Source organism: Pipistrellus hanaki, assembly GCF_964339955.1.
Source record: "Pipistrellus hanaki genome assembly, chromosome: 21".
Lineage (NCBI taxonomy): Eukaryota > Metazoa > Chordata > Mammalia > Chiroptera > Vespertilionidae > Pipistrellus > Pipistrellus hanaki.
The window spans coordinates 8,063,111-8,201,630 of NC_140523.1; the positions used below are offsets into that span (position 1 = coordinate 8,063,111).

General features: G+C 56.7%; 5 protein-coding genes across 7 annotated transcripts in view; all 5 read left to right on the plus strand.

Moving 5' to 3' along the window:
- The first annotated feature begins 2,997 nt into the window (after positions 1 to 2,997).
- On the plus strand, positions 2,998 to 12,878 carry CRABP1 (cellular retinoic acid binding protein 1). The gene is made up of 4 exons (XM_084869334.1): positions 2,998 to 3,149; positions 3,852 to 4,030; positions 7,909 to 8,022; positions 12,564 to 12,878. The coding sequence occupies exons 1-4, from the start codon at positions 3,080 to 3,082 to the stop codon at positions 12,612 to 12,614; spliced, it is 414 nt and encodes a 137-aa protein (XP_084725460.1). The 5' UTR covers positions 2,998 to 3,079; the 3' UTR covers positions 12,615 to 12,878.
- A 33,293-nt stretch (positions 12,879 to 46,171) lies between these two features.
- On the plus strand, positions 46,172 to 84,586 carry IREB2 (iron responsive element binding protein 2). 2 transcript variants are annotated; one of them, XM_084869062.1, is made up of 22 exons: positions 46,174 to 46,337; positions 48,301 to 48,390; positions 57,896 to 58,061; positions 60,029 to 60,166; positions 60,444 to 60,674; positions 62,593 to 62,662; positions 63,188 to 63,371; positions 64,339 to 64,478; positions 67,494 to 67,665; positions 68,368 to 68,468; positions 69,904 to 70,020; positions 71,440 to 71,599; positions 72,114 to 72,249; positions 73,944 to 74,028; positions 74,276 to 74,432; positions 75,055 to 75,179; positions 77,269 to 77,373; positions 77,452 to 77,594; positions 79,317 to 79,464; positions 79,847 to 79,969; positions 81,579 to 81,764; positions 82,214 to 84,586. In XM_084869062.1, the coding sequence occupies exons 1-22, from the start codon at positions 46,319 to 46,321 to the stop codon at positions 82,322 to 82,324; spliced, it is 2,907 nt and encodes a 968-aa protein (XP_084725188.1). In that variant the 5' UTR covers positions 46,174 to 46,318; the 3' UTR covers positions 82,325 to 84,586. The 2 variants fall into 2 exon arrangements, with proteins under 2 accessions (XP_084725189.1, XP_084725188.1); XM_084869063.1 differs by lacking the exons at positions 81,579 to 81,764; positions 82,214 to 84,586 and having other exon boundaries at positions 46,172 to 46,337; positions 79,774 to 79,886.
- A 1,613-nt stretch (positions 84,587 to 86,199) lies between these two features.
- HYKK (hydroxylysine kinase) lies at positions 86,200 to 95,526 on the plus strand. 2 transcript variants are annotated; one of them, XM_084869250.1, is made up of 5 exons: positions 86,200 to 86,378; positions 89,762 to 90,121; positions 91,502 to 91,641; positions 93,724 to 93,769; positions 94,744 to 95,526. In XM_084869250.1, exons 2-5 carry the CDS (start codon positions 89,776 to 89,778, stop codon positions 95,202 to 95,204), a joined length of 993 nt encoding a protein of 330 aa, XP_084725376.1. In that variant the 5' UTR covers positions 86,200 to 86,378; positions 89,762 to 89,775; the 3' UTR covers positions 95,205 to 95,526. The 2 variants fall into 2 exon arrangements, with proteins under 2 accessions (XP_084725376.1, XP_084725375.1); XM_084869249.1 differs by lacking the exon at positions 93,724 to 93,769 and adding an exon at positions 92,714 to 92,897 and having other exon boundaries at positions 86,201 to 86,378.
- A 1,004-nt stretch (positions 95,527 to 96,530) lies between these two features.
- On the plus strand, positions 96,531 to 106,022 carry PSMA4 (proteasome 20S subunit alpha 4). Its single transcript, XM_084869292.1, has 10 exons — positions 96,531 to 96,664; positions 98,514 to 98,537; positions 98,702 to 98,744; positions 99,216 to 99,378; positions 101,256 to 101,333; positions 102,193 to 102,281; positions 102,678 to 102,808; positions 103,839 to 103,962; positions 105,701 to 105,864; positions 105,937 to 106,022. The coding sequence occupies exons 2-9, from the start codon at positions 98,535 to 98,537 to the stop codon at positions 105,853 to 105,855; spliced, it is 786 nt and encodes a 261-aa protein (XP_084725418.1). The 5' UTR covers positions 96,531 to 96,664; positions 98,514 to 98,534; the 3' UTR covers positions 105,856 to 105,864; positions 105,937 to 106,022.
- Positions 106,023 to 118,135: 12,113 nt separating this feature from the next.
- The window catches only part of CHRNA5 (cholinergic receptor nicotinic alpha 5 subunit), a 26,026-nt gene continuing 5,641 nt past the window's right edge, over positions 118,136 to 138,520 (plus strand). Inside the window, exons 1-5 of the mRNA XM_084869216.1 lie at positions 118,136 to 118,309; positions 125,201 to 125,352; positions 131,282 to 131,326; positions 134,183 to 134,292; positions 137,576 to 138,404. Of these exons, the coding sequence (XP_084725342.1) occupies positions 118,204 to 118,309; positions 125,201 to 125,352; positions 131,282 to 131,326; positions 134,183 to 134,292; positions 137,576 to 138,404 (1,242 nt within the window). The 5' untranslated portion in view covers positions 118,136 to 118,203. The remainder of the gene's footprint in view (positions 118,310 to 125,200; positions 125,353 to 131,281; positions 131,327 to 134,182; positions 134,293 to 137,575; positions 138,405 to 138,520) is intronic.

Below are 138,520 nucleotides of genomic sequence, written 5' to 3' on the forward strand. Positions count from 1 at the left end.
CCTGGCGGGCGGTCGAGTCAGAGCTCAGTAAATGTCGGCTATCTCTTCTCCGATGGGCTCCCTGACCCCCAGGCCCCCCGACTCCCCCTCCAGTGCACCTTCCACTCCATTAACCTCAGGAGCACCCCCAGGGCTGGTTACCCCCCCGCCCCCGTCTTTCCCGGGAACCCGGCTCTTTGTCCTGTTCTGCTGACTCCCAGGGTCCCCGGCGCAGCGGCCCCAGCCCCCACGACTCCCCCGAAGACCCCCTCCCGGGACCCTCTTCGGCGCCCCCAGCGTTGGGGCCTGAACTCTGACCCCCATTCTTCCAGCCTGAATTCAGCCTGCCGGAGGGCACGGGGCCAGGCCAGAGGCCCTGGGAGGCTGGGGCCCTGGCGGGCCTCCAGGCCGAAGGAGCAAACCTCAGCAGAAACGTGCCGGACCCACGACCGACGGGGACGACAGGACGCAGGTTGGTGGCCTGGGAAGCCGAGGTGGGGGGCCGCCTGCGAACAAAGGGGCCTTGGAGAGAGGGCCCGGCCCAGCTCCCCTCTAAAATGCACCCGGGGGCGAGGCGAGAGGGGGTGAGGGAGGCGAGACCAGGATTTAGCTGCCGCCGCTGCAGCCTGCAGACAAACCAACGTCGGCCTGGACTCGGGGATCCCCTGATCCAGTTCCCTTTCACAGGATGGCTGTGACAAGTAAATGACAGCCCCGGCCGGTGTGGTTCAGTGGATAGAGCGTCGGCCTGCAGACTGAAGGGTCCCGGGTTCGGTTCCCGGTCAGGGCACAGGCCTGGGTTATGAGCTCGATCCCCAGTGGGGGGCGTGCAGGAGGCAGCCGATCCCTGCAACCCAGGCCTGTGCCCCAGGAATCAAACTGGGGAGTCAAACTCAGGATCCTCCAGTCCCCAGGCCCACGCTCTATCCACCGAGCCAAACGGACTAAGGCCACCTCAAGCCTTTTCACTGTCTCCCCAGCTACTAAGCCAGAAACTGTGGGCCCCCCGAGATTGTGGGGCCCCATCCCGAGGCCGGCCTCTAGCTCCCACGCCCGCCCTCACCCCCTCTTGCAGGTACGCAGGTCACGGAAGATTGCAGGGCCAAAGATTTCAGGGCCAACGTGGGGTCCCCCGGAAAGCTTGCGGAACACAGCTTCCCGGGCCCCACTCCCCACCCCTGACTCCCTGAACCCACTGGGGGTCCCCATGTCGAGAGAGCCCGCCCGGGTTGCTGCGATGCCCACTCAGGTCACAGACGGGAACCGGGGAACCACGGTCCTTGCTCTAACCCGGACCCTTCCCATCGCCACTGCCCACAGCGCCACCCTTGCTTCCGGGGCCCCTGGCCAAGCACCCCGCTGCCCCCAGCCTAACGAGGAAGCCGCGGCCACTTGACACAAATGCAACAGGGACTAGGGCGCCCTGTGCCCCAAACCCTTCGAGGCACCTCTGTGGCCCCGTGCACTTCTGTTCACCCACCCCCTGCGTCACCCCTCGCGCCAGGCGCCCCGGCCACCCCGAGGCACGTGGTCCCCCAAGCACACAGCTCCCTCTTGCCACAAACTGTCCTTTACCCTGCCCACGATCTCGCGGGATGCTGGGTTCCACCGCGGGAAGAAGGCCCACAATCTCGCGGGATGCAGGTTTCCAACGCAGGATGAAAGCCCACAATCTCGCGGGATGCTGGGTTCCACCGCAGGATGAAGGCCCACAATCTCGCGGGATGCTGGGTTCCACCGCGGGAAGAAGGCCCACAATCTCGCGGGATGAAGGCCCACAATCTCGCGGGATGCAGGTTTCCAACGCGGGATGAAGGCCCACAATCTCGCGGGATGCTGGGTTCCACCGCGGGATGAAGCCCATAATCTCGCGGGATGCTGGGTTCGGCACAGCTGCGCCCAGGAGGGTGCTGACGGGGTCACGGAGTGAGAGCCCCGGCGCCATAGCAGAGGGGCCGGCTGGGGACGTGCACAGGCGCCCCTGGGAGTGGGCGAGGCGGCTCCCATCCCGGGGTGGCCCCACCCAGATGTTCTCAAACACCCAAGAGGCCAGGATGGACTGGCCCGCCTGGCTCAGGGGTTGAACCTCGACCTGTGAACCAGGAGGTCACGGGGGTCAGGGCACGTGCCCGGGTTTGGGGCTTGATCCCGGGGCGTGCAGGAGGCAGCCAATCCTGGATTCTCTCTCATCAGGGATGTTTTCTCTCTCTGATATCAATTTTTTTAAAAAAACAACAACATATTTTGTTATTTCCCAATCATCTCCCGAGGACCTTTTTTGCATTGATTTGTAGAGAGTGTAAAGGAGGGGCCCATGGATTGTTTGCCTCCTGCATGCCACCCGACCAGGGCGGGGACCCTGCCACCGAGCTACCTGCCCTTGACCAGAATCGAACCCGGGACCCTTCGGTCCGCAGGCCCAGGCAAAACCATGAGCCTAAAAAGTCAGGGCAATTAAGACATATTTATACATATATATATATATATATTTAAAAGTGGTGAGGATGGCCGAAACTGGTTTGGCTCAGTGGATAGAAGGGTCCCGGGTTCGATTCCGGTCAAGGGCATGTACCTTGGTTGCGGGCACATCCCCAGTGGGGGGCGTGCAGGAGGCAGCTGGTCGATGTCTCTCTCTCACCGATGTTTCTAGCTCCATTCCTCTCCCTTCCTCTCTGTAATAAATCAATAAAACCTATATTTTAAATAAAAAGTGGAGAGGATGGTACAATGCCTCCCCCCACCTCCTCCCCGCCCCGCTCCCACAATGACCCCTCGGTGCCCCCATCCCGATCCTTCCAACCCCGAGCGCCCGCTGCTGTCAGAACGGGGCCCGGGGGGGGGGGGGGGGGGGGCGGCGGCGGCAGAGCGCCCCTCTCCCGCTTGGATGGTTGGATCTCGGGGAGCTGGTGCGGGGCTCGCACCCAGGAGACCCTGACACCCGGGGCGCGGCGAGGGGAGGGCGGGCGCCGGCCGCGGGCGGGGCGGGGCCGGGGGCGGGGCGGGGCGGGGGCGCTCGCCATAGACTCCGGGCGCGCCGGGCGCAGCGCGCAGTCTCCGCCGAGCAGCCCCGAGTGCAGCCGCCGCCGCTGCAGCCGCCACGATGCCCAACTTCGCCGGCACCTGGAAGATGCGGAGCAGCGAGAACTTCGACGAGCTCCTCAAGGCTCTGGGTAAGGGGCGCGGGTGCACCCCCTCCCCCCGGGGACGTGCCCTGAGCCCGCAGAGGGTGGGTTTTGGGGACCGACACCCCCCGCAGGAGCAAGTCCGAGTCCCACCGGGGGTGTGGCGGAAGGGGTCGGAGGGGGGGGGGGTCGGGCAAGGTCTCCCAGCCCCCCGACGGCTCCCCGGTTCGCTCCTGTCCGTGGGACCATCCGGAGGAGCGATGGTTCCTGGGGTCCGACCGAGGAGCGTCCGGGGCTTGAGGTTCGGGGTGTCGGTGTGAAACCACGAACCCGATGGGTCTCTCTCTGAGTTTCTCCTCTGGAAGGGGGAGTTGCAGGGAGCTGGCGGTGCGGGGGGGGGGGGTTGTTTGCAGGATGCGGGAGCTCCCACCTGCAGGCAGGCAGCAGACCGAGGGTGTGGGGGTGCCCCGGCTCCCCCCCCCCCATGCGGGAGCTCGCAGCTGCAGGCGGGCGGGCAGGCAGGCGTGGGGTGTGGGGTGCCCCCCCCTCCATGCGGGAGCTCCCAGCTGCAGGCTGGCAGCCGGGGGGTGTGGGGTGCCCCGGCCCACCCGTGCGGGAGCTCCCAGCTGCAGGCAGGCACGGGGTGGGTGGGGGGTTTGCAGGATGCGGGAGCTCCCAGCTGCAGGCGGGCGGCAGGCGGGGGGTGTGGGGTGCCCCGGCCGCCCCCCAGCCCGCGCCCCCTCCCCGCAGGGGTGAACGCCATGCTGCGGAAGGTGGCCGTGGCGGCCGCGTCCAAGCCGCACGTGGAGATCCGCCAGGACGGGGACCGCTTCTACATCAAGACGTCCACCACCGTGCGCACCACCGAGATCAGCTTCAAGGTCGGCGAGGGCTTCGAGGAGGAGACGGTGGACGGGCGCAAGTGCCGGGTGAGCGCGCGGAGCCCGGGGTCCCCCCTCCTCTCCCCTCCCCGGCTCCTCCTCCCGCCCCCGGGGCGCGCACCCCCCTCCCTGGATCCCCCTCCAGCCCCCCGGGGTCCCCCCTCCCCTCCCTGAATCCCCCTCCCGCCCCCCGGGGTCCCCCCTCCCCTCCCCGGCTCCCCCTCCCGCCCCCGGGACGCGCACCCCCCTCCCTGGATCCCCCTCCCGCCCCCCGGGGTCCCCCCTCCCCGGCTCCCCCTCTCGCCCCCCGGGGCGCGCACCCCCCTCCCCGGCTCCCCCTCCCGCCCCCCCGGGGCGCGCACCCCCCTCCCCCGCTCCCACCCCCGCCCCCGGGGCGCGCTCTCCGGGTCGGCACAGGGCGTGCGCCCCCGCGGCCTGCAGGGGTCTGGTCTGTGCAGCCGGAGCCCCGGGCTTTGGGGGGGAAGCCTTTGCGGGGGAAGCCCTGCCCCCTGGCTTCCCATCCGGCCCCGCAGCCGCCTCCCCGGAGCGGAGCGCTGCGCGCCGCGTCCCCGCGGGGTTTGCGCAGCGCCGGGCGCGGCGGCCCCGGGGCGGGCGGCGGGGCAGGTGGATCGGCAGCTCCGGGGTCCCCGCGCCCCTGGAGACGCTCCAGGTCCAGGCCCAGCAGTCTGAGGGGGCGGGGGGGGGGCTCTCCCTGCCCCCCGCACCGCTCCCACCCGCCGTCACCGGTTCCTTAAAGGAAAGGGGATCTAAAGGCGGTTCTGGCTGGAGGGTGTGGGGGGGACTAGAGCTCTGTCTGTCTCTCTCTATGTCTGTCTGTGTCTCTGTCTCTCTGTGTCTCTCTCTGTGTGTCTCTCTATGTCTGTCTGTCTCTCTCTGTATCTCTGTCTCTCTCTGTTTCTCTGTCTCACTCTCTCTCTCTCTGTCTCTCTCTGTCTCTGTGTGAGTGTATCTCTCTCTGTCTCTCTCTGTCTCTCTGTCTCTCTGTCTCTCTCTGTGTGTGTCTCTCTCTGTGTGTGTCTCTCTCTGTGTGTGTCTCTCTCTGTCTCTCTCTGTGTGTGTCTCTCTCTGTGTGTGTCTCTCTCTGTCTCTGTGTGTGTCTCTCTGTGTGTGTGTCTCTCTCTGTCTCTCTCTGTGTGTGTCTCTCTCTGTGTGTGTCTCTCTGTGTCTCTCTCTGTGTGTGTCTCTCTCTGTGTGTGTCTCTCTGTCTCTCTCTGTGTGTGTCTCTCTCTGTCTCTCTCTGTGTGTGTCTCTCTCTGTGTGTGTCTCTCTCTGTGTGTATCTCTCTGTCTCTCTCTCTGTCTCTCTCTCTCTGGTTCAGGGCAAGAGTTTAGCATTTCTCCGCACATCAGCCCCAGACGCACACGGGGGTGGGGAGCGGGGCACGCGAGGGGGTGTCCCTCCCTGTTGCAGACGGGCAGGCCTGCATGTGCGGGGCCCCGGAGTGGCATGGAGGGCTGGTCGCTCCGGTTTTGAGGGCAGATGGGCCACTGCTTCTGGTGCTTAAAAAGAAAGAAAGGAAGGAAGGAAAGAGAGAGAGAGAAGAAAGAAAGAGAAAGAGAGAGAAAGAAAAGAAAAGCCAGTCCCATTCCAGAGCCAGGTGTTGCTTTGGCCTTCCTGAGTCTGAGGGGCCCGGGGCGGGCGGGATGGCTGGGCCCGGGGCTTGGGACAAGGACCCCGAGGCCCGATCCCCATGGCAACGCTGGGCCCCGAGGCTGGCACGGCCTGAACACGATGGCCAGGCTGGCGGTGGGGGATCGGAGCCGCTGTCGCCGCCCCGATTGGAAAGAGCCGGACGCATCGTGGGACCAGAGAGAGAGAGGGAGAGAGAGAGAGAGAGAGAGAGAGAGAGAGAGAGGGCTTTGTCCCCATCCTGCCTGACCCCTGTCCCTGCGTCAGTTAAAAAAAAAAAAAAAAAAAAAGGCAGGGGTGTCCTGGGTCCCCAGCCCCCGGCTCTGTGCAAACACGGGGGGGGGGGGGTGCAGGGGGGGCAGCAGCAGGGGGTCCCCTCTTTTGCTTCCCACCTCCCACAGCATGAGAAGCCTTGAGAGGGCTGTTTTGTTTGTTTTTTGCATTTTTTTCCTAGAGGGAGGTAATACAAATACATGCATATATATATATATACACTGGAAAGTGGCCGAGTTTGGGGGTTTTTTTTGTGTGTGTGTTTTTAAAAAAATATATTTTATTGATTTTTCACAGAGAGGAAGGGAGAGGGATAGAGAGAAACATCGATGAGAGAGAATCATGGATCAGCTGCCTCTTGCACACCCCCCACTGGGGATGTGCCCGCAACCAAGGCACGTGCCCTTGACCGGAATCGAACCCGGGACCCTTCTATCCACTGAGCCACACCAGTTAGGGCACGAGGTGTTTTTTTGTTTGTTTGTTTGTTTGTTTTAATATTTAATAGATTTTTATTGATGTCAGAGAGGAAGGGAAAAGGAGAGAGAGAGAGAAACACCCATGATGATGAGAGAGAACCAGGATCGGCTGCCTCCTGCACGCCCTGCACTGGGGATGGAGCCTGCAACCCGGGCCTGTGCCCTGACCGGGAATCGAACCCAGCGAGACCTCCGGGTTTAAAAGTTGAGGCTCAGCCACTGAGCCACGCCGGCTGGGGCGCCGAGTTTTTATCCTCAGAGCCAGAGGCACCCTGTTTTATCAGACCAAGGCAAGGCACCCAGAAAAAGAGGGGTTCCCCCCGAATCCGTCCGCGGATAGGGTCACAGATGGGGTGTCTCGGCCCGGGTAACGTAGCTTCGACGTGTGGAGGTCCTTACCTTTAAATATATTTTATTGATTTTGTACAGCGAGGAAGGCAGAGGGATAGAGAGTTAGAAACATCGATGAGAGAGAAACATCGATCAGCTGCCTCCTGCAGCCCCCCCCCCACTGGGGATGTGCCTGCAATCAAAGTACATGCCCTTGACCGGAATCGAACCGGGACCTTTCAGTCCGCAGACCGACGCTCTATCCATTGAGCCACACCGTTTTCCTCATCTTTAACACCCGCATCGCTGGGAGGGCAGTCGGTCTGTACAGAAGCGGGCATGTTCTCAATTGTATTCCTGGAGCTGCAGAGCCTGCCTGAGGCTTTGTGGCCTCGGGGTGTGTGTGTGTGTGTGTGTGTGTGTGTGTGTATAATAGAGGCCCGGTGCATGAATTTGTGCATGGGTGGGGTCCGGCCAGCCCGGCCAGGGGGAGGGGACAGGGGCGGCTGGCCGGCCTGCCTGCTGGTCGAACTCCCGGTCGAGGGGGGCATTTGCATATTAGCCTTTTATGATATAGTCCAGTGGTTTGCAAACTCATCCGTCCACAGAGCCAAATATCAACAGCACAACGATTGACATTTCTCTGGAGAGCCACATGTTTTAAACGTAAACTTCTTCCAACGCCACTTCTTCAACACAGACGCGCCCAGGCCGTGGTGTTTTTGTGGAAGAGCCGCACGCAAGGGGCCAAAGAGCCGCCTGTGGCTCGCGAGCCGCGGTTTGCCGACCACGGATGCAGGACACACACGGAGCGGCCAGATCATGATGTGTTCAGAGGTCGCCATCATCTGGCCACTCTAGTGTAGAGACTAAGGTGACCAGACGTCCCGATTTTGGCGGGACAGTCCCGATTTCTAACAATTTGTCCCGCGTCCCGCGGCGTTGTAAAAAAGTCCAAAAGGTTTAAAAGAATCTTTCAAAAAATTGGGGCTTTTTTAAAACGACGCAGGACGTCTGGTCACCTTGGGGACCCCCCATCCATCCGCAGCCAGGGCCCCGAGTATGGCCTGGGGTGCCTGGGGAGGCGTGGGGGCCGGAGCCCTGCTGACGGCGGACTGCGCCCTGGCCCTGTTGTTGGCCCGGCTGCCCCGCCACGGCCCAGTGTCACGCGTGTCGCCCGCGTCCCGCCCGCAGAGCTTGCCCACGTGGGAGAGCGAGAACAAGATCCACTGCACGCAGACCCTCCTGGAGGGCGACGGCCCCAAGACCTACTGGACCCGCGAGCTGGCCAACGACGAGCTCATCCTGGTGAGGTCCCGGCCCGAGCCCGACGGTGCCCAACGCGAGTCCTCCCCATCCCCCCGGTCACTCCCCCACCCACTGTGCCCTGGCCCACCCACTGTGCGCTCACCCGCCCACTGTGCGCTCACCCGCCCACTGTGCGCACCTCCACCCACTGTGCGCTCCCCCACCCACTGTGCGCTCGCCCACCCACTGTGCGCACCTCCACCCACTGTGTGCTCGCCCACCACTGTGCGCTCTGACCCACCCACTGTGCGCTCTGACCCACCCACTGTGCGCTCGCCCACCCACTGTGTGCACCTCCACCCACTGTGCGCTCGCCCAGCCACTGTGTGCTCGCTTTCCCACTGTGCACTCGCCCACCCACTGTGCGCTTGCCCACCCACTGTGTGACCTGGATCATCCACTGTGTGCGCTCCCCCACCTACTGTGTGCTTGCCCACCTACTGTGCGCTCCCCCACCCACTGTGCGCTCGCCCACCTGCTCCCCCACCTACTGTGCGCTAGCCCACCCACTGTGCGCTCGCCCACCCACTGTGCGCACCTCCACCCACTGTGTGCTCGCCCACCCAATGTGCGCCTGACCCATCCACTGTGTGCTCGCTTTCCCACTGTGCGCTCACCCACCCACTGTGCGCTCGCCCACCCACTGTGTGCCCTGGATCACCCACTGTGTGCACTCCCCCACCTACTGTGTGCTTGCCCACCTACTGTGCGCTGGCCCACCCACTGTGCACTCGCCCACCCGCTCCCCCACCTACTGTGCGCTCCCCCACCCACTGCGCGCCTGACCCATCCACTGTGCGCTCGCCCACCCACTATGCGCTCGCCCACCTACTGTGTGCCCTGACCCACCCAATGTGTGCCCTGGCCCACCCACTGTATGCGCTCCTCCACCTACTGTGTGCTCCATCACCTACTGTGCGCTCATCAACCCACAGTGCGTTCGCCTACCCACAGTGCGCTCGCCTACCCACTGTGTGCTCGCCCACCCACTGTGCGCTTGCCTACCCACTGTGTGCTCGCCCACCCACTGTGCGCTCGCCTACCCACTGTGTGCTCGCCCACCCACTGTGCGCTCGCCCACCCACTGTGTGCTCGCCCACCCACTGTGCGATCCCCCACCCACTGTGTGCCTGGCCCGCCCAGTCCACCTCCCGTCCGGGGCTCAGAGACGCCGTCTGCCCCATTAACACAGGCTGAAAGCCCACGATGACAGCGTCGGGCAGAGGCAGAGCAGGGGCTGGAGGAGGCTGCGGTCAGCATCCGCGCCCCCCCCCATGCTGACTCTGAGGGGCTGTGTCCCCCCCATGCTGACTCTGAGAGGCTGTGTCCCCCCCCATGCTGACTCTGAGGGGCTGTGTCCCCCCCATGCTGACTCTGAGAGGCTGTGTCCCCCCCATGCTGACTCTGAGAGGCTGTGTCCCCCCCATGCTGACTCTGAGGGGCTGTGTCCCCCCCATGCTGACTCTGAGAGGCTGTGTCCCCCCCATGCTGACTCTGAGAGGCTGTGTCCCCCCCATGCTGACTCTGAGAGGCTGTCCCCCCCATGCTGACTCTGAGAGGCTGTGTCCCCCCCATGCTGACTCTGAGAGGCTGTGTCCCCCCCCATGCTGACTCTGAGAGGCTGTGTCCCCCCCATGCTGACTCTGAGGGGCTGTGTCCCCCCCATGCTGACTCTGAGAGGCTGTGTCCCCCCCATGCTGACTCTGAGAGGCTGTGTCCCCCCCATGCTGACTCTGAGAGGCTGTGTGTCCCCCCCATGCTGACTCTGAGAGGCTGTCCCCCCCATGCTGACTCTGAGAGGCTGTCCCCCCCCATGCTGACTCTGAGAGGCTGTGTCCCCCCCCCATGCTGACTCTGAGGGGCTGTGTCCCCCCCATGCTGACTCTGAGAGGCTGTCCCCCCCCATGCTGACTCTGAGAGGCTGTGTGTCCCCCCCATGCTGACTCTGAGAGGCTGTGTCCCCCCCATGCTGACTCTGAGAGGCTGTCCCCCCCCCATGCTGACTGAGAGGCTGTGTCCCCCCCCCATGCTGACTCTGAGAGGCTGTGTCCCCCCATGCTGACTCTGAGAGGCTGTGTCCCCCTCATGCTGACTCTGAGAGGCTGTGTCCCCCCCATGCTGACTCTGAGAGGCTGTGTCCCCCCCCATGCTGACTCTGAGAGGCTGTGTCCCCCCCATGCTGACTCTGAGAGGCTGTGTGTCCCCCCCATGCTGACTCTGAGAGGCTGTGTCCCCCCCCCATGCTGACTCTGAGAGGCTGTGTGTCCCCCCCATGCTGACTCTGAGAGGCTGTGTCCCCCCCCATGCTGACTCTGAGAGGCTGCCCCCCCATGCTGACTCTGAGGGGCTGTGTCCCCCCCATGCTGACTCTGAGAGGCTGTGTCCCCCCATGCTGACTCTGAGAGGCTGTGTCCCCCCCATGCTGACTCTGAGAGGCTGTGTCCCCCCCCATGCTGACTCTGAGAGGCTGCCCCCCCCCATGCTGACTCTGAGAGGCTGTGTCCCCCCCATGCTGACTCTGAGAGGCTGTGTCCCCCCCATGCTGACTCTGAGAGGCTGTGTCCCCCCCATGCTGACTCTGAGAGGCTGTGTCCCCCCCATGCTGACTCTGAGAGGCTGTGTCCCCCCCCATGCTGACTCTGAGGGGCTGTGTCCCCCCCCATGCTGACTCTGAGAGGCTGTGTCCCCCCATGCTGACTCTGAGAGGCTGTGTCCCCCCCCATGCTGACTCTGAGAGGCTGCCCCCCCCATGCTGACTCTGAGAGGCTGTGTCCCCCCCCATGCTGACTCTGAGAGGCTGTGTCCCCCCCATGCTGACTCTGAGAGGCTGTGTCCCCCCCATGCTGACTCTGAGAGGCTGTCCCCCCCCATGCTGACTCTGAGAGGCTGTGTCCCCCCCATGCTGACTCTGAGGGGCTGTGCCCCCCCCATGCTGACTCTGAGAGGCTGTGTCCCCCCCATGCTGACTCTGAGAGGCTGTCCCCACAATGCTGACTCTGAGAGGCTGGCTCCCTCCCACCACCGCCCCCAGCTCCGAGCCTCAGGCTCCCTTAGGCCCCGGCCTTCAGGCTCCCTCCTCCTCCCTCCCTGCAGACCCGCCCTGGAGGCCTAGAGACTCATTGTGTCCATCCCCCGCGCTGACTTTTGGGGGTTGGGGGGAGCTGGGAAGTGTCTCGGGGGATAATGGGACATGGAGGTCAGGGGGAGGGGCTCAGACTGGAGCAGGGGAGCTCTACCCTGTAAGTATTCTGATGTCGCGGAAGCCGGTGTGGCTCAGTGGATAAAGCGTCGGTCTGCGGACTGAAGAGTCCCGGGTTCGATTCCGGTCAGGGGCATGTGCCTTGGTTTCGGGCACATCCCCAGTGGGGAGCATGCAGGAGGCAGCTGGTTGATGTTTCTCTCTCATCGATGTTTCTGGCTCTCTATCCCTCTCCCTTTCTCTCTGTAAAAAATCAATAAATATATATTTTTAAATAATTAAAAAAAAATAAAAGTATTCCCATGAAAATGTTTTTTAAAAAACGTATTTTTTATTGATGTCAGAGAGGAAAGTAGAGGGAGAGAGAGAGAGAGATAGAGAGAAACATCCATGATGAGAGAGAATCACGGACACCAGTTAGGGCTGCTTTGTGGGTTTTTAAAAAATGCATTTGGGGCCCTGGCCGGTGTGGCTCAGTGGATAGAGCATCAGCCTGCAGACTGAAGGGTCCCGGGTTCGGTTCCCGGTCAAGGGCACATGCCCGGCTTGCAGGCTCCATCCCAGGCCCTGGTCAGTGTGCGGGTAGGAGGCAACCCAGCGATGTGTCTCTCTCTCTGTGTTCCTCCCTCCCTCCCCGCTCTCTCTAAAAATAAAACGCTGTGGGTCTCCCGCTCTGCTGCCCGGGAGGGCCCCGGGGACCGGCCCCTGGCTCAGCCGTTTGGTGCTGGTTGGGGGAGATGGGGATGCAGCTTACATCTTCCCACAGCCAACAGACACACGAGAGTCATTGCATTTAGCTGGAAGGATCCTTCTTAATCCTTTTCAGTATATTTCTACGCATTTCAGAGAGGGAGGGAGAGGGAGAAACATCCATGAGGAGAGAGAATCACGGATCGGCTGCCTCCTGCACGCCCCCCACTGGGGATGTGCCCGCAACCAAGGCACATGCCCTTGACCGGAATCGAACCCGGGACCCTTCAGTCCACAGGCCGACGCTCTATCCATTGAGCTGAACTGGTTTCAGCGTGTGTGTGTGTGTGTGTGTGTGTTCTTAAATATATATTTTTATTGATTTTAGAGAAAGGGAGAGAGAGGGAGAGAGAGAGAGAGACAAGAAACATCAGTGATGAGAATCACAAATCGGCGGCCTCCTGCACGCCCCCCACTGGGGATGTGCCCGCAACCAAGGCACATGCCCTTGACCGGAATCGAACCCGGGACCCTTCAGTCCGCAGACTGACGCTCTACCCACTGAGCCACGCCGGTCTGGGCTCCGAGCGTCTTTCACGGGGGGGTCAGCGGCCTCGTTAGCGATCGGCTGTCACTGTTCCTTCCCTTCCAGACCTTCGGCGCGGACGACGTGGTCTGTACGAGGATCTACGTGCGGGAGTGACGGCGGCCGCTCGCTCCCGCCCCCAGAGTGGACGGCGCATGCATGTCCCCTCTCTCCTCCCCCCGCATCCCCCTCCGGGGACAGCTGGTCTGAGCGGCCAGCCGCGTCCCCGCCCCCGTCAGCGTTAGCGGCCCCCGTCCCCTGTCCGAGCTGTAGTGTGTGTCCCCCCCTCCCCGCCCCAGGCCTCTGCCGGGCCTGTCCTGTGCTCTGTAGTTTGGCATCCGCACGTTTTCATCACCATTAAACTGGTTGGACACATCTCAAGGCTTCTCCCTTCTTATTTTATTTTATTTTTTTTAATATATTTTATTGATTTTTCACAGACAGGAAGGGAGAGGGACAGGTAGTCAGAAACATCGAGGAGAGAGAGAATCATCGACCAGCTGCCTCCTGCACGCCCCCCACTAGGTCCATGCCCTGGACCGGAATCGAACCTGGGACCCCTCAGTCTGCAGATCGACGCTCTATCCACTGAGCCAAACCGGCTTTGGCGTGCTTTTCTTTCTTTCTTTTTCTTTCTTTCTTTCCTTCTTTCTTTCTTTTTAATATATTTTATTGATGTTTTACAGAGAGGAAGAGAGAGGGATAGAGAGTTAGAAACATCGATGAGAGAGAGTCATCAATCAGCTGCCTCTTGCACACCTCCTACTGGGGATGTGCCCGCAACCAAGGTACATGCCCTTGACCGGAATCGAACCCGGGACCTTTCAGTCCGCAGGCCGACGCTCTATCCACTGAGCCAAACCGGTCTCGGCCGTTCTTTCTTTATATACTAAAATTCATGCATGGGGTTGGGGGGGTGGGGAGGGTGTCCCTCAGCCCAGCCTGCACCCGGCCTGTCTGGCTCAGTGGTTGAGCATCTACCAATGGACCAGGAGGCCAGGGTTCGGTTCCCGGTCAAGGGCATGTACCCGGTTGCGGGCTCCATCCCCAGTGGGGGGCGTGCAGGAGGCAGCCGATCCGTTGGGAAGCCCAGGAGACTCGGGAAGTTTGTAAAGAGGACTAGAAACACCCATCAGAAAGGACATATGCACCCCTATGTTCACAGCAGCACAATCTACAATCGCTAGGATTTGGAAACAGCCGAGGTGCCCGTCAGCAGATGATTGGATCAGAAAGCTATGGTACATCTACACAATGGAATACTATGCTGCCACAAAAAGAAGGAATTCTCATCATTTGCAGCAACCTGGCTGGAACTGGAGAACATCATGCTGAGTGAAATAAGCCAGTCAATGAAAGAGAAACACCACATGACCTCACTCATTTATGGGTAATAAGGAACATCATAAACTGATGAACCACAAGACAGATACAGAGACAGTAAAGCAACAAGCAGACCGTCCAATGACAGCGGGGAGGGGAGGGAGATCTGGGTGAGATAAGAGATCAACCGAAGGACTTGTCTGCATGCATATAAGCACAACCAATGGACGCAAAACTCTGGGGAGGGAGGGCATGTATGGGAGTGGGGGCAGTGGTAACATATGTACACAGATAATACCTTAATAAAAATAAAAATAAAATAAAAAATGAAGATGCTGAAACCGACGCTCAGTGGATAGAGAGCGTCGGCCTGCAGACTGAAGGGTCCCGGGTTCGATTCCGGTCAAGGGCATGTACCTGGTTTGTGGGCACATCCCCAGTAGGAGGTGTGCAAGAGGCAGCTGATCGATGTCTCTCTCTCATTGATGTTTCTAATTCTATCTCTCTTCCTCTCTGTAAAAAATCAATAAAAAATATACATATATATATATATATATATATATATATATATATATATATATATATATATATATATATATATAAAAGACCAGGCCAGCCAAAACCGGTGTAGCTCAGTGGCTAGAGTGTCAGCCTGAAGGCTGAAGGCCCCCAGGTTTGATTCTGGTCAAGGGCATGTACCTTGGTTGCAGGCACATCCCCAGTAGGAGGTGTGCAGGAGGCAGCTGATGGATGTTTTTCTCTCATCGATGTTTCTAACTCTCTATCCCTCTCCCTTCCTCTCTGTGAAAAATCAATAAAATATATTTTTAAAAAAGACCAGGCCGGAGGCAGAGAGGGCCGAGGTGGCTGTCTGAGGCCGAGGTGTGGGGAAGGGAGCCGGGAATGTTGACGGGGTCCCCTCCCAGGCGATGACAAGGCCCCACAATTGATGGGGTGACGGCTGAAGAGCCCGGCGAGCGCCCTGAAAACCACAGACTCTCATGTGCGTTACACGGGCGGATTGTATGCCGTGTGCTATTTTTTTCTAAAATTCTATTTTACTTTTTTCTGTATTGCAACGGTGGAGACTTATTGACGAACAAGACCCCCACGTGGGGAGGGAGCGGGGAGGGTAAGAGCCCCTTGAATATATCTTCTTCATAAAGCTGGTTTTTAAAAGCATCGGAGAGCCGAAACCGGTGTGGCTCAGTGGACAGAGCGTCGGCCTGCGGACTGAAAGGTCCCGGGTTCGATTCCGGTTAAGGGCGTGGACCTTGGTTGCGGGCACGTCCCCAGTAGGGGGCGTGCAGGAGGCAGCTGGTCGATGACTCTCTCTCATCTCCCTCCTCTCTGTACAAAATCAATAAAATATATTTAAACAAAATAAAATAAATAATAAAAATAAAAGCATCGGAGATCCGGCCCGCGCTCGGTGCACGTCGTCAGGTTGGCCCCCATAAACTCGTAAAAATTCAAAAGGAAAACAAAGCCTTTTTATTGTTTTATATCTGAAGGAATGTGCCCGTCCCCCTGACGGGGAGGAAAGCCGGGGACACGGTCCGGACAGCGGGACAAGGGGCTGGACTTCCCCGTTCTGCTTCCCTTAGGCAGATGCTCTGGGTCAGGTGACCCCTTCTGGACCAATCACAGCAGGGCGAGGGCACCATGGTTAGGGCACCGTGATTGGCAGGGCCTGGGTCATGTGACCTGTCCTGGGCCAGAGACAGAACCTGCTCATCTAGATCAGTGTTTCCCAACCTTCTCTCATGATGAGAATCACCTGGTGGAGTTGTTAAAACACAGATTCCTGAATCCCAACTAAGAAGTGCTAAACTAGAATTTTTGGGAACATATAGGTAAAATTGTATACTTAACTAGTGCTCTAAGACAGATTTTATATACAGAGCACTAAGTTAGGTATGCAATTTTACCTATATGTTCTCAAAAATTCTAGTTTAGCACTTCTTAGTTGGGATTCAGGAATCTGTGTTTTAACAACTCCACCAGGTGATTCTCATCATGAGAGAAGGTTGGGAAACACTGATCTAGAGGTTCCCCTCATGTCATTTATTATTTTATTTTATTTTTTTAATATATTTTATTGATTTTTCACAGAGAGGAAGGGAGAGGGATAGAGAGCTAGAAACATCAATGAGAGAGAATCATTGACCAGCTGCCTCTTGCACACACCCCCGCTGGGGATGTGCCCGCAACAAGGTACATGCCCTTGACTGGAATCGAACCTGAGACCCTCTAGTCCATAGGCTGACACTCTATCCACTGAGCCAAACCGGTTTCGGCCACTTCATTTATTTGTGTGTGTGTGTGTGTGTATTGTTCTGTTTTAGAGAGCATTGGAGGAAGGGAGGGAGAAGAGGAAGGGAGAAAGAGAGAGAAACATCGATGTGACAGAGACACACCAATTGGCTGCCTCTCACAGACAGCCCGACCAGGGCTGGGGATGGAGCCTGCCACGGAAGTATATGCCCTTGACCAGAATCGAACCCAGGACTCTTCAGTCTACAGGGCCGATGCTCTAACTATTGAGCCAAACTGGCCAGGGCTAATTTTATTTCTTCTTGTATATCTGTTGGGGAAAAAACCTGGTTGTCTGTCCTGTGTGTTTCCCACGCGGGGTTTGGTTTTATTTTAAAACTAGAGGCCCCGGTGCACGAAATCTGTGCCAGCGTAGGCCTTCCTTCCCCCGGCTGCTGGCACCACTCCCCTCTGACACCCGGGACCCAGCCTTCCTTCACGGCCCCGGCTTCGTCCGAAGGGTCACCCAGAAGGACGTACGGAACGATGTCTGGTGTAATTAGCATATGATGCTTTATTATTACAGATTTTTTAAAAAAATATATTTTATTGATTTTTTTTACAGAGAGGAAGGGAGAGAGATAGAGAGCTAGAAACGTCGATGAGAGAGAAACATCAACCAGCTGCCTCCTGCACACCCCCTACTGGGGATGTGCCCGCAACCAAGGTCCATGCCCTTGACGGGAATCGAACCCAGGACCTTCAGTCCGCAGGCCGACGCTCTATCCACTGAGCCAAACCGGTCCCGGCCATCATCACTCGTTTTAAAAAATCTATGCTAATAAAAGGGTAAGATGCTGATTAGACCGGGAGACCTTCTGGACAAAGCCATGGGGGCGGGGCTGAGGCAGAGGTGGTTAGGGGCAATCAGGCCAGGCAGGGAGAGCGGTTGGGGGTGATCGGGCTGGCGGGGGGGGGGGGACCAGTTGGGGGCAAGCAGGCTGGCAATGGGGGGAAGTTGGGGTGATCAGGCTTGGGGGGGGGCAATTGAGGGCAAGTAGGCTGGCAGGCAGAGTGGTTAGGGGCGATCAGGCAGGCAGGCAGGTGAGTGGTTAGGAGCCAGCAGTCCCGGATTGCAAGAGGGAGGTCCGACTGCCTGTTTAGGCCCCATCCCTGTGGGGCCCCAGATTGGAGAGGGTGCAGGCCGGGCTGGGGGTCATTCTTCCCCGTGCACGAATTTCATGCACCAGGCCTCTAGTCCCATCTAATAAAAGAGTAATATGCGAATTGACCATCGCTCCAAACGCACAAGATGGCTGCCCCCATGTGGACACAAGATGGCCACCACAAGATGGCCAGCAGGGGAGGGCAGTTGGAGGCGATCAAGCCTGCAGGGGAGGGCAGTTGGGAGGGACCAGGCCTGCAGGGGAGGGCAGTTGGAGGCGATCAAGCCTGCAGGGGAGGGCAGTTAGGGGTGACCAGGCTGGCAGGGGAGGGCAGTTAGGGGTGACCAGGCTGGCAGAGGACGGAAGTTGGGGGCAAACAGGCTGGCAGGGGAGCAGTTAGGCATCCATCAGGCTGGCAGGGGAGTGGTTAGGGGGTGATCAGGCTGGCAAGGGAGCAGTTAGACATCAATCAGGCTGGCAGGGGAGTGGTTAGGGGTGATCAGGCTGGCAGGCAGAAGCGGTTAGGGGCAATCAGGAAGGCAGGCAGGCGAGCAGTTGGGAGCCAGCAGTCCCGGATTGTGAGGGGGGTGTCCGACTGGGATCTGGCCTAAACGGGCAGTCGGACATCCTTCAAGGGGTCCCAGATCGGAGAGGGTGCAAGCTGGGCTGAGGGGCAACCCCCTCCCCCACCTGGTGCACAAATTTCGTGCACCGGGCCTCTAGTATATATATATATATATATTTATTGATGTCAGAGACGAAGGGAGAGGGAGAGAGAAATAGAAACACCCCTGATGAGAAAGAATCCCCTTTTTCTGGTTAAAGCCGGTCAAAGAAAACTTAATCCTACTTCTCCGAACCTACTCTGGACAGCAGGGAAGGGGGGCGCGTGTTAAAAACAACGAATGCTCATTTGACTCCGTGCGTCCCTGGGAACTGGACTTTTCCCGGCGTTTTCTCACAGCCTTCGCTTTTCATTACGTTCCCTGGGAGGGTTTTATGACTCAATATGTGTTTCCCTACACACGGTTTCCGCAGCCAGCCTTTTAATTTTTCAATGCTGGAATCCCGAAACACGGCTTGCCCGCGAGCCAGGGAGATCTGGATCGGATCCCCCCAGGGGCCCCACACCCTCCCCTCGCTCGGCGTGACGCATGACGGTCCCTCCCTCGAGGGCAGGAATGGAATTAGGATGTGGGGACGGCCGTCTGCTCTCTGCTCGCTAAGTAAACGTCTCCACGTCTGTAGGGAAGGTTCCAGAAAGATAGATCATCCGCTCGCAGCAGAGACCACCCAGAGCCTCTGCAGGAGCCTTGGGAGAATTTGCTCTTTTGCCCAGAAATGATACTGAATGGATTCTTTTCTTTTTTTAAAAAAAAAATATATATACTTTACTGATTTTTTTACAGAGAGGAAGGGAGAGGGATAGAGAGCTAGAAACGTCGATGAGAGAGAATCATCGACCAGCTGCCTCCTGCACGCCCCCCACTGGGGATGTGCCCGCAACCAAGGTGCATGCCCTTGGCCGGAATCGAACCCGGGACCTTTCAGTCCGCAGGCTGACGCTCTATCCACTGGGCCACACCGGTTTTGGCTGAATGTATTCTTCCCGGAGAATGGGACATAAAGCCCGGCCGTCGTGGCTCCATGGTGGAGCATCCGCCCAAGAGGTCAGGGTTCGATTCCCGGTCAGCCTACGTGGCCTGGTGCCGGGTCCGATCCCCAGGGTGGGAGGCAGCGGATCCCGGATTCTCTCTCACCATAGATGTTTCTCTCTCTCTCTCTCTCTCCCTTCCTCTCTGAAATCAATTAAAAAAATGTATGTGTGGTTTTTTTTAAGTAGGAGTGATGATACTGTGTGGCTCAGTGGTTGAGTATCAACCGAGGACCCAGAAGGTCAGGGCACAGGCCTGGGTTGTGGCTCCGTCCCCAGTGGGGGCGTGCAGGAGGCGGCTGACCCATGGTCCTTTCTCATCATGGATGATTCTATCTCTCTTTCTCCTCCTTCCTCTCCAAAAACCAATGAAACTATATTTTTAAAAAAAGAAAGAAAGAAAGAAAGAAAGAAAGAAAGAAAGAAAGAAAGAAAGAAAGAAAGAAAGAAAGATTCTCTAACCGGTGTGGCTCAGTGGAAAGAGCTCGGCCTGTGGTCTGAAAGGTCCCAGGTTCAATTCCGGTCAAGGGCAGATATATATATATATTTAAGAAAACACACACATACATGCCGAAACCGGTTTGGCTCAGTGGTAGAGCGTCGGTCTGCGGACTGAAAGGTCCCGGGTTCGATTCCGGTCAAGGGCATGTACCTTGGTTGCGGGCACATCCCCGGTAGGGGGTGTGCAAGAGGCAGCTGGTCGATGTTTCTCTCTCATCGACGTTTCTAACTCTCTATCTCTTTCCCTTCCTCTCTGTAAAATATCAATAAAAATATATTAAAAAAAAAAAAAAAAAGAAGAAAGAAAACACACACATACAATAACACGGAGGCTGGGGGAGGTGAGACGGCCCCTCCCCGAGTGCATAACCACAGACCGTGTGACTGCGGGATTGGAGGCGGGTCCTCTCAGGGAACATAGATGGGGAAGCAGGAGGAAAGCCGAGGAGAAGGGGGTGGGTCTCCTGGTCCCCGGGGGGCCCTGTGGGTGGAGCGTGGCCGCCCTGCCCGGGGCCCCCAGCCAGCCTGCCGCCTCCCGCACCCCGTGTCCTGTGCCCACGTCGGGAGAGATCCCGTTTCGCCGAGGGCTCAGGCTCCCGGGTCTGGTTTTAATCAGGGACGAAGCCCTGGGCCCAGGAGCCACGGCCTGACCCTCCTTCCCCAAGCTCGTCACCCGGGCCCGGGCCCCGACCGGAACCGAACCCGGGGCCCTTCAGCCCAAAGGCCGACGCTCTACCCACTGAGCAACACCGGCCAGGGCCAAATATATATTTAAAAAAAAATTTTTTTAAATATATTTTATTGATTTTTTTTTTTTTACAGAGAGGAACGGAGAGCGATAGAGAATTAGAAACATCGATGAGAGAGAAACATCCATCAGCTGCCTCCTGCACACCCTCCACCGGGGATGTGCCCGCAACCAAGGCACATGCTCTTGCCCAGAATTGAACCCGGGACCCTTCAGTCTGCAGGCCGACGCTCTACCCACTGAGCCACACTGGTTTCGGCTTTTAGGCTTTCTTTCTTTTTTTTTTTTTAAGAAAAAGAAACCAGCACAGAACAATGCGCAGCTGGGAAATGGTGAGAAAGAGGGAGACTCCGGGCCCTGTGAAACCCCAGGATTCCCTCATCTGACAGTCTCCTTACAGGAACCACCAATTTCCTTCTTTCTTTTTCTTCTTTTTTAATTGTTTTTGGTTGAACCTCGTGGGAGCTTTGATGCCGACAATCAAAGGAGCCAGCCATGACGGAAAGAATTGTGCGGTTCTTCCAACGGGCACACGGAGCCGTGAGGGCTTTGAAAAGCCAAAACCCAGAGAGTTTGGGGGGGGGAGGGGGCGGTTACAACCAGAGCTGGAGATGGACATTGGGCCTCCTCTCCATTGCTCAACACCCTCCCCACCCTCCTCCTCCTCCCCTCCCCTCCCCCCTCTCCCTCTACCCCTCCTCTTTCTCCTCCCCCTCCTCCTCCCCCCCTCCTCCTCTCCTCCTCCTCCTCCTCCTCCTCCTCCTTCTCCTCCCCTCCTCCTCCCTCCTCCTCCTCCTTCTCCTCCTCCTCCCCTCCTTCTCCTTCTCCTTTTCCTTCTCCTCCTCCTCCTCCATCTCCTCCTCCTCCCCCTCCTCCTTCTCCTCCTCCCCTTCCCCTCCCCTTCTCTCCCTCTACCCCTCCACTTCCTCCCCCCCTCCTCCTCTCCTCCTCCTCCTCCTCCTCTCCTCCTCCTCCTCCTCCTCCTCCTCCTCCTCCTCCTCCTCCTCCTCCTCCTCCTCCTCTCTCCTCCCCTCCTCCTCCCTCCTCCTCCTCCTTCTCCTCCTCCCCTCCTTCTCCTTCTCCTTTTCCTTCTCCTCCTCCTCCTCCATCTCTTCCTCCTCTTTCTCCATCTCATTGTCCTCTTCCTCCCCCTCCTCCTCCTCCCTCCTCCTCCTCCTCCTTCTCCTCCTCCTCCCTCCTCCTCCTCCTCCTCCTCCTCCATTTCCTCCTTTCTCCATCTCCTCCTCCTCCCCCTCCTCCTCCATCTCCTCCTCCTTCTCCATCTCCTCCTCCTCCTCCCCCTCCTCCTCCTCCTCCTCCTCCTCCTCCTCCTCCTCCTCCCTCCTCCTCCTCCTCCTCCCTCCTCCTCCTCCTCCTCCCTCCTTTTCCTCCCTCCTCTTCCTTCTCCTCCTCCCCCTCCCCCTCCTCCTCCTCCCCCTCCTCCTTCTCCCCCTCCCTCCTCTTCCTTCTCCTCCTCCTCTTCCTTCTCCTCCTCCTCCTCCTCCTCCATCTCTTCCTCCTCCATCTCTTCCTCCTCCTCCTCCATCTCTTCCTCCCCCTCCTCCCCCTCCTCTTCCTCCTCCTCCTCCACCTCCTCCTCCTCCTCCTCCTTCTCTTTCTCCTCCTCCTCCTTCTTTTCCTCCCATCAAGAGGTGGATTCTGGAGAAAGATAAATATCACATGATCTCACACATCTAGGGGAAATAATGAACAACATAAACTGACGAACAAAAACAGACGCAGAGACAGCGAAGCATCCATCAGACGGTCCAGCCTCAGCGGGAAGGCAGGGGAGGGTGGGGGGAAGGGGAGAGATCAACCAAAGGACTGTGTGCGCGCCTGTGGGCCTGGCCATGGACACGGACACCGGGGGTGAGGGCGAGCGTGGGGGCGGGGGGATGGGGGAATAAGGACACATGTGTAATCAATCAATAAATTTATAATAAACAAAAACAAAACAAAAATAGAAACAAAAGAGGTGGATTCAGCCCTGGCCGGTTTGGTGCAGCGGACAGAGCGTCAGCCCTTGGATTGATGGGCTCTGGGTTCGACTCCCGTCCAGGGCAGGTCTCTCCGACGCAGGCTCGATTCCCAGCCCCAGGCCGGGGTGCGTGCAGGAGGCAACCAACCCATCGATGTCTCTCCCTCACATTGATGTCTCTCTCACATCGATGTCTCTCTCTCACATCGATGTCTCTCTCACATCGATGTCTCTCTCACATCGATGCTTCTCTCTCACATCGATGTCTCTCTCACATCGATGCTTCTCTCTCACATCGATGTTTCTCTTTCTGCCTCTCTCCTTCCCTTCTACACTGAAATGAAGTGAAAGAAAAATAAATTAAAAATAGCCCTGACCTGTGTGGCCCAGTGGATAGAGTGTTGGCCTGCAGACTGAAGGGTCCTGGGTTCGATTCTGGTCAAGGGCATGTGCCTTGGTTGCGGGAACATCCCCGGTGGGGGGAGTGCAGGAGGCAGCTGGATGTTTCTCTCTCATTGATGTTTCTGACTCTCTCTCTCTCTCTCTCCCATTCTCTCCGTAAAAATCAATAAAACATATTTAAAAATAAATTAAAATAAATGAAAAGAGGTGGATTCTGTGCCTTGACTGCTTTGGCCTCCCAGTGGGTTGAAAATCTTCAGAGGCTGCTGAAACCGGTGTGGCTCAGTGGTAGAGCTTTGGCCTGCGGACTGAAGGGTCCCGGGTTCGATTCCGGTCAAGAGCATGTACCTTGGTTGCGGGCACATCCCCAGTGGGGGGCATGCAAGAGGCAGCTGGTCGATGATTCTCTCTCATCGATGTTTCTCTCTATCCCTCTCTCTTCCTCTCTGTAAAAAAATCAATAAAATATATTTTTTTTAAAAAAGAAAAGAAAATCTTCAGAGGCTGAGTCATAAAAGGTCACGCTGAGTCATGGAAGGTCACGCTGAGTCATGAAAGGTTATGCTGAGTCATGAGAGCTTATGCTGAGTAATGGAAGGTCAGGCTGCCTCCGCCTTGTGCCCTGGGACACTCCCTCTGGAACCACGCAGACGCCACGGAGGCCCGGCTGGCGTGACTCCAGGGTGGAGCGGAGAGTGGGAGGTCAGGGTTCGATTCCCAGACAAGGAATCAGGCAGGGGGGAGGGGGGGGGGGGGGGCGGGCTCATCCGCTCAGTGGGGGGCGTGCAGGAGGCGGCCGACCCAGGATTCTCTCTCTTCGTGGATGTTCCTCTCTCTCTCCCTCTCCCTTCCTCTCTGACATCAACAAAAATGTACTTAAAACATAATGATAGAATAGAATAGAATAGAATAGAATAGAATAGAATAGAATAGAATAATAAAATACAAAACAGAAAAAAAATTAGGAATCTATGAATAAATAACATTAATCAACTAAGTCTAATGTGATGATGGCTTTGGATGACAAGTTAAGCAAAAATGCTTGATTTAAGCAATAAAAAAATTAATTTTGTCATCTGATGGACCTATATCATGAAGATATAGTGAAACATTTTTTGGGGAAAAAAGTGCTCAAAATGGAAACTATTCCAGCCATTATTAGATTTTTAATTTTGTCTGCAAATCAAGAAATTATGATTAATCAAGTTTAAACACCAAGATTGTTTTTTAAATCTTATATATATCCATGTATTTGTATATCTAATGGAAAACTAATGTTGAAGAATAAGATATTTTGAAAAATAGTGGCCTCTGTACTTAATCAATCTTACTGATAACTCATGAAGATATTAGCAAGTGAAATTAAAATAAAAAAATAACTAAGCATAGCAGCACAATTTACAATCGCTAGGATTTGGAAACAGCCTAGGTGCCCGTCAGCAGATGACTGGATCAGAAAGCTATGGTACATCTACACAATGGAATACTATGCTGCCATAAAAAAGAAGGAATTCTTACCATTTGCAGCAACCTGGATGGAATTGGAGAACATCATGCTGAGTGAAATAAGCCAGTCAATGAAAGAGAAACACCACATGACCTCACTCATTTATGGATAATAAAGAACATTATAAACCGATGAACCAAAAGACAGATACAGAGTCGAGACCAGTTTGGCTCAATGGATAGAGCGTCGGCTTGGGGACTGAAGGGTCCCGGGTTCGATTCCGGTCAAGGGCATGTACCTTGGTTGCGGGCATATCCCCAGTAGGGGGTGTGCAAGAGGCAGCTGATCGATGACTCTCTCTCATCGATGTTTCTAACTCTCTATCTCTCTCCCTTCCTCTCTGTACAAAATCAATAAAATATATTTTAAAAAAATACAGATACAGAGACAGTAAAGCAGCAAGCAGACTGTCAAATTACAGCGGGGAGAGGAGGGAGATCTGGGGGAGATAAGAGATCAACCAAAGGACTTGTCTGCATACATATAAGCACAACCAATGGACGCAAAACTCCGGGGAGGGAGGGCATGTATGGGAGTGTGGGGGGGCAATGGTAAGGTATGTACACATATAATACCTTAATAAAAAAATAAAAAATAACAAAAAAAATAACTAAGCAACAACAAAAAAATAAAATAAAATACAAAACAAAACAAACAAATAAATAAAAACAAAAAAACAAAAATAATAAATGAATGAAATAATGAAAAATAAATAGACGTCCTATGGAGACCGGAGCGGCCGTGGGGCATCTTCGCGGCTGACAGGCCAGGCCCCGGAGGAGAATGGCTCCTTCAGGCACCGAGACAGGCCCGGCCGGGTGAGCACCGCCCGCTCCGATGGCAGCTGGCCCCGGCCGGCGAGCCTCCTGGCTGCAGTCCCACAGGCCCACAGCCAGGGTGACCTGCCTGCCGCTGAGCCACGGAGGTCATGGGCCTGGCCGCTGATTTTTTAATTTATTTATAATTTTTTTAAATATATTTCATTGATATTTTTACAGAGAGGAAGGGAGAGGGATAGAGAGCTAGAAACATCGATGAGAGAGAAACATCAACCAGCTGCCTCCTGCACGCCCCCCACTGGGGATGTGCCCGTAACCAAAGTATTATACATGCCCTTGACCGGAATCAAACCTGGGACCTTTCAGTCCGCAGGCCAATGCTCTATCCACTGAGCCACACTGGTTTTGGCTGATTTTTAAAAAATTTTTTAAATCTATTTACTAGAGGCCCAGTGCATGAAATTCATGCACGGGGAAAGGGGAGCCCTCAGTCTGGATTGCGAGAGAGCACAGGCCAAGCCGAGGGACCCCACAGGTCCATGATCGGGGTCAGAGAGGGACCCAGGAGGCTGGCCGGCCTGCCTGCTGGTCGCGGGGACCATTTACACATGAGCCTTTTATTCTATAGGACAGACACGGAGTGGCCAGATGATTATGCCTTCAGAGATCATCATCATCTGGCCACTCCGTGTCTATAGATATAAAAAAGTTATTTTTTTTATTTATTGATTTCAGACAGTAAGGGAGGAAGAGGGAAAGAGAGAGAAACATCTATGAGGAGCGAGAATCACGGATCAGCTGCCTCCTGCACGCCCCCCACTGGGGATGGAGCCTGCAACCCGGGGCCTGTGCCCTTGACCAGGAATTGAACCCTGACCTTGATTGATGCTCAGCCCCTGAGCCATGCTGGCCTGGCCTCACTTCCTTCTTTTCTTTTAACACCAGCCGCTCCCCACAGCACAATTCCATCAGCTGCCACAGTGAAGGCTTCGGGCCTATGAATCTCGATGACTTAATTCACAAGAACCAGTGCGTTCATGTGCCCTTCCTGTGTCAGGCCGGCGCATTGGCGGGGGGGCCCCAGACAGAGGGCTGTCCCCCAGGGCCAGGCCCCGTGGTTGAGTGTCGACCTATGAACCAGGAGGTCAACGGTTCGATTCCCTGGTCGGGGACACATACAGCCCAGGTGGTAGGCTCCATCCCCAGCGTGGGGCGTGCAGGAGGCAGCCGACCATCCCGGATGTTTCTGTCTCTCTTTCCCTCTCCCTTCCTCTCTGAAATCAATAAAATACATAGTTTAAAAAATATATATATTTCTGTGTTGGTTTTAGAGAGGAAGGGAAAGGGGGAGAAGAGAGAAACATCCATGATGAGAGAGAACCGTGGACCGACTGCCTCCTGCAAATCTGTCATGTGCCTCTGGCCGGAATCGAACCCGGGACCCTTCATTCTGCAGACTGGTGCTCTATCCACTGAGCCACACCAGCTAGGGCCAAACACATATTTTTTTTAAAGAGTCACAGTGTTTGCCTCCAGGAATAGGGAATGGGGAGGGAGACCTGTGTGTACGAGGTACCCCTTTCTTGGTTCTTTTTAAAATTTTGTCCCAAGCCCTAACCGGTATGGCTCAGTGGATAGAGCGTCAGCCTGCAGACTGAAGGGTCCCGGGTTCTATTCCGGTCAAGGATACATGCGTAGGGGGCTGTGCAGGAGACAGCTGGCCCATGATTCTCTCTCATCATGGATGTTTCTATTCCTCTCTCCCTCTCCCTTCCTCTCTGAAATCAATAAACATATATTTTAAAAAAATAAATTCTTTTTTTAAAAATATATTTTATTGATTTTTGTACAGAGAGGAAGGGAGAGAGATAGAGAGTCAGAAACATCAATGAGAGAGAGTCATCCATCAGCTGCCTCCTGCACACCCCCTACTGGGGATGTGCCCGCAACTAAGGCACATGCCCTTGACCGGAATCGAACCCGGGACCTTTCAGTCCCCAAGCCGACGCTCTATCCATTGAGCCAAACCGGTCCCGGCTAAAAAAAATAAATTCTTGATGTTACTTCATTTAAATCAATTGGTTTATTTGTAAAATATTTTGGTTTTGTTTTTTTATTGATTTCAGAGATGAAGGGGCGGGGGGGAGAGAGAGAAACATCCATGATGACAGAGAATCATGGATCAGCTGCCTCCTGCACGCCCCACACTGGGGATCAGGCCCGAAACCCGGGCATGTGCCCTTGGCTGGAATCGAACCCGGGACCCTGCCGTCCGCAGGCTCCCAGGCCGAGCCCCGCCAGCCGGGTCCTGATGGCTGTGTGTTGGGTCCAGGAGCCTCTGTCTCCCCTTCTTCCTGTTTCCTCCTCCCCCTCTGAGCCTGGCCGCGCGGGGAGCCACCCGGGACCTCGTTAAAACGGAGCCTGAGTCCGCGGGCCGGGGGCGGGGCTGACGAGCCGAGCGGGATGCTGACACTGCGGCAGGGAGACCACACTCGGCGCGGTCGGGCTCAGACGCCCCTGGCCACACGAGGTGGCTTACATCCGTTAAAATGTTTTGTTTCTTAAAAATATATTTTTGATTTTGCCGAAGCCGGTGTGGCTCAGTGGATGGAGTGTCGGTCTGCGGACTGTAAAGGTCCCGGGTTCGATTCTGGTCAGGGGCATGTACATTGGTTGCGGGCACATCACCGGTGTGGGGTGTGCAGGAGGCAGCTGGTCGATGTCTCTCTCATCGGTGTTTCTAGCTCTCTATCTTTCTCCTCTCCCTACCTCTCTGTGAAAAATCAATAAATATATATTTTTAAAATTAAAATGAAATTTATATATATATATATATATATATATATATATATATATATTTTTTTTTTATTGATTTTTACAGAGAGGAAGGGAGAGGGACAGAGAGCTAGAAACATTGATGAGCAAGAAGCACCCATCAGCTGCCTCCTGCACACCCCCCACTGGAGATGTGCCCGCAACCGAGGTACATGCCCCTGACCGGAATCGAACCAGGGACACTTCAGTCGGCAGGCCGACGCTCTATCCATTGAGCCACACCTGTTTCGTGGCCGTGGCTCCGTGGTGGAGTGTCGCCCTAGGAACCAGGAGGTCAGGGTTCGATTCCCGGTCAGGGCACAGGCCCGGAGTGCAGGCTCTATCCCCAGTGGGGGGCGTGCAGGAGGCAGCCGATCCGTGATTCTCTCTCATTGTGGATGCTTCTCTCTCTGTGTCCCTCTCCCTTCCTCTCTAAAAATCAATAAAAAATAAAAAAATATAAAAAAATCAATAAAATATATATTTTTTTAAAATAATAATAAAATAAAAATCAATAAAATAAAATAGCCAAAACCGGTGTGGCTCAGTGGCTAGAGCGTCGGTCTGCAGACTCAAGGGTCCCAGGTTCGATTCCGGTCGGGGGCATGGACCTTGGTGGCGGGCACATCCCCAGTGGGGGGGGCTGTGCAGGAGGCAGCTGGTCCATGTTTCTCTCTCATGGATGTTTCTAGCTCTCTATCCCTCTCCCTTCCTCTCTGTAACAAATCAATAAAAATAAAAATAAAATAAAATAAAACATCACCCATCTCTGCCTCGCTCAGCAGCCACGGGGGCGTCTGGAGGGTCCCCTCGGCCACTGGGGTGCCAGCTTTGTCTGCAGGACTTTATGGTCCAGCGGCGGCGGAGATGGAGGTGAGCAGAGTCTGAGCCCCCTCGGACAGACAGACAGACAGACGCGCCGGCTCCATAGGCCAGGCCGATGGAGGGTGGAGGGTGCGGTCAGTGGCCATCTCCCCGGGTCTGTCCCGCACCCCCGGCCCCCCTTTTCCCCCCGGGCAGCCCCCCAGCATCTCCCGTCAGGCCCTGCCCGCGTCTGGGATAATGAAACACGTGCTGGCTGCCGATGAAAGGTTATGTTGGAGCTGCGTCGTAAAAGGGTTTATTTATGGGCAGGTTTCCCGACCCCCACAGGGAGCTGCCTGAGTGGGGGAGGGTCCCCGCTCTCCGTGCTTCCAGTGAGCACCCCGGGGGGATGTGGGGAGCAGGGCAGCCAGGGGCGGGGGGCAGGGGTCCGAGGACCCGTCCTGCTGGGTGTGTGGGGTCAGCTCACGTTCTGACCTCAGGTCTGACCTCTGACCTCGGCCAGTCTGATAGCCAGTGGGGCTGGGGGGAGGGGCTGTATTGGAGGGTTTTTTTGTTCTTTAAAATATATATATATATATATATATATATATATATTTTTTTTTTTTTTTTTTTTTAATTGAGTTTTTACAGAGAGGAAGGGAGAGGGATAGAGAGTCAGAGACATCGATGAGAGAGAACCATCGATCAGCCGCCTCCTACACACCTCCTACTGGGGATGTGCCCGCAACCAAGGTCCATGCCCTTGACCGGAATCGAAACCGGAACCTTTCAGTCTGAAGGTCGATGCTCTATCCACTGAGCCTCACCGATTTGGGCAGTTTTTTGTTCTTTTAAAATATATTTTTATTGAGAGAGAGAGAGAGAGAGAGAAAGAAAGAGGGGGAGAGAGACAGAAACACCTATGACGAGAGAGAATCACGGATCGGCTGCCTCCTGCACGCACCACATCGGGCACCGAGCCCACAACCCAGGCCTGTGCCCTTGACCAGGAATCGAACCCCGACCTCCTGGTTCCTAGGTCGACGCTCCACCAGGGAGCCACGCCCGCCGGGCCTCAAGTTTCTTTCGATGTCTTTGATGCATCAAATCTGTTGTGTTTCTTGCGCCAGGCCCTGTAAGAAGTGAGATGGTGGCCTGGCTGGTGTTGCTCAGTGGTTGAGCATTGACCTAGGAACCAGGAGGTCAGGGTTCGATTCCTGGTCAGGGCACAGGCCCGGGTGGCAGGCTCCATCCCCAGTGGGGGGCGTGCAGGAGGCAGCCGGTCCGTGATTCTCTCTCATCATGGATGTTTCTATCCCTCTCCCACTCTCCCTTCCTGTCTGAAATCAATAAAAATATATTTTTTATTTTTTTAAATATATTTAATTGATTTTTTTACTGGGAGGAAGGGAAAGGGATAGAGAGTTAGAAATATCGGAGAGAAACATCCACCAGCTGCCTCAGGCACACCCCCTACTGGGTATGTGCCTGCAGGCCAGCGCTCCATCCACTGAGCCAGACCAGTGAGAGCCATCTATGCTAATAAAAGGGTGATATGCTAATTAGACCAGACGTCATTCCGGACGTCATTCCGGACGTCATTCCTGACGGAGCCAGGGTGCCGGAGGGAAGCCGGAGTGGGCAGCAGTGGGAAAGAAGGCCTATTCTTGCACGAATTTTCCTGCATGGGGCCCCTAGTAAAACTGTTTTTTTAAAAGAAAGTGAGATGCCGAAACCGGTGTGGCTCAGTGGATAGAGCGTCACCCTGTGGACTGAAAGGTCCCGGGTTTGATTCCGGTCAAGGGCATGTACCTTGGTTGCGGGCACTTCCCCAGTGGGGGTGTGCAGGAGGCAGCTGGTCGATGTTTCTCTCTCATCGATGTTTCTAGCTCTCTGTCCCTCTCCCTTCCTCTCCGTAAAAAAATCAATAAAATATATATTTTTTTAAATAAAAAGGAAGTGAGATGGCGTCCAGCTGGGGGGTCTGAAACCCTGGCCTGCCTCGGGTGCGTGCGGCCCGTGTGAGCGAACCAAGGCTGCCCGGGACCGGCCCCGCCCCGCTGGTCCTGGGAGACGCGGCAGCCTGACCTGAGATGGCCCTTGCTCTGCGGTGCTGACCGCCTCTCTCTCTCTCTCTCTCTCTCTCTCTCTCTCTCTCTCTCTCTCTCCCTCTCTCTCTCCCTCTCTCCCTCTCTCCCTCCCTCCCTCCCTTCCTCCCTCCCTCCTTCTCTCTCTCTCCTTCTCTCTCTCTCTCTGTCTCTCTCTCTGTCTCTCTCCTTCTCTCTCTCTGTCTCTCTGTCTCTGTCTCTCTCTCCTTCTCTCTCTCTGTCTCTCTCTCTCTGTCTCTCTCTCCTTCTCTCTCTCTGTCTCTCTCTCTCTGTCTCTCTCTCCTTCTCTCTCTCTGTCTCTCTCCCTCTCTCCCTCTCTCCCTCTCTCCCTCTCTCCCTCTCCCCCTCCCCCTGCCCCCCCCACCCCTCTCTCTCTCTCTCTCTCTCTCTCTCTCTCTCTCTCGCACGGGGAGCTGGAATGTCCCCGTGAATCACGTCCGGCTCCTCCCGCTGCACAAATGGTTTGCATTAGTGACTGGGGCCCTCGGCCGCCTTCATTCTTTCCAGATGAGGGCGGAGCGCCGGGCTAATTGGATGAGTGAGTGGGGCGATGGGGGCTTCCCGGGGCCCCAGGGACCTCTGACTGGGAGAGACGGGGGGGCCCCCTCCCACCCCGGGGCCCGGAAACCCCGACGGAGAGCGGGAGCCCAGCGCCCAGCGCCCAGCGGTGGGGGTGCCTCCGTCCTCACTCCAGCCCTGGCATCTCCAGCTGCAGATGCACCAGGAATGAAACTCCATGAACGAACTCTTTTTACTTATTTATTTATTAAATATATTTTATTGATTTTCTACAGAGAGGAAGGGAGAGGGACAGAGAGCTAGAAACATCGATGAGAGAGAATCATCGATCAGCTGCCTCCTGCACGCCCCCCACTGGGGATGTGCCCACAACCAAGGTCCATGTCCTTGTCCGGAATCGAACCCGGGACCCTTCAGTCCGCAGGCCGACGCTCTATCCACTGAGCCACACCGGTTTCAGCTATTTATTTATTTTTAAAATATATTTTATTGAGTTTTCACAGAGAGGAAAGGAGAGGGAGAGAGAGTGAGAAACATCGATGAGAGAGAATCATGGATCGGCTGCCTCCTGCACGCCCCCCACTGGGGATGGAGCCCGCAACCCCGGGCCTGTGCCCTGACCGGGAATCGAACTCTGACCTCCTGGCTCACGGTCGATGCTCAGCCACGGAGCCAGGCCAGCCGGGCCCAGCCCCCAGTCTTCATCTCCATCTGTCCCCCCTCACACACACACACACACACACACACACACACACACACCCCGTGAGTCATTCTCAGGCCGGTCCCATCCCTAGCTCCAGGGCGGTGGCATTTGTGACTCAAAAGCTCAGCGGACTCTCTGTCCTCCGGCCACTGCTGTGTCATTTCTTCCACCAGGCGCCAGGGAGGGACCCTCTGCCGGGGGGTGGGCTCGGGGGACAGGGCCGGGGCAGAGGGGAAGGTCGGAGGGGGGGGAAACAGGGCCCCGAGAAGATGCAATGAGCTCTCCCCAGGGGGACGCGAGATGGGGACTTTTTTTAAAAAAAATTTTATTTTATTGATTTTTTTTACAGAGAGGAAGAGAGAGGAATAGAGGGTTAGAAACATCGATGAGAGAGAAACATCCATCAGCTGCCTCTTGCACGCCCCCCACCGGGGATGTGCCCGCAACCAAGGTCCATGCCCTTGACCGGAATCGAACCTGGGACCCTTCAGTCCGCAGGCCGACGCTCTATCCACTGAGCCACACCGGTTTTGGCGGATCGGGGACTTTTTTTTAAAACACAGCGGGACGCGGGACAAATTGATAAAAAAAATCGGGGCTGCACCTTAACCAAGGGGCCTGCAGAGCCTTTAGCTCGGAGGCGGGAGCCTGAGAATCCCGCCGTCTGTCCGTCCGTCCCTCCGTCCGTCCGTCCCTCCGTCCGTCCGTCCGTCCGTGCCTGAGGAAGGGTCCCTGGGCACCCTGAGCGGGTGCCTCCGGCGGCGCCCTCGGGTGCACTCACCCGCACCCCGGGCCCCCTGCCAGCCGCGGGTGCGAGCACTTCCTGCCGCGGCCGCGCCAGCTGTTTCTGATTAAGGGGCGGGACGGCGGGACGGGGGAGGGGGACGGCTTCCCACACCCTCTGCGCGCAGCCGGTTTCCATGGAGACCCCGGCTCGCTGTCCCGGCCACGGCGGCCCCTCCCTGGACCCAGGGTGCACGGAGCTCGCAGCCACCCCAGGGCCTTTGCACCTGCTGTCCGCCCCCGGCCTCCACCACCTTGGTCACTCAGGAACTTACCCGGAAGGTCTCCCCTGATCTCCACCCTGTTTTATTTTATTTTATTTTATTTTATTTTATTTTATTTATTTTAAAATATATTTTTATTGATTTTTTTTACAGAGAGGAAGGGAGAGGGATAGAGAGCTAGAAACATCAGTGAGAGAGAGGCATCGATCAGCTGCCTCTTGCACACCCCCTACTGGGGATGTGCCCGCAACCAAGGTACATGCCCTTGACCGGAATCGAACCCGGGACTTTTCAGTCCCCAAGCAGACGCTCTATCCATTGAGCCAAACCGGTCCCGGCTCTGATCTCTCTTTAGATTACACATTTCTCACAGGCAGCACTGCATGTGATAGTGCATGCACACACACACCCCAGTCCCGGCCTCTGGGTCTGTAAGAGGCGACCAGCTCCATTTCCAGCTCAACTCTGTGCAACCGCCCGTTCCTGCCCAGTCCCCCGTGGGACCCCCAGCCTCCACCCCAGCGGCTGGGGTCCCAGCCCAGGTGCCCCCAGAGGGCGGGGCCCACAGCCCCAGGTCAGGAGGGAGGGGCTGCCACAGGCCTCTCTGGGCTCAGTCCCCTCCCCAGAGCAGCAGAGAGCAGCTCGGCGCCCACCTGCCCTGCCGCCTCTCTCCACTGCCCCCCTCCTCCCCACTGGCTGACAGCTGAGCAGGGCAGCGGCCCCTGCTGAGCTGCACAGCCTGCTCCTGCCATAATGAGCCTCTGGAATCCGGGCCCATAGTTTCGAGCCGACGGGGGAGGGACCACCCACTGGTTCTGAAGCCTCCGTGGATGTGGGGCTGAGATGAGAAAAGAGGACACACACTCACACACACACACACACACACACACACACACACACACGTGCACGGGCTCCCCCGTAGCCCCGTTCGGAAGGGCGGGGCGGGAGGGTTCTGGGCTGGGGGTGGGCACAGCGAAGGGTGACCCTGGGGCGGGGGTGGGGACCTCTGGCCCAGGGGCTGCACCAAACCCGAGAAATGGCTGGGTCTGGCCCTGCCAAGGCATGAGGGCTGAGCTGATGGAATGTTTCAGCAAATGCAGCGGGCTGGTTTTTATTTTATTGACTAGAGGCCCGGTGCAGGAAAACCGGCAGTCGGACATCCCTCAAGGCAGGGGTCTTCAAACTACGGCCCGGGGCCACATGCAGCCCGCAGAGGAGTCTGATCCGGCCCGCCAGGTTCTTTGGGCAGTGAGCGCAGCCCAGGTGTTACAGTAGGAATTAGTAGTTCATATAGTCTGGCCCTCCAGCTCTCTGAGGGACCGTGATCTGGCCCCCACTTTAAAAAGTTTGAGGACCCCTGCCTCAAGGGGTCCCAGATTGGAGAGGGCGCAGGCTGGGCTGAGGGATAACACCCCCCCCAACCAGGGCATGAATTTTGTGCACCGGACCTCTAGTGTGTATGTATATGTGTGTTGGAGGCCCAGTGCATGAATTTGTACATGGTCCGGCCAGCCTGGCCAGGGGGAGGGGACAGGGGCGGTTGGCCGGCCTGCCTGCTGGTTGAACTCCTGGCCGAGGGGACCATGTGCATGTCAGCCTTTTATTCTATAGGATAGACAGGGAGTGGCCAGATTATTATGCGTTCAGAGATTATCATCATGATCATCATCATCTGGCCACTCCGTGTGTGGATGGATGGATAGATAGATGATAGATAGATAGATAGATAGATAGATAGAAATAGATATAGAGGCCCGGTGCATGAATTCGTGCATGGGTGGGGTCCAGCCAGCCTGGCCAGGGGGAGGGGACATGGGCGGTTGGCCGGCCTGCCTGCTGGTCGAACTCCTGGTCCAGGGGACCATTTGTATATGAGCCTTTTATTCTATAGCACATGTGTCAAACACAAGGCCCTCGGGCCAAATCCAGCCCGCCAGGCCTTGCAATGTGGCCCGCACCGCGCTGTCATCACTGCACTCCGCTGTCAGTTTATGACATTGTCAGTTTATGACTGTTCAGTAAACCATTCGGCCCACGATTTAGGCTGGATTTTAGATTTTGGCCCCTTCTCTGATTGAGTTCGACACCCCTATTCTATAGGATAGACACGGAGTGGCCAGGCTATTATGCGTTCAGAGATCATCATCATCTGGCCACTCCGTGTAGGTGCGGTGCATTAAGCAGATTTAAAGGCAGTGAGCTGAAACCGATTTGGCTCAGTGGATAGAGCGTCGGCCTGCGGACTGAAAGGTCCCGGGTTCGATTCCGGTCAAGGGCATGGACCTTGGCTGCTGGCACATCCCCAGTAGGAGGTGTGCAGGAGGCAGCTGATGGATGTTTCTCTCTCATCAATGTTTCTAACTCTCTCTCCCTCTCCCTTCCTCTCTGTAAAAACTCAATAAAATATATATTTTTTTTAAAATAAAGGCAGCGAGACAGATCGCTCTCGGGCACGGTTCATGTCCCGCAGAAGACAGCGGGAGCCCCTGGGATGAGGGGGCCCCAGCCCTCCAGGGGTCGAGCGGACGGAAGAAGAAAGCCGCTCAGGGTGGCCGAGAGTGGGTGAGGAGGCTGCAGGGGGACCTGAGACAGGAGGCTGGGCCGGGCCGGCTTCGCGTCTGCCAGGGGACCCGGCCCCTCGTTCCTCCCAGGGCCACAGACCAGCAGTGACGGCCCAGAGAGGAGCCGGCCTCAGGTGCTAAGGCAGAGGAGGGAGGCTTTATTTGCTCAGACGGGGTGGCTCAGTGGTGAGCGTCAACCTAGGAACCAGGAGGTCAGGGTTCGGTTCCCAATACAGGGCTCATGCCTGGGTTTGCAGTTTTTTTTGTTGTTGTTGTTGTTTTTTTTAATTTTATTTTTTATTGATTTTAGAGATGAAGGGGGGGGAGAGATAGAGAGAGAGAGAGAGAGAGAGAGAGAGAGAGAGAGAGAAACAGCAATGATGAGAGAGAGTCATTGATTGTCTGCCTCCTGTCTGCCCCCTACTGGGGATCGAGCCTGCAACCTAGGCATGTGCCCTTGGCCGGAATCGACCCCAGGACCTTTCAGCCCACAGGCCGATGCTCTATCCACTGAGCCACACCGGTTTCAGCAGCCGGGTTACAGGTTTGATCCCCAGTGTGGGCCATGCAGGAGGCAGCCGATCTATGATTCTCTCTCATCATGGATGTTTCTCTCCCTCTCTCTCTCTCTCTCTCTCTCTCTCCCTTCCTCTCTGAAATCAATAAAAATAAATATATTTTTGAAATGTTTCTAGCCCTCACTGGTTTGGCTCAGTGGATAAAGCATTGGTCTGCGGACTGAAGGGTCCCAGGTTCGATTCTGGTCAAGGGCATGGACCTTGGTTGTGGGCAAATCCCCTGTGGGGGGTGTGCAGGAGGCAGCTGATGGATGTTTCTCTATCATCGATGTTTCTCACTCTCTCTCCCTCTACCTTCCTCTCTATAAAAAAAATCAATAAAATATTTCTAAAAAATGTTTCTATTGTCCAACCGGTGTGGCTCAGTGGATAAAGCGTCGGCCTGCAGACTCAAGGGTCCCAGGTTCGATTCCAGTCAGGGGCATGTACCTTGGTTGTGGGCTTCATCCCTTGCCCTGGCCAGGGCACATGCAGGAAGCAACCCATTGAGGTGTCTCTCTCACATCGATGTGTCTCTCCCTCTCCCTTCTACTCTCTAAAAATAAATAGAGCCCTGATGATGTGGCTCAGTGGATAGAGCATCGGCCTACGGACTGAAGGGTCCCAGGTTCGATTCCGGCCAAGGGCATGTACCTTGGTTGCTGGCACATCCCCAGTGGGGGGCGTGCAGGAGGCAGCTGATGGATGTTTCTCATCGACATTTCTCACTCTCTCTCCCTCTCCCTTCCTCTCTGTAAAGGGTCAATAAAATATATTAAAAACACACACAAGCCTTCACCACAGCCATGGCTGCAAAGAAGGAGCCCCAGGGAGGGGGGTGTGGAGGGGAGGGAGGGAGGGAGGGAGGGGTGTGTGCGGGGGCCTGACGCGGCCCCAGGTCCCGGTGGAGGTGTCTTGGCAGAGGAGTCACGCTGAGCCAGAGGTCCGCCCTCCGTCCAGGAGGCTCCGTGTGTGGGCAGGTGTGAAGCAGGGGCCGGAGCAGCAGGTTTGGGACCTCCCCGTCCCCCCCCCCACCCCGCTTCACCTGCCAGCCCCCCCAACCCCGCCCCCTGCCCCCTGCCCCCCTGCGTGTCCAGGTGGGCAGGGCCGATGCGAGATGGTCTGTGTCTCTGTCCACCTGGGGCGGCGCCAGGGTCGGCCCAGCAAGGTCACGGCAGGGGGTGAGCTCAGCATGTTTTGGGGGAGCATCTGTGCTGGGGCCGCCTCCTGCTGCCCAGCCTCTCAGAGGCTCCGTGCTCACCTGCTCGGCCCCCGTCTCGCACCTGCTCCCTCCTGAGTCCCAGCTTTCAGGGCTTTAAGAACACACAGCGGGGAGCCCGGCCAGTGTTGCTCAATGGTTAGCGCCGACCTTGAACCAGGAGGTCACGGTTTGATTCCGGGTCGGGGCTCAGGCCCGGGTTGCAGGCTTCAGCCCCAGTGGGGGGCTTGCGGGAGGAAGCCGATCTGTGATTCTCTCTCATCGCGGCTGTTCCTCTCCCTCCGTCTCCCTTCCTCTCTGAATACAATGCAAATATACACGGAGTGGCCAGATGATGATGATCTCTTTTTTGTTTTTATTTATTTTATTTATTTTATTTTATTGATCTTTTACAGAGAGAAAGGAAGAGGGGTAGAGTTAGAAACATCGATGAGAGAGAAACATCGATCAGCTGCCTCCTGCACGCCCCCCACTGGGGATGTGCTCGCAACCAAGGTCCATGCCCTTGACCGGAATCGAACCCGGGACCCTTCAGTCCGCAGGCCGATGCTCTATCCACTGAGCCACACTGATTAGGGCTGATGATGATCTCTGAACGCATAGTAACCTGGCCCTCAGTGTGTATCCTATAGAAAAAAAGGTTAATATGTAAATTGTCCCCTCCACCAGGAGTTCGACCAGCAGGCAGGCCAACCACCCAGGTCCCCTCCCCTGGCCAGGCTGGCCGGACCCCACCCATGCATGAATGCATGCATCGGCCCCCCTCTTTCTCCCTCTCTCTCCCCCCCCCGCCTCTCTCTCTCTCTCTCTCTCTCTCTCTCTCTCTCTATATATATATATATATATATATATATATATACACACACACACACAGACTGAGTGGCCAGATTACTATGTGTTCAGAGATCATCATAATCTGGCCTCTCCGTGTATATATTTTTTAAAAAAATATATTTTATTGATTTTTTACAGAGAGAAGGAAAGAGGGATAGAGAGCTAGAAATGTTGATGAGAGAGAAACATTGACCAGCTGCCTCTTGCACACCCCCTATTGGGATGTGCCCGCAACCAAGGTACATGCCCTTGACTGGAATCGAACCCGGGACCCTTCAGTCCGCAGACCGACACTCTACTACTGAGCCACACCGGTTTCGGCCCGTGTATATTTTTTAAAGTACCTACAAGGCACATAGCCCAGAGCCTGTCACACATAAACCTTCACTAAATATGAATCAGCAGCTCTTGCCAAAGGAATGGACAGGCTAGTCTGATAGAAAGTCAAGCATCAAACTCTAACAGGTGTGGCTCAGTGGATAGAGCATCAGCCTGTGGACTGAAAGGTCCTGGGTTCAATTCCAGTCCAGGGCACATGCCTGGGTTGTGGGCACATCTCCAGTAGGGGCTGTGCAAGAGGCAGCTGGTCAATGTTTCTCTCTCATCGATGTTTCTGACTCTCTCTCCCTCTCTCTTCCTCTCTGTAAAAAATCAATAAAATGTTTTTTTAAAAAGAAAGAAACTCAAGCATCAAGACAGAGAGGTGGAAAGGGGAGGTATTCTTGCTGGTGTCATGAAGTTAAAGCTTTTTTTAGGGAAAAGAAAAAAAAAATATATATATATATTTATTCCAAAGAGGAAGGAGAGAGAGAGAGAGAAACATCCATGATGAGAGAGAATCACGGACCGGCTGCCTCCTGCACACCCCCCACTGGGGATGGAGCCCGCAACCGGGAATTGAACCCTGACCTCCTGGTTCATAGGTCGACACTCCACCACTGAGTCACACCAGCCAGGCCATGTTTGAGTCTTTTCGCTGTGTGACCATGTGTGACCATGTGTGACCTTGTATGTTCGTGTGTGACCGTGTGTGACTGTGTGTGACCTTGTATGTGCGTGTGTGACCGTGTGTGACCGTGTGTGACCTTGTGTGACTGTGTGTGACTGTGCGTGACCTTGTATGTTCGTGTGTGACCATGTGTGACCTTGTGTGACTGTATGTGACCGTGTGTGACCGTGTGTGGCCGTGTGTGGCCGTGTGTGACTGTATGTGAGCTTATGTGACCGTGTGTGACCATGTGTGACTGTGTGTGACCTTGTGTGAACATGTGTGACTGTGTGTGACCTTGTGTGACCTTGTGTGACCGTGTGTTACCATGTGTGACCTTGTGTGACCGTGTGTGACCGTGTGTGACCATGTGTTACCTTGTGTGACCTTGTGTGACCGTGTGTGACCGTGTGTGACCATGTGTTACCTTGTGTGACCATGTGTTACCTTGTGTGACTGTGTGTGACTGTGTGTGACCGTGTGTGACCGTGTGTGACCGTGTGTCACCTTGTGTGACCGTGTGTGACCGTGTGTGACCGTGTGTGACCATGTGTGACCTTGTGTGACCTTGTGTGACTGTGTGTGACCATGTGTGACCGTGTGTGACCTTATGTGACCATGTGTGACCGTGTGTGACCGTGTGTGACCTTGTGTGACCGTGTATGACCGTGTGTGATGGTGTGTGACCGTGTGTGACCGTGTGTGACCTTATGTGACCATGTGTGACCGTGTGTGACCGTGTGTGACCTTGTGTGACCGTGTGTGACCGTGTGTGACCTTGTGTGACTGTGTGTGACTGTGTGACCGTGTGTGACCTTGTGTGACCGTGTGTGACCGTGTGTGACCTTGTGTGACTGTGTGTGACTGTGTGACCGTGTATGACCGTGTGTGATGGTGTGTGACCGTGTGTGACCGTGTGTGACCTTATGTGACCGTGTGTGACCGTGTGTGACCGTGTGTGACCTTGTGTGACCGTGTGTGACCGTGTGTGACCTTGTGTGACTGTGTGTGACTGTGTGACCGTGTGTGACCGTGTGTGACCGTGTGTGACCTTGTGTGACTGTGTGTGATCATGTGTGACCGTGTGTGACCTTATGTGACCATGTGTGACCGTGTGTGACCGTGTGTGACCATGTGTGTGACCATGTGTGATCGTGTGTGACCTTGTGTGACTGTGTGTGACCATGTGTGACCGTGTGTGACCTTATGTGACCGTGTGTGACCGTGTGTGACCGTGTGTGACCGTGTGTGACCTTATGTGACCATGTGTGACCGTGTGTGACCGTGTGTGACCTTATGTGACCATGTGTGACCGTGTGTGACCGTGTGTGACCTTGTGTGACCGTGTATGACCGTGTGTGACCGTGTGTGACCGTGTGTGACCTTGTGTGACCGTGTGTGACCGTGTGTGACCTTGTGTGACCGTGTGTGACTGTGTGACCGTGTGTGACCGTGTGTGACCGTGTGTGACCTTGTGTGACTGTGTGTGATCATGTGTGACCGTGTGTGACCTTATGTGACCATGTGTGACCGTGTGTGACCGTGTGTGACCGTGTGTGACCATGTGTGTGACCATGTGTGATCGTGTGTGACCTTGTGTGACTGTGTGTGACCATGTGTGACCGTGTGTGACCTTATGTGACCGTGTGTGACCGTGTGTGACCGTGTATGACCGTGTGTGATGGTGTGTGACCGTGTGTGACCGTGTGTGACCATGTGTGACTGTGTGACAGTGTGTGACTGTGTGTGACCTTGTATGTTCGTGTGTGACCGTGTGTGACCTTGAGGGGGACGCTGGACGTCTGCCCCTTCTGGGCCCTGACAGGGTGCCCCCTCCCCGCGCGGCGTCTGCGGGGCCCTCGGGCCGCTCCCTCTGCAGAATCTGGCTCTCATTGCCTCCTCTTCGGGGCCTCTGAGTGAGCTCCGCTGCCGCTCACAGAGATAAGTGCTTCCACCTGCCTCAGCTATGCGTTCCCGGGGCCTGGCATGCGCTGGGAGGCGCTGGGAATGTGGGCCTTTCCCCCCACCCCCCTCTCCTCCCAGCTCCCCCATCCTCCTCCTCCTCCCCCTCCTCCCCCCTCCCCGGGCTCAGGCCTGGGTGCCCTCCGTGCTGCTCGCTGCCTCCGATGAGCGGGGGGCCTGGGGTGCAGACCCTGCGGGGCTGTGTCCTGCCCGGCTCCCGCTCAGGGCACGGAGCCCGCACCCCCTCTTTGCACAGGAGCCCTGAGATGGGACAGTTCGCCTGAGTCTAAGGTGACCCGATTTTTTTTTAATACTTTTTTTATTTTATTGATTTTTTACAGAGAGGAAGAGAGAGGGATAGAGAGCTAGAAACATCGATGAGAGAAAGAGTCATCCATCAGCTGCCTCTTGCACACCCCCCACTGGAGATGTGCCCGCAACCAAGGTACATGCCCTTGACCGGAATTGAACCTGGGACCCTTCAGCCCGCAGGCTGACGCTCTATCCACTGAGCCACACCGGTTCTGGCGGTAGACCAGATTTTAACATTGGTAAAGCAGGACACCATTGACGAGGGTGGGGGTGGGGGGTTCTTGATTATAAATCTGGTCTATACAGCCGAGACCGGTTTGGCTCAATGGAGAGAGCGTCGGCTTGGGGACTGAAGTGTCCCGGGTTTGATTCCGGTCAAGGGCATGTACATTGGTTGCGGGCACATCCCCAGTAGGGGGCGTGCAAGAGGCAGCTGATCAATGACTCTCGTCGATGTTTCTAACTATCTCTCTCCCTTCTTCTCTGTACAAAATCAATAAAATATATTTTTAAAAAATCTGGTCTATATGGAGCCAAAAATTTTCATAGAACACCAAAATATCAATAGTATTGTAATATATATATATATATATATATATATATATATATATATTTAAAATTTCAACATAAGTACAATTTACAAATATAATTTTAAAATGTATGTATAGTACTATTTTATTCTTTGGCATATTTCTCATTTGAGTGAATTCTAACCACTGATCAACCATGCGAACTTGGATAAGCAGTTCTTGATAATCAGTTCTCCACAGTTATTTGTTATGATTAAAGTTTAACATGATACAATGAACAAAAATAACATAAAACTCCTATCCTGGCCCCAGAGCCGCACGGCCGCCGAACACCGTCTGTTCCCTTCCCGCTCTCCCGCCGTTCCCTGGTCTGTCGGGCATTCTTTCCAGACATCGGGGCTTTTTTAAAACGCCGCGGGACGCGGGACACATTGTCAGAAATCGGGACTGTCCCGCAGCGGCTGGAGGCAGGGGCAGGGCTGGGACCAGAGGCTGGGGGTTTGAGTCCTGGCCCCCCAAGTCTGATGTGAGGGCTGTGGGCTCCAGCTCACTCCTGCGGCCTGGCCTTGAAGCCTGGAAGCCCGCCTGTAACACCCGGCTGACTGGCATGACTCAGCGGCTGAGCGCCCACCTAGGAACCAGGAGGTCAGGGTTCGATTCCCGGTCAGGGCACAGGCCCGGGTGGCGGGCTCCATCCCCGTTGTGGGGCGTGCAGGAGGCAGCCGATCTGTGATTCTCTCATCGTGGATGTTTCTATATCTCTCCCTCCCTCTCCTTTCCTCTCTGCAATCAATAAAAATATATGTAACAACAAAAAAAAGTTTATCGATTTTCTTTTTAAATCCTCCCCCAAGGATGTTTTTTCCATGGATTTTCAGAGAGAGTGAAAGGGAGAGACAGAGAGGAATGCCAATGAGAGAGAGAGACATTGATTGGTTGCCCTTCTCACATCCCCGGAACCAGGGCCAGGAGCCTGCAACCAAGGCCCGGCCCCTTGAGCGGAATCGAACCCGGGATCCTTCAGTCGACAGGTGGATGCTTTATTCACTGAGCCAAACCAGCCAGAGCAAGCTTATTGATTTTTAAAAAAAATGTATTTTATTGATTTTTTTTTTTTACAGAGATGAAGGGAGAGGGATAGAGAGTTAGAAACATCGATGAGAGAGAATCATCCATCAGCTGCCTCCTAGACACCCCCCACTTGGGATGTGCCCGCAACCAAGGTTCATGCCCTTGACCGGAATCGAACCCGGGACCCTTCAGTCCGCAGGCCGACGCTCTATCCACTGAGCCACACCAGCCAGAGGAAGTTTATTGATTTTTAGAGAGAGAGGAAGGGAGAAAGAAATAGAAATATCGATCACCTGCTCCTGCATGGCCCTAGTGGGGACCGAGCCCACCACCTAGGTATGTCCCCTGACCAGGAATGGAACTGGAGAGCTCTTGGACATGGGACGATGCCAACTGAGCTACACTGTCCAGGCCCAATAGCGCTGCCTTTTTATTTTTATTTTGCAAACGAATTTTTATTGATTTCAGAGAGGAAAGAAAAGGGAGAGATAGAAACATCCATGATGAGAGAGCATCATGGATCGGCTGCCTCCCGCACACCCCCCACTGGGGATGGAGCCCATAACCCGGGCGTGTGCCGCTGGCTGGAATCGAACCCGGGGCCCTTCAGTCCGCAGGCTGATGCTCTATCCACTGAGCCAGGCCAGCGAGGGCTTGCTTCCTCCACTTTATCCACTATGACTGCTCTTTCTTTTTTTTCTTTTTCTTTTTTTTTTTTAAATATATTTTATTGATTTTACACAGAGAGGAATTGAGAGGGACAGAGAGTTAGAAACGTCGATGAGAGAGAAACACCGACCAGCTGCCTCTTGCACACCCCTCACCTGGGGATGTGCCCGCAACCAAGGTACATGCCCTTGACCGGAATCGAACCTGGGACCTTTCAGTCCGCAGGCCGACGCTCTATCCACTGAGCCAAACCAGTCCCGGCATGACTGCTCTCTCTGTCTGGGTCCCCTTCACCGCTCACCCAGCCTTTTGAGGGGGACCCCATCACCCCCATCCCACCCCCGCAGCTTATAGGAGCAAAATTCAGAGCGACCGGGATCTTCCTTCAACTTGTCTGACAGCCAGGCCGCCCTCCCTCCCTCCCACTCCCTCCCCACCCCATCCAGGTGGGCTTGATCCCGCTTCAGCCCCTGGGGTCCCCCTCCCCTCCCCCCCTCCCCGCTTCCTGCCCCCGCCGCCCCAGCCTCCTCTCAGTGCGGTTTGGGTTGGCTCACACCTCGAGGTCTGGCCTTGCAGCCTCCTTCCCGACCACACACCTTAGCGGAGAGGAGGGGGAATTCAGACCGGATCTCATAGTGCTATCAGCAGTAATGTGCTCTTTTCCCAAAAAGACTTTTATTTTAAATATATTTTATTGATTTTTACAGAGAGGGAGAGAGAGAGAGAGAGAGAGAGAGAGAGAGAGAGAGCGAGCTAGAGACATCAATGAGAGAGAGACATCGACCAGCTGCCTCCTGCACACCCCCTACCGGGGATGTGCAGGCAACTAAGGTACATGCCCTTGACCGGAATCGAACCTGGGACCCTTCAGTCCCTCCATCCATTGAGCCAAACTGGTTAGGGGAATAAAAATATATTTTAAATAAAAGTGGGATCAGGGGGAGTGGCCACCTGTCCGCTCCCAGCTCCTGGGGGTGGGGGATGAAGTGGGGGGGCACTTGGGATGAGAGGAGAAGTTTGCAAATACAAGCCAGTTCTGACCAAGGACCCCCGTTGTCGCTAAACGCCCCCTGGTGACCGATCCAGCAAACTGTACTTAACAGTTTCCCATTCATTGGTGTCTCAGCCCCTTTGGAGTCGGGGAGCCTGGGAGCTGCGGATGGATGGCGGTGGTGGTTATTATTATTATTTATTTATTTTTAGAAATATTATATTGCTTTTTTACAGAGAGGAAGGGAGAGGGACAGAGAGTTAGAAACGTCAATGAAAGAGAAACATCGACCAGCTGCCTCCTGCACCCCCCCCACTGGGGATGTGCCCGCAACCAAGGTACATGCCCTTGATGGGAATCCAATCTGGGACCTTTCAGTCCGCAGACCGACGCTCTATCCACTGAGTCAAAACGGTTTCGGTTATTATTTTTAAATGTATATTTATTGATTTCAGAGAGGAAGGGAGAGAGAGAGGAGCATCCGTGATGAGCGAGCATCTTGCATCGGCTGCCTCCTGCACACCTCCTACAGGGGGGATCGAGCCCACCACAAGGGCAGGTGCCCTCACCGGGAATCGAACCCTGACCTCCTGGTTCCTAGGTGGATGCTCCACCGCGCTCTCTCTTTCCTTCTCTCTTCCTCTCTGAAATCAGAAAGAAATATTTAAAAGCCCAGCCAGGTGTAGCTCAGCGGTTGAGCATCCACCCAGGAACCAAGTGGTCATGGGTTCAATTCCCGGTTTAGGGCACCTGCCCTTGTGGTGGGCTCCATCCCCTGAAGGGGGCGTGCAGGAGGCGGCTGATCCATGATTCTCTCTCACCATTGATGTTTCTATTTCCCTCTCCCTCTCCCTTCCTCTCTGAAATCAATAAAAATGTACATTGCAGAAACTGGTGTGGCTCAGTGGATAGAGCGTGGGGTCTGGGTTCGATTCCGGTCAAGGGCATGCACATTGGTTGCGGGCACATCCCCAGTGGGGGTGGGTGTGCAGGAGGCAGCTGATGGGTGTTTCTCTCTAATCGATGTTTCTAACTCTCTATCCCTCTCTTCTTCTCTGTGAAAAATCAATAAAATATATTTTTAAAATATATTAAAAATATTTTTTAAATAAATAAACATGGGACAGAGCGAGAGGAAGGACGCGGGTGGAGGGAGGCGGGTGTGTGCGGGGAGGGGAGGGTGGCCGCGGCCCCACGGGCACCGCAGGGGCAGCTGTCAGCGGGAGATAAGGCGGAGGGAGGAGCTGGGAGCCCGCGGAGGGGCGGAGGCGGAGCCCGGGGACCGCCGCCGCCGCCGCCGCCGGGAGAAGGCGGCGGAGACGCACCGGCTGCAGCGGCGCACGGTGCGCGCTCCGGGCGGCGAGCCGAGCGCCCCGGTGGGCGCGCAGGTGGATGCCCCGCCGCACAGGCGAACCCGGGCCTGGATCCAGCCCCGGGGAGAGGACGCGGACTTCCGCTCCGTCCCGTCCCCGCGCACCCAGCGGAGCTCGCGGCCCTAACGGGACACGCGGGGCCGCGCTACGTAACGGGTCGCGAAACCGGCCACGCAGGCGACGCCCGCGACCGAGCCTCCTGGCTGCAGATCGCGCGAGGACACGCCTCCCTCTCGCCCCGCCTCCCTCTCGCCCCGCCCCGCCTTTTCCTTTGTTTCCTCCATTCGGAGACATATCGCGAGAACTGTGCCGCAAATCTCGCGAGCGCGGATTCGGGCCGGCCGGGGCCGCTGCTCTCGCGGTGTTTGGACGAGACTGCGCCCTTCCTTCCTTCTGGCCGCTCGGCCGCCTTCTCCCCTTCCCCTCCCGGCCTCCCCTCCTTCCCCGTGGCCCGGCCCCGCGGGCTAATATGGTCTCCGGCGATGGACGCCCCAAGTGCAGGTCAGTGCTGTTCACCGCCGCCGGGGGCCGGGCAGCTGCGGGCGGGCGCGCGGTCCGGTCCGGTCCGGCGCCGGGTCCCTGTGTGTTCCGCCTGGAGTCGCCCGGCCAGCGTGCGGGCCTCGGGCCTCGGGCTCGGGTCGCTCCCCGAGGCCTCCCTGCGGGGCCCATTCCGCCCCTGCCCGCTCGCGCCCGGGCCCCGCCGGCTCCCAGCCCCGCCAGGGGCCCCGCTGGCCGCACAGCAGGCCCGGGGCACGGTCTCCGTGGAAGCGGAGTGGGAGGCGGTCAAGGCCGGGCGTCGGGGGGCCAGGCCCCCGGGCCGCGCACTGCAGCGTGGGGCCTGCACCTCGCGGTCCCCGCTCCGTCGGGTCCGTGAGGTTCGGACGGCGCTGTCAGCGGGCCGGGCTGGTCTCCTCCTCGGACCGAGGGCCCAGCCAGGCCGAGGATGGGGGCTGGGAGTCCATTGTGCCTTCTTTCAAGACCGCCTCCCGCCCCTCCTCCCCGAGGTCGTGCGGGCCCCCGAGGCCCCAGCCTTCATGGTTCAGTCTCAATTCGTGCAAAACCCGGAAGAACGCGTCCGCTTTTTAAGGCGAATCGGCCCCTTTACCGGGAGGTTTTGTTAACACTTTTATCTTTACTCTCCAGGCCTGTTGGGGTCTTTCTTGGGTTGGGTTGGGTTGGGTTTGATTTCGGTTTTGTCCATGTTGTTGAATGCATTGTCATAATCTTGTCCTTTGATTCTTTTTTTTTTTTTTTAAATACACTTTTATTGATTTCAGAGAGGTAGGAAGAGGGAGAGAGAGAAACATCAATGAGAGAGAATCATGGGTGGGCTGCCTCCTGCACGCCTCCCACTTGGGATCGAGTCTGCAACCCAGGCATGTGCCCTTGACTGGAATCCAACCTGTCAATTCAATCTGCAGGCGGAGGCTCTATCCACTGAACCACACCGGCTAGGCCCCCCCCCCTTTTTTTTTTAAAGAAAAGTCAATCCGTGTATCATAATTGTGGCGTTCTCAAGTTGCTGCCTGTACTTATGAAATATTCAGGATGTGTTTTTCCCAAACATGCCTCCACATCATTGAAGTCACTCTCATTGCCCCTTTCCAGGTGTTCTTTGTTATCACATTTCAGCAGGGTTGAGAGCCGAAACCGGTTTGGCTCAGTGGATAGAGCGTCGGCCTGCGGTCTGAAAGGTCCCAGGTTCGAGTCCGGTCAAGGGCATATACCTTGGTTGCGGGCACATCCCCGGTAGGGGATGTGCAGGAGGCAGCTGATCGATGCTTCTCTTTCATCGATGTTTCTGACTCTCTGTCCCTCTCTTCCTCTGTGTAAAAAATCAATAAAATATACTTAAAAAAAAAGAATCAGGGTCGAGAGATGGACTGTCCAATACAGTGAACAGTAGCTGCATGTGACTTTTTATACTTAAACTAGAGGCCTGGTACACAAAATTCATGCGGGGGGGGGGGGGTCCCTCAGTTCAGCCTGTACCCTCTCCAATCTGGGACCCCACAGGGATTGGGCCTAAACTGGCAGTCGGACATCCATCTTGTAATCTGGGAGGCTGGCTCTTAACCGCTCATCTGCCTGCCTGCCTACCTGATTGTCCCTAACCACTCTGCCTGCTGGCCTGTTTGCCCCCAACTGGCGCCCTCCCCTTCCGGCCTGATCGCCTCTGCCTCTGCCTCTGCCCTGGCTTTGTCCAGAAGGACATCTGGAAGGTCTCCCGGTGTAATTAGCATATTACCTTATTAGCATAGATGAATTAAAATAAAAAGTTTGAGTTCACCAGTGGCTGGTAGCCACATTTCAAGTGCTCAGTAGCCACCTGTGGCTCATTGCACAGGGACTAAATACAGCTTTGTTATCATTGCAGAAGATTCTGTTGGGTCAAGTTGATTTCCAGGCGTTTTGCCTCTGTAATTGTGTCCAGTTAACATCTATTTTATTTTATTTTTTTCAGGAAACACCTTTGAGTACCTTATTGAAACATTAAACGACAGTTCACGCAAGAAGTTCTTCAATGTACCTAAACTTGGAGGCACGAAGTATGGTAATGTTGCTTCAATTTTCTGGGGCTCCTTTCCTTTCTAATAAAAATGCGTTTGTCGCTCTCGCCGGTGTGGCTCAGTGGATAGAGCATTGGCCTGCGGACTGAAGGGTCCCAGGTTCGGTTCCAGCTAAGGGCACATGCCTGGGTTGCGGGCTTGGTCCCCAGTGGGGGGCATGTGGGAGGCAGCCAACCAATGATTCTCTCATCGTTGATGTTTCTATCTCTCTAACCCTCTCCTTTCCTCTCTGAAATCAATAAAAATATTTATTTATTTTTAAATAAATTAAAAAAATGTGTTTGTCAACCTGAGCTGGAAAAAAAAACATGTAGCCCTAGCTGGTGTGGCTTAGTGGATAGAGCGTCAGCCTGCGGACTGAAAGGTCCTGGGTTCGATTCCAGTCAAGGGCATGGACCTTGCCTGCGGGGACATCCCCGGAAGGGGGTGTGCAAGAGGCAGCTGGTCGATGATTCGCTCTCATCGATGTTTCTAACTCTCTGTCCCTCTCTCTTCCTCTCTGTAAAAAATCAATAAAATATATATTTAAAAAAAAAAAACTTTTGGGACCACTTTTGTCTGAGAAAGAGGTAAGCCCATGCTTTAACTTCTCATTTAAAACCTGCGTTAACCGATAATTTTTTTTTTTAACCCGTGTAAACCACTAATATAATTTTAAAAAGCCTGGCTGGTGACATTCTACAGCTATTCATTGTATGTATTAATTCCTCTAGTGAATAATGCCCGTGGTTCTTTGTCGCCCATCCTTTGAATGGGAATCCGCAGGGCTCGCGGACGTGTTTTGCTCCGGGACTGGCTATGGTTTGCCGGCGCGGCACCAGCACTTTGCCAGACCTTTGCTGGCACGTGATCAGGGCCCAGTCCTTCTCTGAGGTTTCAGAAGCGCGGACCTGGCTGACCCCCAGGTACTGGATGGAAGTCTTGGCTTTCGTGACAGTGGAATAGCTTTCTCACCCAGGCCAGTGAATGAAGGGAAGACCTGTTGGGAAGAGGGATTATTATCATCACAATTCTTTATTTTTTTTTTCAATTTATTGATTGTTCACAGAGAGGAAGAGAGAGAGGGGGAGAGAGAGAAACATCGATGAGAGAGAGTCATCCACCAGCTGCCTCTTACTGGGGATGTGCCCGCAACCAAGGTGCGTGCCCTTGACCGGAATCAAACCCGGGACCCTTCAGTCCGCAGGCCGACGCTCTATCCACTGAGCCACACGGGTCCTGGCTATCGTCACACTTTTGAGTAAAAAACTACTTGAAAAGATGAATGTCAAATATATCGACATCCGTTTCGGAGAGAGCTTATCTTTACCTTGTCTTTTTCTTCTTCTTGCGTTGTTTTATCAAGAAGATGGCTTTTGTGTGAGAGAGGGCAGCAGCGATGTGAGAGAGAGACAGGTTGACTGGGCAAACCCGCAGCCCAGGTATGTGCCCTTGACCAGGAATCCAACCCGTGACCCTTCCGTGCTCGCACCGTGGGGCACGCGGGCTCAGGCTTTATCTGTGGATACGGGGGGACTGGCGTGTTCTAGATTGCCACCAGCAGTGTTATCTCATACGTGATGGGCAGAGTCCGGCGTCCTGGAAGGTCCATTGTCAGAGCCCGGCTCCTTCCCGGAGGAGCGGGACTTGGGTTGATGTCAGACGGGTCGCCGGGCAGTCAGCCTGGTGGGGGCGCAGGGGACAGGAGTCTGGCCTGCGCGGTGACCGTGACCGTGACCGTGACCGTGACCGTGACCGTGACCGTGGAGCAGCTGCTCGGCAGCCTTCAGCGCCCCCTCCTCGTTCCCGTGGTCTCGCTCACCCTTCGTGTTTCCTTTTCTGCCTGTTTCTTTAACCGCAGGCCTGGTTGGTCCCGCAGAGTCAGGACTTGGCTTTCCCAAGCTGGAAGTCGTTGCCAACTTCCTGTGCCAACTTCCTGTTCATAAGGAAAGCTGCTGTGCATGTGTGATGTGTGAGTTTTGATGCAAGCTTATTATATAAACCAGTGTGGCTCAGTGGGTAGAGCATCGGTCTGTGGACTGAAAGGTCCCAGGTTTGATTCTGGTCGGGGGCATGTACCTTGGTTGTGGGCACATCCCCAGTGGGGAGTGTGCAGGAGGCAGCTGATGGATGTTTCTAACTCTATCGCTCTCTGTCTTCCTCTCTGTAAAAAAACGAATTAAATATATTTTTTTTAAAAAAAAGCTTATGTAGAACTAGGGGCCCGGTGCACGGGGAGGTGGGGGGTGAGTCCCTCAGCCCGACCTGCACCCTCTCCAGTCTGGGAGCCCTCGCCAATCGGGAGTTTCTGTCTGTCTTTGCAATCATATGAGCGAATTGTCTGAGACCCCAGCCCAGTTTGGTTTGGTGCTCACAGAATAATAGAGGCTTTTTTTCTTTCTTTGCTTCATTGGTGGAGATTTCCTGGAAGTTTTAGGATATCTTCCCTTTAATTTTTCCTAGGCACTCTGGCTTTACTTATGTCTCTCACCTTTGTTTTCCCTCCATCCGCAACAGGCACTTGCTCCTGGCTCACTTTGCTCTAGAGTCTAGGAGATCCACCTGCCACCAGAGCTACAATTCCCAGCATTCCTGGTTTTCCCTTCCTGCCCTGTCTCTGTCCCAAGGCCTCTTGCTCTGCCAAGTCCTCCAAGCCACCAGCTCTCCCTCTCTGCTGTCCATCTGGACCTTGGGGAGCAAGTTCCCCAAGCCTCTCCACTCTATCTGGCCCCTGTGTATGCAAATTAATCTGCCATCTTTGTTAGGTTAATTTGCATACTCACTCCTGATAGGCTGGTGAGCATGGCAGAGGTATGGTCAGTTTACATTTTTCTCTTCTATTTTATTTTATTTATTTATTTATTTATTTATTTATTTTAATATATTTTATTGATTTTTTACAGAGAGGAAGGGAGAGAGATAGCCAGAAACATCGATGAGAGAGAAACATTGACCAGCTGCCTCTTACACACCCCCTACCAGGGATGTGCCTGCAACCAATGTACATGCCCCTGACCGGAATCGAACCCGGGACCTTTCAGTCCGCAGACCGACGCTCTACCCCTGAGCCACACCGGTTTTGGCATCTCTGTTCTAGTCTTGACTCTTGAATATAAGGAACAAACACTCACTTAGCTCAGCGCTCAAGGCAGAAGTGCCATTTGCTGACGGTCCAGGACAGTAGGACAGCGGCCCCGCCTCTGGGAACCGCGCTTCTCAGTCGGGTCTGCTCCGCTCTGCACAGGCTCCTGGCTCCTGGTCCCAGGTCTCTGACACACTCTCCAGTCTGCTCTGCAGCCCTGGCTCCTTGTGGGAAGCCCCAGCGGGCCACCCACCCGTTCAGGAAGAACCTCAGGACTTGTGTGTGTGTGTGTGTGTGTGTGTGTGTGTCACCTGCTGTGGCCGGGCTGGGACCTGTGCGAGGCCGGCTTCCCTGGCCTTGTCCCCCGTGGGCCCGGGGTGTGGACACGCAGTCCCCGCTTGGCCAGGACGGCCTGCCCGCCGATGCTCCGCGCACCGCCACGCACTCGCCACCCTCCCGCTGCGTCCGCCGGCCATTCCCCTCCGGGTTAGGCTGTGGTGGTGAAGGCAGACGCCCGCTGGGCCAAGGGAGGAGGTGCATTGTGGGGCACAGCTCCCTGGCCAGGGAAGCATGGATTGAGGAAGCTCTTTTCTCTCGGGTTTCAGGCTCCCACCCCTCTGCTCCCTCTGCTCCACCGCAGACAAGCCTCTGCCTGTGAGTTTGCACACGGCCCTGCGGCCGCTCGGCCCCACAGCTGCTCAGTCCTCTTGCAGCTCAGCCCTGTGGCCGCTCAGCCCTATGGCACCTCAGCTCTCTGGCCGCCCAGCCCTGTGGCCTCTCAGTCCTGTGGCTGCTCAGTCCTCAGGCTGCTCAGCCCTGTGGCCGCCCAGCCCTGTGGCCTCTCAGCCCCGTGGCCTCTCAGCCCCGTGGCCTCTCAGCCCCGTGGCCTCTCAGTCCCGTGGCCGCCCAGCCCCGTGGCCGCCCAGCCCCGTGGCCTCTCAGTCCTGTGGCCGCCCAGCCCCGTGGCCGCCCAGCCCCGTGGCCTCTCAGTCCTGTGGCTGCACAGCCCTGTGGCCGCCCAGCCCCGTGGCCGCCCAGTCCTGTGGCCGCCCAGCCCCGTGGCCGCCCAGTCCCGTGGTCACCCAGCCCTGTGGCCGCCCAGCCCTGTGGTATCTCAGTCCTTTGGCCGCACAGCCCCGTGACCGCTCAGCCCCGTGGCCTCTCAGCCCCGTGTCCTCTCAGTCCTGTGGCCGCCCAGCCCCGTGGCCGCCCAGCCCCGTGGCCGCCCAGCCCCGTGGTCGCCCAGCCCTGTGGTATCTCAGTCCTGTGGCCGCTCAGCCCTGTGGTATCTCAGTCCTTTGGCTGCACAGCCCCGTGGCCGCTCAGGACGCCTTTCCGGTCTGTCTGTGTTGCTGGCAGGCCCCTGCGTGAGGGACCCCTGCTCCCGTGTGCTCTCTCACGGCTGTTGGTCGTGGCCTCCCAGGGCTCGGGCTGCTTCCCGGCCTGCCGGGGAGGCGTGGACACGGAGGACCGCTCCATGGAGCAGGGGCCGGCCCTGGGAGCGCAGGCCGCTGTCTGCACCTTCACTTCGCCGGCGATGGAGGCTCTTCTTGCTTCCTGTCTGCCCGCGAGTGAAAGGAGGGCCCTGAGCGGGACTCTGCCCTTCTGGTTCTTCGGCGCGCTCTGGGCAACAGATGAGAAGGGCTGGTTCTGAGCTGGAAATCCAGTGATGACGTTTGTTGGAGATAGAAGAAGGGAGGGGAAGAGAGAGAGAGAAACATTGATGTGAGAGAAACCCATCGATTGATTGGTTGCCCCCCTTACATGCCCCGACTTGGGTTGGGATCGAACCTACAACCCCGGAAGGAAACCTTGACCAGGAGTGGAACTCGAGACCCCGGGTTGCGTGACTTAGCTCTAACCACTGAGCCACCGGCCAGGGCTCCTCCAGTACCTTCTCTGTAGGCCCCTGGCCTTGAGCAGCTTCTGAGGTTTGCCTGCCCACAGGGGTTTTCACAGAGCGCGTGGGCGGTCTTGTTTCCACTTCCTGGCGAGGGGGCATTGCATCCAGGAGCCGAGGAATTGGCCTGCAGTCACGCGCTTTCTTGAGCAGTTTGGCCTTGGACTCTGCCTTCTACTTTTATTTATTTATTTATTTATTTATTTATTTTTTAAATATATTTTATTGATTTTTCACAGAGAGGAGGAGAGAGGGATAGAGAGTTAGAAACATCGATGAGAGAGAATCATCGATCAGCTGCCTCCTGCACACCCCCTACTGGGGATGTGCCCGCAACCACGGTACATGCCCTTGACCGGAATCGAACCCGGGACCCTTCAGTCCGCAGGCTGACGCTCTACCACGGAGCCAAACCGGTCCCGGCTGCCTTCAACTTTTATTTTTTAAAAAATATTTTATTGATTTTTTTACAGAGAGGAAGAGAGGAATAGAGAATTTGAAACATCGATGAGAGAGAAACATCGACCAGCTGCCTCTTGCACACCCCCCACCAGGGATGTGCCCACAACCGAGGCACATGCCCTTGACCGGAATCGAACCTGGGACCCTTGAGTCCGCAGGCCGACGCTCTATCCACTGAGCCACACCGGTTAGAGCCTGCCTTCTACGTTTAGTCCAGCTGCCCCTCAGGACAAGGCTCCAGGCGGAGCGGGACCAGCTGCTGTGCTCATTGCCCAGGGACTACGCTCCTCCTGCGAGGTCGGCTCTGGGGCCGGGCCAGGGCCCCTGCGTGCCATCCCCGTCTCCGTGATGAGCCTGGCGGAGCCTCCGTGGGGAAGACTCCTGTCCGGGCAGAGGCCGTACCCACGGGGACACGGCCTTGCACACCGGAGCCGCCCTGGGGAGCTGCAGGCGGGGGCAGGCTGCGTGTGGAATGGCCTCATGAGAGCGTCCTGGTTAAATTCCACGACTAAATGTCAAAACGCATCCCAGAGCCAGGAAACCGGCCATCAGCCCTGCGGCTGTGACTGCCCTGAGCAGCGCGGCTGCCAGGCTCAGCAGCAGCCTTCGGACTGGATGCGCCGAGCCTGCACCCTGGGGGCTGGCTGGACCTGATTCACCCCCCTCCTCCACCACCCCCTCCCCGGGCGGTGGCGGCACAGCCTCTGGGCCCGGCACCTGCGGGATCGCCCTCCACTGAAGTGTGATGCCACCATCCTGCTCCAGCTTCCCGTCACCAGATTGTCTGTTATCTGTTGTTACAGGATCCGCTTTCCGGATTCTCAGGATCCCAGACATTCCTGGGAGAGGGGTGTGGGGGCGTAATCCAGCCAGTTCTCTCCCAGCCCCGGTCAGCCCAGGCGGCCAGCAGTGGTGGGTGCTCCAGGTGGGACGTGCCCGCGGCTCAGGCAGCATCCTGTGCCGAGGAAGCGCAGTGGTTAGTGATGGGCGCACAGGTGGGAGTGCAAGGACGGGGCCTTCCTTAGCAGGCGCGGCCGGTCACAGGCTCCAGCTGGCAAGCTTAACATCAGCCATCGCTGACGGACAGGACAGCAGTCCCCCTGTGTGTCCCCCGGGTCCCCCCCAGTCCCGAGGTTCAGGCTGTGCGCTGGGCGGAGTGGTGGGGTTCGCCCACCCGCCCCATTCCTCTGGAACATGGGCTGGGGTGTCTGCTCGCCCTGCGCAGCCGTCCCGGCCATCGGCGGAGTGTCCCAGTACTGGTGTCGCCGTCACCTTCTATCCCAGTCCCAAAGCTGGGGGGGGGGGGGGGGGGCATGCTGGCGATGCAGACAGGCCAGAAAAGCCTCAAGGTGCTTCCTTTACGGGAACAGCGAACGTTCTGGACTTCAGAAAGCCGCTGCACGTCAGGCTGCTGAGCTGGTTAGAACGAATCCCCTCTGAGATTGCCCAGCTTATAAGTCAGCCTTCACCAGGGGCGTACAGATCGGAACACACAGCCCTTCCGAGGTTGGGTGCTCCGTCCACGGGGGTTCTGGCCCGTGACCCTGCGGGTGAGGGGACCGTCCTCGGGAGAGGGGAGGGCGCCATGCGTGGGGCCGGCGGAGACGGGGGCTGTGTGGCCTGGGTGCTGGCGGCGGTGGGTGCTTCCGGCGGCCACAGAGCTGGTGTGTGATCCGTTCAGGCCTGCTTGTTGCAGGAACGCTGCGTAGTGGGTGGGTGTGCTTCCTGCTCCATCAGAGGCGTGGGGTGTCCACGGCGCCCCACTTTCAGGACGCCCTGTGGGTGGGTGTCAGCAGCCTGGCCCCGCCTTTGGAGGCCCGTTCATGGGTCACCTGCTGGTTCCAGCCCCGCCCCCTTCCCTGGGGTCTGGTCCAGGTCTTCCCCCGGCCCTGTAAGGTCTCTGTCATCCTTCTGCATCGGTAGCTGTGGCCTCCTCGACGGGAACTTGCTCTCCGCTGTGCATGGCTGGACTCGGGAGACGGGATGAAGGGCCGCTCCCGCTGTCAGCTTCAGGGGCTGGTGCTCCGGCCGCTTCCAGGGTCGATGCAGGGGTTCATTGTTCATCCTGACGCCCACATCGGTCTCCGATGCCCCGCTGGCTCTGAGGCGAGGGGGGCCGGGCTCGTTCAGGGCGCGGCCCCCAGAGGGAGCTGTCGGAGCAGCGCTGGGCGTCAGGGTGATGACGAGTGGACTGTCCTTGTTGCAGGCGTTTTCGCTGAACAGCCAGGAAGCACGTGTTTTTGAGAAAGAAAGATAAATTGTAAGTTTGTAGCCAGAATTCCACTGGAGTGGCCGTGTTCTGTGCCCAGGGTGCCCTCAGACTGTGCTTGCCGTCCTCACACTGACAGTCTGGTTCCCGGCCTGGCCACAGACTGCTTTCTCCTCGTACACGCGGGGCAGCAGTTCCCGTGGGGAATGGCGGTGGTGGACACACAACATACATGCGATGGACACATAACGTACACGCATCAGCTGTCCTTCGCCTCACAACCATGAAGGTGACAGTGTCAGAGTTACAGCATCCGTGTCTCTGCCGTATGTGTCCTTCGTGCGTGTCCTGCTGGGGAGGAGGCGCGGCCAGACAGCGCGGAATAGATGCTGAGATTTCCGGCCTGTCCCTCCCCTGTCCCTCTGATATCAGACAGGAACACGTTTACCGTACGTGGGCTTGGTGTGAGCTGTGAGTGCTGCTTTCCCGTGAGTCTGTCCTGGCGGCCATGCCTCCTCGGGGGCTCCCTGCCTCCAGACCGCTGTGTCCCCCCTCGGGTGTCACATCCCCAGCCCGCCCGCCCCGGGGTAGCCTCATGGGTGAAAACGTTAGTGTGGAACCTGATCAACCCCAGTCATCGAGATCGAATGATGCTTTTCAGGAAGTGAATTCACTCAGCTACGACCCGGATTCACTGTGAAACTTGAGCCATTTTTGATGGAAACGTGGTAGACCTGTTACAGACTTTTACACAGTGGAACCCACGTTTGTCTTAAAGGACTGTCTTTGTTGTTGTACTGAATTCCCATTTTCTGCGGTTTTCAGTTTCTCTCTGTCTTCCCCGGATGTTCATGTGCACACACCAGTCTCACGTGCCCACGTCAGCACACGCGTGTGAAGTCCCGTCTCTGCTTTTTCGGGGCCTGCTTACACGTGGGGCCTCCGAGGGACAGGTCCTGGTGCTCACAGGATGCGCTTTGTTCTGTGTTTACTATTCTGAAATACTTGTAAATTGAGAAACTATGCATCTGTATCTTTTTTTATGTTCTTTTTTTATTTTTTATTTCTTTATTGATTAAGGTATCAATGTTATATTCCATTCCAGTCCTCCATCCCTCCTCACTCATGCCCCCCCCCCCCCATTGTCCTTGACCACTGGTTAGGCTCATATGTGTGCACACTAGTCCTTTGGTTGATCTCTCCCTTTTATCCCCACCCTCCCTCTGAGGTCCGACAGTCTGACCCATAGCTCCTTGTCTCGGGGTCTGTTCTTGTTCGTCTGTCTATGTTCACCATTTCCCCCAGGTGGTGGGATCATGTCCTACTGGAAATATACTTATAAGAACCAAAAATGAGACGAGCCATAATCTTTATGCTGAGAGGCAAATGAACCGGTCTGTAGTGAGTTTCTTTCTGGACTAACAGCTCTTTTGAGACCCGATTTCAATGTCAAACAGTTCCTTATGTGTACCTGTCAGCAATATATTTCAATTCTGGATGGTGGACAAATGGTGGTGATGCAGGTCCAACCCTCTCTGGTTTGGTGCATCTGTGTCTTTGAAAAAAAAAAAAAAAAAAAGGTTTTATTGATTTTAGGAGAGGGGAGAGGGAGATGGAAACATCAGTGAGAAACATCAACGGGCTGCCTCCTGCACGCCCCCTACTGGTGACCCAGCCGCAGCCCAGGCCTGTGCCCTGCCCGGGAGTTGAACTGTGACCTCGTGGTGCAGGGGAAGCCCCTCCCCTCAGCCCCTGGGCCGCGCCGGCCGGGCGGTGCCCTGCGCCCGTTAACTCTGTGTGAACCGAGTCCTCATGACGCCTCGTTGTGACTGTCCTGCACGCTGTCTCTCGAACCAGACGCCCTGCCGTACTCGGTGCGGGTCCTGCTGGAGGCGGCCGTGAGGAGCTGCGACGGCTTCCTGCTGAGGACGGAGGACGTGCTGAGCATCCTGGACTGGCGGGCCACGCGGGGCCGTGTGGGCGTGCCCTTCTTCCCCGCCCGCGTGCTCCTCCAGGACTTCACGTGAGTGACGCCGCCCCCGAGCGTGCATCCGCGAAGGGCCCTGGCTCCGGCTTTGAGTGTTAGCTCATACATTTTTTTTAAGTTGCCCTTTTCTAGCCCTGGCCGGTGTGGCTCAGTGGTTAGAGCGCCGGCCTGCGGACTGAAAGGTTCCGGGTTCGATTCCGGTCAAGGGCACAGGCCCGGGTGGCGGGCCCGATCCCCAGTGGGGGGGCGTGCAGGAGGCAGCCGATCCGGGATTCTCTCTCATCATGGATGTTTCTACCTCTCTCTCCCTCTCCTTTCCTCTATGATAGGGGTGTCGAACTCAATCAGAGAAGGGGCCAAAATGTAAAACACAGCCTAAATCGCGGGCCGAATGGTTTACTGAACAGTCATAAACTGACAATGTCATAAACTGACAGCGGAGTGCGGTGATGGCAGCGCGGTGCGGGCCACATTGCAAGGCCTGGCGGGCTGGATTTGGCCCTCGGGCCTTGTGTTTGACACATGTGCTCTATGAAATCAATAAAGAAATACACTTTTTTTAAAAAAAATAGTCTTGTCCTAGCTGGTGTGGCTCAGTGGATAGGGTGTCGGCCTGTGGACCAAATGGTCCCAGGTTCGATTCCGGCCAAGGGCACATGCCCGGGTTGTGGGCTCCGTTCTCACCACCACCACCCCCCCCCCCCCCCCCACAGTGGGGGTGTGCGGGAGGCAGCCGATCAGTGATTCTCTCTCATTGATGTTTCTGTCTCTTTCTCTCCCTCTTCCTTCCTCTCTGAAATCAATAAAAAAAAATTTTAAAAGATAAAATTTTAAAAAGACTTAAAAAATTGCCCTTTCTCAACTGAAGCAATTCGTTAAAATTTAGGTGCTTGTTCCTCATGTTCTTTATTTCAAAACCACTTTTGTTCAGCTGCGTCCCTGTCCTCCCGCCAGCTCAGGCTTTCAGACTTCTCCGCACACTGACGGCTGCCCCCCTCGCTCCAGGCCTTTCCCGCCATGGTGCCTGCCCGGTGGTCTCCGTGGGCCCGGGGCAGAGCTAGGCCGGCCCCTCCCGGGAGCCAGAGCCCACGCCCTCCGAAGGGCCTCGCTGCCCTGGGGCCCTGGGTCGATGTCAGAGGAGGGCAGGGTTAGCTGGCAGAGCGCATGCCCTCGGCCCCAGGCCTTTGCTCAGTGCTGGTTGCCTGGCGGCGGGAGTGTGCCCAGTGGGTAACTGAGGGCCAGGGCCCGGGAGAGGCGGGGTCACGTGACATGGAAGGCAGGGGGCGGGGTGCATCCGCCGTCCCCGAAGTTCTCCTGGGTCTGAGCATCCGCCTCTGAGCGCTCACGCTCTCAGCATCGCATGTTAATCAGCCAGGGAGCGTCCAGCCCTGGGTAGCACGGCCCTTGTCAAGCACGAATGCAGATTAAAAAGGGGTCCTTTTTATTTTATTTTTAAATACGTTTTTATTGATTTTACAGAGGAAAGGAGAGGAAGAAAGAGATAGAAACATCAATGTTGAGAGAATCACTGATCGGCTGCCTCCTGCACGCCCCCTACTGGGGATCGAGCTTGCAACTGAGGCATGAGCCCTAGGCCGGAATCGAACCTGGGCCCTTCCATCCGCTGAGCCACACCGGTTAGGCCAAACAGATCTTTTTTCTTTTCTTTTCTTTTCTTTCTTTTTTTTTTTTTTAATATATTTTATTGATTTTTATACAGAGGGGAAGAGAGAGGGATAGAAAGCTAGAAACAGCAATGAGAGAGAATCATCCATCAGCTGCCTCCTGCACGTCCCCCGACTGGGGATGTGCCCACAACCTATGTACATGCCCGCGACCGGAATCGAACCTGGGACCTCTCGGTCTGCAGGCCAACGCTCTATCCACTGAGCCACACCGGTCCCGGCCAAACGGGTCCTTTTTAAATCCAGAAACGGGTAAGTGCGTCTTACAGCGGGCGCCCTGTGCGGGAAGCTAGAGCTCAGAGTGCCCTCTGCTTCCAGGGGCATCCCGGCCATGGTGGACCTCGCGGCGATGCGGGAGGCGGTGAAGACGCTGGGCGGGGACCCCAAGAGAGTCCACCCTGCCTGCCCCACCGACCTCACCGTCGACCACTCTCTGCAGATTGACTTCAGCAAATGGTACTGTGGTGCCCCCGGGGGGGCATGGCGGGGGGGCGGGGGGAGAATATCCATGCTGGGGGGGGGGGGTGTGGCCTGGCGTGTGCGTGCTGGGGTGTGTGTGTGTGTGTGTGTGTGTGGCCTGGCCTGTGCGTGCTGGGGTGTGTGTGTGTGTGTGTGTGTGTGGCCTGGCATGTGTGTGCTGGGGGTGTGTGTGGCCTGGTGTGTGTGTGCTGGGGGGTGTGAAGAGCTGAGTTTCTCTCATTAACCGGCTTTTGTTCCCTCGTGTGCCTGACAGTGCGATACAGAACGCGCCCAACCCTGGAGGCGGGGACCAGCCCAAAGCAGCCAAGCTCTCGCCGCTCAAAGCGCCAGCGCCACCCAGGAGGCTGCCCTGCCGGGGCCCGGCCGCCTGCCGGGGGCCCTGCGAGCCGGGGGAGCCGGGCCCGGGCCGCGGCGCCACGAGGCCGGCCACGCAGATCGAGAACACGCCCCTGCTCTGCCCCTTCCACCTGCAGCCGGTGCCCGAGTACGTACGGCCCTCTTCCTCTCACCCTGCGCTGGCTCCCCGGGGACCCGTCCCCCCGTTCCCTCCACCTTCCCCCCCACACCCAGCCCTGCTCCGGGCCCGGACTGTCTGTGTGGGCTGCTGCCTTGTTCGCCGTGTCCCAGCAGGGCACGCCGTTAGGTCGGCCCTGCCCCAGGAGGGAACCATTAGGCTTCCCTGTGAGTGTGGTTAGTTTCCTGACTCGTAGGCAGAGCAGCGTCCTGCGTCTCACACGGAGAGCTTTATCTTAGTGAGTGTGTGCCAGGCACATGCTCAGTATCCATCCATCTTCCTTCTGGGGATTCCCTATTTACTTACAGTCCCGGCTGTGCTCCCTACGAGGAGGGTTTTATGTTGGCTCCTCCGTAACACCGTGTCTGTGTGTGATCACTGACGGAGCCGATCCAGATGCGGGACGGCCGGACGGAGCGAGTTAAATTTTCTTTTTTTTTTTTTTAGTGTTGGCTGTATTGAGGTACCTGGAGGCTACAGGGACCTCTGTTCCTCCTTCCTAAGAGCTCAGTATGGCCTGTGGGCCCTGGCCCTCCATGTGGCCTCTTATGCCCTCGCCCCTCATTCCCGCTGCCCAGTGTGCGGACTCAGATCGCCGTCTCCTCTTACACAGAGATTCTTGGGAAGGAACATCTATTGCACATGTGTCAAACACAAGGCCCGCGGGCCAAATCCAGCCCGCCAGGCCTTGCAATGTGGCCCGCACCGCGCTGTCATCACTGCACTCCGCTGTCAGTTTATGACATTGTCAGTTTATGACTGTTCAGTAGACCATTCGGCCCGCGATTTAGGCTGGATTTTAGATTTTGGCCCCTTCTCTGATTGAGTTTGACACCCCTAATCTATTGCCTCGAACATCACTGGTTTTTCATTGTCTCTGTAACTGGCAGCGTGGGAAGGGCCAAGGTGGTCTATTTTTATTTCCAAAAACCCAGTGTGGGGTAACTCTTCCCTTCAGCTCTAAGTCTAAGTAATAAAACAGTCAGATGGGCTCCATGTTGTCCGGGCTGTGTGAAAAGCGGTAACTGTGTGTGCCGCGGTGTGTCGGGGATGTCCGAACTGCAGGCGCAGGCAAGAGTGGGGATCGCTGCCTCCCTGGGAGGATGGCCCTTTAAGGCCCCAGGTGCTGCGGCTGGGGTAATCTGGGGGGCTTCCTTCAGATTCTGCCCCCCCCCCCCCCCCCCCCCCCCCCCGCCTCGGGGGCTGCCCACTGCTGGCCACAGGTGCTGGGTCGGGAGTGATTAGGAAGTCTCGGGAGAGACCGCTCAGCAGTGAATGATTAACGTGGTCTTTGTATTGAAAACCTCGCCCATTGAACAGCTATAAGCATCTGGGCCCCGGAGGGCACGTGTAATTTACGTTTATTGATATTCAATCAAGCCTTAATCACCAGCTGGGCTGTAACGATTTTGAAACGTCTGTTAGATGCAGTGAGGTCCCTGATGAGCTCTGTCGAGTCCCCAGCCCACCTGCAGCCCGCGCGGGGGAGGAGGGGGGCAGGCCCCTCCCCTCCACGGTGAAAGGAGGAGCTGGTGCTGGCCACGGCCCTGCCAGGAGGCCCGGGTGGCACGCTCACGCTGATGGCGTGTGAGCTGCCGCCGCCTCTGCTGTCAGAGACCAGCCACACTTACCCCTGATTTTACACTAGTTTTGCCGCGACTCCCAGCGACACCCAGGAAGGGCAATGGGGTCGCGTGTGGCGTGGCCTTACGGGCAGGTACACTCCGTGTTCTTGCGGGCGCTTCCTAGCGGGTCACCTAGGGGCCGCACTGCCTTGTGGGAAAGGCGTGGAGTTTCCCGGATACTGCCCATCGGTGCTGGAGGGGAGACCGGGAGAGGGGCAGCTCTTCCCGTAGCCCACACCCTGACGCGCTCTCCCTCCCCCCAGGCCTGAGACCGTGTTAAAGAACCAGGAGGTGGAATTCGGCAGGAACCGGGAGAGGCTCCAGTTCTTCAAGGTATAGACGCGGGGGGCACTTTAATTGCAGTTTATGGATACGGGCAGGTGCGGGGGTTTATATCGAGGCCAGTGGTTTTTTTTAATATATTTTACTGATTTTTTTACAGAGAGGAAAGGAGAGGGATAGAGAGTTAGAAACATCGATGAGAGAGAATCATCGATCAGCTGCCTCCTGCACACCCCCTACTGGGGATGTGCCCACATCCAAGGTCCATGCCCTTGACCGGAATCGAACCTGGGACCTTTCAGTCCGCAGGCCGATGCTCTGTCCACTGAGCCACACCGGCTTCGGCAAGGCCAATGGGTTTTGAGCATACAGCAGTGGTGGGCAGCTTCCCCCACCGCAGCCTGGGCCATAGCGGGAAGCTCTGGGATGTTTTGTGACTTACCTGTGTCTGACAGGCTGCCAGTGGGTGTTGAGGGTCCGTCTGTGGTCAGGTGTTTTGGTGTCCGTGTGTGCGCCGTGATGGTGAGCACACGTCCGTGGGCCGCACTCACGCCGCGTCTCTTTCACCCAACCCAGTGGTGTTCGCGCGCCTTCCGGAACGTGGCCCTGGTCCCGCCCGGCACGGGCCTGGCGCACCAGGTGAGCCTGGAGTACCTGTCGCGGGTGGTCTTCGAGGAGGAGGCCCTGCTCTTCCCGGACAGCGTGGTGGGCACGGACTCGCACATCACCATGGTGAACGGCCTGGGCGTCCTGGGCTGGGGTGAGTGCCGCCGTCCCCAGCGGAGGGCGGGGCCGCAGGACGCACCGGGCCCGGGGGCCGCTGAGACCGGGGCTCCGTCCGGGCGGCAGGAGGGGGAGCTCAGCTCCTGCGGGTGGGACGGGGTGGTCGGGAGGGTTTATTTATTTTTAAATCAATTTTTAAAAATGGATTCTTACTCATTTCAGAGAGGGATGGAGAGGGAGAGAGAAACATCAATGATGCGAGGGAATCACGGATCGGCTGCCTCCTGCACGTCCCCCACTAGGGATGGAGCCCGCCACCTGGGCACGTGCCCTTAGTGGGAATCAAACCGGTGACCTCTTGGTTCCTGTGTCATCGCTCAACCGCCAGCTACACCCGGCCGGGCTAAGAGAGGGTTTGGGAAATGTGCACAGCGCCCCCAGGGGGCAGTTAGCGTGCAGTGATGACGATGTGGTCACTCTTGTGTACAGTGCTTCCGTGGCTGCCCGCCTCCATGGACCCAGGCTGCTCTGCCTCCATACCAGGCCCTTACCGCCTGGTGCTGCGGCCGCCGCCCTGCGCGCACACACACACACACACACACACACCCCCCTTAGAGACAGTGTATCCCAGCTTCGCACGCACCGCTCCCTCCGGCCCAGTGCACTCTTCTCACTCAGCCCGGGATGACCACCAGCTTTTTGCTTTTTTTGTCTGGGGTCAGGCTAAGCTGCGTGAGCCTGGCGCGGGCTGGGTTCTGTTGGTGTCGTGTCTTGAGCGTAGGTCAGGTCATGTAGGAGCCACACTGCCTTATGGGAAAGGCATGGAGTTTCCCAGATACTACTGATCAGTGTTGGCCTAACCGGGACTATTAGCCTAACCGGGACTCGGTGTTTCCTGAACTTAGCCTACCGGTGAGATCGGGGTCTCGGCCTGTGCGCGGGGAGACGCGGGTTCCGAGCCCCCGGTCCTGTGCTCACACGTGCGTGCGTGCGTCTCGCTGCAGGGGTCGGCGGCATCGAGACCGAGGCTGTGATGCTGGGGCTGCCCGTGTCCCTCACGCTGCCCGAGGTGGTGGGCTGCGAGCTGACCGGCTCCTCCAACCCTTTCGTCACGTCCATCGACGTCGTTCTGGGCATCACCAAGGTACGTGCCGTGGTGCTGGCCAGACCCTCCCTCCCGGAGGCCAGGCCGCGGGGCCGCTGCTCGCCGGCCGGCTCCCTCGTCCCCCTCACAGCCGGAGGGTGGTGCTGGCGGGCCTTTTCCCGCCTCCACTCTGAGAAAGAGGCGCCGTGGGGCTGACGGACTCTCCGAGGGCCCGGGCTGGCCAGGAAGGGGGCAGCACTCCCAGCGCGGGTTCTGGAGCCCTCCCTGCCCCAGCCCCTGTCCCTGCCCCAGCCCCTGCCCCAGCCCCAGCCCCTGCCCCTGCCCCTGCCCCAGCCCCTGCCCCTGCCCCTGCCCCAGCCCCAGCCCCTGCCCCTGCCCCTGCCCCTGTCCCTGCCCCAGCGCCAGCCCCTGTCCCTGTCCCTGCCCCTGCCCCGGCCCCTGCCCCAGCCCCAGCCCCTGCCCCTGCCCCGGTCCCTGCCCCTGCCCCAGCCCCTGCCCCTGCCCCTGCCCCTTCCCCAGCCCCTGTCCCAGCCCCAGCCCCTGCCCCTGCCCCGGCCCCTGCCCCAGCCCCGGCCCCTGCCCCTGCCCCTGTCCCTGCCCCAGCGCCAGCCCCTGTCCCTGCCCCTGCCCCGGCCCCTGCCCCAGCCCCAGCCCCTGCCCCTGCCCCGGTCCCTGCCCCTGCCCCAGCCCCTGCCCCGGCCCCTGCCCCAGCCCCAGCCCCTGCCCCAGCCCCAGCCCCTGCCCCTGCCCCTGCCCCGGTCCCTGCCCCTGCCCCAGCCCCTGCCCCTGCCCCTGCCCCAGCCCCTGTCCCTGTCCCTGCCCCAGCCCCTGCCCCTGCCCCTGTCCCTGTCCCTGCCCCAGCCCCAGCCCCTGCCCCAGCTCTGCCCCTGCCCCAGCCCCAGCCTCTGCCCCTGCCCCAGCCCCAGCCTCTGCCCCTGCCCCAGCCCCTGCCCCTGCCCCTGCCCCAGCCCCAGCCTCTGCCCCTGCCCCTGCCCCTGCCCCTGCCTCAGCCTCAGCCTCAGCACGCAGCTGGGGGCTCCGTGGGTGTTGGGAAAGTCTAGTCTCCTTTAACATGTCACGCAGTCACCTGCCCCTTGTGAGACCATCGCTCTACCCGGGGTCCTTTCAGAAACAGGGACTGGGGCTGCAGTAGCGTCAGCCTTTCTTTATAAATACATCTGCATTGATCTCAGGGAGGAAGGGAGAGGGAGAGAAACATCCATGGTGAAAGCATCCCGGGTCGGCTGCCTCCTGCATGCCCCCCACTGGGGATCAAGCCCATATCCCAGGGATGTGCCCTTGACCGGAATCAAACCCGGGACCCCTCAGTCCACAGGCCGACGCTCTATCCACTGAGCAACACCGGCCAGGGTGCGTCAGGCTGTCCTGTGGGCTGCTCTGCGTTGCTTCATAGCACTGCACAAAGGTCTCCAGTGACCGCTGTCCGCACCCCCGGGACTCCTGGTGCTCGATGACTTGGTTTTATTGTGTTTTGACACGAAGTCCACATGACGGCCTGTGTCAGGAGAGAGCCCCGGGGCTTTGACGGGATTGCTCACAGCTGGGGCTGTCACGGTGTGATCATGTGACTCCGTTCACACGGTGAAGTCCCGCACCTGGGCCCGCTCCCCTGGGGGCGGCAGTCGGTTGGGGGGCCGGGGGGGATCTTTGGGACGTCCGCAGGGAAGAACGTACTGCCCCCTCCCAGCACGCAGTATTGATCCTTCCCCATTTGGGAAGCCTTTGACACCTTGCAGAAATGATTGATTTGTGTATGGACCAAAGGTCAAGAAGCTAAATTGGTAATTACGGCCTATTCCTGAAGGAAGAGGAGCATCCCATTATGTTTCCATGGAAATCGATTCTTCCCTGCAGCATCTCCGACCGCCCCCCCCCCCCCCCCCCTCAGTTGCATCCTTAAAGAAACAGTACCCAGAGCCTGGCTTTAACATTTTGACCTGCGGGTACAGGAGCTGATTACTGAAGATTGTATCTGGTGGAGGTCCAGTCCTATTCACGGTTTTTACAGGGTTAATTAATCCTGTGGTTTTCAGATCCTCACTGTTTGGCGAAGGCAGCCTCTCCGTGTCTCTAACCTGTCTCACTCTTGTTGCAAAAACAACCACCGTGAATCGAAGGAGACACGGTCTCTTAGGCTTGCGCGTGTGCATCTGTAGAGTTTGAGTCAGGTGACCCCACCCCGTGGGCTAAAGTCTTCAGAGGCCCGAGGTGGTTTCCCTCCTGGCTGCCCCGGCTCTCCCCATGCCAGTCTGAGCCGGCTGTACAGGGAGGGAGGGTGGGCAGCCGCTTCGGTTACTTGGTAGTGACTAAGAAAAAGGCCGTTATGCCGAAACCGGTTTGGCTCAGTAGATAGAGCATCAGCCTGCGGACTGAAGGGTCCCAGGTTCGATTCCGGTCAGGGGCATGTACCTTGGTTGCGGGCACATCCCCAGTGCGGGGTGTGCAGGAGGCAGCTGACCGATGAATCTCTTTCATTGACGTTTCTAACTCTCTATCCCTCTCTCCTCCTCTCTGTTAAAAATCAAAATATATTTTTTTTAAAAAGAAAAAGGCCATTAGAAGGAATTAAGTTTGGAGCCACCTGGTAAATCCCATCAAAATGGAACTGGCCTATAACGATGATGCTGTGAATGTGTGGACAGGAGCTGGGATGTGCAGGATGTATAACTGTTCATATACGCAGTGTGATCGCCGTTTGAGTATTTAATTCAGCCCTAGATGCCATCGGTGGCTGGAAACCCGGTTACTGTATGTGCTGCTCTGCGAGGGAAAGGCACGCACCGGGGTCCACCCTGCACCCCGTCTCAGAACGGGGACACGGGAATCCCAGCCATGATTGTCACGCCCTTTCCCGCCCCACACCGACTCTGACCTCCCTTCTGCCTGTTCATCTCACAATCCTGGACCACAGCGGGCGTGCGCATAGGGCAGCACTGTCCTCTGCTTCCCTTCTCCGGGGTGGGGACGGGTGTCGGGTTTTCGGGGAGTCGGAGCCATCTCGCTGCTAACCGTGCGTCTGTGTCCCGCACACAGCACCTCCGGCAGGCGGGCGTGGCCGGGAAGTTCGTGGAGTTTTTCGGAAGCGGAGTCTCGCAGTTGTCCGTGGTGGACCGGACGACCATCGCCAACATGAGTCCGGAGTACGGTGCTACCCTCAGCTTCTTCCCTGTGGACAGTGTGACGCTGAGACACTTGGAGCACACAGGTGAGAGGCAGGAGGGCCGGAGGGAGAACACTGCCCTCCCGTGTCCGTCCGAGGTGCTTCACGGGGAGTCACTGCCGTGGTTTTTTATGTCCATGAAATCACGTGATTTTGGGACAATGGCTCACTTAAACCATCAGATGAATTTTTATTTTTATTTTTTTAAAATATATTTTTATTGATTTTTTACAGAGAGGAAGGGAGAGGGATAGACAGTTAGAAGAATCAATGAGAGAGAATCATCGATCAGCTGCCTCTTTCACACCCCCCTACTGGGGATGTGCCTGCAACTAAGGTACATGCCCTTGACCGGAATCGAACCTGGGACCTTTCAGGCCGGGGGCCGATGTTCTATCCACCGAGCCAAACTGGTCTCGGCCATCAGATGACTTTTTATAGCCTTAAAGTCTTCGCGGACCCATTGAGACACAGCTTAAAGGAAAGAGCTGAGCGCAGGTCTGCGCCTCCCGTACCCTTAATCCCCTTGGTGAGGGGCCCGCCCTGCCCAGCGTCCCTGGTCCTGTCACCTGGAGGGGCTGCCAGCTGCTCAGAAAGGCTCTGAGCGCTGTCCAGTGCTGATTTGCAGAGAAGCCAGTTCTGGGCGCTCAGTAATTTGTAACATGTCTCTTGCTCATCCTTGGAACTCGGCACTTTTCCCCCGAGGTTTCAGAGCCCCTCACTGAGTTTTCGCTGTTTGTGTTCCAGGTTTTGACAAAGCCAGGCTCAGATCGATGGAGACCTACCTGAAGGCTGTGAAGTTGTTCCGGAGTGAGCAGAGTGACGCGGGGCAGCCCGAGTACTCCCAGGTGAGGGCGGAGCCGCCGGGCCGGGAGCGCTGAGCCCGGCCTCTGAGGGCTGTGAGCTGTGTGAGCCGGCGAGCCATGAGCCTCTGGCCTCTGTGTCCCCGTCGCCGAGTGCGAAGGTGACGCTGCCACACGGATTCGTATGAGAGGAGGCGCACGTTCCTTAGGACAGGCTCAGTGCTGACAACTGTTGTTACTGCTAGAGGCTCGGTGCACGAAATTCATGCACAGGGCACTGGGGGGTGTGCCTCAGCGGCTTGCACCCTCTCCAATCCGGGACCCCTCAGGGGATGTACCCGTGGGATCGGGCCTAAATCAGCAGTTGGACATCCCTCTTGCAATCCAGGACAGCTGGCTTCTAACTGTTCGCCTGCCTGCCTGATCACCCCTAACCACTCTGCCTGCCGGCCTGCTCACCTACAACTGATCCCCACTGCTGGCCTGATTCCCCCCCAAAATGCCATCACCTGCTGGCCTCATGGCCCACAACTGCCCTCCCTAGCCAGAGTCCCTCCGTGGCCAGGTGCTGCCATTTTGTGGTGGAGTGATGGTCAATTTGCATATTTCCTCCTTGTTAGATAGGATTATTGTTATTAACACGTTCTCTGTGGCCCTGCTCCGAGCTCACTCACTAGTTTTACGTAGATTTTTCTTTCAGTGAAGCAGAGAAAGGAAGGCTCACTCGGCCCAGGCAGAGAGGGCGGGTCTGAGCCGAGGCAGGGCGTGCCCAGCTGCCCAGGCGCCGGTAGAGATGGTGCTGCTGTGGGCGGGGGCAGTGGGAAGAAATTCACGTAGAGGACACTTGTTGGTGTGGCAGTTTGCATATGCATCTGTAGTCTTGCTTGTAGCACGTTTTCATATATTTCTTAAGTTAAATGGGGTTTTAAATACTTTTGGTGGGTGTGTTTCCCCATTACAACAAGTAGCATTTAAAAAATACAAATATAACTGAAACTGGTTTGGCTCAGTGGATAGAGCGTCGGCTTGGGGACTGACGGGTCCCGGGTTCGATTCCGGCCAAGGGCATGTACCTTGGTTACGGGCACATCCCCAGTAGGGGGTGTGCAAGAGGCAGCTGATCGATGACTCTCTCTCATCAATGTTTCTAACTTGCTATCTCTCTCCCTTCCTCTCTGTACAAAGTCAATAAAATATATTTAAAAAAAAAAAATACAAATATAGCCGTAACCGGTGTGGCTCAGTGGATAGGCCTGCGGACTGAAAGGTCCCAGGTTCGACATCCACAGTGGGGAGCGTGCAGGAGGCAGCTGATGGATGTTTCTCTCCTTGATGTTTTTAACTCTCTGTCCCTCTCCCTTCCTCTCTGTAAAAAATCAATAAGACCTATTTTAAAAAATACAGATGTGCTTACTCTTACTCAGAAAGTAGTGCTTGCATTATTGAGATCCATCCTACTCTTCCCTCTCTCCTTGCCCAGGTGATCCGGATCAACCTGAGCTCCATCGTGGCCACGGTCAGCGGTCCCAAGAGGCCGCAGGACAGGGTGGCTGTGACAGAGATGAAGAGGGACTTCCGCGCCTGCCTCAGTGAGAAGGTGGGCTCCCCGTCCGCCCCGCCGCCCAGGCCGGGGAGAGCGGGCGGCTCAGGCAGCGTCCACACGGGCCCCTGAGGTTCCAGCCCAAAGGCTGGCTTCTGGTCACGAAGCCCGTTCCCCCTGCCGACACTGCGTGGCCGAGGCTCCCCCGACGTGTTCCCACCGGCTCAGACGTTTCTGCGGGGTCTCTAGACTAGGGGTGTCGAACTCAATCAGAGAAGGGGCCAAAATCTAAAATCCAGCCTAAATCGCGGGCCGAATGGTTTACTGAACAGTCATAAACTGACAATGCCATAAACTGACAGCGGAGTGCAGTGATGACAGCGCGGTGCGGGCCACATTGCAAGGCCTGGCGGGCTGGATTTGGCCCGCGGGCCTTGTGTTTGACACATGTGCTCTAGACTCTGACGTGTGACTGCCGACTCAGAAAACCCACCCGCCTGAGACACGTGGCTCCACGTTCTCTGTGCCGCGGGCCGGCCCCTCTGTCTTTCCAGAGCTTTAGTTTTTACAGTTGGTTGGTTTTCTTGTGGGAAATGTCAGGCTCGTACAGGAGTTCAGATAGCGTCGTGAATTCCGACGGGCCTTGCTTCAACCGTCGCCAATTCTAGCAGATTCTACACGTGCATGCACACGCACGCACACGCACACGCACACACGCCGTCTTTGGGAGCAGATCCTCGGGGCCACTTGCACACAGAGCTGGTCCCGCCTCAGAGTTGCTGTGGCAGGAATGGTTAGAACCGGAGCTGAGGGAGAGCCGGGCCGTGGGCTGGGCTCACGGCAGCAGAGGGGACTGTGGGCAGCAGATGCCTCGTGATGGCACGCAGGGTCCGGCTGAGTCCCGGCTGTCAGACCTCACACGTGTCTGACGTGGAGTGTTCAATCCCCACATGTGCTTTTCTTTTCTTTTTTTTTTTTTTCCTTTAGATTTTTTTTTAATAGTTTTCGACTGATTTTTTTTTAACATATTTTATTGATTTTTTACAGAGAGAAAGCTAGAAACATCGATGAGAGAGAGACATCGATCAGCTGCCTCTTGCACACCCCTTACTGGGGATATGCCTGCAACCAAGGTCCATGCCCTTGACCGGAATCGAACCCGGGACCCTTCAGTCCCCAAGCCGACGCTCTATCCACTGAGCCAAACCGGTCTCAGCTCCTTTAGATGTTTCGAGTTGGAGAGGAAGGGAGAGGGAGAGAGAAACATCAGTGATGAGAGAGGATCATTGATTGGCTGCCTCCTGCGCTCCCCACACTAGGGATCAAGCCTGCAACCCAGGCCTGTGCCCTTGACCGGGAATCGAACCCGGGACCCCTCAGTCCGCAGGCCGAGGTGCTATCCACTGAGCCACACCGGGCAGGGCCGTGCTTTCTCTCCGTGTCAGGACGTGCTCACGTGTGTGGGCGTCCCTCCAGGTGGGGTTCCGGGGCTTCCAGATCGCGGCCGAGAGGCAGCAGGACGCCGTCACCCTCCACTACGAAGGGCGCGCCTACCGCCTGTCGCACGGCGCCGTGGTCGTCGCCGCCGTCACCAGCTGCACCAACAACTGCAACCCGTCCGTCATGCTGGCTGCAGGTAGGGGCGTGCGCGGCCCCCGTCCTCCCTCCGTCCGCCACGGCCTGTCTGTCCCTCACGGCCCCTCTGCCCCTCGGGCCGAGGCTGACGTGTCACCGGTTTTCCCGTGTCACACGGAACTGACACGTGTGGTGGGTGAGGCCGTGTCTCCTCTGCTGACCAGGCAGGTCTGGTCTGGGCGCCGCCATGGCTGTGCCGGACCCGCTGAGCCTGAGAGGAGACGCTGGCAGGGCCGCCATGCGCCCGCCGTGTGCACACCACACGGTTAACGTGGGCACCGGGCCCCGTTACTCTGTGGCTTCGCTTACCGTGACGGCGGCAACGGAAACGGCTCAGGCCATGCAGGCGGGAGCCTGTGCCGGGCTGCGCCTCCGCAGCGCTGGTCTCGGGTGGGCCAAGTCGGGGGAGATGGGAAATGAGTGCGTGAGTGTGGGCTCCCCCCGGGAGCCGGCCCGGCTGCTGGCGCCTGTCCGTCCCTCCGTGTGGCAGCCCATGGCCTCCTGTCTGTCCGCAGGTCTGCTGGCCAAGAAGGCGGTGGAGGCGGGGCTGCGGGTGCAGCCCTACATCAGGACCAGCCTGGCGCCCGGCAGCGGCATGGTCACGCACTACCTCAGCGCCAGCGGCGTGCTGCCCTACCTGCGCACGCTCGGGTGAGCCCCGCCCCGGCCCCGGCCTCTCAGCCCCGTCGCCGTGGGGACCGTCACGCAGAGAAGAGAGAAAGAACAGGCTTAGTCCTGGGGTCCCCTGGCCAATGCCTCTCGCCCCCTGAGGCCTAGCCCTCGGCAGACACGGAGGCACAGTCCGCATCACCCAGGTGCTGGCGAGAGAGCAGGTGTGGCGGGCAGACAGGTGGTCAGACCAGGTGGCGGTGACCAACAGGGATGGTGCCGGCCAGTGCGGTCCCTCCGAGCCCGTAGGGCAGGAGTCCTCAAACTTTTTAAAGTGGGGGCCAGATCACGGTCCCTCAGAGAGCTGGAGGGCCGGGCTATATGAACTACTAATTCCTACTGTAACACCTCGGCTGCGCTCACTGCCCAAAAAGCCTGGCGGGCCGGATCAGACTCCTCTGCGGGCCTCATGTGGCCCGCGGGCCGTAGTTTGAAGACCCCTGCTGTAGGGCATTTTCAGAACGGAATGCCGCTCTCCAGGTTGCGTTATTAACCGAGTAAGGTGTCTTTTCAAATGTTTCCATTGATTTCAGAGGGAGGGAGGGAGAGAAATAGCAACAATGAGGGGGGATGGATGGGCTGCCTCCTGCACGCCCCCTGCTGGGGAGGAAGCTCGCAGCCCGGCATGTGCCCTGGCGGGAATCGAACCTCTTGGTTCCTGGGTTGACGCTCAACCACTGAGCCACGCCAGGCCGCTCAAACGTACTGTCTTACGTAAATCGTCCATTCCTTGCAAGCCGGGTGCATTTTATGTTTGTGTGGGGGTTGGTTTGGTTTTGTTTTTTAAGCTCAGAAGAGCACCCGGAAGTCATTCTGTGGCCGTGTGTGCGTTTTCAGTCCTGTCGTCCTGAAGTGTCTGCCAGGGACTCCCGTGGCCTGAGGGGGGAAATGACTGCGGTCAGTCCCGCCCCTGAGCCGCTCGGGCCTCCCGTCAGGAGATGCTCCTCGGGGTGAGCCCTCCGGAAGGACGTGCAGGACCCGGTCTGGGTCATGTTCCCAGCGAGGAGGCTGAGGCTTCTCACAGTGTCCGATGCAGCTCAGCTCATCCCACTGGGCAGCCTCAGCCCCGGCTCCTCTGGGCCTGCCCCTCCGAGTGTGCCCGACCGGGTGCGCCCTTCGGGTGTGCCCATCCGAGTGTGCCCCTCTGAGTGTGCTTTTCCGAGTGTGCCCCTCCGAGTGTGCTCATCTGAGTGTGCCCCTCCAGGTGTACCTAAGTGTGCCTGTCTGGGTGTGCTTGTCTGAGGGTGCCCCTCTGGGTGTGCCAGTCCAAGTGTGCTCCTCTGGGCGTGCCCCTCCGGGTGTGCCTGACCAAGTGTGCCCCTCCGGGTGTGCCCCTCTGAGTGTGCCCGCCCAAATATGCTCATCCGAGTGTGCCCCTCCGAGCGTGCTCGTCTGAGTGTGCCCCTCCAGGGTATGCCCCTCTGAGTGTGCCCCTCCGGGTGTGCCCCTCCAGGTGTGCTTGTCTGAGGGTGCCCCTCTGGGTGTGCCAGTCCAAGTGTGCTCCTCTGGGCGTGCCCCTCCTAGTGTGGGCAGTGGGCAGCCAGCCAGGGGGCGTTCTCAGCCCAGGTCGGGGGGAAGGGACTGCAGGCTGGCCTGAGTCATGACTCCTCAGGTTATGACTGCCCCTCGCGCACGCATGGCGATGCTCTGGCCAACCCGGTGCTTCTCTGCCGCAGGTTTGAGGTCGTCGGCTACGGCTGCTCCACGTGCGTGGGGAACACGGGGCCCTTGTCCGAGGCCGTCCTGAGCGCCGTCAAACAGGTAACGGCTCCCCTCGCGCCTGTCGTTAAATCACCGGGAACGTCTATTGATGCGTTTATAGGCTCTAGTCTGCGCACCGTCCACCCTAAGATAATCAGAAGGCCCGTCTTTTTGATTCTCAAAATAATTCTTTAGAACGAAGGCGTTGCGTCAGCTCGTTCGTGTCCCAGTGGGAGCCGGCCTGTGTAGGCAGTGTCCCCGTGGGGGCTGCCCCGTGGCCGCCCCTCACCCGGCCTGTGTGTTTCAGGGCGACCTGGTCACCTGCGGCGTCCTGTCCGGAAACAAGAACTTCGAAGGGCGGCTCTGCGACTGCGTCCGCGCCACCTACCTGGCCTCGCCGCCCCTGGTGGTGGCGTACGCCATCGCCGGCACCGTGAGCATCGACTTCCAGACAGAGCCCCTCGGTACGCCCGCGCCTGCTCCCAGTTCCAACAGTCACACGCACCATCGTTAAAACTCACTTCTCAGGCGAGAAACAGGCCGGTTAAATGCATCTCAGATCACACCGACAGTGAAAGGGCGGAGGCTCAGGATTTGAACCTTCCGGCTCCTGAGAATACCTGGTTCACAGGACCCGCCCTCTGAAATGATTCCAGCAGACCACACGGGCCCCCAACGAGTTTTTTGGAAGCCAGTAGTGACCCCCTTACTGTCCTCATAGCACCCAGTTCTATTGCAGAATAACATGAACCTCTTAGGTGGTGTGTCAGTGGGGCTGTGCTAGAACTACCTGCTCACTGTTCTCTGGAAGTTACTGCCACAGTCACAGCTCCACACGCTTTCCATCCCTCCTGAGCCACTGTTAACATTAATAACCTGCTAATTATGGGACCCGTGTTTCTGATCTTTCCCCGCCAGGACCTAGCAGTTAGCATTTCATGTGCCTCAGGCATGGCACAGCCCTGGCACCGACACGGGCATCGGGCTGGGCTGGGCTGAGGACTGCACATGCGCTGTGCCCAGTCAGGGGCCTCCCTGCCCGTGGCCGGGCTTCGCGAGTTGCAGTTTGTGTTCGTGTCTCACCAGGCACGGACCCCGCCGGCAAGCACGTCTACCTGCAGGACATCTGGCCGAGCCGAGAAGAGGTGCAGCGGGTGGAGGAGGAGCAGGTGCTGTGCTCCGTGTTCCAGGCGCTGAAGGAGAGGATGGAGGTCAGCTCCGGGCCCGTGGCCGGCGGGGCGTGTTCTCTGGGGGGCCAGGCGGCTCCGGGTGCCTTGTGGCATGCGCGGTCCCAAGGCGAGGGTCGTTGCACATCTGGAATCTGAGAGCACGGCTTGGAGGACAGGCGTTGGTTTTGGCGCTTACAGCAGTGCAGCCGGCTGGCGGGGCTCAGCGGCTGAGCGTTGGCCCCCGAACCAGGAGGTCGCTGGCTGGTTCCGGGTCAGGCACACGCCCGGGTCCCTCGGTCCCCAGTGTGGGGCGTGTGGAGGCGCCAGGCAATCGATGGTGATTCTCTCTTCGATGTTTCTGTTTCTCACCGCACACTACCCTCGCTTGTCACTCTTACCGAAATGGTTCAGAATTCAAAAGAATTGGGGGCAAACAGTGACATCCCACTCCCTCTCCTCAGAGGGGTCAGATCCCTAAACATCTCCCAGAGGTGTATGCGCACACGAGCACAAACAATACAAACGGGAGGCAGAAAGGGCATCTGTGACTCCCGTTTACCGAGCACGTGCTCCGAGGTCAGCGTGTGTCTGTGCACAGAACGGTTCTCCTGGGCGAGGAGGCAGTGATAGTGCAGAACGGCCAGGGAAGTCACACGGTGTGTGAGAAAGCCGTACAGGCTGTGGAAGGTACAGATGAAAACACAGGACAAAGACCGGCTGTGCAGAATGGGGGGCACGCTGCAGTTTTAGGGGGGAGGGCTGAAAAGGGCCTTGAGCGGAGGTTACAGGTGGTCACAGGCCTGGGCCCAGAGCCAGGCTTTCCCGGCCTGAGGAGGGACCTGGAGGAGGACTGCTGGCTCCATAGGAAGTGAGGGCGGCAGGAGGAAGTGATGGCAGCAGGGCGGGGCGGCCTGGGGGAGTCGGGTGGGGCAGCGGTTGGTGGGCGGGGCAGCCTGGGGAAGTCGGTGGGAGTTGTGATAAAAGGCAGTCTTTGCTCTTTGCTGGGGGGTGGAGTGGTGGGGAGCACCATGGGGAGTGTTGCGAAGCTGGGAGGGGGGCATGTCATCATCAGAAGGCTGGCTCTGGACTGAGCCATGCTGGGGTGAGGACAGAGCAGGGACGTTGAGGTCCAGCTCGGGCGTTGCAGGGCTTCGGAGCTGAGCACCGGGCACTGGCGTGTGGTTGGGGAGGACGGATACACGGGGAGGGACACATCTCAAAGCAGAGGCCTTTCTGTCCTGTTCTTCACAGTGAGCAGCATCTCATGCACACACACAGCACACATACACATACACACACAGACATAGCCCACACAGCACAGCTCACATAGGACACTCCGACAAATAGCACACACACAACACACATACAGCACACATACAGCACACACAGCTCTTACACAGCACATTCAAACACACATCTCACACGCACACAGCATGCTCACTCTCCAGCAGAGTGTGCGGATCTTTCTAGCTTCTCCAGCTTCCTTGGCGTTCATTAAGGTTTTTGGTTTTTTGTGGGTTTTTTATCCTCCCCCGAGGATGTGTCATTGATTTTTAGAGGGAGAGAGAGACATCCGTCAGCTGCCTCCCTTTCTCACCCAACTGGGCCCGGGACCGAAACCTAGGAGGGTCCCTGGCTGGGGATCGAACCCGCAACCTGTTGGTAGATGGGCTGATGCTCCAACCACCTGGTCGGGGTGGATTCTGAAGCCTTTTATGTCCAGTTTATAATAAAACTTAACTCTGAAGGTGTTCCTGGAAGTCTTTATTCCTCCTGGGAATGCCACGGTGGCTTATTTTATTCTTTTAAATATATCTTTATTGATTTCAGAGCAGAAGGGAGAGGGGGATAGAAACATCAGTGATGAGAGAGAACCATTGGTCGGTGGCCTCTTATGCGCCCCCAACTGGGGATCGAGCCCACAACCCAGGCATGGGCCCTTGACCCGAACCGAACCTGGGACCTTTCAGCCTGCAGACTGGTGCTCTGTCCACTGAGCCGCACCGGCCAGGGCGCCAGAATGGTTTAGAATGCGCCGTTGGCCTTCCTCAGGAAATGGGGACGCCTGAGCGGTTTCATTCCCGTGGTCGCTGCCCGAGCCTCGTGTCTGACCCTCTGTCCTCTCCCCCAGACGGGCGATAAGCGGTGGAACTCCCTGGAGGCGCCCGACTCCGTCCTGTTTCCGTGGGACGCCAAGTCCACGTACATCCGGTGCCCCTCGTTCTTCGACGGGCTGGTGAGTACGGCCGCCCCTCCTCTCTCGGGCGGCGGTGGGCGACACCGCGGAGCTCAGTGCCTCCCCTCCTCCCCCCAGACCCGGGAGCCGGCCGCCCCGCCGCCCATCGAGAACGCGCACGTCCTGCTGCACCTGGGCGACGCCGTCACCACCGACCACATCTCCCCTGCCGGCAGCATCGCCCGCAGCAGCGCCGCCGCCAAGTACCTGACCCACAGAGGGTGGGTGTGCACCCGGGCGGGGCACACTGTAATGGGGGGGCGGGAGCTCGCACCTGCCTCTGCTGAGAGCCTTCGCGTCAGCGTAGCCGTGGCCGGTGTGGCTCGGCGGGTTGGTCTTGGCCTGCCCGCCTGGTAAAGGCCGGGGTTGGCCTCGCCGCCCTCCTGGGCGGGGGCGGGCTGCCATGTGCTGGGTGGGCTGGGCTGGAGAGTGCAAGGCCACGTTCCTGGGGCTGGGCCGGGATCAAATCAAAAGCCAGGTGAGCTTTTCAGTCCTCACTCAGGAGGAGTTTTTCATTGATTCTAGAGAGAAGAAGGGAGGAACATTGATGGAGAGAGAGAAACATTGGTTGGTTGCCACACGTAGGCGCCCGGCTGGAGGTTGAACCAGCGGCCTGGGTGTGTGCTCCGACCAAGAACCAAACCCCCCCCCCCCCACCTTTCTGTGCGTGGGGTGCCACACCACTGATCCCACGTCTTGTCTGATATAAAGAGGGAGTACGCTAATGGACCATCACACCCTCACAAAGATGGCGGCGCCCACAGCCACAAGATGGTGGTGCCCAGTTCCCTCAGCCGCCAAGGCACAGGCAAACCTTGGGTGGCAGCTGCCCGGCTGCCCAGAGCCGCCCGAGGCCCAGATAACCAGGGCCAGCCAAGGCTGGCGCAGCTGGCAGTGGCAGCAGCAGAGGAGAGATGGGGCGTCACCTTCCCCTGATGGCCGGGTTTCCTCCTGCCCCTGAGGGCTCCCGGGCTGTGAGAGGGGGCAGGCCAAGCTGAGGGACCCTCTCTCCAGTGTATGAATTTTCAAGCACCGGCCTCTAGTCGGCTTGTAAAAGTGCAGGGGCGGGAGTGTGAGGACAGCATGGAGAGGCAGAAAACCATGCCTGGAAGTACCCTGTTTCCCCGAAAATAAGACAGTGTCTTATATTACTTTTTGCTCCCAAAGATGCGCTAGGTCTTATTTTCAGGGGATGTCTTATTTTTCCATGAAGAAGAATGCGGTGCACATTTATTGTTAAACGAAAATAAAGGAAATGCATTACCTGTATACGGTACGGCAGTACGGTAGTTGTCAACACAAACCAGACACACTGTGAACCCTACAGCATCAAGAATTTACTCATTTATTCAGTGACAATCATGCCATCATCTTCTGGAACATCATCCTAACAATCCAATTCCTGAATTTCCTGGTGAATTTCTTGTGACTCCATTTCTTTCGGAATCAGTGGACCAAATCTCTCATGTTTAGCCTTGGGGGGGGGGTGCCTTATTTTCGGGGGATGCCTTATATTTCACTCAGAAGGAAACCTGTAAGTAGGTCTTATTTTCGGAGGATGTCTTATTTTCGGGGAAACACGGTACGAGAGGACGAGGAGACACAGGGAGCGAGATGAATGGAATGCATTCGTGAACCACGCTTGGGTCCTGATGGGGACAAACCAGCGCAGGAAGGGAGACGGGCAGGGGCTGCGGTGTTAACTGACTGCCTGAGAGGAGGAAGCCAGGACTTCTTTTGTCGTCTTTGTTTTGCTTTTTTGCTGTTGGTGGTCTTAAGGGCCCGTCTTCTTAAGAGAAAGGACCTGGAATGGGTACCGTCTGGATCCGCCGAGTTCCTTGGGCGTTCGCTGCCCCGTTTGCCTCACTTGCGTAGGTGCTGGAAGTTTTCTGTCATTAATAAAGTGCGTTTGAGTAAGGGTTATGATTCCTGGCTTCTTGCAGCCTTACCCCTCGGGAATTCAACTCCTACGGAGCCCGCAGAGGCAACGATGCCGTCATGACCAGAGGCACCTTCGCAAACATCAAGCTTTTTAACAAGTTCATCGGGAAACCGGCTCCCAAGACCATCCACTTCCCGTCGGGGCAGACGGTGAGGGGCGTGCGGAGCGGGGGGGCCGGGCTGGCGGGCCGGGCGGGGTGACTGTCCGTCTGTCTGCCCGCAGCTGGCCGTGTTTGAGGCCGCGGAGCCGGGGGCCGGGCTGAGGGGCCGGGCGGGGGTGACTGTCTGTCTGTCTGCAGCTGAACGTGTTCAAGGCCGCGGAGCCGGGGGCCAGGCTGGCGGGCCGGGCGGGGTTGACTCTGTCCGTCTGTCTGCCCGCAGCTGGATGTGTTCGAGGCCGCGGAGCGGGGGCCGGGCTGGCGGGCCAGGCGGGGTGATTGTCTGTCTGTCTGCCGGCAGCTGGACGTGTTCGAGGCCGCGGAGCGGGAGGCTGGGAGGGGGTGACTCTGTCCGTCTGTCTGTCTGCCCGCAGCTGGACGTGTTTGAGGCCGCGGAACTGTACCAGAGGGAGGGCATCCCGCTCCTCATCCTCGCGGGGAAGAAGTACGGCGCCGGGAGCTCCCGAGACTGGGCGGCCAAGGGGCCCTACCTGCTGGTACTGACTCCTTTCCTCTCCACCCGCCCCGTCCGCCCGCCCCGCTGCCTCCGGCCACGGTGTCCCTCCTGGGCCTGGGGGCTTTCTTGATCGTATGACGTGTGCGGGTTTTCCGGGTGATCTTACATAAGCTAGTTGCATTAATTCCCAAACGTGAGCCCACATCAGCCTTTTCTTTTTGTATATATATCTTATTGATTGTTTACAGAGAGGAAGAGAGAGAGATAGAGTTAGAAACATCGATGAGAGAGAATCATCGATCAGCTGCCTCCTGCACGTCCCCTTCCTGGGGATGTGCCCGCAACCAAGGTCCATGCCCTTGACCGGAATCGAACCCGGGACCCTTCAGTCTGCAGGCCGACACTCTATCCACTGAGCCACACCGGCCAGGGCGGCCTTTTCTTACCTGAGGAAACGGGGAGTGATGAGTCCCCACGGGCAGCTTTCTGTGCCGGCCCCCCTGCACTTCCCCGTCTCGGAGGAGCACGCTCTGCGGTGCGGGCCTTCTTACTCCATTCCCCACGTGCCAGCCGGGGAGCGGCTCCTGAGGCGGCTCCTCGGGGGCGGCGGCGGGCCGGCGGGGAGCACAGGCCGTGGCACGTGTGCGCGTGTCCCCACCTCGGACGGCAGGACGAGCGGGTCCCTGCAGGCGTGGCCGGAGTCAGCCTCGTGTGCGTGAGGCTTCGTCCTCTCCTCCCAGCGCCCTGAACGGACAGCCTGGTGGTGGGCGCCGCAGCTCCTCTTCCTGAGCTTTCACCAGGACTGGGAACGGTCGTGATCGGCGTAGCCTGCCTGCCTTCTGAGATGTCCTAGTCCCCGCTATCCACGGCTGGGCCCCCCCGTCGCAGGGGGTCCCTGCTGCCCGCTCAGTTGCAGACTGACCCGCAGGGGCACGGCGGGCTGGGCCGCGTGGGCCATGCTCGGAGGCGATGGGGGTCGGCGGCGAGTGTTCCCTCTGATCGCTCAGCCCCTCGGGGCCCGGCTCAGCCTCGCACTAACCCCAGAGGCCCCTCTCCCCTCTGCCAGTCCTCGTCTCAGACCACGGACGGGGTGCGCTCCAGGGGGCGGAAACCCTCTCGGGGCCCAGGCTCGCACAGACACACACGTGTGTGGTGGGGTGACAGGAGGGCAGGCAGTGGGGAGAGTGTGATGGGGGAGGGGGGTCTGACAGGCTCCTGAGCGGGCGGGGATGTGGAAGGTGAGAGCTGGGCCTGGAGCTGCTCCGGCTGCTTCTCCGGGGAGACCCTCCTCAGTGAGCAGACAGGGCAGGGCTGCCTGCGCTCCAGCTGCCAGCACCCTCGCCCGCAGGTCCCGGTGCCTTGTGGTCTGGGTGGGCCGGGCCTTCCCTGCAGGGCACCGAGCTCACTCAGCGGCCCCTTCCCTGTTCCTGGCTATAGGGGCGTCTCGGGAGGGGGCCGGCCCAGGGGAGACCCTCCAGGGACAGGCAGGAGCCCCTGGGCCAGGCCCACCCTGGTGGGCACAGAGCAGCCATAAAAGGCTCCGTCCGGATGCTCGGAGTGGGCTCGGAGCTCGGACTCAGAGCAGAGGCTCCTCCGTACAGAGCTCAGGGAAGGCCCCGCGGGGGGCGGGCTGACGCGGTGTGTTGCAGGGCGTGCGGGCGGTGCTGGCGGAGAGCTACGAGAAGATCCACAAGGACCACCTGGTGGGCATCGGCATCGCGCCCCTGCAGTTCCTGCCCGGGCAGAGCGCCGCGGCCCTGGGCCTCTCCGGCCGCGAGACCTTCTCCCTGGCCTTCCCCGCGGAGCTGTCTCCGGGAGCCACGCTGAGCGTGAAGGTACCGGCCCCTGGCCGTCGGGCGGGACCGGGAGCCGGGCAGGGCCGTGCGGCCTCCGGGGGAGACGGGGGGCCGGGCACATCGGCTGCCTCTCCGCCCAGCTCTGTCCTGGAGCCGCGCCACAGGGAGGCAGGGCTGACTGTCGGGGCAGAGGAGGGGGAGCGGGTGTCTGCGATGAGTGTTGGACGTGAGATGGGCGTGAGCAGTTAGCAGGCGGACGTGGCTCACAGTCAGAATCCGCAGGGCAGGGCTCGTGTTCTCGGCGCCGTCGTGTGGCCCTTCAGAACCAGGGACGGCAGTGTGTCCGGAGCCGAGGCCGGGGGGCACCGGGTGGTGAGGAGCAGCAGGTGTCCCGGACAGACCGGGGGGCGCCTTGTGTGGGGACAGCGGTCCCGGCCGCGGGGGACGCGGGGGCCGCCCTCCCTCACGCGGTGTCTGTTCTTTCCCAGACGAGCACCGGGAAGGTGTTCAGCGTGGTTGCCGCGTTTGAGAACGACGTGGAGATAACGCTGTACAAGCACGGGGGGTTGTTAAACTTTGTGGCCCGGAAATTCTCCTAGTACCGACTCCCGGGAGGGACCCCCCAAGCGGAACCGCGGGCCCGGGGCCTCGCCTGGCGCCGCAGACACTCCGACGCCTGTCCCTGCGGAGGGAGGCCCCGGACCGCGGAGCGGCGGAACGAACTCTGGTTTTCAATCCTTTCGATGGTGCTATTCACACTTCCGGGCTCGGGTGCGTGCGCGGCGGACGAGAGGCGAGCCCCAGCGTCCTCACCGAGTGTAAACACAGGCGGGACTGACGTGTTGGAGAGTCTGCTGTGCGGAGCCCCCGGTGGTCTGTTCCGTTTGGCATCACGGAGGCTGTGGCGCTGCGGCGGGCATCGGGGTGCAGAGGACGCAGAGCCAGCTGCGGGCTGACGCTGTGCGGGTGGGGTCAGACGGACGGGTGGACCAGCCCCTCCTCCGGCGATGCTGGTGGAGACTGAGCCCGGGCGCCCCGCCCCGCCCCGGCCCGGCCCCTGCAGCCCCGCACGGCCCTCCCCGGAGGCTGGGGGACGGGGCGGACAGAGTGGCAGCGCCATGGCGACGGCGACAGTGTCCCGTGCAGCCCTCACAGCGGGCACTCTCGGCGGAGCCTCCGGCCGGGCTCAGTAGCTGGCTGAGGGGAGGAGGCGGCGGCTCACTGGTGTGGTGCCATCACCCCGGGAGCTGGGAGCTGGGGTTCGCCAACAGATTCCACCGCTCAGAGCTGCCCCCGCTGCATGGCTGCTCGGCCGAGGCGTGGGAAGGGTTGCTGTCTGCTAGTGGCTCAGGTCCATGTCCTGTCGTTTTGAATCCGTGTTTTCCTGACCTGCAGGGGATGGTCCTGCTTTTGTGGTGACCAAAGCTGATCCCAGTTCTCTCCAGAGGCGTCGGCTCCCCCCTCGAGGGCTCCGTCTCCGAGAAGCGGGGCAGCTTTTAAGCAGCAGCCTGGGTAATGAATTTCAGAAAGGCCCAGCCATGCCCCTTTTTAAATCAAAAGATTAACCTCCGTGGTGGCAGAAGTGATTTGCATGTTTCTAACCAGGATCTTCCCTGTGACCTGATGCATTGCTGCACTTCAGCGGGAGGTCACGGAACAGGAAGAGGGCTCCTGACTCTGAGATGCTGGGGTGCTGCCCCAGTGGGTGCAGAGCTGAGGCCGTAGCACAGTCAGCCTGCAAGCACGTGCTCAGACCGTTCCATTAAAGGTGCTGCCTGGTGCTCAGATCAGAGGGTCCTGAGTATTTTACTCTGAGTATTTGTCAGTGCCCGTGTGCTCCTGATTTACATGAAAACCCGAGTTGGGAAGGAGAATTTCCAAGGTGGCTGTTGAAACACCCGTGGTAGGGTTTGAAGAAACGGCAATTCCAGGTTGGGTTGGGGCGGGCATCTGTATTGGGTTTTGGGATATTCTACGGCATGAGGCAGAGGCCTGGGGGGTCACAAACATCAGATCCAGGAGGTGAAGACAGAAAAGCAAGCTGTGAACTAAGCACTTGGATTCCCACCTGCCTCGCCCAGAAAGGTGCCAGCAAACCTTGTGTGTCAGGAACACAATCGGGGCTCCTTCTCTGAACCAGAAAGCTGGGTCAGCGTGGCCGTCGGCTGGGGCGGGGGAACGGGTGTGTCCGTGCGTACAGACCGCTCTGCCTCCAGCCAACGCCGTGTGTGCGGACACGTGGCGCCTGGTGATCGTCACTGTCTTACCCCTCTGTTAACTCGATCTGGTGATTGCGGGAAGGACGCCCCAGCACAGGCGCAGAGCGTCGCCATGTCCGTGCCTTTGGTCGGTGAGAACGGCACCCACCACTGAGCTGCGTGGTTAACGCCAAAGGCTCCAGACGTCCACGTGACCCGTGGCCAGGCTGCCGGGTTTCCACGGGTGATCACACTCCAGTGGCTCTGAGGGGGCCGGTGCGGCTCCGACCCGATGGGGCCAGGCCATCGCTCGCGTGGTCACTGCATGGCCTCCGCGGGCGCGCGGCCGGCGGGGAGGGCGGACTGATGGGCCTTTCCCTGTGGTTAAGACGCCTTCCTCTGCCTTCGGGCTTCGGGGCGTCACTGAGGTGCTGTGATTGGGGGGAAGGAGAGGGGCTCCCCACAGCAGGTGACCCCCCGAACACGTCTCATACAACTCGGGATTGTCAATCATAAAGCCAACAACACCGCGTAGCAGTTTTAAGTTCAAGGACGCTAAGTATTGTATAGAAATCTATTGGAGGCGAAGTTCTGTGGGTGACAATTGTGTATATGTTATTGATGCTGTAAATTATTTTTAATAAAGAAAATTGTATTATCACATGTTGGACTCTTCTAATAAAATAGTGTGTGGTGACTGAAAACAAAACACCTAAGGAAGAGAAATGGATGGCATCTACAACTTTCTCCTCAAACGGGCGTGCAGGAGGCAGCCGATCCATGATTCCCATGGTTGATGTTTCTCTCCCTTGCTCTCTGAAATCAATAAAAATGTACTTTAAAAAAAGAACAGGACAAAGTGAACATGGTGAGGGGGTAGAATTCACGCACTGCCTGAGGGACAGGTAAGCAGAGCGCCCTCACGAACCCACCAGGAGTCAGACTGGCTATTGGAAACCAAATCAAAGCTGGCCGAAACCGGTTTGGCTCAGTGGATAGAGCGTTGGCCTTCGGACTGAAAGGTCCCAGGTTCGATTCCGGTCAAGGGCATGTACCTTGGTTGCGGGCATGTCCCCAGTGGGAGGTGTGCAGGAGGCAGCTGATGATTCTCTCTCATCGATGTTTCTAACTCTCTATCCCTCTCTCTTCCTCTCTGTAAAAAATCAATAAGATATATTAATAAATAAAATAAAAATCAAAGCTGGTCTCTCGGCCCAGAGGGAAGAGATGGTGAAGAATGGGACTGCAGAAAGGCGGCCTGCTGCTCAGAGATAAGACCCAAATCCAAAGCGGGGAAGGCCCGTGCTCGGCAGAGGTTTGGCAAACATCCGAGTCAGTCATGGTCCCAGAAAACCGAGGGCGCTACATCCTGATAGAAAACAGGAATAAAAGCGTAGGGGCTGGGGGTGGGGGCTAAGCATTTACAAAAAACAAGGACCCAGCGCAAAATCCCCCCTCAGAGGTCCTGTGGGCTGCAGAGTGCATCCAGCTGTCCAACAGAGCCTGGTTGTCCTTGATAATGAGGGTTACCAAATATTCCGGCCTCTACTCGGGATGTTCCGGCTGCCTCCTGGAAGTCACGTGTTTGCCCTTGCCCCGCGGGGAGAGAATCGGACTACTCCAGTTTCTGACCCAACTACTGGCCCGCCCCTGGGGAACCTCCCGCCTCCTTTCCATCCGTATAGTGAAGGCAGGGGCTCGGGCAGAGTAGGGAATGGGGTGCGGTGTGATGGTCCAGGCCCTGCGCCCCCGGAAGCCCCCCATCGGCAAGCACTAGGAGTGTGCAGACCTATAGTTATGCCCGCGATCCCGGGAGCTGGGGCTGTGCAGAAGGCAGCCAGCCCGCCCGCCGGGACCTCCCATCAGACCTGGGACGGAGGTCCGGAGGCGGCCTCCGGGGTGCGCGCTGCCCGCGGGAAGGAGGAGAAGGAGAAAGGGTGGCGCCCAGACACCTCCGATCCCTAGAAAACACGGTCCTTCCAACCTCCTACCCAGACTGCCCGCTGCTCCCTACAACTCAATAGCCGGAAGCCAGCTCAGAGCTGCTCACCGAGGGGCGGAGCATAATGTCGAAGAGCCAATCAGAAACAAGAATCCCAGTGACGTAGAGACGTCCAGATTTTGACAGACGTGAGCACCCGGGAGGCGGGGCCAGATTGCGGAGAGCTAATCAGCGGCCTAATCTCGTCCTGCGAAGTCTAGATAGGGCGGGGCGTGGCCTCGCGTCCCTTCCTCCGCGCTGATTGGCGGCGGGGTTCTCTCAAGGAGCCAATCAGAAGTCAGGGGTCGCGGGCTCGGGGCTGGGGCGGGCCGAGGTGCTGCAGGTCAGTGGCTGCTGCCCCGCGCGAGACCTGGCCGCGCGGGACCTGACCACGCGAGACCGCGCAGCGCGAGGTCCGCCCTCAGCCCGGGCTGCTGGACAGCGGCCGCCGCCTGGGACCGCGGGTCGCGCAGGGTGAGCGTGCAGGGGGCCGGGGAGGACGGGGGAAGGGCTGGGGTCGGTGCCTCCTCCCCCCTCACCCCAGAGCTGGAGCGTGGGGACCCCACGGGGGTGCGGTCCGTGCACCTGGCACCCTAAGCGCCGTGACCGACCCGGGTGGGTGCCCCCTGCGCCTTGGGTCCCCAGCACCCAGCACCCTGCAGCCCTGCGGGAGCCCCTCGGAGCACCCAGCAGGGTGTCGCTGTCCTTGAAACCAAACTCGACTTCCCCTGCCTTCCTGTGCCCTTTGGGGTAAAGGCCGGGGAGCCCCCGTTTTTGTTTGTTTGTTTTTTACTTTTAAATATATATTTTTAATTGATTTTTTACAGAGAGGAAGGGAGAGGGAGAGAGAGTTAGAAACATCCATCAGCTGCCTCCTGCACGCTGCCCACTTGGGATGTGCCCGCAACCAAGGTGGGCAGCGTGGGACCCTTCAGTCCGCAGGCCCATGCTCTATCCACTGAGCCACACTGGTAAGGGCAGTTTTTTACTCTTTTAATGTATTTTTTATTGATCTCAGAAAAGGAGAGGGAGAGAAAGAAACACCCATGAACAGAGAATCATGGATCGGCTGCCTCCTGCTGCCTCCTGCATGCCCTCCATTGGGGATCGTATTTTTTATTCATTTCAGAGAGAGGAAGGGAGAGGGAGATAGAAACCATCAGTGATGAAAGAGAATCAGCTATCAGCTTACTAGGGATGGAGCCCGCAACCCGGGCATGTGCCCTGACCGGGAATCGAACCTGTGACCTCCTGGTTCAGAGGTCAGCGCTTAACCCCTGAGCCCCTCCACCTGGCTGGGCTCCGGGAGCCTCTGGCGAGAAGGCTCCCCTTTTGTCCTCGGTTCCACCTGGGCCAGGTGCTGGGTGCAGGCCTCTGCCTGCTGACTTCCTGCTCTCCTGGGAGGAGTGGCAGGTGCAGGAGGCCAGCTTTGGAGCAGGTGCCGAGGCAGAAACTCCTGGACTTTGTGACTGTGGGGAGCGAGGGGGGGAGGCGTGCCTGGCGTGGCCTGCACAGAGCGGGGAGCCGAAGGTGCGGCCCCTGGCAGGAGGCCTGGCGCTGGCACTCTCTCGGGGGCTGAGGAAAACCCCGCCCGTTGGCAGGGGACACAGACCAGCCGCTTGTGGGAGTCCCTTCTTCACCTCCTCCGCACACGCAGGAGACGCTGGTTAAACACCTGCCTTTGGGTTTATTTGCTTTCCGGAACTGACTTGATCTGGGCTGTTAGTTTTATAGTTTGGGGTCCTTGTATACAAAAAAAAAAAAAAAAGCAAATTTAAATTTAAAAAGAAAGCACTTTGCCCTAAACGGTGTGGCTCAGTGGGTAGAGCATCGGCCTGCAGACTGAAGGATCCCGGGTTCAATTCCGGTCAAGGGCACGTACCTGGGTTTCATCCCCAGTAGGGGGTGTGCAGGTGGCAGCTGATCGATGTTTCTCTCTCATCAGTGTTTCTAACTCTTTCTCCCTTTCCCTTCCTCTCTGTGGAAAATCAATAAAATATATATATTTTTTTAAAATGTCCCTTAAAACTTTAAAGCTTTAGTTAAAGCTTGAACTCTTTAGTTAAAGAGTTAAGAGTAAAACCGTGGACTCAGTAACCTGTTACACATTACATTCTGAATATTGGCTTACACCAGTGTGTAAATCCCCAGAAGGAATAATGTTAAAATTCCATGTCGAGCCGAAACCAGTTTGGCTCAGTGGTAGAGCGTCGGTTGCGGACTGAGAGGTCCCAGGTTCGATTCTGGTCAAGGGCATGAACCTTGGTTGCGGCACATCCCCGGTGGGGGGCGTGCAGGAGGCAGCTGGTCGACGTTTCTGGCTCTCTATCCCCCTCCCTTCCTCTGTGAAAAATCAATAAAATATATTTTAAAAAAGAAAAGAAAAAAATTTCCTTATCGAGTCTTTTTTTAAAATATATTTTATAGATTTTTTACAGAGAGGAAGAGAGAGGGATAGAGAGTTAGAAACATTGATGGGAGAAACATCCATCAGCTGCCTCCTGCACACACTCCCCCCACTGGGGATGTGCCCGCAACCAAGGTACATGCCCTTGACCGGAATCGAACCTGGGACCTTTCAGTCCACAGGCTGATGCTCTATCCACTGAGCCAAACTGGTTTTGACTATACTTTTCTTTTTAAAAATATTTTTTTTAGCCCTGGCTGGTGTTGCTCAGTGGATAGAGCGTTGGCCTGCAGACTTAAGGGTCCTGGGTGCAATTCCGGTCAAGGGCACATGCCTCGGTTGCAGGCTCCTAACCAGTAGGGGGCATGCAGGAGGCAGCTGAGCCATGATACTTATCATAGATGTTTCTATCTCTCTCTTCCTCTCCATTCCTCTCTGAAATGAAAAATATATTTAAAAAAATTTTTTTTCTTGATTTCAAAGAAGAAGGGAGTGGGGAAAAGAGATAGAAACATCCATGATGAGAGAGAATCATGGATTGGCCGCCTCCTGTGTGCCCCACCCTGTGGATCGAGCCCTCACCCTGGGCATGCGACCTCCCGGTTCATAGGTCAGTGCTCAGCCAGTGGACCATGCCGGCCGGGCGTGAAATTACATTTTAACTCAAACGAATGGTGATATGTCCAAAGGACATCGTCAGGGATCAGGGATCTTGGGAGCTGAGTTTGTGCTCTGACTTGGTCTGTACTTTTGGGCAAAGCCCATACCTCTCCCTCTCAGGCCTAACTGTCCCCGGTAAGTGAAGCTGGTGGGGGTGGGTCAGGGGGGGAGCTGGGCGAGCGGACTGAGGTGCTTTCCTGGTCTGCGTTCCCTCCCTGGAAACATACCTTCAGGATGGGAAGTGGGTTTAAAATAATGGAAGGGGAACTGACCGGTGTGGCTCAGTGGATAGAGCGTCGGCCTGCAGACTTAGGGCCTGTGTTCGATTCCAGTCGAGGGCATGTACCTTGGTTGCAGGCACACCCCCAATAGGGGGCGTGCAGGAGGCAGCTGGTCGATGTTTCTCTCTCATCGATGTTTCTCTCTATCCCTCTCTTCCTCTCTGTAAAAAATCAATAAAATCTATTTTTAAAAAAATAAATAAATATGCCGGAACCAGTTTGGCTCAGTGGATAGAGCGTCGGTCTGCGGACTGAAAGGTCCCGGGTTCGATTCCGGTCAAGGGCATGTACCTTGGTTGCGGGCACATCCCCAATGGGGGGCGTGCAGGAGGCAGCTGATCGATGACTCTCTCTCATGGATGTTTCTAACTCTCTATCCCTCTCTCTTCCTCTCTCTAAAAATTCAATAAAATATATTTAAAAATAAAATAAAATAATAAATAAGTAAACAGACATGTTGTGAAATCAGTCGGTAAATATGTCCGTTACGTGTCTGGCTCCCTCTCCAGGCCGTGCCCCGGACATGACGTCGCTTGGCGCTGACCAGCGGGCGCAGGCCTCGGCCAAGCCGGCGTTCAGCGCGGCGCAGGCCCGCGCGCTGGTGGAGGCCGAGTTCGGGCTCCGGGTGTCGGAGGTGCAGCCGCTGCCCAGCTACGACGACCAGAACTTCCGCGTGCGGGCGCCCCTGGCGGGAGGCGCGGGCGGCCCCGCCGACTTCGTCCTCAAGATCAGCAACGCCGAGGCCAGCAGGACCCCCGAGCTCATCGAGGTGCAGAGCCGCGCGGTCGCCTTCCTGCACCAGGCGGGCTTCCCCACGGCCTCCGTGCGTCCGGCCAAAGGCGGCGGGGTCACCTCGCTCGTGTCCGTGGGTAAGGGACCCCCCCCACCCCACCCATGGGTGCTGCCAGTCCGTGCACAGGAGAGGGTCTGGGTCCCAAGCAGAAACACCAAGAACAGCCTCGTCAGCCCGGCCACCCGGCGTGGTTCAGGGGTTGAGCGTCGACCTAGGAACCAGGAGGTCAGGGTTCGATTCCCGTTCTGGGCACAGGCCCGGGTTGCCGGCTCCATCCCCAGTGTGGGGCGTGCAGGAGGCAGCTGATGGATGTTTCTCTCTCATCGAAGTTTCTCCCTCTCCCTTCCTCTCTGTAAAAAAATCAGTAAGTTATATTTTTTATTTATTTATTTTTAATTTTTATTTAATATATTTTATTGATTTTTTACAGAGAGGAAGGGAGAGAGATAGGGAGCTAGAAACGTCGATGAGAGAGAAACACCGACCAGCTGCCTCCTGCACGCCCCCCACTGGGGATGTGCCCGCAACCAACGTACATGCCCCTGACGGGAATCGAACCTGGGACCTTTCAATCCGCAGACCGACGCTCTACCGCTGAGCCAAACCGGTTTCGGCAGTAAATTATATTTTTTAAAAAGTCACAGGTTTAGGGACACATCAGGGAGCTCGTTCATGGTCAGTCTTTTTTTTTTTTTTTTTTTTTAATATATTTCATTGATTTTTTTACAGAGAGGAAAGGAAAGGGATAGAGAGCTAGAAACATCGATGACAGAGAAACATCGATCAGCTGCCTCCTGCACGCCCCCCACCGGGGATGTGCCCGCAACCGAGGTCCATGCCCTTGACCGGAATCGAACCCGGGACCTTTCAGTCCGCAGGCCGACGCTCTACCCACTGAGCCACACCGGCTTCGGCTCATGGTCAGACTTGCCCACGGGACCCGATGCCACCAGCGTCCTCCTGTCCTGATGGGTTTGTGAACACCCTCTCCCCACAGTGTTCTCAGCCTTTGCCAGTCCTAGGATGTCATGAGTAAACGATATATATTTTTTAATTAAAAATTTGTACTGATTTCAGAGAGGAAGGGAGAGGAAGAGAGAGAGAGAGAAACATCCATGACGAGAGAGCACCATGGATCGGCTGCCTCCTGCACGGCCCCCACTGGGGATGGAGCCCGCAACCCGGGCCTGTGCCCTGACCGGGAATCGAACCCTGACCTCCTGGTTTATATGCCAACGCTCCACCGCTGAGCCACGCCGGCCGGGCGGGCGTTTACCTCCTCGCTCCGTCCTCTCAGCCTGCCTCGCAGAATCCCGCTGATGGTGTTAGGTCAGCACAAGTTTTTTCTCTCTCGCTCTGCGAGTTCCGTTCTTGTTGGCAGTGACGGTGACAGAGGCGGGGGGGCCTCTGATTCTTCTGAGACGGCTTTGACGGGAGTGTCCTTCCTTCCCTCCAGACTGCGGCTCCCGAACCCAGAGCCACCTGGTGAGGCTGCTGACCTTCCTCCCGGGGCGGCCCGTGGCCGAGGTCCCCGTCGGCCCCCGGCTGCTGTTTGAGGTCGGGAGGCTGGCTGCCACCCTGGATAAGACGCTGGAGGTGAGGCTTGGGTTTTCTCTGTTTGTTTGTTTGTTTGTTTGTTTTAAATATATTTTATTGATTTTTCACAGAGAGGAAGGGAGAGGGATAGAGAGTTAGAAACATCGATGGGAGAGAAACATCAATCAGCTGCCTCCTGCACACCCCCCACCGGGGATGTGCCCGCAACCAAGGTACATGCTCTTGACCGGAATCGAACCCGGGACCCTTCAGTCCGCAGGCCGACGCTCTACCCACTGGGCCATACTGGTTTCGGCAGGCTTGGGGTTTTGTTTTGTGTGTGAGCATTTTTTTATTTGTCTGGGTGTGCTTTTATATTATTATTATTTTTTTAATATACTAATGCCAAAGAGATTCTTTTTAAAAATATATATATTTTTATTGATTTCAGAGAGGAAGGGAGAGACAGAGAGAGATAGAAACATCAGTGATGAGAGCAAATCATGAATCTGCTGCCTCCTGCACACATACCCCGCCACACACACTGAGGATTGAGCCTGAAACCTGGACATGCGCCCTTGACTGGGAATCGAACCTGGGACCCTTCAGTCCACAGGCCAACGCTCTCTCCACTGAGCCACACCGGCTAGGCCAGTGGTCGGCAAACTGCGGCTCACGAGCCACATGCGGCTCGTTGGCACCTTGAGTGTGGCTCTTCCACAAAATACCACGGCCTGGGCGAGTCTGTTTTGAAGAAGCGGTGTTGGAAGAAGTTTAAGCTTAAAAATTTTGGCTCTCAAAAGAAATTTCAATTGTTGTACTGTTGGCATTTGGCTCTGTGGACAAATGAGTTTACCAACCACTGATCTAAGCGTTTCTTTCTTTTTAAAAAAAAATATATTTTATTGATTTTTTACAGAGAGGAAGAGAGAGGGATAGAGAGAAACATCGATGAGAGAGAATCATTGATCAGCTGCCTCCTGCACACCCCTCACCCGGGGATGTGCCCGCAACCAAGGTCCATGCCCTTGACCGGAATCGAACCCGGGACCTTTCAGTCCACAGGCCGACGCTCTATCCACTGAGCCACACTGGTTGGGGCTGGCCTAAGTGTTTCTTGCTCTCGGGGTAGGAGTTCCGCCACCCGAAGCTCAGCTGTCTCCGCCGGGAGGACTTCATCTGGAACCTGAGGAACGTGCCTCTCCTGGAGCAGTACCTGGACGCCCTGGGCCCGGGTCCGAACCGGGAGATGGTGGAGCGGGTCATCCGGCTGTTCAAGGACGAGGTCACGGCCAAGCTCAGTCACTTCCGGGAGTGTGAGTACCTCGTCCTGATGTCTGCGTCGTCAGGTTTCAGCCCGGCCCGGCCGGCGCCGCTCCGTGGTGGAGCATCCACCTAGGAACCAGGAGGTCAGGGTTCGATTCCCCGTCAGGGCACAGGCCCCCGTTGTGGGCTCCGTTCCCAGGAGGGGGCGTGCAGGAGGCAGCCGATCACTGATTGTCATCACTGGTATTTCTCTCTCTCTCTCTCTCCCTTCCTCTTTGAAGTCAATAAAAATATATTTTTAAAAATTGTCAAATTTCAGCCGAAACCGGTTTGGCTCAATGGTTAGAGCGTCGGCCTGCAGACTGAAAGGTCCCGGGTTCGATTCCGGTCAAGGGCATGTACCTTGATTGCGGGCATGTCCCCAGTGCGCAAGAGGCAGCTGATCGATGACTCTCGTCGATGTTTCTAACTCTCTATCTCTCTCCTTTCCTCTCTGTACAAAATCAATAAAATATATTTTAAAAAAAAATTGTCAAATTTCAAATTGTCAGGAAAAGCTTGGGGTTACAGCATAGCTTTAACGAATAGTTGTCAGAACAGATTTCTTAGAAATCCGAGGTTAAAATAAAGAACACAGCCAGTGCCCTAGCTGGTGTAGCTCAATGGGTAGAGCGTCGGCCTGCGAACTGAAGGGTCCTGGGTTCAATTCTGGTCAAGGGCACATGCCCTGGTTGTGGGCTCGATCCCTATTGGGGGGCGGTGTGCAGGAGGCAGCTGATCCATGATTCTCTCTCATCATGGATGTTTCTCTCTCTCTCCCCCTCTTCCTTACTCTCTGAAACCAATAAAAAAAGTATTAACAAACAAAAAATAAAGAACACAGCTGGCTCACCCTGGAACCCTTTGCTGCTTATAGTCAGAGGTATGTGTATTTTTTTATTTTAAAAAATACATTTTATTGATTTTTTACAGAGAGGGAGAGAGAGGGTTAGAAACATCGATGAGAAACATCCATCAGCTGCCTCCTGCACGCCCCCTACTGGGGATGTGCCCACAACCAAGGTCCATGCCCTTGACTGGAATCGAACCCGGGACCCTTCAGTCCGCAGGCCGACGCTCTACCCACTGAGCCACACCGGTCTCGGTGGCATGTGTATTTTTGAACATGTCTGGCTGGGGCTGTTCTCCTTCCTTTGCTCTTCAGTTCGTGAACAGTAAGCATTGGCAGCAACTACGTTCTCCATCTACGGGCTTTGAGTGGATGAGGAGCAAAGGCAGAGACACCGCCAGAGTGAACTGCTTTTGTCCTTTTCAGGGGAAATTATTTTGCTTCAAGAAAAACAGGGCTTATTTATTTTTTTAAACCCTCACCTGAGGATTTTTTTTTTTTTTTTTTTTTTTTTTTTTTTTTTTTACAGAGAGGAAGGGAGAGGGAGAGAGAGTTAGAAACATCGATGAGAGCGAAACATCCATCAGCTGCCTCCTGCACACCCCCCACTGGGGACGTGCCCGCAACCAAGGTACATGCCCTTGACCGGACTCGAACCTGGACCTCTCAGTCCGCAGGCCGATGCTCTATCCACTGAGCCACACAGGTTAGGGCTGAACCGGGGTATTGAAGGATGGTTGTCGCCTCTCTTGCTTTTTTTTTTTTTTTTTTTAATATATTTTATTGATTTTTCACAGAGCGGAAGAGAGGGGTAAAGAGCTAGAAACATCGATGAGAGAGAAACATCCATCAGCTGCCTCCTGCACACCTCCTACTGGGGACGTGCCTGCAACCAAGGTCCATGCCCTTGACCGGAATCGAACCCGGGACCCTTCAGTCCGCAGGCCGATGCTCTACCCACTGAGCCACACCGGTTTCGGCCTCACTGGCTTTTGTTCTCCTTGCAGGTATCAATCACGGGGACCTCAACGACCATAACATTCTGGTGGAGCCCCTCGAGCCGGCCTCGGGGGACCCCGCCTTCCGCGTGTCCGGGATCCTGGACTTCGAGGACATGAGCTACGGCTGCTACGTGTTCGAGGTGGCCATCGCCATCATGTACATGATGATCGAGAGCCGGGACCCCGTGGGGGTGGGCGGCCACGTGCTGGCGGGGTTCGAGAGCGTGGTCCCGCTGACGCCGGCCGAGCTGGACGCCCTGTTCCCGCTGGTGTGCGGGCGCTTCTGCCAGTCGCTGGTCATGGCCGCGCACTCCTGCCGGCTGCACCCCGAGAACGCCGAGTACCTCATGATCACGGCGAGAACCGGGTGGAGGCACCTGCAGCGGATGCTCGCCCTGGGCCGGGCGGCCGTTGAAGAGACCTGGTTCCGCACGGCCAGGTCCTACGGGTCCGGGGACTCCGTGTGACCCGGGCAGGAGCTCGCACGGACGAGGGGCGTTAGACCCGGTGGGACCAAATCTCGGCGGGCGAGGGATGTTCCTGCACGGTTAACAGTGAGGGGATGGGCCCTGGCCGGTGTGGCTCAGTGGATAGAGCGCCGGTCTGCGGACTGAAAGGTCCCGGGTTCGATTCCGGTCAAGGGCATGGACCTTGGTTGCTGGCACATCCCCAGTAGGGGGCGTGCAGGAGGCAGCTGATGGATGTATCTCTCTCCATCGATGTTTTTCTCTATCCCTCTCCCTCCCTCTCTGTAAGAAAACAATAAAACATATATATTTTAAAAATGAATGGATGGGACGGATCCATGCATGGGAAGCCACCGAGGTCTTCAATCTCATGATGATATTTTTAAACTTAGAAACAGGACATGAACAGTCATGTTTTCCTGTCGGTCTCGTGCGCCCTGCCCATGAAACACACAGAATGATATTTCAAATCAGATAGTCTCTCAATGTCTCTTCCAGAGCTGGTCAGCCTTCTAGACTCCCCTGCCCCTCCCCCCCCCAAAAAAATAACTTAAAACGTGAATAGTAAATAGTTTGCATAGGGATGAAACCCAGAAGGGAGAGATGGATAGTGAACACATCTGAAGACTGAGTTTCAGGGCAGAAGAGAAATGGTGTTCGTGGGGAGTCAGTCTGACGGACGAGGTAGAAGGCAGTGGGGGAGGGGGACGAAGGAGCAGGGAGCGAGGTTTGGGGTCCCGCGGGTGCTGTCCCAGTCGGCAGTGCTGAAGGGCAAGCGAGCACAGCAAGAAGGTGCAGAGCAGGAGTAGCTGTTGACCCCACGTTCTCCTTCGCTGCGGTTTGCGGGCGCTCCCCCACCCGATGTTGCCCCCTCCTCAGGATGAGGACCCCGCAGGGCCGCAGCACCCCATCTCCCTGCTCCCCAACGCTGCAGCCCCTGTGCAGGACGACTTCCACGTTATTGGCCCCACCCCCGAAGGTCTTTCCTGTCCTTAGCCCCGCCCACGGAGGACTTCCGCGTTATAAGCCCCGCCCTTGGAGGACTTCCCCGTCCTAGGCTCGCCCCTGAAGGACTTCCGTGTTATAGGCCCCGCCCATGAAGGACTTACGTGTTATAGGCCCCGCCCCTGGAGGACTTCCGCGTTCTAGGACCGCCCCTGGAAAACTTCCGCACTCTAAGCCCCGCCCCTGGAGGACTTCCATATTCTAGGCCCGCCCCTGAAGACCTTTTGCACCTTCGGCTCCGCCCCTGGAGAACTTCCGCATTCTAGCCCCGCCCCTGAAGGACTTCCGCGCCCTAGGCCCCGCCCCTGAAGGGCTTCCGCATCCTCGGTCCCGCCCCCGGCGGCTCTGAGCACGCGCGGAGGCCATCTTGGCAGCGGACCCCGGGCCAACGCCGGTGCTTCTCTCCCGCGGGTGAAACCCTCCGTGTAGACCTCCACTCCAGTGCCTTTTCCCCGGTGAGTCCGTGTCTCCCGGCCCCGCGGAAGCTCGGCCGTCGTCCCCGCGGGCGGGCGGGCGAGGGTCGTGGGCGCCGTGGCAGAGCGGGTCCGGCCCGGGGCCGCCGCGCGATGACTGTGCGGCGCTCCTGGGCGACGGGCTGGCCCCTGGCGGCCGCCGTAGGCCGGCTTGGCGCGGGCTCGCGGGGCCGGGGCGAGGTGGGCGGCACCGGGGAGCGGGACTTCCGGCCCGGGAGGAGCCGAGCCGGGCCGCGACCTGGGGGAGCGGTCACCCTCACGTGCCAGCGGGGCCCGGCGGAGCCCCTGCGCCTGGGAGAGCAGGTTCCCGCTTCCTCCCGGGGCGGCGGGCCCTGCAGACCCCGCGCCCGGTGTCCGGTTTGGGGAGACGGGCGGCGGGGTCCGAGGTCCGGCTTCCGCCCCGAGTCACGCCCAGCCCCGGAGAGGCTGCGGCCGGACCCGTTAGCGGGGACGCCGAGCTTGCCGCCCTCCCGCGGGGCGAGGTAAAAAGTCCAGATGTAATTAAAAAAAAAAAAACCACGGTTCATTCCCTTTGTGCTCCGAAGGGATCATGGTCACCAGGATGACCCCAGCCGGACCCTCTTTATTTTACTTTAATTTTTTTAAAACTGACTTCGGAGAGACGAAGGGGCGGAGAGAGGGAAACCGAAAGGGAAAGAGAAACGCATGGATGTGGGAGAGAAGCGTCGGTCCGGGGGCCCAGAACCCCGGGGCCAGACCCGCCGCCCCTCGGTGTGCATGGGGGACGGCGCGCCAACCACTGAGCCACACCGGCCGGGGCTTGACCCCCTTCTTCCCCGCCCGGTTCCTCCTCTTAGACCCGCGGGTTCGCAGCGTTCGCATCGCCTCTGTCATGTCTCACGTGGGCTCGTTGTCTGTGTTGTGTTTTTTCCGGGAAAAGTACTTTCCCCACATCGAGCTGTGTGTCCCCTGGCCTGTGGACAGGGACGGTCTGACCCCTCCCAGGTAGCCGCCACTTGAAGTCAGCCAGGTGAGGTCTGGCCGGTGTGGTTCAGTGGACAGTATCATCCCGGGGACTACAGGGTCCCGGGTTCGATTCCGGTGAAGGGCATGGACCTCAGCTGTGGGATTGGTCCCAGCCCTGGTCAGGGCACCTGCCGGAGGCAACCCATCAATGTGTCAATGTGTGTCTCTCACATCCCTCCCTCCCTCCCTCCCTCCCTGTCCCTTCTACTCTCTCTAAAAAAAAGAAAAAAAAGAAAAAAGAAAAATCAATGGGAAAAATATCCTCTGGTGAGGATCAACAGCAAAATAAGAGACATTGGACTTGATCATGATTTTAAAAAAAATAAGCCAAGTGAATGGAGTGGACAAAATATTTTTAAAAATATATATTTCTTGCCGGGACCGGTTTAGCTCAATGGATAGAGCGTCGGCTTGGGGACTGAATGGACCCGGGTTCGATTCTGGTCAAGGGCATGTACCTTGGTTGCGGGCACATCCCCAGTAGGGGGTGTGCAGGAGGCAGCTGATCCATGTTTCTAACTCTATCCTTCTCTCTTCCTCTCTGTAAAAACTCAATAAAATATATCTTTACTGACTTCAGAGAGAAAGGGAGAGGGAGTGAAAGAAACACCAATGATGAGAGAGAATCATGGATCAGCTGCCTCCTGCACATTCCCCACTGGGGATGGAGCCCGCAACCTGGGCATGTGGCCTTGACCAGAATCGGGACCCTTCAGTCCACATGCCGACGCTCTATCCACTGAGCAACACTGGCCAGGGCCAAAAAAACATTTTTAAAGTCACGGACATGCTTTTTCTAAACTGTGAGTTTTGTTTTACTGAGGACCCTGTTTTCTCTTCGCAGGACCTGTAACGTTCAGGAAACATGGTAAGTCGTACACCTGCCCGGAAGCTGTCGCTGACACGGCGTGGCGCTGGTGCAGCTCGGGCGCGGGCGGTGGGTGAGGACGGGAGGGGAGGACTGGTGCACGGCGGCTGTGGGCTTGTCAGGGCTGCCCTACGGGCCGGACTCACCGTGTGCTTGCTTTGCAGTCTCGGAGATATGACTCCCGGACCACGATCTTCTCCCCGGAAGGTAAGGCTGATCCTGTCCGTCGTCTCAAAACGTGTCCAGGGTTTGGCTTTTTGGGAGGCAGCAGCTGCGGGGAATCTAGACACTTTTATTTATTTATTTTTTAAAATATATTTTATTGATTTTTTTACAGAGAGAAAGGGAGAGGGATAGAGAGTTAGAAACATCAATGAGAGAGAAACATCGACCAGCTGCCTCCTGCACGCCCCCTATTGGGGATGTGCCTGCAACCAAGGTACATGCCCTTGACGGGAATCGAACCTGGGACCCTTGAGTCCACAAGCTGACGCTCTATCCACTGAGCCACACCGGTTTCGGCTGGACACCTTTTTATCGTTGCTCCATCCTCTCTGCTCTCTCGTGACCATGGTCGCCGGGTGATTCCACGCCACACGGAGCGTGGAGGCGGGACTCTGTGCGTGGCCGCGTGTCCCCGCGGACTCTCAGGGACTGTCTCACCGCTCGCCCCCGCAGGCCGCCTGTACCAGGTGGAGTACGCCATGGAGGCCATCGGCCACGCCGGCACCTGCCTGGGGATCCTGGCCAACGACGGCGTCCTGCTGGCCGCCGAGCGGCGCAACATCCACAAGCTGCTGGACGAGGTGTTCTTCTCCGAGAAGATCTACAAGCTCAACGAGTGCGTGAGCGCGGGGGCGGGGACACACACACGCGCGCGCGCACACGCACACATGCGCACACACACGCACATGCACACACACGCACACACACTCATACACGCGCGCACACACACACTCACGCACGCACGCACACACACACGCGCGCGCACACGCACACATGCGCACACACACGCACATGCACACACACGCAAACACACTCATACACGCGCGCGCACACACACTCACACACACACACACGCGCGCGCGCGCGCACACGCACACACGCGACTCAGTGGCTCCCGGCTCACACAGTAGGACCGCACCTGCTCGGCGAGGGCTGTTCCCTGAGGCCTGAAACGGAGGGGAACAGGTTATGGTGTTTTTGCTGGTGGAAATGTTTGAGTTTTATTTCATTTGAAACCTCTTTGAGGCTTGGGATCATGTGTAGTTTTTATTTTTTATTTTTATAAAATATATATATTTTATTGATTTTTTTAGAGAGGAAGGGAGAGGGAGAGAGGGTTAGAAACATCGTTGAGAAAGAAACATTGACCAGCTGCCTCCTGCACAGCCCCCACCTGGGATGTGCCTGCAACCCAGGTACATGCCCTTGACCGGAATCAAACCCGGGACCTTTCAGTCCACAGGCCGACGCTCTATCCACTGAGCCAAACCGGTTAGGGCCATGTGTAGTTTTTAAAAACATATATTTTGTTGATTTCAGAGAGGAAGGGAGAAGGAAAGAAGAGAAGGATAGAAACATCCATGATGAGAGAGAATCGTGGATGGGCTGCCTCCTGCACGCCCCCTCACTGGGGATGGAGCCCACAATTCGGGCCTGTGCCCTGACCGGGAATTGAACCCTGACCTCCTGGTTCATAGATTGATGCTCAACCCCTGAGCCACTCAGGCCGGGCACATGCAAGACATCTTTTCTTTTCTTGCCCCTCACTGGGGATCGAGCCCAGACCCCAGGCCTGTGCTCTGACCCCGTGACCTCCTGGGCCACGCGGGCCCGGCTGTGTAATTCTTTTTAGGAGCGGGGCCAGGCACTTGGTGGAGAAACAGTGCTTTGTGTTGATAAGGTAACAGATTGGGGTTAAGTCCACGCTCTGCGCCATACAAGCTGTGGCTTTGCAGCAGTTGTCTAACTTCTCTGGGCCTCAGCGCCCCCTAGTAGTGGAGGCAGTTTAATGAAGTGGATAAAGTGTCTGCCTGTAGCAGGCCCGCTAGTACTTTTGGGAACGGCTGCTCGGGAATTCGGGTGCATTGTCCTGACTCCCACCTCCTGGAGGTCGGGGAGCCCTGTCATTTGCGGGGGTCGGGCAGCAGGCCTGCCTAGCTGGCGGGGCTGGATCTGCCGTGAGAGCCTCCTGGGTGGCGGGCGGGGAGTGCGGTTAGGGGCCTGTGAACCCTCGCCCAGGGCGGTGTCCTCCTGCGAAGGCGCTGCTGGTCCCGCTGGGAGCCTGCCGGCTGCCAGGCGCAGTGACAGCGGTGTGGGCTCGGGGAGCGGGGCAGGGACAGGAGGTGCACCCTGTGTCTGAGCCGAGCCCTGGTCCCCTCACTGCACCCCCAGCCGGGCCTCAGCAGGCGGAGACTCACTGCCCAAGAGCATGGGGGTCTCTTCCTGTCCAGCAGAGTCTTCCTCTGATCTCCCGGGACTTCCTTCGCTTCCTGGTGCTGGTCTGTCCGAGCGGTCCGCGGTGAGGGTGGTGAATGCGGCTGTGGAAGAGTGAGGGGGCAGGTCTCCCTGGGCACCAGGCTTATCCCACGATGAGAGCCGTCAGACAGAAGCTCCTGGGGCGTGAGCAGCCGGCCCTTCCCGGGGCACGTGGCCCTTGTGGTGAGGGACACGCCCAGTCGCCTCCCGCTCACAGCGACGTGTTCCTTCCCCCAGGGACATGGCGTGCAGCGTGGCGGGCATCACCTCCGACGCCAACGTGCTGACCAACGAGCTGAGGCTCATCGCGCAAAGGTACGGCGTGGAGAGCCGGCTCGGCCTTCCTCAGGAGAGCTCAGACATGGAAGCCACTGCAAACCTGGTCACTGAAAAGGATGGTTTGTTTAAAGAAACAAACACGTGTAAAATGTCATTGGTGTGGGAACGGGGTGTTGGCAGTCCCCTGCCCGCCTCCCCTTTCAAATGACAGCGGCTGCTCCGAGGTCCCCCTGACATAGACTTCTGTTCAGAGGGCACTTTGGTGAGACTGTACACGGAGTGGCCAGATGATGGTGATCTCTGAATGCATAATAACCTGGCCACTCAATGTATATGCAAGATATATATGTATATATGCGCGCACACGCGCACACACACACACACACACACACACTAGAGGCCCGGTGCGCAAATTCGTGCACGGGTGAGGTCTGGGCAGGGGGAGGGGACATGGGCGGTTGGCCGGCCTGCCTGCAGGTTGAACTCGCAGTCGAGGGGACTATTTGCATAAATATATTTTTTAATATAGTTTATTGATTTTGTACAGAGAGGAAGGGAGAGAGATTGAGTTAGAAACATCGATGAGAGAGAGTCATTGATCAGCTGCCTCTTACACACCCCCCTCTGGGGATATGCCCTCAACCAAGGTACATGCCCTTGACCGGAATCGAACCCGGGACCTTTCAGTCCCCAAGCCGACGCTCTATCCACTGAGCCAAACCGGTTTCGGCCCATTTGCATATTAGCCTTTTATTCTATAGGCTACACAGTGAGCGGCCAGATGATTATGCGTTCGGAGATATCAGAACCTGGCCGCCGTGTGTGTGTGTGTGTGTGTGTGTGTGTGTGTGTGTGTGTTTTAGGGGGAAAGTCACCTGCCATGTCCTCATCCCAGGTACTTGCTGCAGTACCAGGAGCCCATCCCCTGCGAGCAGCTGGTGACGGCGCTGTGTGACATCAAGCAGGCCTACACGCAGTTCGGAGGTACGGGGCGGGGCGGGCCTCACGCCAGCGGGTGGACGCGTTCTGAGTCAGGGCGGCTGTGCGGTGGTGAAAGGAAAGTGAAAATTAAATGAGGACGTAAATGCTGCCCGTACAGCCCTGCCTCGTGGGATAGCTGGCTCCCGCGGCGGAGATTGTCATGGTGCATTAATAGGCCATTGAGACCTAAATAGCGGCTCTGATCTGGAAGCACTGCTCTTTGCATCACAATGGGCTTCGGCACGGGGCCCTGGCTAGTCCAGGCCTGGGAGCAGAAGTGGGCATTTGGACGGAGCTGTCACGGATGCTCAGCCTCCGGGACAGGGTCTCCGCCTCCTCGGGAGCGCAGGTGACCATGGCGACCTGCGTCTGATGGCCGCTCTGCGGTTTCTGTTACAGGGAAGCGACCCTTCGGGGTGTCGCTGCTGTACATCGGCTGGGACAAGCACTACGGCTTCCAGCTCTACCAGAGCGACCCGAGCGGCAACTACGGCGGCTGGAAGGCCACCTGCATCGGAAACAACAGCGCCGTGAGTTCGGGGCCGCCGCCATTTTTAACGGCGGTGAAGGGAAACGGCGGGCAGGGAGCAGGGACCTTACGCCTGTGACCGCTGTTGGTAACGGAGCCACAGGGCCTGCCAAAGGAAATGCTACTTTTTAAAGTGCTTTTATTGATGTCAGAGAGGAAGGGAGAGGAAGAGAGAAGCATCCATGATGAGAGAGAATCATGGATCGGCTGCCTCCTGCACGCCCCACACGGAGGATGGAGCCTGCAACCCGGGCAGGTGGCCTGACCAGGACTCGAACCTGGGACCCTTCAGCCCACAGGCTGATGCTCTATCCACTGAGCCACACCGGCCGGGCTGTTCCTTAGAGTCTAAGTGCCTCTATTGTGGTTCCTTCTCAAGGGACTCAGCACGTTCCCGAGTGAGTAATCTGATCGACTAAGAAATGTCTCTGAGCAGAGCGGTCCTCATGGATCTCAGACCTCTGTATTGATATTGCACTCGAAAAGGACTCTTCATCACGGCCTAAGTAATAGTGCTGGCTTATGAATGACAACAAACTTTTAAAAAATATATTTCTATTGATTTCAGAGAGAGAAGGAGAGGGGGAGAGAGAGAGAAGCATCCATGATGAGAGAGAATCATGGATCGGCTGCCTCCTGCACACCCCTACTGAGGATGGAGCCCACAAACCGGGCCTGTGCCCTTGATCGGAATTGAACCTGGGACCCTTCAGCCCACAGGCCGATGCTCTGTCCACTGAGCCACACCAGCCAGGGCAAAATGCTGATTTCAGTGAGAAGTGGTGAAAATAGACGCAGCTTTTTTCACATCCTGGTTCTCAGACCCCTCCCTGAATTCTTGACGGGCCTGGCAGATCTGAGCCCAGGAGCATCAGTTACCCACCCCTTCCTCCCCCTCCCCATGGCTACCCTCCCCGCCATCCAGTGGTTTCTGTGGGTTAGCTGCCAATCCTAGTTCAGGCATCCTCTCCTGCCCAGGTCCTTTTCCCAAAAAACGGCGGGACTGACGGAGCCCTCTGCCGTGTCCCCAGGCGGCGGTGTCCATGCTGAAGCAGGACTACAAGGAAGGGGAGATGACCCTCAAGTCGGCGCTCGCGTTAGCCATCAAAGTGCTCAACAAGACCATGGACGTGAGCAAGCTCTCCGCCGAGAAAGGTGCGTCCCGGGGAGGGCGGGTGCTCCCGGCCGGGCCTGCCGTGTGGGGCCGTGTGCTCCCTGCCGGGCCTGCCGTGTGGGGCCGTGTGCTCCCTGCCGGGCCTGCCGTGTGGGGCCGTGTGCTCCCTGCCGGGCCTGTCGTGTGGGGCCGTGTGCTCCCTGCCGGGCCTGCCGTGTGGGGCCGTGTGCTCCCTGCCGGGCCTGCCGTGTGGGGCCGTGTGCTCCCTGCCGGGCCTGCCGTGTGGGGCCGTGTGCTCCCTGCCGGGCCTGCCGTGTGGGGCCGTGTGCTCCCTGCCGGGCCTGCCGTGTGGGGCCGTGTGCTCCCTGCCGGGCCTGCCGTGTGGGGCTGGCGCTCCCGGCCGGGCCTGCCGTGCGGGGCCGGCCGGCGCTCAGGGGCCTCCCGTCCCCTCGGGGTCGTGGCCCGGCTCCTCGTGGACGGCGGTGCGCTTCCCGTCGGCGATCGTCTTCCCGCCTTCGTGACGGCGTCTGTGTCCGTGTGTCCATATGAGCATGTGTGTGGTTGCATGTTTACGTGTACGTGTGGCGTACTTTACCAGAGGCGTAACGTGTGTGCGTTGTGGGATCTCTGTTCCGAGTCTACTGATCTCGAATGTCACGCCCACGTCTGCAGTTTTATTTTTTTACTTTATTTTTTTAAAATATATTTTATTGATTTTTTTACAGAGAGGAAGGGAGAGGGATAGAGAGTTAGAAACATCGATGAGAGAGAAATATTGATCAGCTGCCTCCTGCACAGCCCCCACTGGGGATGTGCCCGCAACCAAGGTCCATGCCCTTGGCCGGAATCGAACCCGGGACCCTTCAGTCCGCAGGCGGACGCTCTATCCACTGAGCCACACCGGCTTTGGCCGCAGTGATGCTTTTTAAAACGATGAACCAGCAGGTGCGTTTGTTCAGGTGACGTTCCCGCCCTCAGAGGATGCCCTCCGCCCTCTGCTGGGCCCCGCCATCCCCTTCCCGCTCCATCCTCCAGCTCAGAGCTCCTTCTCCTGTGGATGTATGTCTGCCTTTTTGTCCTCAGTCAGGTCAGGGCGCCTGCGCTTCACGCCATTGTTTTGAAAAGGGATTTGGAAAGCCTGTGAGAATCCGTGTAATCAATGGCTGGTCAGAGGCTCCGCTGGGCCCCTGGCCGCCCGCTGAGGGCTTCGCATCCGCACCTGTTCGGTTGCCTGTGTCCGGGCTGCCATTGCGGCCACTCGGAGGTGGGGTGGGCAGTAAGGTGACCAGGCGTCCCGCTTTGGGCGGGACAGCCCCGATTTTTAATCATTTGGCGGGACCGTTGTTACAAACCGGGACTGTCCTGCCAAAAGCGGGACGTCTGGTCACCTTAGTGCACATGTGTCAAACACAAGGCCCGCGGGCCAAATCCAGCCCGCCAGGCTTTGCAATGTGGCCCGCACCGCGCTGCCATCACTGCACTCCGCTGTCAGTTTATGACATTGTCAGTTTATGACCGTTCAGTAAACCATTCGGCCCGCGATTTAGGCTGCATTTTAGATTTTGGCCCCTTCTCTGATTGAGTTCGACACTCCTACCTTAGTGGGTAGGGAAAGGCATTTCAGTAAAAATGACAGTGACGGTGCGTGAGATGGAGGTGTTTGTGAGGCGTATCGGGCACAAGTCCTGGGCGAGTGCGCGGAGGCGGGGGTGTGGAGGCGGAGGCGGGCCCCTCGCGGCGGGCGCGGGGTGCGGCCGTGACGCCGTCTGCTCTCCCCAGTGGAGATCGCCACGCTGACGCGGGAGAACGGCAAGACGCTCATCAGGGTGCTCAAGCAGAAGGAGGTGGAGCAGCTGATCAAGAAGCACGAGGAGGAGGAGGCCAAGGCCGAGCGGGAGAAGAAGGAGAAGGAGCAGAAGGAGAAGGACAAGTAGGGACGAGCCGTGGTCCAGCCCGCCCCGCGGCGCGGAGAGCGAGGCCCCGCCCGCGGGGAGCGCCGGCCTCCGGGCGGGGAGCGGCCGCGACAGCTCGTCCATCGATGGCGTGGCTCTTCGTGGACCTTTTATCCCCTCCCCTTTGGGAATAAAACTTGGGAAGATGGCCGTGAGGAGGAAGCACTGGCCGTGATTGTAGGCCCGGACGGGGGTCGGGTCTTCGGGCGTTCGCGTGCCCTGGCGGCGGCTGCTGGCACCAGGGCGTTAAAGGGGACAGAGTGAGCGTCCCGAGAAGGGGAGGCGGGCTTGTGCCCGGGGTGTCCTTGCCATCCCCTGCCACGGTCGGACCCGGGCCCAGGCGTCCGGCGGGAATGTGGGGGGGCGGGTGGGGAGCTGTCCAGTGAGGTCAGAATCGCACGCCTTTGGTGTTGATGGATCTTCTTCCTGGACTCGACATACATACGTACATACCTACATGTGCTACGTACATGTGCACACGCATCACACGTACAGCAGGCAAAGCCGATGACAGCGAAGGCCGGTACCCACTCCCCTTTCTCAGCAACAACACGATCCACACTTCCTGCCCCGCGTGTCCCTTTCACGTCTCCTTCCTCCCTCCCCTGAGGGCGCAGCTCCCTGGCTTCATCTCCTCTCCCTAGGGACCCTCAGCCTGCCCCTGTCCTTCCCCTCCGGGGGCTGTGTGCCCTCAGCCCGCCCCTGTCCCTCCCCTCCCCTCCGGGGGCTGTGGGCCCTCAGCCCGCCCCTGTCCCTCTGTCCCTCCCTCCGGGGGCTGTGTGCCCTCAGCCCGCCCCTGTCCCTCTGTCCCTCCCCTCCCCTCCCCTCCGGGGGCTGTGTGCCCTCAGCCTGCCCCTGTCCCTCCCCTCCGGGGGCTGCGGGCCCTCAGCCCGCCCCTGTCCCTCCCCTCCGGGAGCTGTGGGCCCTCAGCCCGCCCCTGTCCCTCCCCTCCCCTCCGGGGGCTGTGTGCCCTCAGCCTGCCCCTGTCCCTCCCCTCCCCTCCGGGGGCTGTGTGCCCTCAGCCCGCCCCTGTCCCTCTGTCCCTCCCCTCCGGGGGCTGTGTGCCCTCAGCCTGCCCCTGTCCCTCCGTCCCTCCCCTCCGGGGGCTGTGTGCCCTCAGCCCGCCCCTGTCCCTCTGTCCCTCCCCTCCGGGGGCTGTGTGCCCTCAGCCTGCCCCTGTCCCTCCCCTCCCCTCCGGGGGCTGTGTGCCCTCAGCCCGCCCCTCTCCCTCCCCTCCGGGGGCTGTGTGCCCTCAGCCTGCCCCTGTCCCTCTGTCCCTCCCCTCCGGGGGCTGTGTGCCCTCAGCCCGCCCCTGTCCCTCTGTCGCTCCCCTCCGGGGCTGTGGGCCCTCAGCCCGCCCCTGTCCCTCCCCCCCGGGGGCTGTGTGCCCTCAGCCTGCCCCTGTCCCTCTGTCCCTCCCTCCGGGGGCTGTGTGCCCTCAGCCCGCCCCTGTCCCTCTGTCCCTCCCCTCCGGGGGCTGTGTGCCCTCAGCCCGCCCCTGTCCCTCTGTCCCTCCCCTCCGGGGGCTGTGTGCCCTCAGCCCGCCCCTGTCCCTCTGTCCCTCCCCTCCGGGGGCTGTGTGCCCTCAGCCCGCCCCTGTCCCTCCGCTCCAGGCCACGTCCTCGGGCGGCCTGGTGGCCTGCGGGTGTCCAGAGATGGGCTGAGCCACGTCGGGGCTGTGGGTGAGGAGGGGTGCTGAGGACCCCACCACAGGGAGCCCCTGCTGAGCTCCCGCCCTCCCCGCCCCCTCGAGTTGTCAGTTGCTGCTGCTGGGATGGCCAGTTCCCCTCCAGCTAGTCCTGCGGATACTGGGGTCCCGCCCCACGCCCCCAGATAAGAGGGCACATGATGTGGAGCCCCGTGTCCAGGTCAACAAGCTCCGACATCAAGAGCTTCTCTCTGTTTCCAACACTAGAGGCCGCTGCATGACATTTGTGCATGGGGGGGGGGGGGGTGTCCCTCAGCCCAGCCTGCGCCCTCTCAGTCTGGGGCCCCTCAGGGGATGTCCGCCTGCGGGCTTAGGCCGGCTCCCTGCCACCACTGCTGCATTCGCCAGTGTGAGCCCAGCTCCTACATGGAGTGCCTGCCTCCTGGTGGCTAATGTATGCCATAGCGACTGGTCCTTCCACCATTGGGTTGATTTGCATATTAGGGTTTTATTACTTTCAATATGTTTCTTATTGATTTTTAGAGAGAGAGAGAGAGAGAGAGAAGCACCTACTGAGGATCAAGCAGTCCAGGCATGTGCCCTGACCCAGAATTGAACCCCGACCTCCGTTTTCATAGTTCGACGCTCCAGGCGGGCGAGTTTAAATCTGCCCTCAGGCCCTGGCCTGTGTGGCTCAGTGGATAGAGCTTTGGCCTGTGGACTGAAAGGTCCCGGGTTCGATTCCGGTCAAGGGCATGTACCTTGGTTGCAGGCACATCCCCAGTCGGGGGCGTGCAGGAGGCAGCTGATCCATGTTTCTCTCTCCCTCTCTGTAAGAAATCAATAAAATATATTTAAAAAACAGTAACAAAAAAATCTTAAGAATCAATGGAAAACTATCCTTAGGTGAGAATTAAAAAAAAGGGTATTTTCTGACCCCCACTTTAGCAACCAGCCCCCAGCCAGGTCGCTCGGTCAGTCAGGCATGGTCCCGATACGCCAAGGTTTCCGGTTCCATCACATGTCACAATCAACCAATGGATGCATCGATACGTGAAGCCACACAATGTTTCTCTCAGATCGATAAAATCTTGACAAAAGTAGAATCCCCCGGGAAAAAACATATAAACCAGGAGTTTGGGGCCACGGTCTCTCGTCCGCCCGGCTCCTGGCTTGGGGTGTATCTTCAATAAACCCCACTTGACTTGAATCTCATTCCCACTGGCCTGAAAATCTTTTTTTAAAAAATATATTTAAAAATAAAATACATTTTATTGATTTTTTACAGAGAGGAAGAGAGAAGGATAGTTAGAAACATCGATGAGAATCATCGATCAGCTGCCTCCTGCACACCCCCTACTGGGGATGTGCCCGCAACCCAGGTCCATGCCCTTGACCGGAATCGAACCTGAGACCTTTCAGTCTGCAGGCCGATGCTCTATCCACTGAGCCACACCGGTTTTGGCAAAATCTTTTCTAATTGACCAGGAGCACCGAGCTCCCGGCCAGTAACCCTGCCCGGCACCACCGGACGAGCCCCGAGCCTGTCCTGGAGGGCCCTTTCTCTGGCTTCTCACTGGCCCGGTTCCCCACCCAGTCCCTCTCCCATGACCTGGCCCTTCCTGGTCTCACTATCCCTGGCTTCCATAAACGTCTTCTAAGGAAAAAAGAGAAAAAGCAGAATCCCCCAAATCCCCTCCTGCACCTGCCCAGGCCGGGGAAGAGCCTGCAACCCAAGGACAAGCCCTTGACCCGAATCGAACCCAGGACCCTTTGGTCCGCAGGCCAACGCTCTACCCACTGAGCAACACCGGCCAAAGCTGGAGCATGGTGCTGTCTTTGCGGTTATGAAATCCTATTGGGGCTGCTCAGTGTTAGAAATGATTTTCTATTTATTGCCTCAAGAATGGTGATCAAGCCCTTGGGGGTGTGGCTCAGTGGATAGAGCGTCGGCCTGTGAACTGACGGGTTCTGGGTTTGATTCCGGTCAAGGGCGCATGCCCAGGTTGTGGGCTCGATCCCTCGTGATTCTCATTCGTGATTCTCATCGTGGATATTTCTCCTCTCCCTCTCCCTTCCTCTCTGATATCAATAAAAGTATATTTAAAATTTTTTCTTTCAAGCCCCAGCCGGTGTGGCTCAGTGGATAGAGCCTTATAGCCTGTGACCTGCAGGGTCTCGGGTTCGATTCTGGTCAAGGACATGTGCCTCAGATGCTGGCTCCTCCCCAGCATGGGCCCTGGACAGGGCACATGCAGGAGGCAACCCACCAATCTCTCCTTTTCTCTATCTCCCATCAGTGTTTCTCTCTTCTCTCTGTCTCTCCCTCTCCCTTCCACTTTCTCTAGAAATCAACGGAAAAAATATCCTGATTCCGGTCAAGGGCATGTACCTTGGTTGCGGGCACATCCCCAGCAGGGGGTGTACAGGAGGCTGCTGATCCATGTTTCTAACACTGCCCCCTCCCTTCCTCTCTGTAAAAGATCAATAAAATATATATATTAAAAAATTACAAAAAATCTCCGCATGTGTCGGCAGCTGTAGGGAGATAGAGAAACAACCCCTGTAGGAGACCTCCAGTGCTAGGTCTACCCTTCTTTTTGTGAGAAGAAAGGTAATGTCCCGTCAGTGCTGCTTAAAAAAAAAATTATATATATATATATATATATATATATATATATATATATATATATATAAAGAGAGAGAGAGAGAGAATTGATTTTTTTTAATAAACTAGCTTTATTTCTTTTTTTTTATTTCATAGATTTTATTGATTTTGTACAGAGAGGAAGGAAGACAGATAGAGAGTTAGAAACATCGATGAGAGAGGGTCCTCGATCAGCTGCCTCTTGCACACTTCCTACTGGGGATATGCCCGCAACCAAGGTACGTGCCCTTGACCGGAATCAAACCCGGGACCCTTCAGTCCGCAGGCCGACGCTCTATCCATTGAGCCAAACCGGTTTCGGCTTTAATTGATTTCTTACAGAGAGGAAGGGGGAATGATAGAGAGTTAGAAACATCGATGAGAGAGAATCATCGATCAGCTGCCTCCTGCACGCCCCCCACCGGGGATGTGCCCGCAACCAAGGTCCATGCCCCTGACCGGAATCGAACCCGGGACCCTTCAGTCCGCAGGCCGACGCTCTATCCACTGGGCCACACCGGTTTCAGCGGTGCTTGCTTTTGTCCTTCCGGCTCGGAATCCGCCTCCGATGCCCGCGGTGAGGTGGACCGCGTCCGTTTCCATCTTTCAGGAGCCTGTCACTTGGCGGTCGTCCTTGAGGCTGGCCGCGGATGGATCGCCGAGCCCGGACGGAAACGCTGACGGGGGATTTACACACGCGCCCGGCTCTGCGTTCAGCTCAGCTGACCCCGCAATAAAAAACGGGGAGCCAGCAGCCTCGTGGAGATGAGAGACAACGCATTCCATCACCCCTCTCAGAGGACGGTGTTCATTGTTTATTTCTGCTGTTTATGTGGAGTCCGAATCTCCTTCCCTCTTTCTCCCCCCCCTCTCTCTTTCTCTCTTTCTCTCTCTCTCTCTCTCTCTCTCTCTCTCTCTCTCTCAAATATTTTTTTAAATATATTTTATTGATGTTGTACAGAGAGGAAGGGAGAGAGATAGAGAACTAGAAACATCGATGAGAGAGAGTCATTGATCAGCTGCCTCTTGCACACCCCCAACTGGGGATGTGCCCGCAACCAAGGTATTGGGTCGGCAGCTAAGTAATTGCGGGTTTCACACATATATGGCTTCAGTTGAATTTTTAGGTTTGCAGACGTAGTACAAATGTAAAACACACTTTGTTATTTGATAGTTGGCTATTCAGCTGTTAATCAGTAAAAAAAGTTTTTTGATCTGTTTTGTAGTTTTCGTTTGGCATTCGTTGAAAAATGGAAAATCAAAAGGAACATTTTCGTCATATTTTGCTTTTTTATTTCTGCAAAGGGAAAAACGCATCGCAAGCTCATAAAAAGTTATGTGCTGTTTATGGTGACGAAGCCTTAAAAGAACGGCAGTGTCAAAATTGGTTTGCCAAATTTCGTACTGGTGATTTTTCACTCAAAGATGAAAAACGCTCTGGTCGTCCAGTTGAAGTTGATGACGCCCTAATCAAAGCAATAATCAATTCGGACTGTCACAGTACAACACGTGAGATTGCAGAGAAGCTTCATGTATCACATACATGCATTGAAAATCACTTAAAACAACTTGGCTATGTTCAAAAACTCGATACATGGGTTCCTCACGAACTGAAAGAATCACAGTTAACGCAACGCATTAGCAGCTGCGATTTGCTAAAGAAACGTAATGAAAATGATCCATTTTTAAAACGACTGATAACTGGCGATGAAAAATGGGTTGTTTACAACAATATCAAGCGGAAAAGATCGTGGAGCAGGCCAGGTGAACCAACTCAAACAACATCAAAAGCTGATATTCATCAAAAGAAGGTTTTGTTATCAGTTTGGTGGGATTACAAAGGAATTGTCTACTTTGAACTCTTACCACCCAACCAAACGATCAATTCTGATGTCTACATTGAACAACTAACGAAATTAAACAATGCAGTTGAAGAAAAGCGGCCCGAATTGACAAATCGAAAAGGTGTTGTATTCCATCATGACAATGCAAGGCCACACACATCTTTGGTCACTCGGCAAAAATTAATGGAGCTTGGTTGGGATGTTTTGCCACATCCACCATATAGTCCTGACCTTGCACCATCTGATTACTTTTTGTTTCGATCTTTACAAAACTCCTTGAATGGTAAAAATTTCAATAATGATGATGATGTCAAATCGTACCTGATTCAGTTTTTTGCTAATAAAAACCAGAAGTTTTTTGAACGTGGGATTATGATGCTGCCTGAAAGATTGCAAAAGGTCATTGATCAAAATGGGCAATACATTACAGAATAAAGTTATTTAGTTCCATGAAAAAATTGTCTTTGATTTTCTTTAAAAAATCCGCAATTACTTAGTTGCCGACCCAATACATGCCCTTGACGGGAATCGAACCTGGGACCTTTCAGTCTCCAAGCTGATGCTCTATCCACTGAGCCGCACCGGTCTCGGCCTCAAATATTTTTTATTGATTTTTTACAGAGAAAGAGAGAGGGATAGAGAGTTAGAAACATCGATGAGAGAGAAACATCGACCAGCTGCCTCCTGCACACCCCCGACCAGGGATGTGCCCGCAACCAAGGTCCATGCCCTTGACCGGAATCGAACCCGGGACCCTTCAGTCTGCAGACCGACGCTCTATCCACTGAGCCACACCAGTTAGGGCTCTCTCTCTTTTAAAAATCCTCATCCGAGGATACGTTTTTACTGATTTTAGAAAGAGAGAGAAAAACAGCTATGGGAGAGGGAGGTCCATCAGTTGTCTCCCTTCCACGCTCCGAAGGGGAATGGAACCCGCAGCCTCTTTGGTGTGCGGCAGGATGCCCCAACCCACTGCGCCACCTGCTCGGGGCCCCACCGGCTTTTGTTTGTTTAATTTTTAAAGAAATATATTTTATTGATTTTTTTACAGAGAGGAAGGGAGAGGGAGATTCAGAAACATCGATGAGAGGGAAACATCCATCAGCTGCACGCCCCCCACTGGGGATGTGACCGCAACCAAGGCACATGCCCTTGGCTGGAATCGAACCCGGGACCCTTCAGTCCGCAGGCCGACGCTCTATCCACTGAGCCACACCAGCCAGGTGTGGCTTTTAATGTGGAAGTATCAGCAGGCCTTGGCAAAGGGTTTTGTATCTGAAAATGCACACCCAAGATTAATTGCCACACAAATAATCGCCACCAACAGCTATTTTTTATTTTTTTTAATCTGTTCTTATTCATTTCAGAGAGGAAGGGAGAGGGAGAGAGAGAGAGAAACATCCATGATGAGAGAGAATCACGGACCGGCTGCCTCCTGCACGCCCCCCACTGGGGATGGAGCCCACAACTCTGGCCTGTGCCCTGACCGGGAATCGAACCCTGACCTCCTGGTTCCTAGGTCAACGCTCAGCCACGGAGCCACGCCGGCCGGGGGAGATTTCGTGTTTGAAGGCAGCACCCGTGGGTTGGCAGCCTGCTCGCCATTGTCCAGCTTTGCTGGAGCCCCTGGGTGAGCTGCTTACTATTCATTTATTCGTTTATTCGTTTATTCATTTATTCATTTATTCATTTATTCATTTATTCATTTATTCGTTTATTCACTTATTCATTTATTTGTTTATTTGTTTATTCATTTATTCATTTATTTATTCATTAATTTATTCATTTATTCATTTATTCGCCCGGCAGTCACTGCCCATCGCCTGCACGCTGTGTCCTGGGCACACGCAGGGGCTGGCAGCCGCAGCTGCTGGAGCTGGTTCCTATGGGGAATCAGACACTGCAGGGCAGGCGATCACACACCGTGACCAGCGAGGGCAGGGGAGGGTTTTGGAGGGGAGGGTAGGGGAGGGCAGAGGAGAGTGGGGGAGGGGAGGGCAGGGGAGGGCAGGGGAGGGCAGGGGAGGGCAGGGGAGGGCGGGGGAGGGTTTTGGAGGGGAGGGCAGGAGAGGGCAGGGGAGAGTGGGGGAGGGGAGGGCAGGGGAGAGTGGGGGAGGGGAGGGCAGGGGAGAGGAGGGGAGGGCAGGGGAGGGCGGGGGAGAGGAGGACAGGGCAGGGGAGGGCAGGGGAGGGTGGGAGAGGGGAGGGCAGGAGAGGGCAGGGGTTGGGAGGGCAGGGGAGGGCGGGGGAGGGGAGGGCAGGGGAGGGTGGGGGAGGGGAGGGCAGGAGAGGGCAGGGGAGGGCAGGGGAGGGTTGGAGAGGGGAGGGCAGCAGAGGGGAGGGGAGGGCAGGGGAGAGGAGGACAGGGCAGGGGAGGGGAGGGCAGAGGAGGGCAGTAGGGGGCAAGCAGGCTGGCAGGCGGAGTGGTTAGGGGCGATCAGGCAGACAGGTAGATGAGCAGTTAGGAGCCAGCAGTCCTGGATTGCCAGAGGGATGTCTGACTGCCGGTTTAGGGGTTCCAGATTGGAGAGGGTGCAGGCCGGGCTGCGGGACACCTCCGCCCCTGCCCACCCCATGCAGGAATTCTGTGTACTGGGTCACCAGTATATACGTATATAAAAACCTAAGCGACTGTTTAACTGGTAGCCATAACATGCACTGACCACCAGGGGGCAGACGCTCAGTGCACAGGCATGGAAACATGGAACCGGCTGATGGATCTCAGAGGGAAGGGGGGGGCAGGAAGAGATTAACCAAATATCTTATATGCCTACTAGAGGCCCGGTGCCCGGATTCGTGCACTGCTGTGGTCCCTCGGCCTGGCCTGTGGGGATCGGGCCAAAACCGGCTCTGACAGCCCCCAGGCTGTGAGAGGTGCAGGCCAGTGCACAAATCCATGCACCGGGCCTCTAGCATTTTAATACATCATCATTGATTTCAGGGAAGAAGGGAGAGGGAGAAGAGAGAGAGAGAGAGAGAGAGAGAGAGAGAGAGAGAGAGAGAGAGAGAGAAACATCCATGATGAGAGAGAATCATGGAAAAGCTGCCTCCTGCACGCCCCCTACTGGGGATCGAGCCCACAACCCGGGCCTGTGCCCTGACCGGGAATCAAACCTTGATCTCCTGGTTCCTAGGTCGATGCCTAACCACTGAGCCATGCCAGCCAGGCATCTTCGTCATTTTTTTTTTTTTAACTACTGAAAGCTACGCAGTTATGCTTGTTTTTTAAAAAATATATTTTATTGATTTTTTTTTACAGAGAGGAAGGGAGAGGGATAGAGAGCTAGAAACATCGATGAGAGATAAACATCGACCAGCTGCCTCTTGCACACCCCCTACTGGGGATGTGCCCGCAACCAAGGTACATGCCCTTGACTGGAATCGAACTTGGGACCCTTCAGTCTGCAGACCGACGCTCTATCCACTGAGCCACACCGGCTTCGGCCTGAGTGACATTTCTGAGGGGCGTCACCCCCATGGAGCTCTGGGGGGGCCTGGCCACGCTCTGCCACCGCGACTTCACAGAATCTCTGCAGCCGAACGAGCTTCTCGAACCATCGTGGGCGGGAGGGATGGGCGGGAGGGATGGAGGGAGGGGCCGGCTGGGTGTGCGGGGGCCTCCCGCTGGCAGCGTCCGTCAGCCTGGGAGCCACAGCGCCGGTGGCCGATGGAGTCACGGAGTTTCCAGGTGTTCATGGGGCTCCTGAGGCCATGGCGTGGCGTCTCCGCGGCCGGCCCGGAGGAGGGGGGTCCTCCCGGGACCTGCTGGGTTCAAGGAGGAGGAAACGGGTCCGGCCGGTGTGCCTCAGGGGTGGAGCGTTGACCTAGGAACCCGGGGGCCACGGTTCGATTCCTGGTCAGGGCGCATGCCCGGGTTGTGGGCTTGATCCCCAGCGGGGGGCGTGCAGGAGGCAGCCGGTCTAAGATTCTCTCTCATCAGGGATGTTTCAATCTCTCTCTCCCTCTCCCTTCCTCTCTGAAATCACTTATACAGATATTACCCTTTTTAAAAAAATATATTTTATTGATTTTTTACAGAGAGGAGGAGAGAGGGATAGAGAGTTAGAAACGTCGATGAGAGAGTAACATCGACCAGCTGCCTCTTGCACACCCCCTACCGGGGATGTGCCCACAACCAAGGTACATGCCCCTGACCGGAATCGAACCTGGGACCTTTCAGTCCGCAGACCGATGCTCTATCCACTGAGCCAAACCGGTTTCAGCAGATATTACCCTTTTATTAGTATATATCTATATATCTATATATAAAAGCCTAAGTGACTTTTACAACCGGTTGACCAAATGACCGGGAGACCGGTCGCTATGACAACACACTGACCACCAGGGGGCAGACGCTCAGTGCACCTCTCCCTGGTGGACAGTGAGCTCCCACAGCCAACCTTTTGTGGCCGACCAACCTCCCATGGTCCCTGCAGGCCTCCATCGGGACTGGGTGAAACAGCCCCAATTGCCGGCCAGGCCGAGGGACCCCACCTGTGTACACATTTGTGCACCAGGCCTCTAGCGTACCAGTAAAAGGGTAATATGCTAATTAGACCAGGAGACCTTCCAGACATCCTTCTGGACAAAGCCATGGTGGTGGTGGTGGGGGGGCGGCTGAGGCAGAGGAGGTTAGAGGCGATCAGGTCAGGAGGGGAGGGCAGGTGGGGGCCATCAGGCCTGCAGGGGTGGCAGGCGGGGGCGATCTGGCTGGCAGGCGGGTGAGCAGGTGAGCGGTTCGGAGCCAGCAGTCCCGGATTGCCAGAGGGTTGTCTGACTGCTGGTTTAGGCCCGATCCCTGTGGTCAGGCCTAAACTGGCAGCTGGACATCCCCAAAGGAGTTCCAGATTGGAGAGGGTGCAGGCCGGGCTGAGGAAAACCCCCACCTCCACCCCCGTGCATGAATTTAATGCACTGGGCCACTAGTGTTTCCCCGAAAATAAGACATCCCCTGAAAATAAGACCTAGCGCAACTTTGGGAGAAAAAATTAATATAAGACACTGTCTTATTTTCGGGGAAACAGGGTAGTATATATATAAAATGAATGAGGAAACTGGTCCCAAGGGGAGTACTTGCCCAGTGGCCTGGCTGACTGGGACCAGGAGACCGCAGGCTGCTGCGAGGTACCCTTGGGGTGGGGGTGGGGGCCTGAGCCAGGGGCACATCCTACCCCTCATGACTATGTGGCCATGTCACAGTTTTCTTTCTTTTTTTTTAAATGTATTTTTATTTTCCTGGGTCATAGGTCCAGGCTCAGCCACGGAGCCACACCCCTGCGGGGCTTCCTGTCCGTTCTCTCTCTGCCCACCTGTCGCCTGCCTCCGGGTGCAGGTGTCAGTGAATGGCAGGTGTGCCCAGGGGTGCGAGGCCTTGCCCAGGGTCAGCTGAGGTACACTGGCACCTGCTCTGGAGACGGGGCCAGTGGGCAGAGAGACCAAAGGCAGGGCCGGGATCTAGCTGGGCGGGATGGGGTGGGGCCATAGGGAAACTAAGGGGCAGGAGGGTGGGACGGGGCTGGGGGTGGGGTGGGATCAGGATAGATGCAAATGAGGCGGAGCTGAAAACGCACTAAGGCACTAAGTACGACTAGACTAGACGGGGCAGGGCCGGACATAGACTGAGGGGCTGGAGGGCGGGGCTAAAGAGAGAGGAGGCGGGTGTTAGGAGAGGGGTGGGGCTATAGCGGAAGGGGCGGGCTATATGCAAATGAAGTGGAGCTGGAAAAGCATTCACAACCAGGGGTTGGGGGCGGGGCTAAACAGAGGAGGCGGGCCTATAGCGGAAGGGGCGGGCCTATAGCGGAAGGGGCGGGCTAGATGCAAATGAGCGGAGCTGAAAAAACATTCACTACAACCAGACGAGGTGGGGCCGTAAGAAGACTGAGGGGGCGGGGTTAAAGAGACGGGGCGGGGCTAAAGAGGGACAAGGCGGGGCTATGGCGGGGAGGGCGGGCTGGATGCAAATGAGGCGGAGCTGAAAAAGCATTCACTACAACCAGAAGAGGCGGGTCCGTAAGAAGACTGAGGGGCTGGAGGGCGGGGCTAAAGAGAGGAGGCGGGGCTGTGGCGGGAGGGGCGGGGCTTGCCCGGGGCGCCCGGAACGAGGACCGGTCGCTGCGCTTCGCTGGGACCCGCTCGCAGTTCCGACCCCGAGTCCGCGTCCCCCCGGCGTCCTGAGGCGCCTCCGGGCGATGGCGGCGCGGGGGTCCGGGCCCGCGGCCCTCCGCCTCCTGCTGCTGGTCCCGCTGGTCGCCTGGCACCCGGGTCCGGCCGGCGCGGGGGGCGACGCGCCCGGAGGTGAGGCTGGGGGGGCGGGGGGGCGCGGGGCGCGGGGCGGGGAGCCTGCGGGGGGCGCGGGGCGGGGAGCCTGCCGGGGGGCGCGGGGCGGGGAGCCTGCCGGGGGGCGCGGGGCGGGGGGCCTGCGGGGGGCGCGGGGCGGGGGGCCTGCGGGGGGCGCGGGGCGGGGGGCCTGCGGGGGGCGCGGGGCGGGGGCCTGCGGGGGGCGCGGGGCGGGGGGCCTGCGGGGGGCGCGGGGCGGGGGGCCTGCGGGGGGCGCGGGGCGGGGGCCTGCGGGGGGCGCGGGGCGGGGGCCTGCGGGGGGCGCGGGGCGGGGGGCCTGCGGGGGGCGCGGGGCGGGGGCCTGCGGGGGGCGCGGGGCGGGGGGCCTGCGGGGGGCGCGGGGCGGGGGGCCTGTCGGGGGCGCGGGGCGCGGGGCGGCTGCGGGGGGGAATGCCCGCGGGCACCTCCCTGGGGGAAGGCGCCGAGTGCCCCTGACGGCCTCCGGGCTGCGGCGCCGGGCTGTCAGTCAGAGGCGCGGGGTCGCCGAGGCGTTGGGGATCCCGCCCTGGGCCCCCTGACTCCCCCCGGGCTCCTGGCGCTGGGGAGCCCGCCCGGTGCCGCAGGAGCCGGTGGCCGTCGCGGGTGCGGTCGGGGGCACCCGAGTCCTCCCAGAGCCGCCCCCGCAGGTCACGCGTTCCCCCCGGGATGGAAAAGGCGGCGTGGTCCCCCCAAAGCTGCCGAGCCCGATGGGGGGCCGGGGGTGGGACCCCACCCAGACAGCGAGGTCCTCTCAGCGGGAGGCACGGCGTTCCGACCTCCGCGTATTTCTGATTTATTTTATTTTACATTATTTATTTTATTCTATTCTAGTCAGCTAATTTATTTTATGATTTCATGTTATTCTACTCTATTAATTTTATTTATGATTTCATTTTATTCATGTCACTTATTTTATTTTATGATCCTATTTTACTCTTTTTTTAATATATATATTTTATTGATTTTGTACAGAGAGGAAGGAAGAGGGATAGAGAGATAGAAACATCGATGAGAGAGAAACATCGATCAGCTGCCTCCTGCACACCCCCCGCTGGGGATGTGCCCACAACCAAGGTCCATGCCCTTGACCGGAATCGAACCCGGGACCTTTCAGTCCCCAAGCCAACGCTCTATCCACTGAGCCACACCTGTTTCGGTTGTGGTTTTTTTTTTGTTTGTTTGTTTTTTGACCTGTCTGGTGTGGCTCAGTGGATGGAGCGTCAGCCTGTGGACTGAAGGGTCCCGGGTTCGATTCCAGTCAAGGGCACATGCCTGGGGTTGCGGGCTCCATCCCCAGTAGAGGGCGTGCAGGAGGCAGCCAATCAATGATTGTCATCATTGATGTTTCTATCTCTCTCTCCCTCTCCCTTCCTCTCTAAAATCAATAAAAATATATTTAAGCTGAGACTGGTTTGGCTCAATGGATAGAGCGTCGGCTTGGGGACTGAAGGGTCCCGGGTTCGATTCCGGTCAAGGGCATGTACCTTGGTTGCGGGCACATTCCCAGCGGGGGTTGTGTAAGAGGCAGCTGATCGATGATTCTCTCTCATCGACGTTTCTAACTCTCTATCTCTCTCCCTTCCTCTCTGTACAAAATCAATAAAATATATTTAAAAAATAATAAAATAGTGTGTTTATTTTTAAATCTTCACCCGAGCATGTTTATTTTTTGTTTGTTTTTTTAATTGACTTTTTTTTTTTTTTTTTTTTGTTAACTCTCACCTGAGGGTATTTTTCCCATTGATTTTTTTTTCTTTAAAAGAGAGTGGAAGGGATGGCAGGAGAGAGAGAGAGAGAGAGAGAGAGAGAGACATATGGATGGGCTGTCTTTGCAGCCCAGGTACCTGCCCTTGACCTGGAGCTGAACCCGTGACCTTTTGACCTTTGGGCGCCCCTCCCGGAGCCTCAGGGCTGGGTCTGTGCTTGGAAAGCGGAGGCCCCACTCGGGCAGAAGAGCCCTTTCCTGCCTCCGCTTCCTCTGGGCTTTTAGACAAACGATGGTTTCCGATTCCAGGAAGCCATCACCGTCTCCATCTCCAGCAGAATTAGGTTTTGCCGAACGCGTTGCTTAATGAGGACGGAAGCGGGGTCACCTGGAGGGCGGCGTTTCAAACAAAGCAAGCAAGCCAGGCCCTGGCCGGTGTGGCTCAGTGGATAGAGCATCGGCCTGCGGACCGAAGGGTCCCGGGTTCGATTCCCGGTCAAGGGCATGTGCCCGGGTTGCAGGCTCAATCCCCAGTGTGGGGCGTGCAGGAGGCAGCCGGTCCATGATTCTCTGTCATCGTGGATGTGTCTTTCTCTCCCTCTCCCTTCCTCTCTGAAATCAATAAAAACATATTTTTAAAGCCCTGTGCAGCCCTAACTGGTGTGGCTCAATGGATAGAGCGTCAGCCTGCAGACTGAAGGGTCCTGGGTTCGATTCCGGTCAAGGGCATGTACCTTGGTTGTGGGCACCTCCCCAGTAGGGGGTGTGCAGGAGGCAGCTGATCCCTGCTTCTCTCTCATCGATGTTTCTCTCTCTCTCCTCCCTTTCTCTCTGAAACCAATACAAATATATGTTTGTTTGTTTTTTTGTTTAAATATATGCCTGTTGTCTTGGCTCCTGACTAAACCTACCTGCCTCAGGTCATTTTCTCACGCCAGTGTTGGGGAGTCGGGACAGAGTGCAAATTAAGGTAAAACGAAAGCAGAGCCACCCCAGAGAAACTTGACCCCCCCTCTAATTCTGTGATGAAAATGAACAGCAAATGCACCGAGTGGCCAGATGATGATGATCTCTGAACGCATAATAACCAGGCCACTCCGTCGTGTCTGTCCTATAGAATAAAAGGCTCATATGCACATGGTCCCCTCGACCAGGAGTTCGACCAGCAGGCAGGCCGGCCAACCGCCCCTGTCCCCTCCCCCTGGCCAGGCTGGCTGGACCCCACCCATGCACGAATGCATGCATGGGCCTCTAATATCAATCTATCTATCATATCTATCTAGCTATCTAGCTATCTATCATCTATCTATACACACACACACACACACACACACACACACACACACACTGATTGGCCAGATTATCGTGCATGGGTGGGGGCCGGCCAGCCTGGCCAGGGGGAGGGGACACGGGCGGTTGGCCGGCCTGCCTGCTGGTCGGACTCCTGGTCGAGGGGACCATTTGCATATGAGCCTTTTATTCTATAGCACATGTGTCAAACACAAGGCCCTCGGGCCAAATCCAGCCCGCCAGGCCTTGCAATGTGGCCCGCACCGCGCTGTCATCACTGCACTCCGCTGTCAGTTTATGGCATTGTCAGTTTATGACTGTTCAGTAAACCATTCGGCCCGCGATTTAGGCTGGATTTTAGATTTTGGCCCCTTCTCTGATTGAGTTCGACACCCCTATTCTATAGGATAGACACGGAGTGGCCAGATGATTATGCGTTCAGAGATCACTATCATCTGGCCGCTCCGTGTATAATGAAAATCCTAGGATGGAAATACACAAAAAAGCCCCCCCCCCGCATTTCACCTGTAATACCTAAAATAGGGACTGATAAGCACCCGTTTGTCACATTGAAAGTGTTGGCGACAGCACAGCTTTCTCCGCGTTGACAAAACGGCCAATGATGTTCACCGCCGAGTTCTCTCGCCATCGCTTAAAATAGCCTTCCTGGGGCTGTTACGAACGGGTTTTTCTTTTTCTTAAGGGATATGTCACTTTCTGTTAACTTAACAAAAAAAGTCCAGCCCTAACCGGTGTGGCCCAGTGGATAGAGCGTCTGCCTGTGACTGAAGGATCCCGGGTTCGATTCCCATCAAGGGCATGGACCTTGGTTACATGTACTGGGGACAGTAGGGGGTGTGCAGGAGGCAGCTGATGGATGTTTCTCTCTCATCAATGTTTCTTTTAAAAAAAAATATTTTATTGATTTTTTTCTTTTTTTTTACAAAGAGGAAGGGAGAGAGATAAAGAGTTAGAAACATCGATGAGAGAGAAACATCCATCAGCTGCCTCCTACACGCCCCCCACTGAAGATGTGCCCACAACCAAGGTCCATGCCCTTGACCTGAATCGAACCTGGGGGCTTTCAGTCCGCAGGCCGACGCTCTATCCACTGAGCCACACCGGTTTCCGCTCATCAATGTTTCTAACTCTCTGTCCCTCTCCCTTCCTCTCTGTAAAAATCATATATATCTCTCTCCCAAGGAGACATTGAGGGGAATGCCTGCCTTATGGAAAAACCTCTTACGAAGCTTTTCAGATATATTACCTTATTTTATTCTTGTGACGGCGGGCGCAGACCAAAGGGCACACGTTGGCAGCAGCAAGCAGGATTTAAAGCGTGCGTGCCCTGACTCAGCAGTTCTAAAAGTCGCCGCCGTAAATTCTCCTGTAAGTGCGGGGAAAAGACGCACAGGATGTTAACCAAAGCATTTTCCCTCCGTGGCATCGTCAGCAAGAACCCCAAGCCGAGGACCACAGACATGCCCCTTGGCCGGGAAAGCTTACGCAAATGACAACACACCCGTCATCCCGACCCCCTTACCACGTGTGAAGAGAGACTGGAGGTGGATAGAGATGTACCGACATCCAGTACTGAATTGGGGGTGGAGGGGAGCGAGTCCCAGAACGTAAAGACTTTTTAAAAATATGTATATAGTTGCCGAAACCGGTTTGGCTCAGTGGTAGAGCGTTGGTCTGCGGATTGAAAGGTCCCAGGTTCGATTCCGGTCAAGGGCATGTACCTTGGTTGCGGGCACATCCCCGGTAGGAGGTGTACAAGAGGCAGCTGATCGATGATTCTAACTCTCTATCCCTCTCTCCTCCTCTCTGTAAAAAATTCAATAAAATATATTAAAAAAAATATATATATGTATAGTTATTGCACTAACAGGTTTGGCTCAGTGGAGAGAGCGTCAGCCTGCAGACTGAAGGGTCCCGGGTTCGATTCCGGTCAAGGGCATGTACCTTGGTTGCGGGCACATCCTCAGTAGGGGGTGTGCAGGAGGCAGCTGATTGATGACTCTCTCGTCGATGTTTCTAACTCTATCTCTCTCCCTTCCTCTCTGTAAAAAATAAATAATTATATATATATATATATATTATATATATTTTAAAATCTATAATAGCCCTAACTGGTTTGGCTCAGTTGATAGAGTGTCGGCCTCTGGACTGAGAGGTCCCAGGTTCGATTCCAGTCAAGGGCATGTACATTGGTTGTGGGCACATTCCCTATTAGGAGATGTGAAGGCAGCTGATGGATGTTTCTCTCTCATCGATGTTTCTAACTCTCTATCTCTATCCCTTCCTCTCTGTAAAAAAAAAATCAATTAAAAAAATCTATAATAATAAAAGTGTAATATGCTAATTAGACCGGACAGCTGAATGACCTTCCAGATGTCCTTCCAGAGTCCTTCCGGATGACCTTCTGGACAAAGCAAGGACTGTGAGGGCCGAGACAAGCCTCCATGGCTGCAGGGGCTGGGCACCTTGCATGAATTTCGTGCACTGGGCTTCTAGAGTGTGTGTGTGTGTGTGTGTGTGTGTGTGTGTGTATATATATATATATATATATATATATATATATATATATATATAATTGATTTCAGAGGAAGGGAGAGGGAGAGAGAGAGAAACATCAATGATGAAAGAACACGGGTCCTAAGCTGGCAGTCAGACATCCCTCTCAGTCCGGGACCCCTCCCTCCTTACCGCCAGCCGGCAGCGGAGGCAGGAGAGGTCCGCCACCTCTGCTGAGCTCAGCGGCTGTGAGCCGGCGGAGCCACGCTCCCCCGGTGGGAGCTGTGACCCCCAGGGAGCAGTCCTGTGTTGAGTGTCTGCCCCCTGGTGGCCAGTGCACATCATAGCGACCGGTTGTTCCGCTATTCGGTCGATTTGCATATTAGCCTTTTATTTATTTTTATTTTAAAAAAAATATATTTTATTGATTTATGTACAGAGAGGAAGGGAGAGAGATAGAGAGTTAGAAACATCAATGAGAGAGAGTCATCGACCAGCTGCCTCTTGCACACCCCCTACTGGGGATGTGCCCACAACCAAGGTACATGCCCTTGACCGGAATCAAACCTGGGGCCCTTCAGTCCCCAAGCTGACGCTCTATCTATTGAGCCAAACCTGTCCCGGCTGCATATTGACCTTTTATTATGTAGGATTGATTTCGGAAGGAGGACGGGAGAGGGAGAAAGAGATAGAAACATCCATGATGAGAGAGCATCACGTATCGGCTGCCTCCACGCACGCCCTCTACTGGGGATCGAGCCCGTGACCCAGGCATGTGTCCTGACTGGGACTCGAACCTGGGACCCTTCAGCCCACAGGCCGGCGCTCTATCCACTGAGCCACGCCGGCCGGGCTGTTTCTTAGAGTCTAAGTGCCTCTGTATTGCGTTGAGTGCTTCTCAAGGGACTCAGCACGTTCCCGAGTGAGTAATCTGATCGACTAAGAAATGTCTCTGAGCAGAGTGGTCCTCATGGACCTCAGACCTCTGTATTGATATTGCACTCAAAAAGGACTCTTCATCACGGCCTAAGTAATAGTGCTGGCTTATGAATGATGACAAACGTTTCAAAAAATATATTTCTGAGAGGAAGGAAGAGGGATAGAGATAGAGACATCCAGGATGAGAGAGAAACATCCATCAGCTGCCTCCTGCACACACCCCACTGGGGATGTGCCCGCAACCAAGGCACATGCCCTTGACCGGAATGGAACCCGGGACCTTTCAGTCCGCAGGCCGGCGCTCTATCCACTGAGCCACACCGGCCAGCGTGCGTGTGTGCGTGTGTGTGTGTGTGAGAAGTAGGAGGATTTGGTCGGAGAAAAGCCCGCAGGCTAACTGTGGAGCATCTGTGTCGCAGGGCTGGCAGAACCGTTCTCGGCGGCCAAACACGAGGACGGCCTGCTCCGGGACCTGTTTCAGGACTACGAGCGGTGGGTGCGGCCCGTGGAGCGCCTCAGCGACAGGATCAGCATCACGTTTGGCCTCGCCATCTCCCAGCTGGTGGACGTGGTAGGTGTGCGCGCCCCCCGGACCCGGCGCCGCCAGCCCGAGCCATGGGAATGGCTCTCCGGGCCTGGGTACGAGGGAGCTGGCCGGGCGGTCTGCCCCAGGGCTCCCACCTCCCAGGCGAGGACCCCCCCCCCCACCAGCCGCCTTTGCCTCCGGGACCTGCTCCCTTGGGGCCTCCTCCTTCCTTCCGGGTCATTCTCCCTTCTTTCTTTTATTTTAATAGATCTTATTATTCTATTGATTTTTTACAGAGAGGAAGAGAGAGGGATAGAGAGTCAGAAACATCGATGAGAGAGAAACATCCATCAGCTGCCTCCCGCACCACCCCCACTGGGGATGTGCCCACAACCATGGTACACGCCCTTGACCGGAATCGAACCTGGGACCCTTGAGTCCGCAGACCGATGCTCTATCCACTGAGCGACACCGGTTTCGGCCATTCTCCCTTCTTAGGGATGAGCCGAGCATGGGTGCCGTCCATCCGCTAAGCTGTTTATCCTTCTGTCCTCTCGCCTGCTGTTCGGACCACTTCTACTTCTCTGCTCTTACTGTTTTTTTTGGGTTTTTAAAAATTATTATTATTTTTTTTTTTTTTTGCTTTTTTAAAATATATTTTATTGATTTCTTACAGAGAAGAAGGGAGAGAGATAGAGAGTTACAAACATCCATCAGCCTTCTCCTGCACAGCTCCCACCGGGGATGTGCCCGCAACCAAGGCACATGCCCCTGACCGGAATCGAACCCGGGACCCCACAGTCCTTAGGCTGATGCTCCATCCACTGAACCAAACCGGTTTTGGCTGCTTTTGTTTTTATTTTTATTGTTTTTTTAATTTTTTAAATTATATTTTATTGATTTTTTACAGAGAGGAAAAGAGAGGGATAGAGAGCCAGAAACATCGATGAGAGAGGAACATCGACCAGCCGCCTCCCACACACTCCCCACCGGGGATGTGCCCGTAACCAAGGCACATGCCCCTGGCCGGGAATCGAACCTGGGACCCCCACAGTCCACAGGCTGACGCTCCATCCACTGAGCCACACCGGTTTCGGCTGTTTTTGTTTTTAAATTTCCTTTTTTTTTTTTTTTTTTTTTTTAATATATTTTATTGATTTTGCACAGAGAGGAAGGGAGAGAGATAGAGAGTTAGAAACATCGATGAAAGAGAGTCATCGATCAGTTGCCTCTTGCACACCCCCTACTGGGGATATGCCCGCAACCAAGGTACATGCCCTTGACCTGAATCGAACCCGGGTCCCTTCAGTCCCCAAGCCGACGCTCTATCCATTGAGCCAAACCGGTCCCGGCACCTTTTTTTTTTTTTCTTAAATATTTTTTTACTAGAGGCCCGCTGCATGAAGATCCGTGCAGAAATGGGCCTGCCTTCCCCTGGCTGCTGGCACCGCCTTTGCTCTGGCCAGAGCTTCCTTTCTGCCTTCCCACGCTGCCCAGAGGCCTGGAGCAGCTGGGGCGATGCAGAACGCCCCCGGCAACTCGGAATCTGTGTATGCAAACCAACCCACCATCTTTGCTGGGTTAATTTGCATACTCACTCCTGATTGGCTGGTGGACGTCGCCAAGGTACGGCCAATTAGCATGCTACTCTTTTAGTAGATAGATTGATTTCAGAGAGGAAGGGAGTGGGGGAGAGAGATAGAAACATCCATGATGAGAGAGCATCACCGATGGACTGGCCCCTGCATGCCCCCCACTGGGGACAGAGCCCACCTCCTGGGCGTGTGCCCCTGGCCGGAATCGTACCCAGAAGCCCCCCAGGTCTGCAGACTGATGCTGTATCCACTGGGCCAAGCCAGCTAGGTGCTGTTTCGTTTCATTTTTAATCCTCACCAGCAGACATTTTGCCATTGATTGTTTTTAAAATTTGAGCTGTTTATTTTTGCACACCTTTTTTTTTATTATTATTATTATTAATATATTTTTATCGATTTCAGAGAGGGACAGAGAGGCAGAGAGAGAGAGAAAGAGAGAAACATTAATGATGAGAGAGAATCATGGATCGGCTGCCCCCTGCACCCCCCCCACTAGGGATGTGCCCACAATCCAGGCACATGCCCTTGACCGGAATCGAACCTGGGACCCTTCAGTCCGCAGGCCGATGCTCTATCCATTTAGCCACACCGGCCAGGGCCCGTACTCTCTCTCAGCGCCGAGTACATAAAGTTGGGACTTACTTCTTCGGTTGTATCTTAGTTAGATCTGAGGAAATGTGCTGGTTGAGATGACGAATGTTACATCTAAAAATACCGATGGTGCCAGGCATATCTTGGTTGCAGGCATATCCCCAGTGGGGGGTGTGCAAGAGGCAGCTGATCGATGTTTCTCTCTCATCGATGTTTCTAGCTCTCTATCTCTCTCCTTTCCTCTCTGTACAAAATCAATAAAATATATTAAAAAAGGAGGATCCAAGATGGCTGCTCGGGTATACACCTAGCCGCAGCAGCTCACAACAATTTCAAGGGAATACAACTAAAATGTAGAGTGGACATTGCCCAGAGCTACAGGTAGTTGACTGACTGAAAACTCTACAATAGGAAGGAGGGAGAAAACCAGAAGGAAAATCAGAGGAGCTGAAAAAAAGCCTAAGGTACGGAGACATGCGGCGCGCTCGCACGCACGCGTGCGCGGAGAGGTCGCAGCCGGAGAGGAGGAGAGGGCTGGGTGCTGCCAGGCGTTCCCTAGCAGGAAGGAAATAGAACCCCCAGCCTGGGCTGAACCCCCGAACCGGCAGCGCTGAGCCCCAAGTTATGTGCCAGACCCTGGGGACCCAGGCTCCGGCAGGGGGAGACAATCCCGGGGGACGGCGAAATGCGGGGCCCCCGGAGTCGCGCGCACATGGCGCGCAGAGGACTGAATGTTGACTCTGATGCTGGATTACCCTAGCCAGAAGAAACAAAGCCTCCGGCGGCAGCTCTGAGCCTCAGTCCAGACCGCCCCGAACTCCAGGTCTGGGCCAGTCCCTGGGGACCCAGGCTCGGGTAGGGGGAGACGGAGCTGTGAGGTGGAGTCCTGGGAGCGCGGCGAAAGGCCGAGCCCCCGGAGTCGCGCACACTGTGCGCAGAGGACAGTCTGTTGACTCTGATCCTAAACTCCCCTAGTGGGAGGGAGAAAGAAAGCCCCAGACTGGAGGAACGCCACGAGGAGCAGGAGCCCCTGCCGGACACCGGCCAGCCGGGCGCCAGCAAGGAGCCGGGCGACGGGGCCCCCAGTGGGGGGGGGTGCCCCTGAGCCTTCGACTGCTGAGCGCTGGCAACGGAGCCAAGGACGGGGGCTGCTTCCTGGGCGGCGCCAACCCCGGCAACAGGCTGGAGCAGCGCGGGAGCCCGCGGAGAACAAAGGGGTGCCACAGGCCAACCTGCTGAGCTCCCAGGACAAGGAGGAAGAAACCAAAGAAGTTCTCAATGTGAAGAAATCAAGTGAGAGCAAATGATAGTAAAATTACTTAAGAAAGAATACAAAGAAGATCTTGAAAAATCAAAGACTAGTCAGAACTCAACGCACCAGCCAACATTGCAACATAAATGCGTTTTGTTTTGTTTTTTTAAAAGAAAAAAAAAAGAGAAAAAAGGGACAGAATGTTGGAACAGCGGCGACCAGGCCTAGAGTGGCCAGGCACAAGGCAGTGGCAGCTGGGCCCGGAGCAGCAGTGGCCAGGCCCCAGAGCAGCAGCAGCCAGAACAAGAGCTTCAACGGCCAGCACTGGAGCAGCCAGACCTGGGGCAGTGGCAGCCAGGCCTGAGGCAGAGGCGGCCAAGCCCAGGGTGGCCAGTCCAGGAACACCCAGACACGGAGTGGCTGGGCCCGGAGAAGCCCGGCCCAGAGCAGCCGGGTTGGGAGCAGCCAGGCCCAGAACAGCAGTAGCCAAGCATGGAGCATCCAGGCTGGGAGCGGCCAGGCTCGGAGCAGCCGGGTCGGGTGCGGCCAGGCCTGGAGCAGCGGCGGCCAGGCTGGGAGCGGCCAGGCCCGGAGCAGCTGGGTCTGGTGTGGCCAGGCCTGGAGCAGCGGCTGCCAGGCTGGGAGCGGCCAGGCCCAGAGCAACAGCTGCCAGGCTGGGAGCGGCAAGGCCCGGAGCAGCCGGGTCTGGTGCGGCCAGGCCCGGAGCAGCGACTGCCAGGCTGGGAGCGGCCAGGCCCGGAGCAGCCGGGTCTGGTGCGGCCAGGCCAGGAGCAGCAGCTGCCAGGCTGGGAGCGGCCAGGCCCGGAGCAGCCGGGTCTGGTGCGGCCAGGCCAGGAGCAGCGGCTGCCAGGCTGGGAGCGGCCAGGCCCGGAGCAGCGGCTGCCAGGATGGGAGCGGCCAGGCCCGGAGCAGCCGGGTCTGGTGCGGCCAGGCCAGGAGCAGTGGCTGCCAGGCTGGGAATGGCCAGGCCTGGAGCAGCGGCTGCCAGGCTGGGAGCGGCCAGGCCCGGAGCAGCCGGGTCTGGTGCGGCCAGGCCAGGAGCAGCGGCTGCCAGGCTGGGAGCGGCCAGGCCCGGAGCAGCCGGGTCTGGTGCGGCCAGGCCAGGAGCAATGGCTGCCAGGCTGGGAGCGGCCAGGCCCGGAGCAGCGGCTGTCAGGCTGGGAGCGGCCAGGCCCAGAGCAACAGCTGCCAGGCTGGGAGCGGCAAGGCCCGGAGCAGCCGGGTCTGGTGCGGCCAGGCCCGGAGCAGCGACTGCCAGGCTGGGAGCGGCCAGGCCCGGAGCAGCCGGGTCTGGTGCGGCCAGGCCAGGAGCAGTGGCTGCCAGGCTGGGAATGGCCAGGCCTGGAGCAGCGGCTGCCAGGCTGGGAGCGGCCAGGCCCGGAGCAGCCGGGTCTGGTGCGGCCAGGCCAGGAGCAGCGGCTGCCAGGCTGGGAGCGGCCAGGCCCGGAGCAGCCGGGTCTGGTGCGGCCAGGCCAGGAGCAATGGCTGCCAGGCTGGGAGCGGCCAGGCCCGGAGCAGCGGCTGTCAGGCTGGGAGCGGCCAGGCCCGGAGCGGCCGGGACCGGAGCAACCGGTCCCAGAGCAGCCGGGTCGGGTGCGGCCAGGCCTGTAGCAGCAACAGCCAAGTCCAGAGCAACTAGGTCGGGAGCGGCAGTGGCCAGACCCGGAGCAGCTGGTTGTGGAACGAACCAGAGCAACAGAGGCCAGGCCCGGAGCAGCCAGGCCCGAAACAGCTCGCTCCTCGCCTGTACCTGCCCACGGCTGCCTCTCAGACATGGCTGGAAACTTTTGCGGGAACTTGAGGGTCTGCTGAATCAAGTGATGAAGGCTTAGATCTGGATGTGTTGAGTTAGTATAGCGCTGGGGTGTTGATCTGTGAGTGCCTTGGGTGGGGCCTGGATGAGGCTGGTTGACCTATTTGGAAATGTCTTTTGTGTGAAGTATCATTGGGCATGTGGAGGTATTATTGATATGAGAAAATGCTAAGTAACAGATTTACTATCTGAAAAGGGATTTACTATCGGGGAGAGGGAGGGAGGAAGAGACTGAACATAAACTGTGCACCTATGGATGAAGACAATGGGGGATGGGGAGGGGGCAGAGGGTGGGGTGGGAACCTGGTGGAGGGGGGAAGAAATGAGGAACCTTTGTAATAATATGAACAATAAAGATTGATTTAAAAAAAAAAAAAATTAAAAAAAAAAAAGAATTATAAAGAATCGTCCTGTCTGGAATCGGAACTATCTGCCTTATTTAATATTTTTTAATTTTTTAAATTTATTTTTATTGATGTCAGAGAGGAAGGGAGAGGGAGAGAGAGATAAACATCCATGATGAGAGAGAATCACGGATCGGCTGCCTCTTGCACGCCCCTGACTGGTGATGGAACCTGCAACCCAGGCCTGTGCCCTCGATGGGAATCGAACCTGGGACCCTTCAGCCACTAGGCGGCCGCTCTGTCCACTGAGCCACGCCAGTCAGGGCCCACTGGTCTTATTTAAATCTTTGTTTTTCAGGACGAGAAAAATCAGCTGATGACCACGAACGTCTGGTTGAAGCAGGTACGTACCAAGTGCGAAAGGCCGCTCCCCTGGCGACCTGCCACCCGGTTACTGCCGGGCATGAGGCACGGAGGGTGAGAGGGAGGGCGGGCTGGTGGGAGGCGCGCGGGCCAGGCAGGTGAGGTCCCGTGTTTACTCGCTGGTGTGACCTTCGTGGCAGGCACTGGGGAGCAGCTGTGAGCAACACTGATCAGCTTGGGGGAAATGTGCTGGGAAGCCGAAACCGGTGTGGCTCAGTGGATAGAGCGTCGGCCTGCGGACTGAAAGGTCCCGGTTCGATTCTGGTCAAGGGCATGGACCTTGGTTGTGGGCACATCCCCAATGGGGAGTGTGCAGGAGGTGGGCTGGTCGATGTTTCTCTCTCATTGATGTTTCTAGCTTTCTATCCCTCTCCCTTCCTCTCTGTAAGAAATCAATAAAATATATATATGTATATATATATATATTTTTTTTTTAAATATATTTTATTGATTTTTCAGAGAGGAAGAGAGAGGGATAGAGAGTTAGAAACATCAATGAGAGAGAATCATCGATCAGCCGCTTCCTGCACACCCCCAACTGGGGATGTGCCCGCAGCCAAGGTACATGCCCTTGCCCGGAATCGAACCCGGGACCTTTCAGTCTGCAGGCCGACGCTCTATCCACTGAGCCAAACCGGTCCCAGCCAATAAAATATATTTTTTTAAAAAGAAAAAGAAAATGTGCTAGGAAATAGGATAGGGGTGTTGGATATGTGTGTGTGTGTGTGTGTGTGTGTGTGTGTGTGTATATATATTTTATTGATTTTTACAGAGAGGAAGGGAGAGGGAGAGAGAGTTAGAAACTTCCATCAGCTGCCTCCTGCACGCCCCCTACTGGAGATGTGCATGTAACCAGGGTACAAGCCCTTGGTGGGAATCAAACCTGGGACCATTAAGTCTGCAGGCCGATGCTCTATCCACTGAGCCACACTGGTCAGGACCTATATTTTTATTTATTTATTTATTTATTTATTTATTTATTTATTTATTTGTGTTCATCTTCACCTGAGACTGTTTTTTCCATTGACTTTCAGAGAGAATGGAAGGAAGAGGGAGAGACAGAGAGAAACACGGATGTGAGAGAGACACATCGATGGGTTGCCTCCTGCATGCTCCCCATCCAGGGCAGGGTAGCCTGCAACCGAGGTCCATGCCCTTGCCTGGAATCGAACCTGGGACCCTTCATTCCGCAGGCCGATGCTCCATCCACTGAGCCACACCAGCTAGGGCTTTATTTTTTTATTTATTTTTAAAATATGTTTTTATTGCTTTTGAGAGAGAGGGGGGGGGGGAGGGAGAAGGAGAGAGATATAGAAGCATCCATGATGAGGGGGAATCATGGACCGGCTGCCCCCTGCAGGCACCCTCCTGGGAATTGAGCCCACAACCCGGGCCTGTGCCCTGACCTGGAATCGAACCCTGACCTCCTGGTTCATAGCTTGATGCTCAACTACTGAGCCACACCGGCCAGGCTGTCCATAATTTTTTTTTTATTGTCTAAAGTTGTTTAAAAAAAAAAATAAATAAATAAATATATATATATATATATATATATATATATATATATATATATGTGTGTGTGTGTGTGTGTGTGTGTGTGTGTGTATATATATATATTATTGATTTTTTACAGAGAGGAAGGGAGAGAGAGAGAGTTAGAAACATCGATGAGAGAGTCATCGAACAGCTGCCTCTTGCACCCCCCCCTCCCCCCGGGGATGTGTCCGCAACCAAGGTACATGTCCTTGACCGGAATCGAACCCGGGACCCTTCAGTCCGCAGGCCGACGCTCTACCCACTGAGCCACACCGGTTTCGGCCCAGTGTCCCCTACTTTTTAATACCAACCACCGCTTCCCCAACCCTTAACTCCCAAAAGGCACGCGTGATTTCCTTGGGAGTCTTGATTTGACACGGTCCCGCGTTGTTCCGGCGTGGGGCTTGGGCAGGACGTTCACGTGTGCGGAATGTGTGTTCACGTATGTGGGGTGTGGAGGACGCCCAGCTGCGCGTTGCGTGGAGCAGTCCGCCTGGTCCTGGTCCACACATCTGGAAAAGGGATGCTCCCCTCGAACCCGGACCCTAATGCCCGAGGCCGCGCCTCCTGGGCCCGGCTCGTGGCCGGAGGAGGGGCGCCCAGCAGACCCGGGAGCGCACACACACACACCGCCTGGCGCTCCCGGTCCCACAGGGACCCCGCGCAGAGCCGCGGCCGGCCGCAGGGACAGGGCAGCCCAGTGGCCGGCGCGCTCTGTCGGGAGCCGACAAGGCCTCCTGTCTGACCGTGTTTGGTCCCTTTGAGGATGAAGTCCGGCGAGATCGACGCCGGGCCGAAACCGGTGTTGCTCAGTGGGTAGAGCGTCGGCCTGCGGACGGAAGGGTCCCGGGTTCGATTCCAGTCAAGGGCATGGACCTTGGTTGCGGGCACATCCCCAGTAGGGGGTGTGCAGGAGGCAGCTGGTCGATGTTTCTCTCATCGATGTTTCTAACTCTCTATCTCTCTCCCTTCCTCTCTGTAAAAAAATCAATAAAATAGCCGGGACCGGCTTGGCTCAATGGATAGAGCATCGGCTTGGGGACTGAAGGGTCCCGGGTTCGATTCCGGTCAAGGGCATGTACTGTACCTTGGTTGCGGGCATATCCCCAGTAGGGGGTGTGCAAAAGGCAGCTGATCGATGACTCTCTCTCATCGATGTTTCTAACTCTCTATCTCTCTCCCTTCCTCTCTGTAAAAAAATCAATAAAATATATTAAAAAAAATCAATAAAATATATTAAAAAAAAAAAGAAAGAAAGAAAGAAAAGAAAGAAACCGACGCGGTTCTCTTTGTTCCGAAGGAGTGGAGAGACGTGAAGCTCCAGTGGAACCCCGAGGACTACGGGGGGATCCGGGCCATTCGAGTCCCGTCAGACGCGCTCTGGACCCCAGACATCGTCCTGTTCGATAAGTAAGTCGCAGTCCAGCTTCCGCGGTGCGTGTCCAAAGCGAACACGGGCCTTGTGATTGGACACAAGGACCGTCTGTCTCCTTCCTTCTTCTTTAAAAAAAAAAAAAAAAAAATTTATTGATGTTTTACAGAGAGGAAGGGAGAGGGGGAGTTAGAAACATTAATGAGAGAGAAACATCCATCAGCTGCCTCTTGCACACTCCCTACTGGGGATGTGTCCGCAACCAAGGTACATGCTCCCGACTGGAATCGAACCCGGGACCCTTCAGTGCACAGGCCGACGCTCTACCCACTGAGCCACACCGATCAGGGCCGTCTCCTTCCTTTTGAGATGTGTGTGGCTGTCCAATCGCATGACCCGATTGCACATTCTTTGGCTTCAGATCGGTTCCGTGGGTCCCCTCCTTTTGCGTGTGCACGTGTGCATGTGCTTGCTGGTTTTTGATCGTACAAGTGTTCTTTTTTTTTTTTTTTAAATCAATCTTTATTGTTCATATTATTACAAAGGTTCCTCATTTCTCCCCCGCTCCACCAGGTTCCCACCCCACCCTCCGCCCCCTCCCCATCCCCCACTGTCCTCATCCATAGGTGCACAGTTTATGTTCAGTCTCTTCCTCCCTCCCTTTCCCCGATAGTAAATCCCTTTTCAGATAGTAAATCAGTTACTTAGCATTTTCTCATATCAATAATACCTCCACATGCCCAATGATACACTTCACACAAAAGACATTTCCAAATAAGTCAACCAGCCTCATCCAGGCCCCACCCAAGGCACTCACAGATCAACACCCCAGCCCTATACTAACGCAACACATCCAGATCTAAGCCTTCATCTGATCGTACAAGTGTTCTTTGATGTATGACATTAGGGACATGCGGAAAGCCAGTTCCAGCACGTCACAATTGCAAGGGTTTTATCAAAAGGTTGATGGGGCTCAGCAAGGGCTGGGTCACATATGTGATTGCCAGTTGGAGTGGCTGAAAGGCACTTCCCCCAAACCTGAATAGGATGCTTGTCTGCTGCCAGACAGCTCAGGGCATCTCCATCTACATGTTACTGCCCCCTGTTGGCCAAACACTGGAACAGCTGAAGGCTATTCCCTAATCTTACAATGGATTCTGTACGAAACTTTACCCTCTGAAGGGTATTATCTCCACCTTGCCTTAGGACAAATTGTGTTAATAAAAAGCAAGGGTTCTGAGCCAAGGAGAGAGTCTTTAGCTCCTTTAGCAGAAGCTCCTCTGACCCCCAATGGCTTTCAAAACCATCTTTTGTCTCTGGACTCTTAAGTTGCACACAGCCTTTCTCCAGATTGCTGAACCCTTCTTTTTTTTTTTTTTTTTTTTAAATATATTTTATTGATTTTTTTACAGAGAGGAAGGGAGAGAGATAGAGAGCTAGAAACGTCGATGAGAGAGAAACATCAACCAGCTGCCTCTTGCTCACCCCCTACTGGGGATGTGCCCGCAACCAAGGTACATGCCCTTGACCGGAACCGAACCTGGGACCTTTCAGTCTGCAGACCAACGCTCTGTCCACTGAGCCACACCGGTTTCAGCTGCTGAACCCTTCTTAATGCCAGAACAAGAATCCTGGCAGTGACTTACTGGGGAAGGTCAGGAAGGTGTGAGGAAGTCAGAGGGTTGCTAATGGTCAGTCCCATGGTCCAGCACATGGAGCAGGGGAGGGGGATGGCTGGCCCTGCCAAGGCAGTAGGGTGAGTTAATTAAATGTTCGACCAGCCCTGACCGGTGTTGCTCAATGGATGGAGCGTCAGCCAGCGGACTGAAGGGTCCCGGGTTCGATTCCGGTCAAGGGCACATGCCTGGGTTGCAGGCTCAGTCCAACGTGCAGGAGGCAGACAGTCCATGATTCCCTCTCATCATTGATGTTTCTCTCTCTCTCCTCTCCCTTCCTCCCTTAAATCAATAAAAAATATATATTAAAAAAAAAAGTTTGACCGTAACAAGTTTGGCTCAGCCTGCGGACTGAGGGAGTCCTAGATTCAAATCCAGTGTCGGTCTGCGGACTGGAAGGTCCTAGGTTTGATTCCTGTCAAGGGCATTTACATTGGTTGCGGGCACATCCCTAGTGTGGGGTGTGCAAGAGGCAGCTGGTCGATGTCTCTCTTCCATCGATGTTTCTAGCTCTCTATCTCTGTCCTCTCCCTTCCTTTCTGTAAAAAATCAATAAAATATATTTTTTAAAATCAATAAAGTATATATTTTTTTTAAATGTCTGACCAGCGGAAACCAGTTTAGCTCAGTGGATAGAGCTTTGGCCTGCAGACTAAAAGGTCCCAGGTTCGATTCCGGTCAAGGGCATGTACCTTGGTTGCGGGCACATCCCCAGTAGGGGGTGTGCAAGAGGCAGCTGATCGATGATTCTCTCTCATCGATGTTTCTCTCTATCCCTCTCTGTAAAAAAATCAATAAAATATATTAAAAAAGAAATAAAAGAAATAAAATTAAAATGTCTGACCAAATAGAGCAGGCTAATATATATATATATATATATATATATATATATATATATATATATATATTTTTTTTTTTTTTTTTTTTTTGTGAGGGAGGTAGAGACAGAAACATCCATGATGAGAGAGAATCGGCTGCCTCCTGCACGCCCCACACTGGGGATCGAGCCCACAACCCGGGCCTGTGCCTTTGACTGGGAATGGAGCTGTGACCTCCAGGTTCCTAGGTCAACACCCAACCTACAGTGCTTCTGTGTGTGCACGTGTATGCACGTGTGTGTGTGTGCGCGCGCACGCACGTGTTTTTTTTAAAATATTTTTTATTAAATTGATTTCCACATAGAGAAAGGTAGAGGGATAGAGAGCTAGAAGCACCAATGAGAGAAAATCATCCATCAGTTGCCTCTAGCACACCCCCTACCGGGGATGTGCCCGCAACCAAGGTACATGTCCTTGACCGGAATCGAACCTGGGACCTTTCAGTCTGCAGGCTGATGCTCTATCCACTGAGCCACACCGGTTTTGGCTATATATATATATATATATATATATATATATATATATATCAGAGAGGAAGGGGGAGGGAGGGAGGGAGAGACAGAAACATCCATATGAGAATCACAGATCGGCTGCCCCCTGCACGCCTCACACTGGGGATCCAGCCCGACACCAGGGCCTGTGCCCTGACCGGGAATGGCCCCCTGACCTCCAGGTTCCTAGGTCAACTCCTACCGTGTCCCTGTGTGTGTGTGTGTGTGTGTGTGTGTGTGTGTGTGTGCCCGTGTGTCTGTGTGTGTGTGTTTCAGCGCCGACGGGCAGTTCGAAGGGGCGCGCACGAAGGCGGTGGTGCGGTTCGACGGCACGGTGGCCTGGGCGCCGCCCGCCAGCTTCAAGAGCTCCTGCACCATCGACGTGACCTTCTTCCCGTTCGACCGCCAGAACTGCTCCCTGCGCTTCGGCTCCTGGACCTACGACGGCTCGCAGGTGGAGCTGCTGCTGGCGGCGGCGGACGCCGACCGCCCGGACTTCTTCGACAACGGCGAGTGGGAGATCCTGAGCGCCGCGGGCCGCCGCGCCAACCGCACGGCCGGCGCGCGCTGGTACCCGCACGTCACCTACGCGCTGGTGCTGCGGCGCCTGCCGCTCTTCTACACGCTCTTCCTGCTCGTGCCCTGCACCGGGCTGTCCCTGCTCACCGCCCTGGTCTTCTACCTGCCGGCCCACGCCGGCGAGAAGGTGTCCCTCTGCACCTCCGTGCTCGTGGCGCTCACCGTCTTCCTGCTGCTCATCGAGGAGATCGTGCCGTCGTCCTCCAAGGTCATCCCGCTGGTGGGCGAGTTCCTGGTGCTCACCATGATCTTCGTCACGCTGTCCATCGCCGTCACCGTCTCCGCCGTCAACGTGCACCACCGCGGGCCCGCCACGCACCGGGCCATGGCGCCCTGGGTGCGCCGGCTGTTCCTGCGGCGGCTGCCGCGGCTGCTGTGCATGCGGGGCCACGCCGACCGCTACTCCGCCCGGGCCCGGGCCCGGCGGGAGGAGCGCCCCCCGCCCGCCCGGGACCCGCTGGGAGCCGCGCTGGACGCCGTCCGCTACATCGCGAGGCACGTGGTGAAGGAGAACGCGGTCCGAGAGGTCTGTGCTGGGGTCGGGGACATGGCGGGGTGTGGGGGAGGTGAGGGTGGGGTTGGGGGGTGTCCCACGGGCAGGTCACGGCCCTCTCCTTGAGCCAAGCCCCAGGGCAGGGGCTG

Coding starts and splice junctions, on each gene's coding strand:
- CRABP1 (XM_084869334.1), top strand. CDS start 3,080: ATGCCCAACTTCGCCGGCACCTGGAAGATGCGGAGCAGCGAGAACTTC. Junction 3,150..3,851: donor CGAGCTCCTCAAGGCTCTGG/GTAAGGGGCGCG, acceptor CCCTCCCCGCAG/GGGTGAACGCCATGCTGCGG. Junction 4,031..7,908: donor TGGACGGGCGCAAGTGCCGG/GTGAGCGCGCGG, acceptor TCCCGCCCGCAG/AGCTTGCCCACGTGGGAGAG.
- IREB2 (XM_084869062.1), top strand. Junction 77,595..79,316: donor AAGTACCTGACCCACAGAGG/GTGGGTGTGCAC, acceptor GGCTTCTTGCAG/CCTTACCCCTCGGGAATTCA. Junction 81,765..82,213: donor GAGCCACGCTGAGCGTGAAG/GTACCGGCCCCT, acceptor GTTCTTTCCCAG/ACGAGCACCGGGAAGGTGTT.
- HYKK (XM_084869249.1), top strand. CDS start 89,776: ATGACGTCGCTTGGCGCTGACCAGCGGGCGCAGGCCTCGGCCAAGCCG. Junction 90,122..91,501: donor CACCTCGCTCGTGTCCGTGG/GTAAGGGACCCC, acceptor CCTTCCCTCCAG/ACTGCGGCTCCCGAACCCAG. Junction 92,898..94,743: donor GCTCAGTCACTTCCGGGAGT/GTGAGTACCTCG, acceptor TTCTCCTTGCAG/GTATCAATCACGGGGACCTC.
- PSMA4 (XM_084869292.1), top strand. Junction 101,334..102,192: donor CTGAGGCTCATCGCGCAAAG/GTACGGCGTGGA, acceptor TCCTCATCCCAG/GTACTTGCTGCAGTACCAGG. Junction 102,282..102,677: donor GGCCTACACGCAGTTCGGAG/GTACGGGGCGGG, acceptor TTTCTGTTACAG/GGAAGCGACCCTTCGGGGTG.